This window comes from Phyllopteryx taeniolatus, chromosome 18 (genome assembly GCF_024500385.1).
Source record: "Phyllopteryx taeniolatus isolate TA_2022b chromosome 18, UOR_Ptae_1.2, whole genome shotgun sequence".
NCBI lineage: Eukaryota > Metazoa > Chordata > Actinopteri > Syngnathiformes > Syngnathidae > Phyllopteryx > Phyllopteryx taeniolatus.
Window position 1 is genome coordinate 10,519,194 of NC_084519.1, and position 140,083 is coordinate 10,659,276.

General features: G+C 41.0%; 11 protein-coding genes, 1 long non-coding RNA gene and 1 other non-coding gene across 25 annotated transcripts in view; 8 read left to right on the forward strand and 5 right to left on the reverse strand.

Annotated features, from left to right (window-relative positions):
* LOC133468663 (uncharacterized) overlaps nt 1–7,623 on the reverse strand; it is an 8,766-nt gene extending 1,143 nt beyond the window's left edge. The window contains exons 1-17 of the mRNA XM_061754843.1: nt 7,472–7,623; nt 7,337–7,395; nt 7,148–7,234; nt 6,607–6,725; nt 6,400–6,540; nt 6,223–6,285; nt 5,978–6,148; nt 5,255–5,357; nt 4,813–5,030; nt 4,582–4,738; nt 3,586–3,797; nt 3,379–3,499; nt 2,371–2,594; nt 1,928–2,042; nt 1,299–1,468; nt 1,126–1,223; nt 733–848 (exon numbers count right to left, since the gene is read on the reverse strand). Of these exons, the coding sequence (XP_061610827.1) occupies nt 733–848; nt 1,126–1,223; nt 1,299–1,468; nt 1,928–2,042; nt 2,371–2,594; nt 3,379–3,499; nt 3,586–3,797; nt 4,582–4,738; nt 4,813–5,030; nt 5,255–5,357; nt 5,978–6,148; nt 6,223–6,285; nt 6,400–6,540; nt 6,607–6,725; nt 7,148–7,234; nt 7,337–7,395; nt 7,472–7,494 (2,197 nt within the window). The 5' untranslated portion in view covers nt 7,495–7,623. The remainder of the gene's footprint in view (nt 1–732; nt 849–1,125; nt 1,224–1,298; nt 1,469–1,927; nt 2,043–2,370; nt 2,595–3,378; nt 3,500–3,585; nt 3,798–4,581; nt 4,739–4,812; nt 5,031–5,254; nt 5,358–5,977; nt 6,149–6,222; nt 6,286–6,399; nt 6,541–6,606; nt 6,726–7,147; nt 7,235–7,336; nt 7,396–7,471) is intronic.
* A 3,410-nt stretch (nt 7,624–11,033) lies between these two features.
* Nucleotides 11,034–16,161, forward strand: kcns3b (potassium voltage-gated channel, delayed-rectifier, subfamily S, member 3b). The gene is made up of 2 exons (XM_061754850.1): nt 11,034–11,170; nt 11,559–16,161. The coding sequence occupies exon 2, from the start codon at nt 11,563–11,565 to the stop codon at nt 13,063–13,065; it is 1,503 nt and encodes a 500-aa protein (XP_061610834.1). The 5' UTR covers nt 11,034–11,170; nt 11,559–11,562; the 3' UTR covers nt 13,066–16,161.
* A 13,121-nt stretch (nt 16,162–29,282) lies between these two features.
* On the reverse strand, nt 29,283–44,611 carry mideasa (mitotic deacetylase associated SANT domain protein a). 4 transcript variants are annotated; one of them, XM_061754187.1, is made up of 13 exons: nt 44,572–44,611; nt 42,227–43,732; nt 38,507–38,698; nt 36,822–37,164; nt 35,743–35,809; nt 35,518–35,660; nt 35,312–35,415; nt 34,899–34,974; nt 33,349–33,437; nt 33,095–33,238; nt 31,374–31,490; nt 31,125–31,291; nt 29,283–30,226 (listed from the first exon to the last, which is right to left on the reverse strand). In XM_061754187.1, the coding sequence occupies exons 2-13, from the start codon at nt 43,562–43,564 to the stop codon at nt 29,965–29,967; spliced, it is 3,042 nt and encodes a 1,013-aa protein (XP_061610171.1). In that variant the 5' UTR covers nt 43,565–43,732; nt 44,572–44,611; the 3' UTR covers nt 29,283–29,964. The 4 variants fall into 4 exon arrangements, with proteins under 4 accessions (XP_061610171.1, XP_061610172.1, XP_061610170.1 ...); XM_061754188.1 differs by lacking the exon at nt 44,572–44,611 and adding an exon at nt 44,097–44,565 and having other exon boundaries at nt 38,528–38,698; XM_061754186.1 differs by lacking the exon at nt 44,572–44,611 and adding an exon at nt 44,097–44,565.
* Nucleotides 44,612–46,456: 1,845 nt separating this feature from the next.
* On the forward strand, nt 46,457–60,745 carry ttbk2b (tau tubulin kinase 2b). 2 transcript variants are annotated; one of them, XM_061753536.1, is made up of 15 exons: nt 46,457–46,658; nt 47,009–47,125; nt 48,653–48,800; nt 49,491–49,564; nt 50,352–50,492; nt 50,588–50,692; nt 50,824–50,889; nt 51,254–51,346; nt 51,524–51,649; nt 51,736–51,893; nt 52,116–52,308; nt 54,051–54,262; nt 55,194–55,611; nt 56,778–57,430; nt 57,800–60,745. In XM_061753536.1, exons 2-15 carry the CDS (start codon nt 47,063–47,065, stop codon nt 58,173–58,175), a joined length of 2,826 nt encoding a protein of 941 aa, XP_061609520.1. In that variant the 5' UTR covers nt 46,457–46,658; nt 47,009–47,062; the 3' UTR covers nt 58,176–60,745. The 2 variants fall into 2 exon arrangements, with proteins under 2 accessions (XP_061609520.1, XP_061609521.1); XM_061753537.1 differs by lacking the exon at nt 46,457–46,658 and adding an exon at nt 46,697–46,927.
* churc1 (churchill domain containing 1) lies at nt 60,727–62,529 on the reverse strand. The gene is made up of 4 exons (XM_061753543.1): nt 62,342–62,529; nt 62,079–62,214; nt 61,801–61,871; nt 60,727–61,111 (listed from the first exon to the last, which is right to left on the reverse strand). The coding sequence occupies exons 1-4, from the start codon at nt 62,378–62,380 to the stop codon at nt 61,019–61,021; spliced, it is 339 nt and encodes a 112-aa protein (XP_061609527.1). The 5' UTR covers nt 62,381–62,529; the 3' UTR covers nt 60,727–61,018.
* A 593-nt stretch (nt 62,530–63,122) lies between these two features.
* znf106b (zinc finger protein 106b) lies at nt 63,123–75,215 on the forward strand. Its single transcript, XM_061753535.1, has 21 exons — nt 63,123–63,402; nt 63,946–64,061; nt 64,143–64,204; nt 64,921–65,124; nt 65,209–66,189; nt 67,498–67,831; nt 68,948–69,011; nt 69,112–69,266; nt 69,357–69,417; nt 69,667–70,435; nt 70,529–70,572; nt 71,240–71,397; nt 71,638–71,772; nt 71,867–71,983; nt 72,352–72,543; nt 73,025–73,087; nt 73,527–73,646; nt 73,981–74,052; nt 74,130–74,201; nt 74,514–74,660; nt 74,745–75,215. The coding sequence occupies exons 2-21, from the start codon at nt 63,948–63,950 to the stop codon at nt 74,799–74,801; spliced, it is 3,921 nt and encodes a 1,306-aa protein (XP_061609519.1). The 5' UTR covers nt 63,123–63,402; nt 63,946–63,947; the 3' UTR covers nt 74,802–75,215.
* Nucleotides 75,216–75,663: 448 nt separating this feature from the next.
* On the reverse strand, nt 75,664–85,709 carry capn3b (calpain 3b). Of its 5 annotated transcripts, XM_061753538.1 has the most exons (23): nt 85,211–85,704; nt 83,493–83,562; nt 83,146–83,264; nt 82,193–82,326; nt 81,916–82,084; nt 81,645–81,728; nt 81,478–81,569; nt 81,300–81,377; nt 80,693–80,853; nt 79,488–79,654; nt 79,381–79,392; nt 78,988–79,196; nt 78,869–78,905; nt 78,471–78,494; nt 78,266–78,349; nt 77,911–77,988; nt 77,785–77,845; nt 77,644–77,708; nt 77,163–77,231; nt 77,001–77,079; nt 76,739–76,855; nt 76,597–76,655; nt 75,664–75,874 (listed from the first exon to the last, which is right to left on the reverse strand). In XM_061753538.1, the coding sequence occupies exons 1-23, from the start codon at nt 85,544–85,546 to the stop codon at nt 75,848–75,850; spliced, it is 2,331 nt and encodes a 776-aa protein (XP_061609522.1). In that variant the 5' UTR covers nt 85,547–85,704; the 3' UTR covers nt 75,664–75,847. The 5 variants fall into 5 exon arrangements, 4 of the variants coding, with proteins under 4 accessions (XP_061609522.1, XP_061609523.1, XP_061609524.1 ...); XM_061753539.1 differs by lacking the exon at nt 78,471–78,494 and having other exon boundaries at nt 85,211–85,705; XR_009785410.1 differs by lacking the exons at nt 75,664–75,874; nt 76,597–76,655 and having other exon boundaries at nt 76,794–76,855; nt 77,163–77,227; nt 85,211–85,709.
* A 1,257-nt stretch (nt 85,710–86,966) lies between these two features.
* nrbp1 (nuclear receptor binding protein 1) lies at nt 86,967–95,417 on the forward strand. Of its 2 annotated transcripts, XM_061754560.1 has the most exons (18): nt 86,969–87,572; nt 87,754–88,013; nt 88,752–88,874; nt 90,916–91,017; nt 91,104–91,193; nt 91,497–91,537; nt 91,621–91,715; nt 91,797–91,880; nt 91,985–92,043; nt 92,595–92,693; nt 92,773–92,905; nt 92,988–93,078; nt 93,155–93,205; nt 93,396–93,531; nt 93,606–93,659; nt 93,740–93,803; nt 93,872–93,927; nt 94,131–95,417. In XM_061754560.1, exons 2-18 carry the CDS (start codon nt 87,777–87,779, stop codon nt 94,224–94,226), a joined length of 1,611 nt encoding a protein of 536 aa, XP_061610544.1. In that variant the 5' UTR covers nt 86,969–87,572; nt 87,754–87,776; the 3' UTR covers nt 94,227–95,417. The 2 variants fall into 2 exon arrangements, with proteins under 2 accessions (XP_061610543.1, XP_061610544.1); XM_061754559.1 differs by having other exon boundaries at nt 86,967–87,572; nt 91,621–91,880.
* A 3,279-nt stretch (nt 95,418–98,696) lies between these two features.
* Nucleotides 98,697–109,002, reverse strand: si:dkey-12h9.6 (macoilin-1). Of its 2 annotated transcripts, XR_009785515.1 has the most exons (12): nt 108,869–109,002; nt 107,247–107,388; nt 106,440–106,566; nt 106,232–106,355; nt 105,922–106,097; nt 105,280–105,745; nt 103,988–104,146; nt 103,276–103,446; nt 102,354–102,480; nt 101,275–101,404; nt 101,014–101,188; nt 99,771–99,909 (listed from the first exon to the last, which is right to left on the reverse strand). XR_009785515.1 is itself a non-coding variant. In XM_061754527.1 (11 exons), exons 1-11 carry the CDS (start codon nt 108,943–108,945, stop codon nt 99,719–99,721), a joined length of 1,935 nt encoding a protein of 644 aa, XP_061610511.1. In that variant the 5' UTR covers nt 108,946–109,002; the 3' UTR covers nt 98,697–99,718. The 2 variants fall into 2 exon arrangements, 1 of the variants encoding a protein (XP_061610511.1); XM_061754527.1 differs by lacking the exon at nt 101,275–101,404 and having other exon boundaries at nt 98,697–99,909.
* LOC133468521 (uncharacterized) lies at nt 105,630–109,504 on the forward strand. 3 transcript variants are annotated; one of them, XR_009785517.1, is made up of 3 exons: nt 105,630–105,763; nt 105,953–108,790; nt 108,916–109,504. It is a non-coding gene; the product is annotated as an uncharacterized LOC133468521 (long non-coding RNA). The 3 variants fall into 3 exon arrangements; XR_009785516.1 differs by having other exon boundaries at nt 105,953–109,504; XR_009785518.1 differs by having other exon boundaries at nt 105,639–105,763; nt 106,034–109,504.
* Nucleotides 109,505–112,116: 2,612 nt separating this feature from the next.
* On the forward strand, nt 112,117–115,769 carry LOC133468520 (serotriflin-like). Its single transcript, XM_061754528.1, has 7 exons — nt 112,117–112,912; nt 113,075–113,175; nt 113,245–113,335; nt 114,145–114,287; nt 114,715–114,809; nt 115,134–115,216; nt 115,601–115,769. The coding sequence occupies exons 1-7, from the start codon at nt 112,813–112,815 to the stop codon at nt 115,726–115,728; spliced, it is 741 nt and encodes a 246-aa protein (XP_061610512.1). The 5' UTR covers nt 112,117–112,812; the 3' UTR covers nt 115,729–115,769.
* On the forward strand, nt 114,361–114,434 carry trnat-agu (transfer RNA threonine (anticodon AGU)). The gene has a single exon. It is a non-coding gene; the product is annotated as a tRNA-Thr (tRNA).
* Nucleotides 115,770–131,873: 16,104 nt separating the features above from the next.
* rhag (Rh associated glycoprotein) overlaps nt 131,874–140,083 on the forward strand; it is an 8,342-nt gene continuing 132 nt past the window's right edge. Inside the window, exons 1-10 of the mRNA XM_061753958.1 lie at nt 131,874–132,191; nt 135,723–135,906; nt 136,122–136,272; nt 136,609–136,756; nt 137,068–137,234; nt 137,326–137,463; nt 137,549–137,670; nt 137,751–137,824; nt 138,665–138,738; nt 138,952–140,083. The exon at nt 138,952–140,083 is cut by the window's right edge and continues 132 nt beyond it. Coding sequence (XP_061609942.1) covers nt 132,011–132,191; nt 135,723–135,906; nt 136,122–136,272; nt 136,609–136,756; nt 137,068–137,234; nt 137,326–137,463; nt 137,549–137,670; nt 137,751–137,824; nt 138,665–138,738; nt 138,952–139,026 — 1,314 coding nt within the window. The 5' untranslated portion in view covers nt 131,874–132,010 and the 3' untranslated portion in view covers nt 139,027–140,083. The remainder of the gene's footprint in view (nt 132,192–135,722; nt 135,907–136,121; nt 136,273–136,608; nt 136,757–137,067; nt 137,235–137,325; nt 137,464–137,548; nt 137,671–137,750; nt 137,825–138,664; nt 138,739–138,951) is intronic.

Consider the following 140,083-nt stretch of genomic DNA (forward strand, 5'->3'; position numbering starts at 1 on the left):
GCCCATGTGTCCTTATTACATGTTAAAGCATGTAAGCAAGCAGAGATGCAGTACATTTACACTGCTTCCGTGGGTTTCAATTACAAGTTTCTAAAGTAGTTATTTACCGTTAAAGCAACAGGCAAGTGATTTGCTTTAGACTGCCCTTATTCATTTACACGTTATAAAACACTAGACAAGTTATTTATTTATTTTTTTTTTAGATTTAATCTGGGTGCTCCAATAATAATTCCAACAAAGTATTAGGCAAGCGACGACAGTTTTAGCCTTTGGGCAACATTTTGGCCATTAAAACAAAGCACCAGTAAGTTGGGAACTAGTCGTGCGTCTACATACTTCCCCCCCTACATTAAACAGCAATTTGTTGATCGCAGGTATTATCCAATGCTTTGTGAATAGGTTATTTCAGTCATGTTTACATTCCACGTCAAGAGTTTGAAAACAAGTCAGAGGGAAATGTTCAGGATTGTTTGGCCTTGGCGGACATCTGCTCTCAGTGCTATTCCAGTCTAGTTAAAATTTATTGTATGCACACCATTTAGAGGCAGACGTTCGATGTGACCGACCGAACATTAATAGGCCACTACCAAGTGTGGCAATAGCATTAACTTGCCAAATAGTGTTATAAGGTTGACCACCTACTCCATAAACATTTTGGGGGGGGTTAATATTTGGACACTGCTACCAAATTTTTGTTTCTCTTGTCTAAAGCTTATACAAGTGGTCACATACCCACAGCAAGCCTCAGTACCACTTGCAGCTCGCCTCTCGGATCATTCCTGCGAGGTCTGGTGTGGAAGGCCACGGAGTGACTTGCGTTGACTTCATAGTAACAGGAAATGCTTAAGCTTGAGAAAGAGGGGGAAATGGCTTTACAACTGCTTACATCTTAAAGCTTCATCTTTTTATATCTACAATAACTTTGTAAAATAAATCAGCTTTTATCACAGTGTTAATTTATTTAATAGTCACTTTTTTTGGCAAGCTATAACATGTCATGCGCTACACAAGGTTACAGTGAAGGTTCTCATAAGTCATCTTTGTGTGCATGAGGATTTACGTGAACACTCAATCTTATGCAATTCAACATTACTCAAAATAAAAAGGTGTGACTTTGCAACTCACATATATTGAGGTTCATCATTTGAGACATTTGTTTTAGGCCATACAAGGTGATCTGGCAGGGAGATTTCATTCTCATATAGCATTACATTAGATAAGAACTAGAGGGAGAGAGAGAGAACAGAAAAGTCAGGCTCAGATTGAGGTTTTGTAGTAGGAGTCAGTCGGGATGTTACCTTCCTGGTGGTGCCGCAGGTGTTTCCAGTGAAGACGAAGTAGGCGTAGCGGTCGTTGCTGTAGACCGGCCCACACGTCGGGTCGAGTAGGGTCAGCTGACTGGGGTTCAGGCCGGGGACAGATGCCAGTTTGACCGCGAGAGCAGTCATGGTTCCGTTGGGTAAACACTCTGCAAAAACGTGTCATCAAATTGATTACAAGCTACATGCATACCAATTACCGGGATGAATTTTAGCATTTATCCTGCTCTTTCGAGCAAAGTCAGCAAAGGACTGATTGCCAGAAGTCTCTAGATTCCTGTGGTGTCCCCCATCCCTGATGACAAACCCATTCCATTTACAGTTTCAAATTGCTGTCTGTCCAAAACCTCCCAAGTCCACATGTGGTCAATTCCATATTCCCCCCACAAACCATTACTATTTGTCAGTGGCCATGTTATTTTCTAATTGACCCATATAATAAGTGTTGAAAATGGCATGCTCTTTAACTGCAAGGTCATTTCCTTTCCTAAAAAGTTATGGTTTTGGAGAGGCAACCCTAGCAAAACCCTTGTTTTTTTCCCCCCCTCTTTTTTGAAAGGGGTATGAATGTATCCCATTGAACAGATTCTTCAGCATTTCAAACAAACCTGTGAGTGTTGAGTGAAAGAGACAAGTCAGAGTGAAGGCATTGAGATTGTGGTCGTTTTCTGGATTTATCAGTGTTACATCAAGTGTGCTCCGGATAGATGACCCCTCGATAGCCTGGGAGAGGAAAAAGTTGGACATTGAAAATTTAATGGATAAATCTTGGGACACTTAATCAGGGGTGGAATTTGTGCGTGGGGGCGTCCAATTTACAAGAAACTGTTTTGGGAAGGCTTTTACCAGTGCACTAGGAAAGTTTATAAAAGGCATACTCTGAGGAGTTGTGTGAGAAAGAACTAGAGCCAGGCTTGCTCCAGACAAGACAACCTCAAATATTGTGGTGGCAGAATGAACCAGGCAAACATTCCATGATTAAAAGGAGCAACCATTTTAACTGTGTCCCAATACATAACCTAGTAATGTACGTTTTTTTTTTAATACATACCTCATAGACGACGACAGGGGATGAAAATGGTACCACTATGCTGAAGTGTGTTCTGTTGCTGGTGAAGCCGTACTCCTGAGCCAGACTCTTGGTCAAACTGACTTTCCCTAGATTAGTTTGGAAGTTGTGGCCTTGTGTTCCGTATTGCACGAGAATGTAGAAGTTCTCAGCGTCGCAGCCGCCGGAAGCCAAAGGCAGGCCTCCAGACACAGTTGGGCTTTGAACTTGGGGGGGGGGGGGGGGAGAGAGAAAGGTATTAAATGTGCACGTATCCGTCAGAATTAGAAGGCAACTACAACACAATGTCTGTTTGTCAATTTAAGCATTTGGCCATGTAAGGAGATACATTTGATTAAGAGACCCACAAGTATTTCTGTACTACAAACCGTAGCATATTTAGCCTACAGTATAGATTTGGACTACCGAGCAATCGCAAGAATGCTTGATGACATTTTTTGCCTCAGCGTGAACTTGCTTCAGACAGACCACAGAACTGGATGAGATGCTGAATGCCAGCTCAGAGCTGGCTGGTGAACGAAAAACTAAAACTTGCGTTCACATTGAACAGTCAACCACCATCCCTCTGCTCGGACTACAAGGTGCTATGGTAAGTTGCGCTGCACCAGCAGCACTTCTCCAAGTCACTAATCCTTTCCTACATGATTGCAAATACTTGATAAGCAGCGACACTAAATGTGGAGCAAGAGCTAAGCATGCAAAACCACACAAGACTGATAAGCCAGGCCACCTTCAAAGCCAATGTGAAATGTAGATTTGGTAGCTGGGAAACAGTAGCGCTTCGAACTCTGGCTTGTACCACATTACAGCGGAGAGCAAGCAAATGAGCGAGGAAATTACATAACATGAAGTTTCAGTTCATACTGTGATATGAATTCATGGGCCATATCACCCAACCGACTTTAGTAGTAATTTGTTTTGCCAATAGAAAAGCATACATACTGTAGGTACCGGTAATAGCCCAATTTAGATATTCATTCAAACACTTGCCATGCGTTTCATCAGCTACTCTAGCTTGCACATGAGCAGTGTGACAAAATGGCATCATCTTTGGCACGACCACCAGGCCAAAAGTCAGGTGCAGCGAGTAAACTGTAAATCTTGCTTCTTTCTGTGAAGAGAAATTTTACAAAGTTTTTTTTTTTTTTTTGAAAGGCATTTTGTCTGTGTAAACCAGAATATCAGCACGAGGCTGACCGTCTGTTGAACGAGCCGGTCTGCGAAGGGCACTTGGAGCGAGATGAACTTTAAGCCGCTGCTCTGTGAGCGGCGCTCCTGCACGTTGAAGCCTCGCTCGTTGCAGTCGTGGACGGACAGGAGCTCATTGTCGAAGGTTACGTTGAGCAGAACCACGTCAGATGCCAACGGTCCAATCGTCACTTTGAACACATTCTCCTCAGGAACAGTGTCTGTCGGGGAGAACAGTACAGCTCAAGCCCCTTTTCACCAGCTCTTTCCCAAACTTTGAGCCAAGGAACATTTTAAATTCCAAAATAATGAAGCATGTACTGAAATCAAATCTGGGCCCATTTAATTAAAGAAAGTCATTCAGTTCACTACACCAGTTAACTGTACCCATTGCCCTCTAGTGGATGAAGATTTCATGGTTTGGCCAGTCACTGGCATAGATGAAAAGAAATTAGTGATCTGTTCATTGCCAGAGTTACAATGCAGACACCACCGATAAGCAAAAATTCAAAAAGGGATGCCATAATAAACATTGTAGTTTAAGATGTGAATTACTCATCCCCCCCACACTGCAAATAAAATTATAGAAGCAGAACTGAAAACCTTAAAATATCCCTAACACGGTGCAATTGCAGTGAAACAAAAGGGTAAGCGCTATGAAAATGGATAAGTAATTCTCCACAACAAAAAGGTGTAAGGAGCAGCATCCCTCCCCACAATCCTTTACAGTCAGTGCCAGCACAAGCCCAATTATCAGATGTACGCGATGTGTTAAGAAGGCATTTTCCTCCCAGAAGTGCTCAGAAAACAGTCGGGGCTGATAAGCTTAAACCCATTCAATAGTGAAGATTGCAACCGTGCTCTCAGTTCCGTGAAAAATTCAAAAATGACTAGACTCACTTTTGCAGTATACAAAAAGAGCAACTGGTTTGTATAATTAATCTCTCAAGCAATGAGACGAGTTTGATTCAGTTAGTCTGACAACACACGAGTCATTAGGCTCACCGTCTTGCAGTTTTAAGGGTTGAGGTTCTGGTGGCGTCATGATGGGGAGGAGCACTTTGTATCTTGTGTCCTCATTGGTGGCTTCCTCAATCCATAGCAACTCAAGCATGGGCTCAATCACGTAACAGACCAAATATTGATTATTCCGGACGAGACTCTGGAAAAATTAAAGCACCAGTTAGCAACAACAACAAAATAAATAAAGTTCAAATTGGTTTCAGTGTGTCAGACCATAAAGAAGCCGCCAGGTGCCCCAATGGGAATTTGGACCAAGATGTACATTTTGTCGACAGTCAAGTTGTAACGTCGGGCCGACACCTCGGCGGGATTCAGCCTCCTTCCGTCCAAGCCAACGTGCACCTCCAGAAGTCTGACCTTTGAGGAAATGAGCGGGTCGATGCGTGTGGGCAGGAACCAGCTGATCACGTTATCCGTGAAGTAAACGCTTCCTAAAACACCGAGGGACAACGACAGTTAGCGAAGCATGGTAACAGCACCAAAGTCCCCATTCTAAATAAATGTGGACTAATTTTTAAAAGGGCTCTTACTGTTGGTAATGAAGATGACTCAAAATAAAAATGAAGGTTATGATGGACAAATTCACACAAATTTGAACTAAGCCAATTTCAAATCTTTTTGAACTTTGTTACAGTCATTGGAGCTCATTCATTACCTTCTTGCACTGGACAAGCAGCTGCTGTGTCAATTTGTCTTTTGAACCACTTCTTTTCAAGGATGGCAGAGGCTTGCAGCACAGACATGGGCACTCCTCCTACCTGCAGATGTAAAAATCATTTTGTCGCTCTTAAACTCATAACAGCCCGACCGAAAATAAATTTCATTACAAGGACCGAAGTCAAATTTTCACCCAATATTTTGCATAACCAATGTCATGCACAATTACTTTAATATCACTTGTCTTGATTTCTAGAGTTTCCTGCTCTTTCATTCCAGAAAACTAACCATACATACAAATTCTATACTGCTTGGCCTCAGTGTTACAAGGACAGGAAAACACAAATTTGGCCTTACCTGAGATTTGAACCCAGGACCACTCAACTGAGGCAGAAATGCTAACCACTACTTCACTGTGCTACCCCGACAGGTATAAAAGTGGCTGTCCTGTTGTGATTTTGGCCTTTCTGCATCTCTTGCAGCCTGTTGACTGACACTAAGATCAGTGGCCACTTAAAACATTCAGTTTGAAGCCTCGCAATGACAAAGTACTATTGATCAATCATTGGGTGTCGTAATCCTAAAATTTCACCCACAAGCCTAATATCTGCCATTATGTGATTGGTACATTTACTTCAGGGCTGCCAAGATTCGTTGATTAAGTCAACATCGTTCACTTTAAATGCTCAATTACACGTTTAGGTTGTCCCAGTCAACTCACGTGTTGAATGTACGTCTCAGGTGCGGACTTGCAACTTCGCAGGATAAACCTGCTGGCGGTGTTGGAGACCCCATAGCCAGCTTTGTGAGCCTCTTGCAGAGTCATCTTTTTCTCCTCAGGCGTGAAGAACACCAGCGATGAGATTTTGAATCCAGAGTCAATCAGTTTCTTCTGGAAAAGTGAAACGTCGAGACATTTTAAACAACTGGGGAAGAAAGGTTTGTGAGACAGTGGGTTCATCTGACCTCCTTGGGAACAGCATGTAGCGGCAGGGCGTAATCATCTGGAAGGGCCCTTTTCACGGACACCTAGAAATGAGGTCACTGTATAAGCGGGCATCCATCTCTACTGCTGCCCTCTGCGGTGACATCTAATGTGACAGACAATCCTTCCCTTTTGAGAGTCACGGTGCATTCACTTACCTCCATATAGTTGCGGTCACAGACTATCTCCCTGGAGGCCTGCGCCCTGTAGTGGCAGGTTTCAGCAACCTGGTACACCTCATCTTGAACCATTGACTTAGAATAGAACCTGAGATTTAACACAGTTGTGAACCCATCCCCCTAGAAGACAATTAAATTAGAACCATATTGATACACACGTTGACTAGAAATTTGCATCGTGCTTACCATGTTTTGGGCAAAACAATTGTGAAGGGAGATGTAGATCATGATGGTTCCTTGCTTGTGTGTCATACTGAATCCACATCGCTTTGCCAAACTTTGCGTAAGCTTAACAGCAGAGTTAGCTAAAATGAAAACAAAAATGGTCACTGTAAACCAATAATGCCTTCCAAATGTCACACCACAGAAAGGGTTTACCTGTTAAAATTCAAATGAAGTTTCAAAATTGTCAGAACAAAAAGCCATTCTCGGATACTGAGCATGTCTGCTGAAACCACACCCCACTCAACTGTCCAATATCATTGCTACAACCCAAGAAAAGTAAGAATAATACCACTTCTAGTGTTTTCCCCCCTTATGCTTATACAAGTTCATGTTTGAAACACCCCCCAAAAATAGCCACTTAAAACCTAAACTGCTGTATCCCCACACATCTTTAGACATGTATAATTCATTTGGGAAGAGGAAAAAAAAAAAAAACATCTCTAAATTGACTTAGAGTCTTTAAAACAAAGTAAAATTTCTTAAGACTTGACTGAGAACTTACAAACAACGACAGAAACTTCCAGATATTGCCCAGGATGTGGACGAACATCCACACGCAGTATATTCCCCAGGCATTTCGTGTGAATATCTAGGATAAAAATCACATCAGAATTAACAGATTCTGTGAACGAACATGGGTAAGTAGGTATCAAAATAAAATTCAAATAAGTAAACCCTAAAATTGACCTACATGGGGAGGGCGTGTTTTGAGCCTCAACATTTCCAAGTAAAGAAAGGAGAAAAAGCCACCTAGAAAAGACAGACTTACTCTCAAACTCAGAAGACCAAACATGTAAAGAATTGAGGAAGAGGAAACACTACAAACCCAAATCCAAACACAGCAGCCATGGCACAAACAGGGGGAGTGGATGACCACAGTATGCCTGTCCCTGCAGCTTTTTAAACACCTTTGCAGTGAGCCCCCCAAGCCAGCCTTTCAGACAGAAAGAGGAAGTAGCTGCTGCAAAAATACAACTGCACACAGGTGGATCGCATCAGAGCCTAATGGACCTAAAGGCACCAAGAGCCTGATTGGACAACTCGCTCATCTACCGGACCTTTAAGACCAGATGACAAAGGTAAGAATGATTACTTGGGTCTCTCCACACACATAATGAGCTAAACTGACTGACCATACTATTTACAGACATGAAGATAAGTGTGCAATACTAGCCATTTGAATAAATAAATATGTTTATCATTAAATGAAAGTGACAACTTTGAGACCACTAAACTGTTTTGCTGAGAAAGTGTTGTTATTGAGCTTGAGACATGAGAGCAACTTTTGTCTTTGTCACATCAGTATAACGGGCGTGGAGCGGCTACAGAACAATCAAGCCCTGAGACGTCACATTTCTCCCGTCAAGGCCCGATGGACACTTCAACAGCTTGATGCCGCACATGATATGAACATTAGCGGGTGTCACGGGAGGACACTTGGCAAGGATTCAGCTTTATGGGCTGCATGGTGACGTCCTTGGCTGAAGTAATATGTCACATTTGTGGGCGTCACTCGCCGCTGTTAAAAAAGCACATCAATGTCCTCGTCCTCTGCAAACATTTGGAATTGATGATGTGCTGCCTTTTTTTAGATTCTAATCTCTCTTCCAGTGGCAATGCAGTATGTGTCATTTATGCATAGTCACTTGTTGCGAGGCAGAATTTGTGGGACTCAATCATTTGTTCCTTAAAGTCAAATTAAAAAATTGGCACACGCCAGTCATGCTCACTAAGCTGTTTGCTTGGCAAGTGGGGCCTGTCGCTCTGCTACCACATACAGCAGAGAAAGGACAAGATGATTTAATCACATTGGAGACCAGATTTGGAAAAAAAACAATTCCTTTGGAAATAATGAAAATGGAATAATAATCAAAGTAAAATCCATAAAGCGCTCAGTCTTAAAATTGCATTTTTTTTCTGTGCATCCAATAAAACTCAATGCAGCTTTGCTTAACTTGTGCAAAGTCACCACTAAAGCTAATGGTGGCAATTTAACCATATGGCTCCATCCACTCACATGCACTTAAAAGTGAACAAAACTCCCTAAAGCAAGAATACATCGTATGTGTCAGCATTAGTCAAAACACACTACTCTGATTAATATTGTGTTTGTGGAATAAAAATTAAACAGAATGGTAAATCAATGTAAGGGGGGCCAGTTTAGGCAAAATCATTAGCATCTGCAGACCGGAAGGGACATCGATGCTACAGTAGCGAGTTGCCTGCAGATATAGCGCGACATTGAACGATGTCGAAGAGTAAAAGCATTGCACAACCCCAATTCCAATGAAGTTGGGATGTTGTGTTAAACATAAATAAAAACAGAATACAATGATTTGCAAATCATGTTCAACCTATATTTAATTGAATAGATTACAAAGACAAGATATTTAATGTTCAAACTGATAAACTTTATTGTTTTTAGCAAATAATCATTAACTTAGAATGTTATGGCTGCAACACGCTCCAAAAAAGCTGGGACAGTTGGCAAAAAAGACTGAGAAAGTTGAGGAATGCTCATCAAACACCTGTTTGGAACATCCCACAGGTGAACAGGCTAATTGGGAACAGGTGGGTGCCATGATTGGGTATAAAAGGAGCTTCCCTGAATTGCTCAGTCATTCACAAGCAAAGATGGGGCGAGGTTCACCTCTTTTTGAACAAGTATGTGAGAAAATAGTCGAACAGTTTAAGGACAATGTTCCTCAACGTACAATTGCAACGAATTTAGGGATTTCATCATTTACGGTCCATAATATCATCAAAAGGTTCAGAGAATCTGAAGAAATCACTGCATGTAAGCGGCAAGGCCGAAAACCAACATTGAATGCCCGTGACCTTCGATCCCTCAGGCGGCACTGCATCAAAAACCGACATCAATGTGTAAAGGATATCACCACATGGCCTCAGGAACACTTCAGAAAACCAATGTCAGTAAATACAGTTTGGCGCTACATCCATAAGTGCAACTTGAAACTCTACTATGCAACGCAAAAGCCATTTATCAACAACACCCAGAAACGCCGCCGGCTTCTCTGGGCCTGAGCTCATCTAGGATGGAGTGATGAAAAGTGGAAAAGTGTTCTGTGGTCCGACGAGGCCACATTTAAAATTGTTTTTGGAAATTGTGGACGTCGTGTCCTCCGGGCCAAAGAGGAAAAGAACCATCCGGACTGTTATGGACGCAAAGTTCAAAAGCCAGCATTTGTGATGGTATGGGGCTGTGTTAGTGGCAATGGCATGGGTAACTTACACATATGTGAAGGCACCATTAATGCTGTAAGGTACATACAGGATTTGGAGAAACATATGCTGCCATCCAAGCAACATCTTTTTTATGGACGCCCCTGCTTATTTCAGCAAGACAATGCCAAACCACATTCTGCACATGTTACGTGGCTTCGTAGTAAAAGAGTGTGGGTACTAAACTGGCCTGCCTGCAGTCCAGACCTGTCTCCCATTGAAAATGTGTGGCGGATTATAAAGCGTAAAATACGACAACGGAGACCCCAGACTGTTGAACAGCTGAAGCTGTACATCAAGTAAGAATGGGAAAGAATTCCACCTACAAAAGCTTCAACAATTAGTGTCCTCAGTTCCCAAATGTTTATTGAATGTTGATGTAACACAGTAGTAAACATGACCCTGTCCCAGCTTTTTTGGAACGTGTTGCAGCCATAAAATTCTAAGTTAATGATTATTTTCTAAAAACAATCAAGTTTATCAGTTCGCACATTAAATATTTTGTCTCTATGTATTCAATTAAATATAGGTTGAACATGATTTGCAAATCATTGTATTCTGTTTCTACTTATGTTTAACACAACGTCCCAACTTCATTAGAATTGGGGTTGTACATCAACTTCTTGGAAAAGGGATCATAATCAGCTCACAATTCAGTAAGTTCATGGAGATTTATCATGCATTTTTGTACATGTAATGAATTTGAATACGTTGCTTGTTGTTAATATTTACTAACTCTGTGGTTTTCTTAAAGCGCCGCATTCGAGTTCTTGAATCTTCACCCTGCATAGCTGCCAAGTTATTCATGGGGAAACTGTGAAAAACTCAGAAATAAGCAGATAACCAAAGATTTACTTGCTTGCTTAATTTCACACTTGATGGGTGGGCAGGCACTCCATAGACATTTTTATATAAGCCATTAAAAAATCAATTTTCCATAATACTGTATGTCCCCTATAAAAACATTAAATTGTGACTTTCCATGAAAGATATGCTACATTAGAAAGGCGCTCAAGATGAGGTCAGATGGACCGTGACATCATCCCCCACTGGGCGTTCTCACACTTCAGCAGTCTGCTTCCTCTCTCACTCTCTCACTCCCTCCATACCGGCCCCTCCCTGCACACTTTAAAAGAGAGCCAAGAACCCTCCGTTGCTCCAGCAGCTCCACCTCATGAAGCCACCGCTCCTCTTCGTGCACTGAGTCCGACATCCGGACGAGAATGTGACCGCAGGTCTGGCTCAAAGTTTGATTTGATGGAAAGCGGGCGTCCCAATCCTGGTAGGTGGCTTGTGTTGTCACCACGCATGCAATTAAAAGTTCATAGAATCTGTAATGAGTGTGCTCTCGTGAGGAATGTTTCATGGAAACATGCACGCTTATTATATTTCCTTCACACTTTAATGAGGTACAGTAAAGCAGATGAAGGAAAAAATGAAAAAGGTGCTCTTTGTGTGCTTTCAGTTTAACTTGTTGCCTCTAGAATGTGAAGCCGCTTGGGATAATCCTGTTGATCTCTTCAAGAAGTGACAATTCCTTCTGTGGCTTCTCTCCTGCTCCAAGCATTTCCTGTGTGTGTGTGTGTGTGTGTGTGTGTGCAGTATTGATTTCGCTCCTTCAGAGGACTAATGTATTCTACAATAACACAGCGCTGCCTCTGTATCTTCAGGAAGATGGGCTATGGGCAAATCCTTCACAAGTGCGGCTACAATGAGCAGCAGCTTCGCCTTAATGTGGGAGGACTTCACTTCGAGGTGGATGGAGACACGTTGCAGCAGTTTCCGCACACGCGTCTCGGCCGCCTGCTGCGCTGCCGGAGCGAGACGGCCATCCTGGAGCTATGCGACGACTACAGCGCCGCCGACAGGGAGTACTACTTTGACCGGAATCCCCGCGTGTTCCTCTGCGTGCTCAACTTCTACCAGACGGGACGCCTGCACATGATGGAGGACGTGTGCGTGTTTTCCTTCAGCCAGGAGATCGAGTACTGGGGCGTCCATGAGTTCCACCTGGCCGACTGCTGCAGCAACTGGTTCCACGAGAGGAAGGAGTACATCCATCACCGGGACTGGGACGTCAGGAGCGAGGACGGCCAGCAGCCCAGCTTCGATTCGTCCCTGGCGGAGTTGTCGGCGCTGGATCAGGACCTGGCCAAGTTCGAGGGCTTGTGGTGTGCCCAGTTCCGGCGTTACGTGTGGCTCAGGCTGGAAGATCCGGGTCACTGCCGAGCATCCAAGATCATCGCCTTGGCGTCCCTCAGCGTAGTGCTGACGTCCATCATCGCCATGTGCGTCCACAGCATGCCTGAGTTTCAGCAGGTGGACGACAACGACAAGCCCATCGAGGACCCCGTCCTCGCCATCCTGGAGGTGATCTGCATCGTGTGCTTCTCGACCGAGTTCGTCATCCGACTGATTGTGGCCCCCTCCCCCAGGAAGTTCCTCGGGAACCCCTTGAACATCATCGATGTCGCCTCCATCCTGCCCTTCTACGCCACCCTGGCTCTGGAAAACACCGACGAGGAGGGCGCCGAGGAGAACGAGGACATCCAGAACGTGGGGAAAGTGGTGCAGGTTCTCCGCCTCATGAGGGTCCTCCGAATCCTCAAACTGGCTCGTCACTCCATCGGGCTGCGAGCGTTGGGTGCCACCGTACGCCACAGCTACAACGAGGTGGGCCTCCTTCTTCTCTTCCTCTCCGTAGGGATCTCCATCTTCTCCGCCCTTATCTACTTTGCGGAAAAGGAGGAGGAAGGCACGGACCTGGGCACCATCCCTTCCGGTTGGTGGTGGGCCACTATCACCATGACGACGGTGGGCTTCGGGGACACCTGCCCCGTGACTCTGGCAGGGAAGATAGTCGCCACCTTGTGTATCATCTGTGGACTTTTAGTGGTTGCGCTACCCGTTACCATCATTTTTAATAAGTTCTCCAAGTACTACCAGAGGAACCAAGCCATGGAGAGCCAGTGTATCCCCAAACCCGAGAGACAGGACCCTGAACTTCCTTATTACAACATCAGGGACTTGTTCAATGATAAGGTGTATCCGTTCCTCGGGGGCGTCTCTCTCAGGAACAGCGTAAGCAGCGGTGGGGACAACATGGACACCTCAAGCTTACAGGACGTCAACATGTACCACGGTGATACTCGTGAAAACTCAAATGTTGAACTATGAAATGCGGTGGTACCGTGACTGACGAATGTCCCAACTTACGATTTCTTTCCAGTTACGATCACTCATTAGGCCACGCCCCTTAAAGGCACGTGTCAAAACCTGAATACTGCAGTGTATATGTACAGTATGACTATCGGCTTAATAACACTTTATAAAATTAAAAAGTATTCTCTTATTATGCTTTTATGGGTCGTTTTCATATAATTTGATCAATAAAGGCACGAACCACCAATTTTAATGATATGAGTATTTAAAATACTGCGATTGGCTGGCAACCAGTTCAGGGTGTACCCCGCCTCTTGCCCGATGATAGCTGAGATGGGCTCCAGCACTCCCGCGACCCTTGTAAGGATAAGCGGCTCAGAAAATGGATGGATGGATGGAGTATTTAAAATATTGGCAGTTTTTATCCATAAAAAGGTCATAAATATTTTTCAGAAAAAAAAAAAAAAAAAAAAACTTTTTTTTTTCTAACTTTCTAAGTTTCATGATTTGCAACATGTTTTCTGAAGATGCTAATTACATTTTTGGATGTACAGGATTTTTCTGCTATTGCTTAATATGCCTTTTCCATGAAAACTAACACAAATGCATCTCAATGTCTTCAGAGTTCCTTTTTGGGGGCTTCTTTTACAAAGGGCCCTTCTTTGTCGGTCAAGCTGTCTTTACCGTTAATGCCACTGGAGAGAGCCTCGTTATGTTGTTGCAATACACCAGAGGGATCTGTGAGCTGACGTGTCAGGATGAAGCGGCCATTTTGCATTCACTCCATAGCAGACAGCAAAATAACTGAGAACCTTATTTCTGAGGTATGAATGAATCTGTATGAATTTGTCAAGTATTGCATGTCTTTACCGTTATGATGATTGTATAAAGACAAGAGTGTAATAGTTTCAATGAGTACTTAGGGTCATTTAATCACTTGTATCTGCAGTTTTTGAAGGGCACCACACATAGATTTTGCAACTCACACGGTTTTTATGAAGCTGTTTGTCTTTACCGTTATGCACTTCTGTTTTTAACGTGATAAAAAGAAGTGTATTTCAATAGGCCAGCACCATTTCTTCTGTCAATAAGGACTGCCTTTACTATGAATGCCCAAAATTTAAAATCATCAATAATTTTTCGAAAATAGGACTTTAAAGGCGTAGCTGTTTCAGCATGAGCGACATTTACCCATATAAAATGAAGGCGGCATTAAAAAGAATTGCTAAATTAGATTTTTTTTAAATTTTATTTTATTATTTTTTTATTTTTTACAAGTGACGTTACCATTATTGATTAAATTATATGACAATGACCATTGCATTTTTTACTTTACAAAACAGTGCAATTTTTCTGTATGAACAACATGTAACCAAATTTATGGATTTCAATTCATTTCACAGGGGAATATTGATTTGGTATATGAGTGAATTAAGTTGTGTCAAGCTTGGTCACGGAACGAATTAATGGTAAGTCAATGTACCAATGTATTCCGAGCAACAGCTTCTTGTTTTTGTTTTTTTGTACCGGGCAAAAAAAACGCAGCAGCACTAAAACATACGATCCCTCCCAGCCACTAGGGAATCACCTGAACGTTGCTCCAAGGCCTGAAAGCCCATTTTCTGCTTGAGAAAACTGCAATGATGCATGCGGCAGCCTCCTAATGTTCGTGTTTTTTTCTGCGTAATCTCCTATTCATTTTTCCACTCGCTCAGAGTCCAGAATGGCAAAAGTAACGACAACACCGCCTTAATCCTGCTGAATTGACACTTCACCGATTGCATGTTAATTTGGAAATATTATAATACATTCAGTGGAATGCAATATTTTTTTTGGGACAGCTGCTTTTGTTTTTTTCTTTTTTTTTTTACTTATGTTGAAATAAACAAAAGACTCCTCGCAATAACTTCATTTAAATTTCCCCGCAACATTCATGGTGGTTACTTTGATGATTTCCTTGTCTTGTGGCTCTGTTTCGAGCTGAAGTAAACTTAAAATGAAGTGAAAGTGATGTTACATGACAGAGTTATTGATATTCTCTCTTATGTCATCGTCTGCTTGAATAAGCTGCGGTTCTACCAAAACTACAAATACGGTGATACCTTGACTTACAAGTTAAATTTGTTCCATGAAGCTTGTTAAAACCTCCAATTTTGGCTCACAACACAAAGCAAAAAGTCAACCGAGCGACGGGGCGTAATTCAGAAATTGTACAGTATGTTTACCACTGACATGCACTATAGTTGTTTCCCTTTGTTTCTTAGAATTAACATTAATCTGCATTGATTACTTCTAGCAGTTAAAGCGGGGTACACGCATAACAATAATCTGGCCAAATTTGAGCGTTTTTTTTCCCCCCTTCCTAAGTAAAGTCAGCAAAGGCCCAAATATCTGATGTTTCTAAAAAATTATTCTGAACAATTATCCTGTGGTGTGGGCTGTTTTAAGAGTGATTATTATTTTTTTTTTTTTCTTCTCCCTGAAAATGGTTAGGGCTGGCACCTATTCAATATTTTTTGTGAATACAGTGGACCCCTGCATACTCGTAATTCGGCACCTGAGGAGTCACCTAATTGGTGATTTTTATTTTTCCAAAATGTTTTCAATTTAAAAAATTTTTACCCCCTGATTTAAAAAAAACATTTTAACTGTTTTTTTTTTTTTTATTTTAACTGTCTTTCAAAACTTATTTTTATTTTGAGGGGAATGCTTTTTTTGGTTAAATTTTTTTAATTATTATTTTTTTCCCCAGTGCAATTAGAATGGGCATCAATCGTCTGGCGATTTTCGCTATTCACGGTGCGGGCCTGGTTCCTATCCTCCATGAATAGCGGGGATCCACTGGACCACTGTATGTCATTATGTCTTTGTAGTGCTGCGTTGGGCAACACTAACACACACGCTGATTATTTTTTTTCTCCTTATCATATGTGGATTCTGTCACATTTTACAAAATCGTTTAAGATGGTAAAAATCGCTGTGTGTACCCGTATTAGTCCACATTGTTGTCAGGACTTATTGTACCACTTATTAAAGAGGCTCTAAGCAGATATCCGTGTTTTGTTTCCAAATATATTAAATATGATTGAAGATAATTGATGAAAACATATGCAAAGCCTTAGAATAATATAGTGATGAATTGTTGAGATATAGCTTAAGCATCTTTTTCACAATTTGACTTTTCCTGATTTTTGTGGGCGGAGCTAAAACACAGCCCTGTGACATCACAATTGAGCGTTAACTGTGCTCAGCTTCCATAACAAGGCCTATTTACCACTCCAGCGGACAGTTCGCAAGCTAACAATGGCTACAAACTGAAAATGCGTCTTCGCTGGATGCCTCAATTTACAGAACAATTCGGTGATGTTTTTTGAAGCTCCCAAAAAATTTGGAAATAAAAAAGCAATGGATTGACTTTTTGAAGACACGCGCAGATGGCGAGCTGAACATCATCACTACCACCAGCCGACTGCGGTGCGCATTTTACGACGGATAGTTTTGTAAAGTTTCACCAGAGACAACATGGCTTCGTGGGTAACTTGATACTAGTGAACGGGGCAGTGCCGACTGTTTAACTACCCGGGCTTCCTCCTACCGACTCATTCACACATTTATACTCTTTAGTCATAATAATTTGGCAAATATTGTGGTTTAAAAATACAAAAAAATAATGACTGAAGTTCAAAATATGAATCTATATTAATATTTATATGACTTTGTAAAATTGAACATCCAAGAATTTTAACATAAACGAGGCTTCATCGGCAATCTACGGACCGCATGTTGAGAAACAATAAGGGTGGAGTTTGTCTTTCTTTTTTGTTTTTGTTTTTAAATGTTCTGTTTTTTCTTTGGGTTTTTTTGGTTTTTTTAATGTTATTTAAAAGGGGTGTAACTTGCGAGCTGACCATGCATGGAAAAGTTGAAGCCATATGTGAATCACTGGTGATTTATTAGCAATAAAGCTAGAAAATGAAATTGCAAAGGCGTTTTACATTTGATGGATGTATATGATTGTCATTACCGTTCCTTTTCTGTCTTAATAAATGTCTCCGCATGCTCATTTAGATCAAGAAACCTCAGTGGCGAGGAGGCGGCGTGGGTATTGCTGGGGTCGGGAGCGAAAGAGCCCACATAAATGCTTGGAATTCAGCGTGAGTTGATTGTTACTTTGCCCTGAACAAATGTGTCATCTTGAGTGGATGCTTGTGGGCACGGCGGTCACGGTGACGCCATATGAAATCTATGCCAGGAGTCAGAGATGATGATGCAGCAGCACACAGTGATAGTGTAATGTTCCTCGCCATTACGCTGGAGCAGCCAAATGCACAAACTCACTTAAGGAAAAAACATCATACACTTAACGTACATATATTGCACCATTTCCCCTGCAGTTGATGTCGCCGATGTTACACTTTTACAGTATTTACTATGAATTTGTACCGTGGAGAGGCAAAACAAAGGAAAATAAACCAAGGGACTCTCCGATAAATGTATGTATATACCTATTTATTTATTTTAAAACATAATTGACATTAAGACCTTACAAATTTTACATCGTTACACTATCTACATTAACTCACCTTTGTGAGTACTCTCACAATTTGTAAATATTTAATTTCCCTTGTAACGCAAATGAGTCACATCACCGCGGGGAGAGAAAATGCTTTGTTGGGCCCTACTTGGACAGTTTCCCTTAGAGGTGTACTCACTTTTGTTGCCAGTGGTTTAGATATTAATGGCTGTATATTCAGTTATTTTGAGGGGAAAGTACATTTTCACTGTGATACAAGCTGTACACTGACTGCTATGCATTGCAGCAAAGTATCATTTCGTCAGTGTTCCATCCATCCATCCATCCATTTTGTGAGCCGCTTCTCCTCACTCGGGTCGCAGGAGTGCTGGAGCCTATCCCAGCTATCATCGGGCAGGAGGCGGGGTACACCCTGAACTGGTTGCCAGCCAATCGCAGGGCACACATAAACAAACAACCATTTGCACTCCCACTCAAACCTAGGGGCAATTTAGAGACTGCAATCAACCTACCACGCATGTTTTTGGGATGTGGGAGGAAACTGGAGTGCCTGGAGAAAACCCACGCAGGCACGGGGAAAACATGCAAACTCCACTCAGGCGGCGCCGGGTATTGAACCCCGGTCCTCAGAACTGTGAGGCAGACACTCTAACTAGTCGTCCACTGTGCCGCCTTCGTCAGTGTTGTCCCATGAAAAGATATAATAACATCAATAAAATATTTTCAAAAATGTGAGGGTCAGTGGCGTGCAAAGAGGGGGCGGGCGAGTGGGCGGTGGCCACGGGCATCCAGTGTAATTTCTTCAGATGAGGTTTTCATATTTTATTACAAGATGGCTTAAAGCAATAGGATTATGTTAATACAATATTAATAAATGTATAATAAACAGCAAAAATTGTCAAATTTGTGCACCGGTCCAAGTTGTACCCACCTGATTGAATGGATAGATACAGTAAATAAATAAATAACAATCATTCATGACTACAACGTTAATGTTAACCACATTAAGCCATGTGGGTCTGTCTTGTATATCCTGAGCATGTAAGCATTCCTAAATTTGGTGTGACTGTTGAGAAAAAAAAAGGAAATTACCCAAAAATGTCAACGTTTCTGTGTCAGCATTAATGTCAGTGTTGCAATAACTCATTCACTGCCAGCCTTCCCACTTAACATGGATATTTGACTTCTAAAACCGTCAATGGCAGTGAACGTGTTAATGACCTATATTTCTGTTCTATACGCTGCGAGACTTCACGACTCCAGAACTTTATTTTGTTGAACGAAACTTGATTACATTAAGACTCGAGTGACGCGTCATACTTCTGTAAACTCCAGTCAAATCTTGATCCACATCCACGCAAGATGGAGGAAAACGAAAGCAGCAGGATGAAATGTGTGACAGAGCGATTGAGTTTCTGTCAGATACGCTGTGCTCCATTTCACGACCGGCAATATCAGAAAATCGATAAACTTTTATTTAAGCCTTTTCTTCACGTGGGATCATTGTCAACACTGTATTTGCCGCTGGACTTATTTTCAGGCAGTTGATGTTTCTCCGGCCGCAGTCTGGAAGATATTTCTATTCGTCTTCTTTTACGAGACATCTTTATAGACTTTCATGACTCATCAACAATGTGCAGTAACAACAGTTTTTACAAGCCAAAACATCCCTCTTGCCTTGGGAATTCTCATATGACAGACATTGACTCCTGCCCAACACATATTTCTAATTTTATGCAGCATCTCGTTGAGTTTTTAGCAGCAACTGTGCCACATAGCCTACCTACATCACGTGGAGCAGTTCAAAGTCAACATTTAAACCATAACAAAAACATAAAACTTGTTTGAAAAAATACATCATACTCACCATAGGTTCTGATGATTACATATTTTCATCTCTGCAGATCGCCACAGATGTGTATTGATAGTCAAAGTTGGCTGTAAGTTTAGCCCTCACCACCCAATTGGAGCATTGGAAAATGCTGTTGTTATTTGGATGCAAATTTGTAATCTGATTGGTTCAAGAAACAGACCCATTGATATTCTTGTTTAAGTTACATTGGCCAACAATACTGATTTTGAAGACCCTGGGCAGATTACATTGACGTGGCAACACATAGAGGCTGAAATCTGATTGGACAAAAAAGAAAAATTCACATACACATTCTGGAAGCATTGCAGCCAAGTGAAATGCTATAAAATGAAGAGATTAGATAGTTGGGAATGAATTAATCCAATTTCACTGAACAAATATAAGGATTTCGGTTGTCCACACTTGTGGTGACATCGCTATGCACCAAATTAAAATACACCTAATTCACGCGCGTCATTGCTCTGACGGCATTGTCGGACATTGAAAAGGTTCTTTCTGAAAGGCACAGCCCAAAATAAATGCCGGCTCTACTGTTATACCTCTGATGTGGCTTTTATTTATTTGTTGATCGCATTAGGGGCATGGGGCGCAATCGCTATAAAGTGTGTCCCTGCCAACCCTCCCTGTCCTTTCTTTGTTGTGTTTGTTAGTTAGTTAGTTTTAACATTTCTGCCCAGCAAAAAATGAACTCACAAATGTGCTGGAAAGACTTGTCAGACAGTAAGCGAGAGTACTGTATTTTGCTGTAATAAAATGCTAAACCTCTATGGATTTATATGCTGCAGGTACTGTGCATGTGGGAAATGGAGTATGAAGAACAGAGTTTGGGGCAAAAGCTATGATATAGATCAGACCAGAACGTCACAGTCGGCTGCGAGCGTTAAGTAAAAGTCATATAGGTGGAATGGTCCACATTAGAGAAGACCAATAAGTCATAAGGAGGTACTGTAAATGTATCTTCACCTTGCCTTGGACTCTGGGGAGTGACTTATCCCATTAATGACATTGGAATCCTGATGCATTTCAATTAGCCTCAGGGCCCATTCTACATTAAAGTCATCAGTCAAGCAAACCAGCACAACCACATAACACAGGCTCCTGTGTGTGTACGTGTGTGTGGCCTCCTGTTTCACTTTACACCAGACAAATTACCAGCAATTCACAATTCACATTACTGTAGCTTTATCAAATGAACTTGTGCGAAAATGGTTCAACGGTGTCTCTCCCGCTGTTAATCACCGGCACGCACACATTTCTCCAACGAGATGCGCATTTATGTAATGGCTTTGTGAGTGACATAGGAGCTGAGCGATGCTGGGCGGCCCCCAAGTGACCATGAAAAGTTGTTGGGATGAAAAACGTCCAATTCATAGCTCAATTCTCAGCTGTAATGATGGAGCACTCACTATCCAAGGAGAGCCGCAATGCTGACAGCGGGAATCTAATGGAGGCAGTAAAAGATGGCAGGAGGGTTGGGCGGCTCATGCTTTGAATCCTGCTAATGAGTCCTAAAGATGGGAAGAAGGATGAGATAACAGGATAAACATGCCTTTGTATTGATTAGCATTGATATGTTGGAAAATAGGCAGCACGGTGAAGAATTGGTTAGCAGGTCTGTCTAACAGTTGTGAGGTCTGAATCTGAGTTTTTCTTGGTGGAGTTTGCATGTTCTCCATGTGCCTGCGTCAGTAGTGTGCAAAGTGGGGGTCAGAGGGGGTGGTGGACCCCGGGCAACCAACATGGGGGTGGGGGTACATTCAAACAGGTTTGGGTGAGCATTGAAAGCCCCCATGCACGTAGACAGACAATATAAGAATGCTCATAGGCATTTATACTTCATCCCTCTGCAGTTTACTGAATCACACTAGTTTACTAGTTTAGTTGTATCATACTGCCCCCGTTGGCCAAGTTGTGCACACCAGAAGAATCACAAAGATGCACAAAGTCTTTGATTCTTTACATTTTATGTATTTATATCATTACTATATGTTTTATAAAGTACAATATTATAGTGTTATTTTCCCTTTTCAAAAAAACTACAGTTTTGGGTTGTTGTTTTTTTGGGATGGAGGCTGAAAAAAAATGGTATTTTCATTCATTTCAATGGGGAAGAATTGAGATACGAGCGTTTCAAGTTACGATTGTGGTCACGGAAGGAATTCGACTTGTATTTCAAGGCACCGGTGTACGCGCCTTTGAATCTGCGGTCGACTTGCGTCCAGTTGCACCGCTCTGGAAAATTTGGAGGAAATTTGAACTGTTGAAGTAAGATTGGCAGCATATATGAGACTAAAATGGATTGTTTAATAAATGAGTGTAAAATATGTTTTTTTGCCTACCTTTTATAGATAAATGATAGATGTCTTCATCATCAAAGGGCGAGAAGTTTCAGAACATTTTTGGATTCATATACTTTTATAATAGCGTGGTTAAACTGAATTTTATACTGACTGTAATGACGAATAACGGTAAATTTTTACTTTAAAAATGCCTTTCCACTTACTTTGGACAAGTCGGACTTCAGAATCTTGACTGGTACAGTACTTGACCACAACTGTAAAATCCATCAGCGCTGAGGAATAAAACCACAACAGCACGTCTTGTTTTAGCTCAGCTCGGCATGTATGACATCATCAAGCGCGACCCATGCAATTGTGTCCACTCAGCCTTTTGGGAGCATCAATAAATGCCTGTAATTAAAAATCAATGAGAATCTATGGCTTTATTGAATTCATTAATGTCTTCCCTGCAACTCAATCTGTGTTATGGGTTTACGCATCGTGGTTTTCATTCCACTCCACTCGCTGGTTTCACCCTTGTGGAAATTTGTCTTCTCTACGCCTCATCCAGTATAATTTGAATGACCAAGACCGACTGATGGGGATAATCGATCATTACCTTAATGGACGATGTTTGTGTTGTGACCGTTTGCCTATATGAGAAACTCTTAAAAGAAAGCAAAACTTTTAAAAGCGCTCGTTTAGATCCCCTTGAAAAGTGAACATTGCAGTGTCATAACATTGGCGCTATGACGACACTCTAAAAGTCACAATGTGAAAGTGATTAAAGCCAGTAACTGTAGCAAAGTAAAGACACTGCCGACGCTTCTCCCTCTCCCTCAAGGTCGCTACGCCAATAACAGGTTCCACATTGCCAAGTATCCGTTACACAGAGTGTTGCTTTGCCTTTTTTAAATGGACGTTGAGCCGCAGTAAGACCAAGAGCCAAAGACATTATTCAGTGACTAATTGGCCACTGCATTGCTGGTCATGGCCCCTCCTGTTATGACTGTGATCAGCCAAGAAAATGACCTTGTGAATAATTAATCTGGACTTTTTATTCCGCCTGCAGGGGATTAGAATTTGCAGCGTTTAATGCAGGTTCATTTAAACGTTGTCTTAAACACACACACACAAACAGGCATCACTAAAGATCAATTGAGTTCTCAATCCGTGGGTCTTGTAACTTCCAACCTCCTTTGCATTCGTATGGAAAACAGTTTGAGCATTGATTAGAAATGCTACTCGAGCTATGAATTTCCCATGTACTAGTACGCTCTTTGACCTCACTAGTAAGACAATATACAGTTGAAACTAGATGTTTACATACAGTAAATAAATAAATAATCAAATAAATGGAATAAAAGAATATTATGTGGAAATACTGAAGCAATAACTCAAGACAGGACGTTAAAGCTTTGGCGCAAATTGACCCAAAACATACTGCCGAACAAGTTACAAAGTTAATGTTTTGGATTGGCCATCGCAAAGCTCCGATCTCAATCCTGTTGAAAATTAATGGGAAGACCTGAAAAGGCATGTGCGAGCAAGGTGGCCTACAAACTTGGCTCCGTTACATCGGTTGGGTCAGGAGGAATGGGCCAAAATTCCTGCCAACTATTGTGAGAAGCTTGTGGAAGGATATCCAAAGCGTATGACCCAAGTCATACTCTTTAAAGGTAATGATAGCAAATACTAATGAAATGCATGTAAACTTCTGACTTTGAAGTAAGTCATGAAAAAATATCAAAAGAATTAATTTTCTCATTAGTCTTATTTTTCTCATTATTTAGCAAAACAAAATAATTTTGGTAATCCTAATTGACCTAAAATAGCAAAAGTTTTATTTAGGACAGTGAGAAAATGTACGTAGTGTATGTAAACATCTGGTTTTAACTGTAGCACACTAGTTGAACGACAAGGGCGCACTAGTAGAACGTCTGTCTCAGTGACGTGTTTAGTACTACTTCAACTACTGTGGGATTTCTTCACACTTGGAAAAGTGGTGTACAAAATGGATGGGTGGATGGAAAGTAGAACAGCAAGGGCGCACTAGCAGACTGCCATGATTTGAACTACTGACTTGACAGACTTTGCCTGCTTTTAACTTGCCATACCCCTTTATGTAAATGAGCAAAAGTCAAAAAGGCTTGACCCCTTTTCAGAAATTAGCGGATGACAAAAGATTTACTTGGTTGTAAATTCCCACTTGATGGGTGGACAGGCACTCCAGAGACCAAACTATTTATTTATAAACAATAAAAAGTCAAATGGACAAATCACCAATTTTACACATTATTATGAAAAATACCTCCTCGGAAATAGATGCCGTACTTCAAATACCGTAGATGCCTTGTACTCTCTGCAATTGAATAAAGAAAGTACAGGTCCAAATGCTAAAGCCGTTCTGTACATAACATAATGGAAGGAACATTTATGTACTTGTAAATGAACGTTAATCGTGTCAGCTCAGCATATTTATGTGAACATGTAAAGAGAGAAAGCACTTTGGGGCGAGCCAAATGTCTTATCTAATAACACACAGGGTGTAAATTGTTGCCAGCAAACTGAACTAACAGCCTTCTGTTTGTTCTCTGGGAGACAATAATTCTCATTTAGATTCCTGCACATCAGCGTAAAAAAACATTGGAATTGATGGAAGCACACAATAACTGAACAGGATTTATGTAACACTGTTCATTTGGGCACACGCAAGAGTCAAAACAAAGAAATCAACGATTGTTGTGAGGCGGGCATTGTGTCGTAATTTCTGAATTTGATGTTTTTATGAGTTTTATCCCAGCAGATGTGTATGCGTATCAGTTAATGGGTTATTACACATTGAAAGTTCAATGGGGAAAGTTGGGCTCCAGAAAGTTTGGATGGAACTAAGATGTATTCTGATACACAAACAAAACTTTTTATTGGGAGTCAAAAGATGAGCAGATGAATCTGTTCAAATGAGATAAAAATTGGATGGGAAAGCTTGAGCAAAGTGTCGTGGTATTCAGAGCACTACATCACATTCCCATCGGAGAAGAGGGGGCTGCATGTTGATGATTTTTTGATGGATGGCACATTCAGGACCCATCCCATCGGATGATGGACCACAGCGAGATCATAAAAGAGCCAGCTGCAAAAGTGTTGGCTAAGGGATTGGAGAGAAACATCCTCCAGCAAATAGAAGCAGGCCGATGGGCTTAATGCAAATCAACAGAGGTCAGCGGCGCATGTTGATTTGTCATATTTGCAGACAAACGTGTGTTGCCATTGCATCCTTGAAGTGTCACAACAGAAAATCAGTTTGTAGTAATATACAGGAATAAACACGACAGTGCATGGTAGGCTGCTTGGTGCTAGGAATCAGAGAATCAGGATCATTTAGGTTGAGGGCCATTTGGTGAAAAAAAAAGTGCTGGAATAGTCATAACAGTGCATTACATGTTGCTTGCTGTTGTTTGTCATCAGAAAATCAGGATGTTTTCAGTCGAGGATTGTTTGGCATAAAACAATGGAATAGTCAGCATTCTGCTAGGGATTAGAAAATCTTGATAGATTTGGTTGAGGGTTATTTCGAGTAATGAAATAGTCATGAGAGTGCATAGCATGCGACTTGCTGCCATAATTGGAAAACCAATTTTGGTTGAATACTATTTGCATTAAAATGCATCAAAATCATCAGGGCATGAAATGCTGCTTGCTGGTAGAAATCCTAAAATACAGATATGTTAGTTTTAGAGTTGTTTGGAGTAAAACAGAAAATGCATGACATGCTGCTTGCTGCTAGAAATTTGGTAATTAGGATAAATTAAGTTTAGCGACGTCTGGAGTAAATTGGGATGGAATGGTCACAAAAGTGCATGACATGTTGCTGGCTGCCAGAATTAGAAAATATTAGGTTGATGGTCATCCTTTTGGAGTAAAACCTGATGGAATAGTCAGTACATTACATGATATAGTGCTTGCTCCGAAGATTCTAGTTCTTAAGTTCCATTTGGTAGAGGGAAGTTTGGAGTAAAATGTGTCGAAAGAGTTACAAAAATGTACCATATGAAATGCTTTAAGCAAAATGTTGGTGTGTTTTTTTTTCTGCATAGTTGTTTGGTTTATCCACAGTAACATAATAGGTCATAATGTATTTTTCACATACTGTACTGTATTTTTGCAGATACTACACATCACACAAGAGCCATTCAACAAAGTTCTGCAATGTCAGGGATGGAAACGTCGTTGTGGTTTTAGGAGTGTATTACATCATTGGATGAGGACGAGAGGTCAAGGCAATACTGCATGTGCGCATCCGAGAATAATTCATCGGCCAGGGTCACAAAGATTGGATCGCATCGCCTCTCATCTCGTTTATTTGAGAAGACTCATTTGGCATTGTAGTACTCTATATGGGTATATGATGGGCAACTATATAAAAACACAACTTTATGCTACAGCAGGCAACAGAATTGAAGTACTATGCATTTTTTCCCCACAATTATAAACAGTTCAATACATTCCACATTCCACATACAATACATTGTACTGCATTATATTTTTATTGAGCCACAAAAGCACGGTGCAATTGTCAAGTCAGAAGCGGATTGCCACAAAGAGACGAAACTGGCGACAGTAAAGGAGAGAGTGGAGATGTTTTTGAGAGGCTGTTAGCAATGACCGATTGCCTTATTCACTGACTGCACCTGTACATTTCGGTGTCAGAGAGACTCCACGCTTTGATTTCCACCCACAGGTACATATGAAATTACAAATATAGTTAAGTATTATTATAAAATACTATATATACTGTATTGGTACGACTTGAGTTCAGTTGGATTCAGTGTTAGCTTCTGTTGCTCGGTGAAGTTGTTGATGAGGTGGCGGTCGGTTTTTTTTGTATCTTGATGGCGTGTTCATATGTAACATACACACAGTATTATGTATAGGGAGTAGAAATAAAAAAATGTCTTCATTACTTCACCAGATTGGAACTAGGATGAGTAAAATATGATGTATTTCTTGATCCGTGGGGTTTTTTGATGAAAGCATGTCACAGACTGTTTGAAATGGTGAGGGAAATGTACATGTTCCTGTAAATCGAACAGAGAAGCAACTCTTCGAAAACATGTCAGCATCAGTCCACTGAGAGATGGATAAAATCGAAGAAGGGCTATTTGAACAAGCATGCAAGTGGAACGCTGCTGACTGTGGCTAAAACCCTGACGTGGGGGGGGGGGTTTAATTCCATTAAGTTAGCCAGCAAATGAGGGTGGCATCTGCCTTTAGAATGCAGAGCATCAAAATGATAGATGGATAAGCAATCAAGCCATAGGTGTCGCTGGTCAAGAGGTCATCAGGGGGAGTAAAAGGGGTGCAGATGACATCACTCAAGGCCCTTGAAATTGAGCTTTAGTGCTTTGTCACTTATATGGCCTCTATAGTCATTACATGGAGTGATTCCCCCCTATCAAGGACACTTGGATGTAAGCAAGGTTGGAGAGGCGACGTGCGTGTGACGTAGAGCAGCGTGACCTCAATGCACAATTTACTCAAAAACCTTTCGTACAAACAAGCTGGGCCTAATCTAGGTCACTGTACTTGAGCCTTTAAGTGGGGACTTACCTTACTTGATCCACCTCTCGATATACCACCACTATCGTATCGTAATGAATACATAAGAACAATATACATCATCTGAAGCAGTTCAAAATCAATATTTTCAAATAACATGACAAAAACACAACAGATCGAAATAAAATATATCATGCTTACCAGAGATGCTAATTAGTAAATGTATTAATTTACGGATGTGTTTAGCTAGTTGAACTTACTGTACCTTGCTCTGTCCAAACAATCAGAGGACAAAAAAAAAATTGTAAAACGTATAGATGGACAAACTATCCTTTACTGAGCATACTCTTTAACGACTGTAAGATTTGAGTGCAGGGACGGGATCAAAGTGTACACAGAGCCCCCATGTGGACACATCTACAGTAACTCGTTCAATTTTCAATTTGTTCAATCTTTATGATAATGACGCCCTTTGCTGACCAGAATGTGAAATGCAGCTTGGCTGTCATTCATCATAACGCAGCAAAAAAAAATAAAATAAAAAAAAATACAGTTGCTGAATACTTCACTGGGTTTGAAAAAGTTTGATTTTGATGCTGAAAAATTCAGTTAGAAATTCAAATTCAAACTGGCACACATATCATATAATATCACCCAATACAGATATAGTATTCAAATGCCAAGCAAAATCTACACACACAAAAAAAAACCCACTCATAAAAGTGTTAACATAAGTATTAGTTGGGCAGTTATTACATTAAAAAAATAAATGACATTCAAACAGAAAAATGAATAAAATACAAAGGTTAGTATCTGTATTTAAATATCAGGAGTACCCATTTTTATTATAGTTAAATTATATATTTAATATATAATTATATTATATTTCATTAAAATATATATGTATACTTCATACATGTACCACAACCCAAATGTGAATACAATTGGGAAATAAAAATCATATTTTGTAAAAATGATATTTATTTTCACCCTTGCTTAATAAATATACAAATAAAAATGAAAGAAATGTTACTATGCATGTTAACTATACAGCACTGACCATTTTATTCATGAGCTGAACTGGAAAATATTTTTTTGTATGTACACAGACCTATTTCATATCTATTACCTATTTCACAAATCTGTCTAAATGTGTTAGTGAGCTGTTCTCCTTTGCCGAAATAATCCGTCCATTTAGACAGCATGATTATTGCAGAGGTGTGCCTTAGGCTGCCCACAATAAAAGGCCACTCTAAAATGTGCAGTTTTACTGAGGGGAGGGGATCTGGGTGGGTCAGAAAACCAGTCAGTATCTGTTGTGACCACCATTTGCCTTGCAACACATCTTGTTTGTATTGAGTTGATCAGTTGTGCCATTCATGCACGACCATCACCTCATGTTGCACCAAATCAGCATCTTGATATGCCACACCAGAGAGGTGGATGGATTATTTTTGCAATGGAGAATTGCTCGCTAATCAATTTAGACAGATTTATCACCAATATTTGTGAGAAATAGGGCTTTTGTGCACGTAGAAAAAGTCTTTGCTCTTTGAGTTCAGCTCATAAAAAATAAGCAAAAACAAGTGTTGCATTTGTCTTCAGTGTCTATACAGTAACTAGAGTAACAAGAAAAACATACAACTGATTTTTACATTACATGACTAAAGGGACTGAAGTGCAGATGTACAGCCTACAACAGCTTGTTCCCATTTATCGTATTGAATAATTGGTAAATTGATTTATTGTAAATAGCAGTAAAAAAGAAATGTACTAAATAATCGGTTAATTGATTGGAGAATACAAAGGAAATATTTTTTGTATTGTTAAAATAAACTATTATACACATTAATATTTTTTCAAACCTCATCTAGAAATGGCGTGGCACATTTGTCCATTTTAAAACTCAATGACCCTTTAACACATAAGTTTGCCCACCCCTGGCCTACAATCACCGCCACCACCAACAACAACAAAAAACAACACGTTGATTGTTCTCAGCACTTTTTAATTGTTTTTTGTGTCAATTCACAAGTTATATTGCATCTAATAGGATATTTTTTTTTATATTAAAATTGTTGAAAAATGCATAAATACGGCAAACTTTATATTTACTTTTTGTACATATTACTTTTGAAGATTATTCAGTTGTAAAAATAAGTGTACAACCAAACTTAAAATAGAATCAGCAACATTCAATGCAGCATTTTCACACACAACAAAATATTTTGAAAACAAGCCATGGGCTCCTTCAAATTTAAAGGAACCATAAACATCATTTTGTTCTGTGTAAATTACAGACTACCTGATCATGAATACCAAACAACCCAGGGCAAGTCCCTATACTGAAAATGCCTAATATCTATGACATATTGTCAATTAAATAAAGGATACACAGTACTGTAAAAAGGCAACATTGGCAAAAGCGTACTGTATAAGTGCATTTAGACAAAAATAAAGTCCTTTGTAATATTGAGAACGATACAAACGTGTGAAAATATGGAGTGCCGGCCTTGCTGATGCATACAAAAAGTCCTTTATCAGCCAGGAAAGGAGTGCAAGAGTTCCACAGGAAGACTTAAAAAGGTTCCTCTTGTGCTTATTCAGCTCTTGTTGATCATTCTCATCTGCCCCTTCAAATCCATTTAGCCACAAAGTTTAATTTGGTCTCAGTGCCAGTCCTCGTCTTTGTCATCCTCCTCCCCCTCCGATGAGTCCTCCTGGCTGCTCAGCTCCTCCTGGTTCTCTACTCCGTTGCCGCCCTGGTGAGATGCCGCCGACGCCACCGCTAACAAGGCCTCCTTGCGGGCTTTGGCAGCAGCCGCTGCCGCCTGCTCTTCCGCCGCCCTCTGGCGCAGAGCTGCGGCCTTCTTCTCTTGCTCTGCGTGGCTCTTCATGTGGGCGCTGCGACTCTTCACTTTGTTGAACACCCTTGACACACATACAGTAACAACAGTCAGGGAATGGATACAAATGAATACAGTTAGAAAACACTTTGGGGACTTAGTGAAACACCTTTAATCTCAGAAAATAATTGTACAGTAGTTTTTCAGAATGCATAATAATTATTGCTTCACATGCAGGCAGTGTTGGGAAAGTCACTTTAAAAATGGAGTCCGATACAATTACTAGTTACTTGTTAAAACATTTAGTCAGTAATGTAATCCAAGTACCATAATATTAAAGTAACTTTATTACTTTCAATTACAATTGGATTATATTAATCTCTTGTTTATGACGGGATTACGTTCCAGACCATGCCTACAATAGACGAAATCCACAAAGTAGCGACCCAATGTTTATCATATTGTTTTTATATATTTATACATACATACATGTATTTACTGTACTTTGTGTCTTATTTAATAATATGGATGTTTTAGAATGCAGGAGGAAGTCGGAGTACCCAGGATTCAAATCCAAAACTGTAAGGCAGATGTGCTAACCACTTGTTCACCACGCTGCCTCTCTTAACAAAGGTTTTTAAAAAAATATCCAGATGTCTCAGTATGAGTTATAATGAGGAAAAATGGGGTGGGGGGGGGGGGGGGGGGGCGCAAATTAACACATTCACTGCCTTTGATGGCTTTAGAAGTCCAATATCCATGTTAACTGGGAAGGCTGGCAGTGAATGAGTTAAGGTTATGAAGGCAACCTTTGCAGTTAGCGTAGCTTTAACCCTTGCCCCACTTGTTGCACTTCTAACTCCAGACAAGTTTTCCCCACCCGCTATCTTAAAAGAGGCAGAGGACTTAAATCAACAACCGGCCTTTCCCTAATGTTACAAACAAAAAAATAAGATTTCCTGTAACAGAGTTTCTGGTCGTACCTGCCACACTTCTTGCACGGAAATTCTGCATCAGGATCTTGCGTGGGTTTAACTGGCACTTTGGTCTTCTTTGCCACGGCTTCGCTCCGAGGCCTGTGCTGAGCCGATGTGTAGGCAGCATCCTTGAGAACGTTCTCTGGCTCTTTGACCACCAGCACAGTACCCGCCTGGAGAACAAGTTGGTTTGTTAAAAGGGAATGGATACATCACTGGTTTGTAGTTTTGACTTCCAGCAGGTCCAACGCTTACATAGTCATGAGCCTGTAGTGAGTGAGCCACCATCGCTTGCTGATTGCTCTCCTGCTCATAAGATAGCTCCTTCTTGTCCTCCATATGTAGGTGGGTCGGTTTAGACTGCTGAGAACTCTAAGGAATCATAAAGTAGGTTTAAAACATGAGAAAACCTTTAAAAAGTCTCATTTTCGGGTGTAACCCAAAAGATCCACTAGAGGATATTTGTGTATACATAGCTAGGGTTGGAAAGTGGAGGAACATTCCTGGTACATTTCAAAGGAAATTAGAATTTCTGAAATGTTTTCCAAATTGGAAACTTTCCATGGAAATTATGCAACTTTATAAGAATTTTAAAAAAGCTATCACAAAACATTGGCTGCAGAGAGTCTGTCCCAAGGTAGGCCCTTAACATTGTAAAACATCTACGTACATATTGGGAGCAAATAACTTACTCCATACGCCTCCAAAAAGATTTGGGTGATGAACGGTGGAAATTGACCATTTGTAGAAATCTTTGATACCATGGTGTTTTTTCTTGCGTTAGGCAAATGTATTTTATCTTATGTATCATCCTTGAACCTTGTACTTGTTTGTTTGTATAGGTTTCCTTTGTGAGAGTTTGCAATTTGTCTTTTGTATTGCCTTTTTTTTGTTCTTCATCTGTATCTAAAACTTTCAAAATAAATAAACAGTTTAAAAAAAAAAAAAAAAAAAAAAAAAAAGGTCAAATTTTGACCCGTGGCCAATGTGCATTAGGGGCAGTACCGCACTAGATGTAGTCACAATCTGTGTGTGAGCATAAACCGTTAGGAGCAGCGACAACAGAGTTGCTATGATCTGCCTATTATGGTTAAGGGTTGCATTGCAAGTGTTGAGAACTAAAATGGCTACCCATCACTCCATCCATTTTCTTTACCGCTTATCCTCTGTAGGGGTCGCGGGCATCCTGGAGCCTATCCCAGCTATCTTCGGGCGGCCCTATTTGTGGCCCTATTTATTTACTCAATAGAGGGCCCAATATTGATTAGGGGCAAAGTGAATATTAATAACAATAATAATAATAATAATAATAATAATATGAGTTTTGAGTTTTAGTTTTAAAATGTCTAGCGATGGGGCGTTGCGATCAGATCTGAAAGATTAATAGAGGTGAGGACTTTAGTTGTTTTTTAAATAATGTCAGAAATCCACCCTTCCATTTTCTGGATCCTAGATTTTCTCGAGATTTAAATCCAGGGCCTCTCACGAGGGGCAGACATGCTACCTACCCAGATCATTGTCTTGGCCTAATGATCATAAATGTTTAATATTTCTTTCCCACAAAAAAAATAAGACTTTAAAATTATATGACATCTGAAACTTATTAATGAGCTGGAGCCCCTCCGAACTGACTGATTAAGAGGACACCGCCTGGACAAGTTGCCAAACGTTTGGGACATATAAACAACCAATCGTTAACACTCACATTCACAACTATGGACAATTTAGAGTCTTCAATGAACCTAACATGCATGATTTTGTAATGTGGGAGGAAGCTGGAGTACCCAGAGAAAATCCATGCAAATTCCACCATTAATCAAAACACAGTATTCTGGTTAATATTGCCTTTGTGGAATAAGAATTACACAGAATAATTCATCAATTTCAAGGCAAATTATTGAAACACTTTGTTTGTTGTTGCCAAGGCCACTATTTGAGGAAAAGACATTTGGAATCTGAAGCAAAGCCAGCTCTACCTTAATGTCCACTACAGCCTCTGTGTATTTCTCCATAGGCGAGTTTGAAGGGCCGTAAGTTAAAATTCCATTGCGGGTGATCTTCACCTGCTTTTTGTACGTGTAGTAGAACTCAACACACTGAGCCACTGTCTTGGTTTGCACCTGGAAATGGAAAATAATGCGCCTGTGAAGACTTTCTGTAAACATCCATTCACTATCAGCAGAAAAATGGGCTCTTGTCATCTTGTGTAAGCAGAAGTGAAGAGGCGTACCAGTTTCTGCACCAAGATGAAGTCCTTCCTGTAGGGAGACATCCCTTTGTTGAAGTAATGCTTCTCTTCTGCACTCCACCTGTCGGAGCCTGCGAGGACATCACGTGGGGAAGTGTCATGAAAATGTAATTGGAGGAATGCGGACATTTTTATGTGAAGAGGTGAAACACAAGATGAGGGCCTCTTTTGCTACTTCCCACATCGGATTCCACCTTCATGTTGCCTGTAATGGGCGTTGTTTAAATGTTGTGCAAGCTGAAGTGAAAATAAAAGATTGCGACCAATTGTGTAGCCCCTTGGAGACATTGGCTGTGTTCAGACCCATTCACTCACTTCCTACTCCCGAATCACCATATATGGATTTCTAGTGGCCAACTTAGTTCACTCATTAAACAAATGAAAAGTAGTTTTCAAAGACTACTCTGTCCCATTATGTCATTGCGGTCGCATAATTTCAGCGTACCAGATCAATGTCAGCTGGTTCACTTTCCGTAATATATATTGAACAAGTAAAGTAAATCAAAGTTTTACTTTTTTAATACTTGGTTGTAAATCACATAGACATCACCAGACACTGGATTTCATTCCTGGTGATGCTGTCAGGCCTCTACTGTAACCGTCTTTAGTTCCTGTTTGTTCTTGGGGTGTTGTCCATCAGTTTAGTCTTCAGCAAGTGACATGCATGCTCAATCGGATTCAGCTCAGGTGATTGACTTGATCATTGCATAACATTCCCCCATTCTTTGACTTAAAAAGGTTTGGTTGCTTTCGCAGTAAGCTTCAGGTCATCGTGCAAAGAGTTCTGAAGCATTTGGCTGAATATGAGCAGTTAGTATTGCCCGAAACACTTCAGAATTCCTCATACTGCTTTTGTCTACAGTCACACATCATCAAGGGAACCAGTTCCATTGGCAACCATACACGCCAATGCCATAGCACTACCACCAAAATGCTTCGCTGATGAGGTGGTAGTCAGGTCCATAAATATTGGGAGATGGACACAATTATCTTTTTGGTTCTAAACACCACCCCCAATGGATTGATTCGAAATGAAACAAGCAAGATATGTTTTAACAGCATACTTTCAGCTTTAATTTAAGGCTATTTACTGTACATCCAAATCAGGTGAACGGTTTAGGAGTTACAACAGTTTGTATATGTGCCTCCCACTTTTCAAGGGACCAAAAGTAGACAAACGACCATTCAGAGTCAGATTAACATTCCCACCTATGGACAACTTATAGTCCTGTTTAGATTCTTAACATGCATGTTTTGGGAAGCCAGAGCACCCACAGAAAACCCACACAAGCACTGGGAGAACATGCAAACTCCGCATAAGAGAGCCTGAGCAGAGATTCCAACCCAGAGCCGCGCTAAACACAGTTATGTTATGCGTTGCCCTTTTATAACCGCAACAATGTAATATCCCATTTGAAGATGAAGGATACTGCATTTGCAAACTGCCAGGTTTTAACAGCATTTTACTAATAGTCTGCTATCATAAGTATGTAATGTTATGTAATGCACACGCTTTTATTGCCACAACTTACCTGAGTAGTGATAATGTGCCAGGTGATGTCCTTTTGGAAAGATTGGCTCTTGATGCAGTAAACGTCTGAGGGTCTCCTGAAAACAAACACCCAAAAAGGCGGAAAATTAAATACAAAGTGCATTTGTTTAAACCGATATGCATGGTTGTAGATGAACATAAATACATCCTACTAATTCATCCTCCAGTTGTTTCTGATATAGTGTAGGTCGATATGAAATGAAAGTAATGCAGTAATTAACTGGTTGTGTGTGTTTGTAAAAGTACCTGAGATGTCAACATGGGTGTATCATGTAATGTGTTATGCCTGAACTTTCATGGGTGAAAGTGAACATTTGTGCTGTTTTAATAATAGCCTCCAAATAGTATGTCGTAGATTCAAATGATAAACCACTGAAACAATAATGTACTCACAATGAAATCTCCCCCACTTTCATGTAAACAATGCAGAGCAAGCTCCTGGTTGGTTCCTCCTCCACTGAGCACACTGGAACAAGCCATGTTCATCAGATTCTCCACTAGAAAGGACAACATGAGGAGGAGGAAGAGGGGGAGGATTAGTGAGTGGGCAGATGATGATGCAGTACAAGTAAAAAACATGTTTTATGAAAGCTACAAACCCCTATCCTGTTCTGTGTTTTTAAGCTGGCTGTCATGCAAAGGGAGCCAAACCAAGTCAGCCTTGTGTGCGTCCAACTGAGCCAAATTCTGTTGCCGCAACTCGGGAATTTCCGCTTGGTACTGCTGCCCGATATTGATGCGCCTGCACACAAATGGAAGTAGTGGGTGAGATGCTGGTGTAGCGTCAGTCGCCTCAAAGGTTTACTTGTGAAAATCCAGCTTACGGCTCGAGGCTGACAGGCGTGGCGTCGGTAATCAAGGGCAGAACGGGCGGTGTGATGTCTGAACTTGCTGAAAAAAACAAAACAAAACAAAATAAAAATGGGCTGTGACTGGATGACGTCAGGCTGACAGTTTTTGCACTATTGTGCCACTTTATGCTATTAAATCTTACTGGTAAACTACTGTGCTGACCCAGTAACACAACTTGGCCCAAATGTAGCACCACAATGCTCATAAATAGTTTTGCTGACATGCAGTTGTTCTACTAGTACGGCTCAGACTCGCCCTCTAAATCCCTGTTTTTTTTATTCATGTTGACGGTAACGAATGACTTCCGAGTCAGAATGGAATCATTACTCCATGTACTGTTCTGAAATAAATACGTCATAGTCCAACAAATTTGATTATTTGAAAACTATTAAACAGGAAATAGAGTATGCTGCCTCCCTTTGGCTTTTGCTTCTCCCTCTGGAAAAGTTTTTTTTTGGTGTTAAAAATGGCTTACTTTAACCAGGATCCCTTCCTGTACTGTGGCCAAAGGTAGAACCTTGGTTGGTTTTACGCCTGTTGGTGTCGTAAATTCTCGCTGGCTGGGAACTACTGACTCCTTTCTAGCTACCTAGCTAGCTACTCAACTTTCTCCCATTCACTGTGCCGGTCGCCGTACACCTTGGCGATTGCTCATTTTCGGTTTCGATTTTGCCGCTGCCATGAATAACCGTGCAGCTACTCGGGTTAGGTTCATGGACATCACCTTCCACAGAGATGTCAGAGGGCAATAGCTAAAACTGCCTACTGTGAAGGAACTATGCACAGTAGATACTTATAGCCTCGGCCATAAACAAAGTATGCAAATTGTGAAATATTTAGCTTTGGGTTTTTTTCAGTAAATGCGACATGGCAGCAGTTACACCTCTAGTCAGAATAAAGTATCGGTAGTACTTTATTCTTCAACCAAAGTTGTCTGGCTAGTGAGGACAAATAGCATACTAGTACATGGACCTTATGCTGGATAGCAAGGATATTGAATAAATGCTCAAACAACTTTCCATGCCCACATGAGACTAAAACAAGGACTCACTGGAGCGCAGGAGACTTCTGGTGGCTGTCTTGGGCGGAGCCAGTGGTGGGAGGATTTGGTTGCTCACGGCAAAGTTGGTGAGGAAAGTGGAGAAGTAGAGTCCCGAGCCTTCTCGCACAGGAGATAGGATGGGCGGTGGTGTGTAGGGGGGCAAGGTGAGTGGGTTTTCTGGCAGGCGGACGGGGGAGCGCAGGTTGCTCTGGTAGGCGGAGATGCTGGAGTAAACGGACGCTGGGATCAATGTGGAAGGTCTGGGTGGAGGTATGATGAGAGGCTCCGGCCGGGGTCTGCGTTTTTGTTTGGTTTTTCCCTCCTCGTCCAGTCCGGGATCATTCTCTCCCTCCTAGATTGAGGAAGGACCAAAGACAACTTTAGACTCTTGTCTCAAAATCAACACTTTGATACCACATGTACTGTATTTCCCCAAATAGTAGAATAATACACCTCAAATAGATGCCTTCTATTATTTTTATGGTAATTGTTATGCATATTGTCATCATTCAATGACAAGCATGTATTTCCAAATTGTGTGACCTTTGGGTAAGCTATAGCCTATCCCGGGTAAAGTTGGGCGAGAGGTGGGGTACACCCTGGACTGGTCACCAGTCAATCATAGGGCACATATAGATAAACAACCATTCACACTGACAATCACATATATGGACATTATATTGCCCTTAATGAACGCAATATGCATGATTTTTTAGTCTGGGAGGAAGCCGGAGATAGACCAATGTTCCTGGTGACCACAACAGTGACGACGGTTTCAGGCCACCATGGACAAAACAGGATGATCATGAGACAATGGGATGGGGAAATGTGACATCACAGCCTGTCACGTTTCCCATCCCGTCCTCCTGCGTTGAGGATGTTTTTTTGCCGTGGATGACCGATGGTCAAAAAATTCACCACTGTAGTCCAGGGTGAAGGAGAAACCCAGTTGGTCGTAGTAAAAGACTCAACGACCTCTTCCCCGTCACAGATACCATGATCGGACGTGAGAAAACAAAAATGGCCAAAATCCCAAAGCACATTATGCTTCGGGCACATCGTGTAAATGTTGCCTAAGTGGAGAAAGAAAACGCCACACAAGAATGCTGGAAGCGAGACTCAAACCCCAAACCTCAGAACTATGAGGCAGACATGCTAAGCACTAATGTGCCATCAAAAGTGATTACAAACATTCATCAAACCATTTTCAACAGCACTTTCCCTCATTAGGGTCAAGAGTGATCTGCAACCTATCCCAGCTGACTTTGGGCAAGACTGGCGGTACACTCTGACTGGCCAAACCAATCACACGGCACATATTTATAAAAATAAATAAAAAATAAATACAAATAAAAAAACATTCACACTCACATTCACAGATATGGAAAATTTTGAGTGCGATTAGAAATATACATTATAAAAAAATCCGTCCAACCATTTTCTGAACCACTTATCCTCCACGAATAGTACCTACCATCCACTATATAAGGAAATACAGTACAGTCCATGTAAATAAAAGTTGAAAGTATCCTGATTCTTGCTCTTTTAAATACATTTAGAAAGACATCTCCCTTCTGCAGCTATAACGTTAAAAATGTTATCAGCCATTTAAATAAGTATGAGAAACATGTGATATTAAATGTTGTTACAAATCTGCAAAAGCAAAGCCAATCTTAAATCCTTCAAGAAGCAACCTGCTCAAAGCTGTCTGTCACCGAGTTTCTGAGGGATCTGCGACGAGCCACGATGACGGACGGTTTGCATTCAGACGATGCTCGTCCCTGTGCCGACGCGGCGTGACCGGCTATTTGAATCCTGTGCACTGGCACCGACACGGGCATTATTAAAGGGACCATGGTGGCTTGTTTGCCCGGAGGACCGTCTCCCTGTTGTGGAACAAAGGCAGAGCAAGTGTATTATACACACAATAGTCAATCATTTTTAATTACAGTAAATAATAAGCCCCTTTGTTCCCAAATGTACTTTTGTTATAAGACATAATTACTTTAACAAATATGTGCTCAAATTACACTCTTTTTGGACAGTGAAATATTACCACCCAAAAAACATGAAATATTATTGTGTTATTTCAATAGCATTTAATTACAATGATGAATATATTTTCAGAAAATGTGCAAAAACTTTTTTTTTTAAGTCAAAGTATGCTAAAACCAAAGTATACTGAATTAAAAGTAAAGAAGACTGTTCCTCTTTCAATCCTGGACCAATTAAGCAACTATTTTTAAGGCTTTAAAGAATAATATTCTTTATATATTCTCTATATGTAATATTACTGTAAATACTTATTTACAAGATGAAATGTGGATAATAATATTTTAATTTTGGCGGTAAAGATGCTAAAACTATTCTTAGCAACAAAGTCTAGTACTCTTCAATCATTGACAACTTAAATATAAATATATTGTCATAAAACACAAGACTAAAACTGAAACTCTATTAATTTGAGGAATATTTTTTGCATACGTCTTAAAATGTCATTAAAAAAAGGCAAAACCAGTGCATTTTAAATAAAAACGAAAAGATAACTGCAACTTCCTGTTCAATCATTAATTATTTACTAATCAAATGTTTTATTATTTTGACTTGAAAGACAACAGGACTACGAATACAATTAAAGAATTACTTTTAGAAAAAATATTTCACAGAGGTTTAACAATTTTCTGTTTTGTGGTTGTTGTAATAAGGTTTTTGACAAATTTAGTGTGATTACTGTGTTTTATGTTAACCGTTTGTGGCAGAGTTTTCGCCAGGTTTCCTCCCACATTTCAAAAGAATGCATGGTAGCTCAACTGAAGAATCTAAATTGTCCGAAGGTGTGAATGGCTGTTTGTCTATTCGTGCCCTGTGATTGTCTGGCGACCAGTTCAGGGTGTGCCCCACCTATTGCCCAAAGTCAGCTGGGATAGGCTGCAGCACACCCACGACCCGAGTGAGGATAAGCGGTAGAGAATGTTTGTATCAGATTCAAAGTGCGCTTTTGGCCCGCTGCACACGGAGCGACACGGCTGAACACGACTGAACTGGACAATCACGAAAAAAAAATGACTGTCAGCGACTCACACCCGGCAATTGACCCTCGTACACAAAACTGCAACACCTGGCGCTCTTATCGGGAAATGTTTTTGAGACACCACATATACTGTATTATTTCTTATTGAACCACAAACCATTTGGTGCGAGTCAAGGAAGAAGTGAATTGCCCTGGCTAATGTAGCTATGTTATAATAATACAAAGAGAGTAAACAAGCGAGAAATAAAGGAGTGTGTGTGAATATTTGAGAGGCTGTTGTTAATGATAGCTCCATTCATTGACTGCATTCATGCATTTCGACGACAGGTACATATGAAATTAGAAATATATTTCAGCATTACTGTAAAACACAATATACAGTATATAAACCTTTTTTTTGGTTCTGAAAGCTCGTGATGCGACAATATGGTATTTTTCATTGGCCATTACATCTGCGACATTGCACCGCCGTTAACCTGCGATACAAATTACTAGTAGCAGAACCCCGCAGAGTTCAGTCGCGTTCTCCCGCCTCGCTCGGTGTGCGTTGGTGAGATTAGCACAGCAACTGTGGGTCGTGACTGGCAATGAAAAAGCATTTCAGTGTGTTCAAGGCAATGATGGAGTGCAACTGTTCAGCTCGGCGCGGCCCCACCCTTGGAGTCCTCAATGACTGAGCGAGAGCCTGAGGAATGTGGAGGTGTGCAGACATGCAGCTGCCACTGCACACTTGTGCGCAACAGCACCACAATGACTTGCACTCTCACAAATCGTACACCTGCACTCACTGGATGTGTGTGCAGTTAGTTATTATTGTGCTGAATTAGGGAAGCAGCTCGGGAGAAAATACTAGTGGATGTTCCACTTACAATGTCAACAGATATTGTATAAACACTTAGTTACAACACACTGAACTTAGACAACAAAATGGCAAATTGCACAATCTAATTGAGAACCAATATAAAATACCTGCCTCTGCATAGACAATGCTTCAAAGAGAGTAATTTTGGTTCGCCTCGTTAAGCTCTCCGAGTCAACACTATCGCAAACTATAAGTGATCACTCAGTGAATTAATCAGGAAGTATAACGTGCGCAAATGCTTGTTGGTTAGGATCGGCTTTTGATGTAATTGAAGAAAAGTGGCGGGCGCTGTTTATTATTACTTAATAAGAACCGGAAAGCTGTATGTATTAGGGTTAGCGGAGTTTAATGTGAATAGGTTTAGTCAAACTTTACACTGTTTATTTCTGTTGTTCACAATTATTAATTGAGCCAGTAAAATTAATGGTTAAAAGTTAAATCAGTAAAGTGTCTTAAAGACATGTACTGTACATTGCAAAACAGTTTCCTTAGTATGCGCTTTCTAACATCTAAAATAAATGTTCAACTATGTATATATTTTCTAAATATTAATGTGTTGGAGTTCAGAAATGCAACATATAAACAAACAACCATTCGCACTCACATTCACACCTATGGGCAATTTAGTCTTCAATGAACCTACCATGCATGATTTGGGATGCCAGAGGAAACTGGAGTGCCCGGAGAAAACCCACGCAGGCATGGGGAGAACATGCAAGGTCCACACAGGCGGGGCCGGGGATTGAACCCCGGTCCTTATAACTGTGAGGCAGACGCTCTAACCGGTCGTCACCGTTCCGGCATATGTATATCCATCCATCCATTATCTTTACCGCTTATCCTCACTAGGGCCACGGGCTGCTGGAGCCTCCAAGTTCATGATGCAAATGTTGTTGTTTTTTTCAATTTTTCTATTAGCAGGTGATTGTTCACTTCCAAATTATGACCAGAGGACTAAAAGGCAATATTATTGCTACATTATCTTTTGATATGCGTTGCTCCTATATTGGATGTCATGAGACTGTGCAGTTGTGCCTAAGGTTGTGGTCAGTTTGTGTAGGAGTACTCCTTGCTGCTTTTCAGCACTCGTGCTTGGAAGAAGCATCATATGCATGTAGACACAGGAGACTGCAAAACTCAAAACAAACAAAGCCAAGAAAGTGGTGTTGAAAGAGTTGGAGGAAGTTCTATATTGAAATAGGGAGTTCTTCCTCTTTAAAGCTGCAGCTTGCCTTTTGTCACACAAACTAATGGCATGTAGAGCAAACTTACATTTGACAAGCTGTGAATACAAAAGACAGATGTAATAAGGGGTTTTTAACCACAGCGTTGCGAGCAGGGGTCCACCCGGGACTGCTAACCAGCCAATCACAAGGCACATATAGACAAAGAAACATTCACACCAATTTATAGCCTTCAGTTAAGCTACTAAGCATGTTTTTGGAATGTGGAAATAAAGCAGGAATAAATGTGAGGCAAGCTACGAATTTAAGAAAACTGATGCAGTAAAGGATTTGTAACCTCAGTTTTGCAAGCAGACAGGGACTCGGGCATGGAGGGCATTTCCGACGCCTTCTGGGCCAGAGTCTCCAAGTTGATCTCCTTGGACGCTCTCCTTTTCCTCCGGGTGCTCTGGATGACTCCCCCCGTCGCGGCCTGGGCGTCCCCTCCTCTCGTGGCCTGCGCCCCCGACACTCCATTCTGGGAGGTTTCTTTTGGGGCTTGAGCCCACAAGTTGGCGGAAGGCGGCGCCAACGGGGACTGCCCGTCTCTGGAGAGGCGGCGCGAGCGTCTCGGGGTGGCCGGAGTTGCGTCGGAAGGTTCTGAGGGGTATGGCTCAGGTGTGACTTCCTTTGGCGGCTCCGCTTCCTTTTTGGACACAGTGTCGGGTGGAGGTTCAGAAGGCTGATAGGTGACAAAATTTGTAGGTTGTGTTTCTGGCTGGGTGACATTTTGTGCCTGCTGCTGCTGATGCATTTTGTGAATTTGTTGCTGTTGCTCATGTAGTTGTTGTTGTTGTTGTTGTTGTTGTTGCTGCTGCTGCTGTTGGTGGTACTGCTGCTGCATATGCTGCATTTGTTGCTGTTGCATTTGTTGCTGCTGCTGCTGCTGAAGTTGCTGCTGCAGCTGTAGTTGGTGCTGTTTCTGGAACTGATGTTGTAACTGTTGCTGCTGCATGTGATGAAGCAGCTGCTGCTGTTGGCTTTTGGGCTGCTCGCCGTAAGGTAAGCCCTGCATTCCTTTGTTGCCCGAGAAAACGGAGTAGTATCCCGGCGGGAACTGCTGCTTGTTGAACGTCGTCTGGAAGGGCTGCAGCATGGAGCCCTGCACGTTGTGAGGGGGCACGTGGGCCGCGCCCTGCAGCTCCACGCTTTTGTGCTGATATGCTTGAAGCTGAGCCTGGTGCATTGCTTGCTGCTCCCACTCGAGCCCCCTGCCCTGAGCCGGAGCCCGGGGGGCATCTCTGTAAACTTGCTGATTTTCACTGCCCATTTGAAGAGGGTCGTGAACTGCCTTGTGGAATGTCATCTGACCCCGGGCGTTCACTCCACCCATATAAGGCCCAAAGTTCTGTCCCCATCCTGGCACCGGAGCTTCCTGAGGCCAGCCGGGCGCTTGTAGGGAGTCCTGATGCACCCACTTTACCGGGGCGACCTGCTGATAGGGTGGTAGAACCTGAGGCCCTTTCTCTGGGTTGTAAACACCAGAGCTACCAGCAGAGTCGCTCTGGCTCGACTCCAACGACGGAGGTCCCAGTCCGTAATAAACGTCTCCCGAATGCTGCAAGGGATCTTTAATGGCCGCCACTGCCCGATGCTTGCTGCTCTTTTCAGTACTCATTTGAGGAGGAAGACTCATTGCGAGATGATGTTGCTGTCCAGTTCTTGTAGTGTGCTTTTACTTCCTGCGGTGGCCTTTTATACACAGCTGGCATGTGGAAGGAAATATCACTCCGAAAGGAAACGTACGTAGAATCGCAGTTGAAGTTCGATGCCCGTTCTTCACATCCTCTTTAGGGTGCCGCACCTTTAAAAAATGAAATAAAGGGTTTATTTACATCTGGACAAAAGCAGAGAGTAATAGGAAAATGGAGGCCCTGACATTAAGGTCAAAGAGCATGGACACTTAAAAGTCAACATTCAAAAGAATATGGCATCTTTTTGTCCAGATAAAAGGGACTTTTTGATCCAGTCAGCAGCAACAAGGAGGCCCTTGGAGAGCATAGCTGCTATTTGGCCTAACTAGAAATACAGGAAATGAAGGTGATCGTGCAATCGAGCTTGTAGCCGCTGGTGGCTGTTGAAAAAAAAAAGAAAATGCAGCAATAAGGAAGCATTGGAAGCACTGGGGCGATTATGCAACACACACGCCACATTGTAGACTGTAATACCTTATGAATGACACAGTTGGCCCCGAAGAGTCCACTTGGTTGCGATTAAAGTCATGCAGCTCCATGAAGGGATCGTGCGCCACAAATGTCATAACTCGGTCTCGCGCTTAACTTTCACGCCGAGTTTCCAAGCGCGCAAATATGGCGAATAGTCGAGTCACCGAAAGCGATGTGCTGCAACCGCTCGTTCACGCCGTTATTACAATGTTCCACATTGTATCCGCGAAACTCTGCTTGTTCCTGGAAAACACGTCCGCAACTTTTCTCTCCCCCACCCCACCCCACCCCACCCGCTTGGCCGACTTTTAGTCTCGCGCTGCGATTTCCACACATGTGAACGTCGCAAAGCAGAAGTGCGCCGAGGGCCGAAAGTCGTCTAACATAACGCACGAAAACGCCGCAGCGGGGTGTAAAAGCGTGCAAACGGACAGAAAAGCGGTGCAAAACAAGCCTCGAACGCAGCGCAGCGCCTCACCCACAAAACAGATCCGAGCTTATCCTGTTTTCCAACCTGCTGCCTTGGCCCCGCCCACCGCTGCATCCGTGTACGCTCGTTTTGATGACCGCTTCAGCCCGAGGCGGACGGGGCACTGTCAATATTTCGGTCCATTACGAGCCGCTTTTCCCGAACCTGATTGAGCAAAGGCACCAATTTGATTTGACGTGAGAAAATGCTCACAAAAAGTATGAATGTTCAAAATATTATAGAATCACATTTTAATTACTAATTGACTTAGTGTGAAATCTGGCCCTGTTTAGTTGAACATATGTTTCTGTTGTATACATGTTTTAACTTGTGGCATCTAACGAAAAACCATTTAATTGTTCTCCCTATATGTTGCTGGCATAGATAGATGAGCAAAGATATTATTTTGTCATAAATAAATAATATTTTTTTCAAATTCATTCATTTCATTTAATAATTGGTTAGTTCAAATAAAAATATACATCAAGTAAAAATGTTTATATATACATTTAGCACTTTTTTAGTTTAATGAATAATTACTGAATTAATTATGATGAAATTAAGTATTAATAGGACAAGTCAAACTTTTCAACAACAATAATCAGATTTAAAAATAAGACGTAATTATTTTTAACTGTTTCACGTTCACATTTTAACTTCTCTTTTCAATCAAATCTACATTTGTCTAATTTAAAAGATTGATTGCCCACTCCTGCAGTGTTACATTTCAGTTCAGTTTGTGTATCACGTTGGTTCAATGAGGAAAGACAATGGTTTTTAAATACAAATAAAATCTAATAAAATTAAATAGCATGAGACTATTAAAATCTAATACGAAATAGTTGTATTTAAAAAGTAGTCCAAGGTGTATGTCAGGTGTGCATTGGAAACTAAAAATAATAATAATAATTTTAAATACAAAGATATTTGTCATATTAGTTGGCAAGTATGGTTATGTTTAGTTCAGTGTAAGAAAAGTGATTCCCAACCACATAACTGTGCCATGAGAGATCACTGTGTGTATTGGGGGAGATTATCTACTTTCACTAAATTGGTAGGAAAAATATTATTAATATTATTTATTTACTTCAAACAATGCATCTTTAGAGTGATCTCAGCTTTGTAAAGTGATAGGCAGGACAATTAAATGCTCATCCAGTAGATGGCAGAAGGTACAATTAACCAGTGTATGCATATGTATTAGTCACCAGAATAATAGCTTTGTGTTCAAATTTCAGTCAATAAATTTGTGGGTAAATTGAGACAACGTCATCATTATTTTTAGCAATGTTCGATACAACTCTTTTTCAGACCGATACCACTTCCAGTACTCATTCTTGAGTACTCACTGATACCGATACCACTGGTACTTTTGATGCATTAAACTTCAATGAACACATTGACAGATAATTGTGGACAGAGACCTTTCTTTCTTTTTGACGCACATGATGATTCGGCGATGTGTCAAACCGCTGCATGTCTAGCGCCAACTACTGGCGAGGAGGACTCACTCAATGTCCTCTCAATGTATTTATTTTTTTTGCTCGTAAACATTGGTGGCTGGTTCCGGTGGCCTTCACGAGTACCCGATACCTTGAAATAAGGCCAGTATGACCAGTCCCTAATTATTTTAGTATATACCTTTTGTGACATTCTTGTTTAGCTGTGTGCTGTGAGTTGTTTTTGTAAAATATGTCCTAATAAAGTTGGGGAAAACCGAACATGCCTGTTCCATTCATTTCGTTTCTGTAGCATTTTAACGTTTTCATGTCTCTTAACTTTAAAAAAAAAATGAATATCTAACAATCGTTGGGCTTGACAATGTCAACTTGGTTGTGTTGTTTTGGAGGTGGGCCACCTCGAGATGGTTGCTATGGTGATTCTGCGGCTCATTCAGGAGCTTTTATGACGTCACCGCTGCCCTGTAAGCGGCGGCTGTGGGCATAATCAGCTGATTAGTTTAGCTCACGTTTCCGATAATGCCTCCATCACCGTCCTTTCATCCGCAAGATAAAGGACCCGTAGCAATGACGCGGATGTCGAGAAGTGCACCATGGAGACTCTCTCCCGGGGTCTCCCCCGTGCAACGAAGCGAGGTAACGCGGGCGCTTGCCGCTTAGCCAACATGCTAGTTAGCATTGGAGACCGCCTCGTAATTTGCTTCCTTGCGGCTTTCCCACACCTGGTTATCCTTTACTAACCATACCTAGCCCCTTTTCTTGTCATTATTATGCTTTGGGGTCCGGTTAAAATCAGCTAAAGCTAGCTGCATCAAGCTAGCTCCCGATTTGAATTCGAATGTCGTGCATAAGCAGCTAACCTCTCCAAAATATCACTTTCAAATACACGAACCAGTGACATGAAGGTATCTCCAGTATGTAACTTTACCTACCATCACTCTGTGTGTCAGACAATGTGGGTTAAGGAGTGACCTAACTGTTTGCAGTGATGGGTTGGTGCCACTAATGTCAGCTCGGGACTGCAGCAGACAGCACTCACCATGAGTGGCGAGCATACAGACATCCTGTCAACCGCAGAGGTGGTCCGAGATAGATGGAGAGTGGTAAGCCCCCTTTAATTCTTATTTAAGCAGCAGGTGTACTTAAGGGCAGTGATTTTCAACTTGTGGGTGGTGGACCGGTGGTAATAAAAAAAAAAAATAATAATAATTACAGGTAGTCCTCGGTTTATGACTACCTGCATACAATATTTCGAGGAACTGGTTTGTAAGAATATTTCATCACGGGGAAAAAGAAAAGCCCGTATAGGTTTTTATATGAATATTTACTGTAATTGTGACTTAACTACTTCTGTGGTGCATTCCAATTTACCAGGGATGTACTAATTTGGAATACGTCATCGCCGTGGGAGTAAAACTGAACCGTAAACGCACATCCTGGGTTGAATTTGTCTTGTAAAGAATTTATTATATGTTTCTGCACATGCTGGGTATGATGTTGAAGTGCATCCAGGGAGGCAGAGTGGCAAAGGGAAGTCCCAACTAACATCTTACAAAATGTACACAAAAGACTGACTTACTACCCACTCTGTTACTGGCAGGTGTTTAGCACTATAAAACAGAGCGGGTACTTGGGGAATAATGTCGTGGACAACAAACTTGATGGTAGTGTTATCGCAATACCAAAACTGTGACTTTAATACTATATCTGCATAAAGTACCTCACGACCGATAATGAAAAGAAAAATAGCAGAAGCCATGGCATCCATGATAATTCCCGTTATCCAATTTTTGGCATTTAACATATTTTAGGATTAACCTTGCAGACTTTTTTTTTTTTAACAAATTGTGGTTTGATTGAACATTTTGGTGCTTAAATATTCGGTACAATGTTTAATTCTCTTGGTTTAGTTGTGAGATGCATACAGTAAACTTCAACTTGGAGTAGCAATATATTGTGCATTAGACTTTAGCCTTCCATAGCTAATTCGGGTGATGTCCCCCCCCCAAGCTTGCTGTTAAGTACTGGTAATAAAAATATATGGTAGTGTTTCATTTTTGATGGGTTGGTATCATGACACTTCTGTGTTGTGCTGCCTTCTGAGAAGGTCTTGGATGAAGGCTAGGCCCTCGGGTGAAACTAGTTTGTGTCAGGAAGGGCAGCTGACTGTAGGGTCGGCTGCCCTTGTCTTTATCTTGACGATAAAGACAAGGGCAGCCGACCCTACAGTTTAGTCGGAAAAGGAGTAGGAAAAAATAGATGCCTCAGAAACGTTATTACTAGGGGGTAATGGTACATACATAAATGAGATGCACCTCTGTACCGAGATCCCACGCAGTACTTGCTAGGTAAGGGATAGGATTTTGTAGCTGTATTTTGTGCAACTGTGATATTTAATATTACTAAAAAAAACATTTTTGTACATGCAGTTGTCATGTTTAAGAAAATGTTTTCAAAGGCTAATTTTGAACAATGTGTTTTCTTTATTGGCCTTCTATAAAAGTGGGTCATGCGACATAGCAACAATAGGAAAATACAGCTTCCAGTGTGACAACAGTTGAGAGCTACTGCTTTAGGGTCACCCCCACCAGGCATGACGGGCACCTAGCTCATGTAAAACCCCTCTGCAGGTGAGAAAGATAGGCGGAGGCGGCTTCGGTGAGGTCTACGAGGTCTTGGACCTGCTGAGCCAGGCGACCGTTGCCATGAAAGTGGAGTCTGCCACCCACCCCAAACCAGTGCAGAGGACAGAGGCGGCCGTTTTGAGGAAGCTGCAGGGTGAGCGACACTTGGCCTCGCAAACAAAAGGCTGCATCAAGCGTTTGTTGCAGTGACTAGCAATCGAGTGTGTCTTCTGCCACTAGATAAGCAGTCCAGGAAATTGATCAGTTTGCGGTTTTAGTCATGTATAGATAACTTAATGGAACTGAATGTAAAACTGCCTTCTATATACAGCTAAGCATAGTCATAGAAAAAAATGCAACTACAAAATTCAGTTATAGCTTGGCATTTATATAAATATGAGTATCAGATAGATTGTAGAAGCAATATGGCTTTTAGGCGCCAATTATACACATTGAGGTACAAAAAGATTGTGTGACTGCGAATGTAAGACATAGAGTCAGCTAATCATCACATGAAAAATAATTGTACAGTATTGCAAAAGAGCTAACAGTTTGTATTAAAGGTTATTAATTAAAGGTATTATGAAAGGTTAGAAAATTATGCACGTGAAGCAACTGTACCTTATCTATACTGAGCATGTGATAGCTGGATCAACAAATACAATTCTGCACAAGGATATTGATTGCTAATACACGATGCTTTCAAAAAACGCTTGCCTACGATTGAGAGATTTTTAATTATGCTGTATCTTTGACATTGTTTCCAAGTAAAAAAACATGTCGCCTTAATTGTAACTGATAATCCACATCTGTACATTTATATTTTATTATTGTTTTTCAACAGGCAAAGATAACGTGTGTCGCTTTGTCAGTGCCGGTCGCAACGAACGCTTCAACTATGTGGTGATGGAACTCCAGGTTGGCATTCACAGGTTTCCTATGTATTACGAAAGGCATTAATATTAAGGATGTGTTTGAAGAGTGCTTGCATTTTAGTATATTCTCTAATTTTGCACAATTGTAAAGCACTTAAAGTGCTTGGAAAAGTTTACTGCTGAATCGTAAAACAATATTGTATTCTCACTATAACTTACAATTATCCTTGAGAGGGGAGTCTCGTGACATTAACATTTCACATAATTGACTTGTGGTGGGTCACTGACGGTGTAACGGTTTAGTCGCCTGACTTCCGTGAAGACAGGACATGTTCAATTCCCACTCAATGACGGTGTAGACGTGAAAGGCTATCTGCCGCTCTATATTTGTCCTGTAATTGACTGATGACGAGTCCAAGGTGTAGACCTCTTTTTTGGCTAAGGTACCTGGGATAGTCTCCAGCCCCTCATGACCTTAGACAGGATAAGCGGTATAGAACATTGATCCATGGATGAATTTATAATTACTTTATTGTACTGAGCAGCCAGGACAGAGAGGCATGTTTACCGTATTCATCGCTAGGTCACATTAAGGTCTGTTTTCAGTTCTATGATCATCATTGAACCTTTCCTCTTTGCCGTTACTGGCACCATTCTGTTGTGGCATCACAAAAAAGTAAACGAAAAAGCAATTGTTAAAAATTTACTAAACAGAAGTCTCTCAAGATATGCTTCAAGCTTGCGCAGTGACGGTTCGAGCGAAACTTTTTTAAAATATAGTTTCTTTTGTTTGAATGTGAATAATGAATGCAATGTGTGACTGTCCAAAGGGGAGGAACCTGGCAGATCTGCGCAGAAGCAGGGCCCGTGGTACATTCTCCGTCTCGACAACTCTGAGGCTCGGCAAGCAGATTTTACAGGGCATCGAAAACATCCACTCTGTGGGCTTCCTGCACCGCGACATTAAACCGGTAAGATAACAGTTACATGAAATAGTTATTGTAGTTTCACATTGCAAATATCATTTTCACAATTGATCACCAGCCCTTACTCATGTCATTCATAGGCTAACTTTGCAATGGGAAGATTAGCAAGTACCTGTAGGTGCTGCTACATGCTGGACTTTGGTTTAGCCCGACAGTACATGACCTCCAACCAGGAACTCCGTCCTGTAAGTACACACAAAACCCCACTTGTCAAAACTAAATATCTAAAACTGACTTTTTTTTTTTGTACAAAAATGAATAAATGTGTCTCAAATGTTCCTGTAATTTAAAAAAATATATATAATTTTCCCCCCAGCCTCGGTCTGTGGCCGGCTTCAGAGGAACTGTGCGATATGCTTCTATCAATACTCATAAAAATAAGGTGACTAAACGTTTTGTCCTGTACATTACGTTTCACAACCTCCACCAAGAAGGTAGGTACAAGTTCTAATGAATGTTTACGGCAAATGTGAGCCTTAGAATTAGGTAGGTTTCCTCGGGACCTAAAGCAGTTTGTCCCATAATTAAATTCGTTGTATTTTAAGATCTTTTAAAATCTGAAATATGTGTCCAATGATCAAACGTTACATTTAGTAACATTGATAAGTGTCAAACCTTTAGTGAGTGACAAGTTTAACACCATTATAAACAAATATGCATATATTTTGAGTGTCATTTGTCCATTGTTTGTGGTTGGCTGTATGCCTTTTCTGTTTTCACTTTTTGTGTGATTTTTGACTCTGCAGGAAATTGGTCGTCATGACGATTTATGGTCCCTCTTCTACATGTTGGTTGAATTCATGTCTGGTCAGCTCCCATGGAGGAAATTTAAAGACAAGGTGTGATATGTACACTTGCTCACTGTCCAAAACATTAAGTACCAACATAAATGTACATCTCAGAGAAAAGAAATTGAGCATTATTCTCTTTGTAAAGGCAGAATTTTGTCCCGTTAGTGTACGAATGTAGATATGTACTTGGAGTGTGAATTGTATTTTTATCCTCCTCTCTGACAGGAACAAGTAGGAAATCTAAAAGATGCATATGACCATAGCCTCATGCTTAATCACTTACCATCTGAGTTTAGCGCATTCCTTGATCACATCCTTAGCTTGGACTACTACACCAAGCCAGACTATGAGGTTGGCTATAAGCTCACGTTTGCATTATCATGTTTGGTCCTCTCCTGAGTGCTAAAATGCTGACACGTGTGTTTCCCCCGTGACAGATGCTGATGTCACTGTTTGACAGCGCTATGAAAAGCCACAATGTGCTGCACAATGATCCCTACGACTGGGAGAAATGTGACTCAGAGGACATGCTGACCGCTGCAGCGGCGCCGCCGACCGGCCAGGACCTCACCCGCCTCACGCCAGCACACATGGGGTACACGTCACTAAATATTTATATACATGTATAGCCATGCTATTGTTATTCCTTAACCTTTTACCCACAGTAGAGCCAGTAGTCCTTTTTTTTTTTTTTTTTTTTGTAGATTACATTTCCACCCTGTCAACTCTCACAGTGGGAGTACTGCACTAAATTGTGCTTTGCAAATGAGCTCGAGGGTGACACCTCTCTCTCCTACCTCTCCTCTCTCTTTCACAGCATGGCCAATGCATCAGTGCTGCCAGTGGAATTGCAGAGGGAGAACACGGAGGATGTCCTCATGCTCGGAGAGCGCTTCAGCGACGCTGACAACTGCCCCCCTATCCCTGCTGCTACTGTGCCTGCGAGAGGCATATGGGATGAAATGGACCGCATTCAAAACCAGAAACATGTTGAGCCAGTGATCAGGAAGGTCAGTTCTGTGCAGCATCCGCATTCTGTTGCCTGTCCTACCCTTTTTTTAAATTCTACCGTACTGTATATGTTGGGACTTGGACAGCATGGTAAATTAGTGGGTAGCACATCTGCTGTACATTTCTGATTCTGATATTTGGAGTCAGAATGTCAGCTCCTGTGTGGAGTTTGCGTATTAAAAATGTCTATGCAGGTTTGGGATGCAACCTGCTTTTTAGTTTTTTTTTCATTTTCCACTCTGATTTGTTGTTCCCAAAATCTTCATACTGCAGTTAGATTAATTTCAACATCAGAGTAGGTCAGCACGATTTATATATGCAGTAAATGTTTAATGCTGTTTTAGTATTCTGTCAACAACTAATACACTAATTTATCTCTTTCCCAAAACATGCTCTTGTTCTCACACAGACATTCAACATTAAGCATTATAAACAGATATGCCACAACAGGCATTGTAATGTAAATGAAACGCATAGCTTAGCTTTGGTGCGTTGTAGGTGACTGTCCATCCATTCGTCTGTGCATCTTCGGGTTATGTGTTTCTGAAACTATAGCTGGACCTACTGGGCCTTTTACTGCATTGTGCGCCTCGTCTGGAAAAACGTATCTCAGAGTGGAGAATGAATTCTTGCACATTGCACAGGGGAGGTGCCAAATGTTAGGCCAAGTTTGAAAGTCATATCACTTTACATAATCATCAGATACTTCTGAGTATTTTGACAGGATGTGACGTGACTATATGAATTTTGTAGTCTGTAGTTGCATATACTTTTAATTAAAATGTTACTTTTTTTTTTTATTTTTTTTTATATTTATCTCACTGTTAGTCACTTAAACAGTTTAACACATCGGTTTAAGAAAAATATGAATGGCATGTAAAGACTCCCCTGTGGAGGCGGAGGGGCACAGTAACTCGTCGTTAAACTACGCTTGCAGCCTGCTGTCTCAATCACAGTGAAAAGTCTGCCCCACTCTCTATTTTAAGATAATGGTGTGATCGATATCCCCACGTAATTGACTGCATGGCCACCATGCTTGCCGTGGTTTTCATTGTCTAAGAAGACATGAAAATTGTAATCTGTGAAATTATTCAGATTTTTACTAAATGTACCTGTAAACCTTTTTTTTTCTGTAACTAGTGAATTTTTTTTTGTATCCTTATTACATAATGCTGTTATGTTACTCCCTGATCCTGCTGGACAGCTATTTCTAGTGGTCCTTGGGTCACCATGTATAAATCATTCAATTCAAGTACTGTACACCAATATAGTCTGGTTAATTAAGCACGCTAACTTGACCTTAGGTATGAATGTGAGTGTGAGTGGTTATTTGTTTATGCATGTCCGATTGACTGTCGACCAGTAAATTGTCAGTTGGAATCTATCCCAGCTGATTTTGGGAGCGAGGCGGGTACACCCAGGACTGGTCAACAGTCAATTTCAGGGCACATACAAGTAACCATTCACACTCACATTCGCACCTTTGGGCAATTTAGAATTGTCAATGAACCTCACGTGCATGTTTTTTAATGTGGGAGGAAGCTGGATACAACCCATGCAAGCACAGGAAGAACATGCGAACTCCTCACAGGAGGGGCAAAGCCAAGATTCAAACCTTAGAACAGTGAGGCATACGTGCTACCCACGAGTACACCGTACTGTCCTGAATCAAAATGCATGCTTAATCAATTTCAGAGATTCTATTGAAATTTTAAGCATCTTTATCCCTTATTTTTTTCAGGTGGTGACTGAGGAAGAGCACAGTCAGAACCAGGGCAACCAAAGCCCCGCTGGCTCCGTGCAGAGCTCTCCGAGACGAGTACGATCCGAGACCCTGTTCTTGGACCGGGCTGTGCCGCTGCTTCGGAAGATGCGTCAGAGTCAGAGCTTGGCGTTTGAAAGGAGACTTGCACCTGAGCCCAAGCCGACTCTTGAGCGCTTCTTTGAGTCCTGGTTAGTACATCAAACATCATATTTTAGTGCTTATGGTTATGGGTTATGTTCCAGACCCACATGAGGTAGGTAAAATTCCATGATAAAGAGAGACCATATGCATTTTTATAATAGATTTACCCCTTCCACACATTTTAAACACATTTAAACGTAGTAAAACACACAAACTTTTTTTAAACAATTTTAAAATATTCCTTAGCGCCTGCTCTTCCTCGTGCTCACATAATTCTCTCAGTAAGAAGCAAAGTGTTACTTCAAGCTTTTTATTAGTCACTCCCATTTAAGGTTTACTGTAAAACCGAGACGGAAAATCAAGGATCAAACACTTAATTTTTAAACACAGAAATATTCAACCAAACCATATAATTTTGTTAAAAGTATGCTTAGTTAGCTTAATGCTAACATAATGCGAAACAATGTAGCTGGGCGAAGGGAAATTAGGGTAGATGTGACAGTAATTAGAAACCTCTAATCTCTGTGGCATTCAGGCTCGACATTTTCTCTATTTCCTGTCAAAACAACGCTCAGTTGGACTAAAAAGGAAACTCATTAACTCTGGGTTAGAACTAGAACAGTTAGTGTTAACCCACTTCGCTTCTTGGGCTCACATTTTTTTCACAATCAATTAAAAAAATGAATTGCAGAAAATCACATCATCATCGACACTGACAGCCTGTTGGAAAATACAAAATATAACCAACCCACCTCTCTTACCTCGCCAATATGGCATAACCCAGACTTCCAACTACATAACAGCTCCTTAAATTCGGACTTGCCTTTACTGTAGCTATGAAAAATGAAAATGAAAAATGATAGCTTCAATCTGCAACATAGCAGTGGCGCAAACAATGAACTGCGATATGGCAAAGGTAGTACTTTGTGGAAATCAAACGCTTTTGCTAAATTCCTTACTGTTTTTTTTTAATTCTAGTCGAGGCAAAACGCCTCCGGTCCTTTCTAACATCGGGGAGAAAGTCTTGTCGGACGATCATTCTGGCACGGGTACGGCTGACCCAGAGGATGGCGCAGTCAGCAGCGGTTTTGTCGCAGTCAACATAAGTCCTGTGGTCCAAGAGGGAGACTCCCAGGAGTGGGTGGTGCTGGAGCTAGAGCAAGGCACCAATTCCGTAGCCATCAAGCCTTCAGCTGAAGCCCAGCGCGAGGACAAAGCAGTGGCCCCGAACGCTGCCGATGGCGAGAAACACCCACCGCAGGAGGGCACGGCTGTAGCGATCAGTCCTGTTCTGTCACACTGTTCTGTCGGGTCGTGGTTACTTGGCCACAGGAGGCTGCCAGGGATGCTGGGGCAGATGCCCTCGGTCATCATGGGACGACCCCACATGGATCAGGTAGGCGTGTTCAAGCATTTAATTGTGTCCCACTCTGCCGCCATGCTTGTTTTTGTGTGCAGAACATTTGACGCACTTTTGCTTGGCTCAAAATCAACTAAGGATGCACCAATATCACTTTTCAGACAGAGTACAAATACTTACATTTGAGTACTTGCAATACAGAGTACTGATACTTGATAATGCCATTTGTTGAAAATGTTTTATTTTCAAATATTGTTAAAAACACGTTTTTTTTTAACATGGCATAAGTTTCACTCAAATATAACACTTTTTAGAGTAGCGTCTTGTCATTACTAACATTTTTCTAACAGTCCTACCACACATTTTACTGAAGTGTAGCCTCAGTTTGACTAGTAGGGAGCATTATATAACGAGATTAGAAACGAAGAAAAACGTGGAGTCTGGCGAGTCTAAGTAGGACTATATGGATGCTGTGTTACTCAGTGTGTTGACGACAAAAAAAAGTGATTAAAAAGAAATACAGACTGCTCATTGAAAATACCACAAGTTAGGAACTAAAACTATGACAGGACAACCGTAGTGATACTTTATCACACCATCGCTTAAGTCTCTTAACATGTCACGTCAGTACACATCGCACGGCCACTGCAGCTTCATGATGGAACCTCGCGAAGAGGCTCACGACACTTGCTGCTTGCCAGGTGCCGACGGCCTCTAATCTCTGCCTGAGCGGAGTTTATCATCCATTTTTCTAGACCATATTTTGCAGTCGGCGAAAAGTGTTGCCATCCGTGCCCTTACAGTATCGGTCGGTGCGAAGTATGACATAGGAGCATGTTTTTTGTACCAAATACTATACAGATTCTCAACATCCCTAGATTCGAAATCTCTTGAGAACTGAGCCAAAAAAAAAATTATTTTCATAAATTTATGTACAAACCCACACAAGCATGGGGAGAACATGCCATCTCCACATAGGAAGACCGTAGTTGAGATTCAAACCTTGAACCTAAGAACTGTGAGGCATATGTGCTCATCACTCATACTCTTTGCTATTGATAAAATTTTCTCATTTTAGATGGCCAGAGAGCAATTAGAATAAAATTGAGATGTTTGTAGCACCACTTAATATTCAATTGCTACTCTTCGTTGCTCTGCAACGTAATCTTCAGTCACGCTCCTAATCACTGAGTTCTTTTCAGTCTTCCAGCTGCACACCGCAGGCGCCTGTGCTCGAGAAGAGTGACACGATACCTCTTGAGGGTGCGTCCAGCAAATCCGATGAACTCCCTGGACAACTCCTAAAGGATGGAGGGAAAACGGATTTGGCCCCGTCATCGAGCCCACTTAAGGGTTCGACAACACTCCTAACAAAAGACCCAGAGAGTGATTCTGGTCTGCCTGACTGCTCGTTAGAGCTGAACCAGCAGCCTCAAGCGGTCTGTTCACTCCTCGCTTCTTTAAGGCCAAAAGACTCTCCCTGCTCGCCAAAAATGAGCCGTATCCCAATACGAGACTCCGGCACTCCCCCGGACTCTCCGGGCAGGAACCTGCACCGGGACAGGCGAAATCGCTGGAGCAGCCCTGTACCCGGCTCGCCCACGCATTCCCCTTCTCCATCCCTTTCCTGCGAAAACCTGCAGGTCACTCTCCCTCGAGAACGTCTATCCTCGGAGCGAGGGTCCAGGTCGGACTGTGGAGGGGAAGACCCTCTTTCTCTGTCCTCCTCATCCGGCAGTAAAAGTAAGATCCCACGACCCATGAGCGCCACCTTTGTTCCCGAGCAGCTCAGCGGCAGACACATGCCTCACCCACCACCTGGGAAACCGTCTGAAGGCCCCTGTGCCGACCACAGGTATGACACAATTTTCACTACACACTCATAGTCTGCATTTTACTATACTTACAAAGTGAAATTTGGCTTAATGATACATTTTACAAATAACTGTTTGACTATTTGGCTTGTATAACTCAATGGAGAAATAACATGATTGTATATCAGCCTAAACCTATTCTTAAAACCTGTTATTTTGAAATGTTTCATCATAATATCATTGTGATATTGTGAAATAATAACCTGTGAATATATTCAAATATGGAATTTAACAAAACTGTGAAAACTGGAGTCTTATTTTTTTTAATGTTTTTATCAGTGGGAGGTTTGTTCCAAAAACATTTGAATGAACAGTTCATTACTTATTCATACTCTCTCCTCTCTTTTGAGGCGGCGGCGGTTGCGAGTACGTGCCAGCAGCACCAGCGACACGGACTCTTTGTCCAATCTGAGCCAGTTGCCGCAGGACCGCGGCGGCCAGCTCGTCAGCCCACCTCCACCTCGCCCTTGCAGCTCCTCCGTCCTGCACCGCTCGCTGAGTTGCTCACCATCCCGCCAGGAGCCCCGCAACGGCAGGGCACCGCCTTTGGGACGCAGCCGCTCTCCGTCTAGCTTCGGCGGGTCATCTACGCCGCCGCCTCCTCCTCCTCCTCGTCACGGCCCCCTGCAAGCCAGGTCGTCCGGGCAGAGTCCGTGGGCCCCCCCACGCTCTATAGGAACAGGTTTGATCCAGGAGGGTAAAGGCTCAGGGAAACTGAAACGGTGATTAACAGAAAAGACTGATCTGATCGCATGTGTAAATACAGTATTTGCTCAAAGGAATATATACCGTATGTAATGTAAGAAAAACATGTATTTATCTATTTATTTGCTACATTAGCTTAAATTGACCCATGAACACTGAACAGTACCTTGAAACGCTCCAGTGATTATGTGCATACACTTCAAGGAATGTTTGATGAAAATGGTTGCAACCGGGGTGCATAATTCAAAGTGAACCATGGCCCTCACATCCCCTTTTTCATGACAAATGCTTGAAATAATCTTTGAATTTGATACCATCCTACGGCCACATTACAAAACGTAGGGGAAAAAAAGTGTAATTTAGCTTCACCCATCTATCTCATCTCATCTTCTAGGACAGTCTTTCTCAACCTGTATTAAACCAAGGCACATATTACTTTAGAAAAAGCTCACGGCAAACCACCAAGCAAAAAGTATGGTCTACATATTGAAATATGATCTCAATTTCCTCACAAATTGACTTGGAAATTCACACTTGTTTAGTTGAACACAAAGCTATGATTGTTGTATCAATGGTACGAGATGGAGTTCTGTTCTACCTTTCCATCTAGTGGAAGAGCATTTAATTGTTCTGCGTGTCCTTATGTCGCTGGCATAGATAGAATACATTTGTAGTAAATAAAATAACACCAGATGATCTCTCAGGGCGCACTACAGTAATGTGACGCTGCACAGTAGTTGGAATCATTGGTTTAGGTTACCCGCGTCCAGTTGGGGCTCGCTCCTTTGGACTAGTTCCCCCAAAATGGCTGACTTCCTGTTCAATGTCAGCCATGGTTTCTTGAGACATTTTCATGCGTGTTGTTATGTTAGCGATGTCCATCCAATTTCACGTCTGTCGTTGAAACATGTTTGTATAACTTACCAGGGGGCGCAATGAAGTGAGTTTTGGGGAGTTGTGTTGGAGACTCCAAAAAATACGTTTCAAGCACGATACGTGCACTTGCAAATATTTTGAATTTTTGGCATGCTATGGCTCTCCAAAATGCAATTTATTCATCTGAAGAATAAACAGCGATTCCGGTACGGGCCAGTAATAATACAAATATTTTAAATTGCCAGGTTAAACACAAGAAACAACGCATTCAACTTCACAAAACAATCTTAGTTTACCACATGTGTAGCGCCATCCAAATTGCCATCGATATAATTTTGCACAGTTTGCAGCCCTAAAGCTAGCAACATGTCAAAGTTTTGTCCATGTATATATATTATATAAGCAAATGACATCCATTTTGAGGTCTAGATCATTGAGTGCAAGTGCATCCATTTTATAGAACTTAGTGAATTCATGTCCCAAAAGTGTAATGGTGGAAGACAAAACACTAAAATAATCCGCAATACAGCAAAAAAAAAAAAATAATAATAATAATAATTACACAGCCTCCAAATTATGTAAACTGATACTGTACCGCTTATCAGTTTACATAATTTGGAGGCTGTGTAATTATTATTATTATTTTGTACAGAAAAGGGATGGATGGAAAAAACAAAGATTATATTGGAGTCCCCAATGTTGAACGCTCCTACATTTAATGTCAGCAAATTTCGCGAGAGTTCAGTTTACTACCTAAAGGATTAATATTGAAATGCTTTTTCTTCGGCCTTTTGTGATTCCACTTTAGAAGCGAGGAAAAGAGAATCCTAAATGGAACTTGTTACATCATCATCAAGGATCATTGTGTGGTGGTTAGGAAGGCTAAAATTGTTACTTTAAAAATCTAATTCACTATAGGGAACTTTTTTTTAAAGTTAGAACAATTTGGAAGTCAATGGATTGTGTTCAGCTTTGGAGGTTGCACTTTTTTGGCACATTTTGTTGACAGCTATGGTCTGTTTTTGACTCACCAATAATCTTGTCGTGAATTTCCATATTTGTAAGTCTATTATTGCTGAATGTGGCTTTTAATGCTTTACATGCCATGTCTGCCCATGATTAGACCAAAATGAGAGACCTCAACTGTTGAGGTACCATCGGTAAAGTGGTAACCATACATTTGCTATAAAATCACTTAAAATCCATCAGCAAAACCAGAGAATGTCCCATTAAGCAGGAAAACCCTGCTTAAACCTAGCCATGAATAGCTTTGCATCAGCTTATTAGAATGTATTTATAAGCACTATCATTCTTCAGTATTGTAAATGTGCATGAGTCATTGTATTTTTTTATTATTCATTTGTACAACCAGCATACATATCTGTATTTTTACCAAGCTGCTTTTGATCATGAAAATACATCATGTCCACAAGCAAAAAAAAAAAAAAAAGTGTTTTTATTGACTGTCAAGACTATTTTGGTGCATTTAAGTGCCATAGTAACTACAGTAATGATCACCAAGTGTAGTTAATATGACACTGGGTTTACCAGAGGAAACCGTTTTACAAATAGATATGCAACTCTTGAGAACACTTTTACAATAACTGCAAACAAAAAAGCACTTAATTTTTGTTTTGTTCTGATGGCATTACTACCATAGACCCATTTGGTTGGTAGGCAAATAAGACATCATACATAAGTTTAATATTGTTTATTTCCTGTGAATTCATGAACGCCTACATCTTAAACATTTATTTACAGTGCATTGATCAAAAGCTGTTCAAGATAGCTATAAAGGCTGGTATATAGTTGCATACAGTCAGAAATGCTACACAGTATGTAAAAATCTATGACATAATACTTTATCCAAATCAATGCAGCCTTGAAGTCGACAGCATGTTTGTTGTAAATTTTATCACTATGTCAATACCAATATAATACTTAGTCTATGTCAATCTGAAGTTTTGTGTATTGCAGTATTATGAGCTCTAGAAGAGGGGGGCGGTCTGTCGGGGGTCATCTGGCAACACACTGATGGAGTCCTCTGCCTTTCCACACAGCATGCAAAGCATTGTGTACTCCTAAATGATACAATATGAATGCATATGTATGTAAGCGAACAAAAACAAACCTCATAACCAACCAGCAATTGACTTTGAAATGAATAAAATAAACTACGCAATAAAATGACACTAGGTATGATGCAGTGAAATCACAGTACAGTAATATAATACAATTTATCTGACTGTTGTCCACATTATGGTCACGGGTGAGCTGGAGCCTATCATAGCTGATTTTGACCGAGGCAGGGTACACACAGACAATCAAACATTCACACCTGTGGACAATTTTCACTATAATTAAACTAACATTTGGGGAAGACATTTTTGGGTGTTTCAATGTCTCCGTATGTTTAAAGCATGTTGGTGGGGTAAAACTTAATGTTTTTTTAATATATGGGCTCTATCACGTGAGACTTTATCAGATCCCCTGCTGTATTGCTGTTTATTATGGATTTTTATGTTAAACATACACATTTTTTTTGTACTGATAATTGAAAAATGTTTACATCTTTATTAAGTTTGTGACAGGGGTATTTTAAGGGCTGAACTTAGTTTATGTGGTCTCTATATCGCACAATTTCACCTATCCTGGGTGGGTCTGGAACATTTATTTGATGCACATGAAATTATTTGAGGTGTACAAGAACATAGGAAATTACACTACAATATTTAGATGTGTACCTATTTTTTATTGTTTTCTGACTTACCTGATATTCATCAACCACTGAGAATGTGTATTCGTGCCTGGCGATGACATGGTCACAGTTTTTACAAACATCTAGAAGAAAAACGATGATTGGTGAGTGGATTATAAACGTGGATCTACTACATATTTAATATGAAATTCAGCTTGTACCGTAATTATTTGTTTATACATCAGTGAGCATTACTTTCTAAGACGGAATGGGAACGTAAAGTGTTATGGGGAAACGATTAAATGGACATTGTAATAGAACAAAGTATTCAATATGTCAAAACGATTTACGGTCATAAGTGACAATCTCCTCTCCATCATCATCCTCTGTGTCTTTATTACAGATCATCACGAAGTCCCTGTGATGGCATTTGGCACAGCCCAGGTAGTTCATCAGATAGGAGCCATTCTCCAGACATGTGCTTCCCTGAGCAGGGGGGAAAAAATGTTTAATCTATGTATTATTGTAACGTAAACATCTGAATCAAGACGTGAGTATCACTGACAAAACTGATCCGAGGTTGAGATTATGCAAAATAAGCATTTTAACGTACCCGGTCGGGGTATTCTTTTTGCACACAGCCGTTGCACATTTTAACTTATAAATAATAATAATAATAACAGGATAATGTGTAAAGTCTTTGTAAAGACTTTTAATTTCAAGAATAGGTTTGTAGCAAACTGCCTGATCTTCCGCAACAAAAGACACCGCCTTCTAGCTTAGCATAGCAGTTGGATACAGGAAGTAAACACAATGTCTATGATTTTTTTTTTAAATCTTTGTATTTTTATTGAACAAGATGGATACAAAATCTGTGGCTTTTGTCAAAGTCAAATACAATTAATACAATCAGACGTTATGAATTTGCGGCATTATTATTATTATTTTTTAAAGATGATCGCCCCGGATTTCCGATTTAAAACTTCCGGACTGCATGTCCTTGCTGTGTGATTAGGATTCCCACACAGTTTCTAGGCAGCACACGCCCCACTTCAACATGATTGGCTCCTGCTTGGCGGGAAGCGCAGGCTACGCCGACGTAACGTGATGACCATCCCAAACATATATCACATTTGTAAGAAATCAAAACAAAGAAGTTTGTTATGGTTAGGTTTAGAGCCATGGTTGGGGTTTAAGGCGATTTAGGATGGGTTAAAGTTAGGATTAGGATGAGGATGGGTTAAGGTTATTGGGAATTATTACGCCTAAACTACAACTTTTCCCGTCTGGTAGCAGTTAGGGCGTGTTCTACAGGCATATACAACAGCCAATCATAGTCAGTGGCGCGTGTCCTGGAGCCAATAATATTGGGAGCAGGGCGTCTCCCACCTAAAAACGACGTGGGAATCCTAATAACGCGTCCTTGTTACCAATAAATCAAAACGTTAGATTTTTTTCAGAATTTCAAATATACTTTTTGAATTTCTTTTGACGTCTATTTATTTAAATGCCTTATTAAAAAAAAACGCTGAATAAAGTCTTATTCGAGGGTGGGGCAATATTGACGTCAACAAACATGGCGGCGCTACAGTGATTCTGGTTTATCACCATGTGAACCTTTGTGTAACATTTCTATCTTCTGTCGACAGCTTTGATTATCGATCAAATATTCCGGTAAGTGTGAACGTTTAAGCGACTACTTTTGCTGCCTGCGCTTGCAGCGGTTTATTTCAGGCCAAATATATGTGCTTACAACCTACTAGACGAATGTCGGCTGCCGAATCCATATCTGGTGTATTATTAGGACGTTGTTTTTTTGTTTTTTAAATATTGAGTCACAATGAGACTTTTGTCAGTCATGCATTTGTAACGACTAAACCAGGACGACAGGCATCCGTGCATTCTGGATGTGGTTATTTCTAATTAAATGCATTAATTAGTCATTTACTCATACAGTGGTGGGATTTACAAGCTAAATATCTGTCAAGGGCCTTCAGAATCAGTAGTGCAGGCCAATGTAATTGTTACAGGCAACTTCGACGAGCAAAACACATCTGTAGCGATCTGCACACATTAACGCAGTACATTTATAGTGCTGATGGTTTCAATCATTGCGACATGATAAGTGGTGGTGAATTAAGTCTGGTAAATCCTTACTGAAAGTCCAGGTACCAAATGCATGGCCCGCCACTGCTGAATTAATGGTTTCTTTTGCAGATATGGCAAATGTTGTAGTTCCTTATACCATGGGCAACCCGTTCCTGCCAAAGAAAAACAAAAAGAAGAAGAAAAGTAATTACTGCATCTTGTGCCGAGAGATGCTTGTGAAACATGTAAGTGTCAATTTTAAGTTAAAGGATAGTTTATATGCGTGGTGATGCTGTTTTATATTGAAGTGTGTGTGTCACTTGTAGGAAATACATGAGCACATGCATAGTATGGCGCACCACAGAGAGCTTGAATTATTGCTGGGCAAGTAAGTCACATTTTGTTCAATTGAATGGTTTTTCTGCACGTCTGCCGTAAAGTTCTGAGATTATGGTTTCAAACCTCAGCTGTCTTTTCTTTGTGGAGTTTGTACTGTATGTTCTCCCTGTGCATGTGTGGGTTTTCTTCGGGTACTCTGGCTTCCTCCCACATTCCAAAAACATGCATGTCAGTTCTGAGGCTTTGGGTTCAGATTTCTGCTGAGGCCACCCTGTGTGGAATTTGCATGTTCTCCCCATGGTTGGACGGGTACTCTGACTTATTCGCACATTCCCAAAAATGGATGTTGGGTTCATTGATGGCTTTAAATTATCCATGGGTGTGAATTGTTGACAAGGATAGCAGTTCTTTAGACAGTACCGAAAGACTAGAGTCAACCGTTTATTGAATGCTGGGTAGATCATTAAAACACCATAAGCACACTCGCGTAGAAGCTGCTACGTCCAAAGCTTTCCCCAGACACGCAAAATCGCTGACCGACGTCAGACCAGACCCTGCTTCTTAAAAGCACATGCATGGTTCTAACTCGGATACTACAGTATGCAGATTTTCGGTACATTATGCTTTTTTTGGTGCTCAAACACGTTTACAATGGGTTTAAAAAGTGTGTCTTAATGCGTTGATCTGTGTTCGGATTAGTTTAAATGTGTTTACAGCTTGTGGGAGCAGGGGTAAATATGCTTCTCTCTCATTCCATCTTTTTAGTGTTTCATGTCACGATTGCCAGGCATGTCAGGTGTCCTCCATGGGTCTTGATCAGTACGCCCAGCACATTGCGGCCGCTCAACATCAAGCCAATTTAAGGAGTCTGAAGTGTACAAACGTAAAACCCATTTCACTTCACAAGACTCTCAACCTGGAAACGATCAAGGGTATCCTCAAGAGAAACAAGATGCTCAAGAAAGAGAGGTACGATTTTAACCTTTATGATTTTTCTGTTCATTTATTTGTTTATTCAAGTACTCCAAATTCATGTCCCTGTTTACTTCACAGGAAAAAAGTGTCAAAGAAGGAAAAAAAGCAACGGAAGAAACTGGCGGGCCAGAACCATTCTGGATATACGCAGAGAGCCAGTGGACGGCATCAGGTGATGCATCAAGGATCTGGTGTAAATGCATTCAAACAACAGCTGCTGGGGCCTCGGCAGAAAGGCAACCACACTGCTGTCTTCCAAAACAAGGATAAAAAACAGCTTGTGAACCAGAACTTTGCTGCCAAAAGCAACGGCTCCCAACACAGCAGCAGCCAGACGTGTGGCACATCGCAGCTGTTGCAGTGGCCCGGGATGGAGAATTTTAGCAACTACAATAGGTCGTACCAGTGTGGGGAGACGGCCGACTTCACCAGCGATCAGCTCTCAAATAAAGGAAGCGTCATCTTCAACCAGGATGAGCTGCGTACATTGTCCGAACCGCAACAAAGCGCGACTGCTTCTAACCCTCAGCCTAAGCCTGTTCTCATCCAAGAAATGGATGTCACCACCATGCTTAAGGAAATTAGACGGGCGCTGGGTGTGCGAGAGCCGTGTAGGGCGGATCGGGAAGCACGAAAGCAAAGCGCTGAGGCGGGAGCACTGGTGTCTGAGCCTTGCTCCTCACAGGAGGCCCTGGACAAGGTTGCTGCAGCTCACACCGCCGCCGCTCCCGCCAAAACATCCACCTTGACGACGCAGGGCAACACCACCGTCCCGGCTGGTGTCAAAACTGGCAAAACCACCCCACTGAAGAGCGTAACAGTTAAACCTAACACTCCCGGATCCTCAGCCAGCAGCAAAACAAGTCAGCCGCTCGGCTCCAAAACGAAAGTTCGGATCGCGCACAAAGCAGCGGCCGTTCAAAAGCCAAGAGAGGGCGGTCTGAGGAAGGTGACCCAAACAACTTCCGCTCTATCCGGGGCCGCGTTTCAGCAACGCTGGAGGCGAATGTACAATGAGATGAAGAAGAGCAAGCAAATGAGGAAAGAAGGGACACCCAGGTGAGAGGTTCATCACCAAGGCTTTTTGATCTTGTGATCTGTTGGGCAATTTGTCCATGGGGTGGTTAATCATTTCAAATTATTTCCCACCATTAATGTGACTTATAACCTTTACAACTTAATTGGAAGCAAAACAACATGCAATTTTTGGAGGGGATAGGTGCAAATAAGCAATTGTTATAATGTCAAATGACAAGTTTACGCGCCCTTGCCTGGTTTTAGAATTTACCAGTCAAATTTAAACTCATGTTTAATGGGAGTCAGCACACACCTGCCACCATTTAAAGTGCCTCTGATTGACCCACAATCCATTTAAGATGTTCTAGTGAGCTTTTCCTGACTTTTTTTTTTTTTTGCATCCTAGCAGAAGCCTGAAGGTTTTGTGTGCAAGACTGACTGCTATTTGGAAATGTTCATAATTCCCTCTGGACCCCATGTAAAGTAATTGCAGCATCCTGCACATTGCACGGCACTACTCATTTGTTCAAGTTTATGTAGGTTCAAGTGCCCAATTCAGGTTTAATCGTGTCTATTTCCATGTCCATTTCAAGTGACACACAGATGCCCAAATTTCATAGAAAGAAGTCTACAGGTGACAACGTTGGACAGTGATGCCAAAGAAATCAATGATAATACAGAAATAATACAAATATCAAATGTTAATGGAATTTAGTTGGTGTAAACTGACTCTTAATTTTTATGGCTTTAAATGAGGGTAACCTCCACGTTAGTCCACTGGCTGCAGTTGGCAATTATTTTGCTTAATAATTGACATCCCTCTAATGTAGCATGTTTAGACCATTTTTATGGTCTATGCTTTCGCTGTAGTTAAACGTTAAGAGTGTTTTCTCATGTTTACTTGTTGTTTGGGCAGAGACCGGTGTGTAAACTGTACGTAAACCGAACGGTGTATTACGATGACGTCGAGCTCACATTAATGGTGTATTATCTGTGTCTTTACACTTCACACGCGTCCAATACATGTTGGATTGTTGTCCACTTTAAAAGAGGCCTGATTCTGATCTAATACCATGCATTTTTTTTTCTATTTATGCTGCAGTGACGCAGATCCCAATTGTACCACTTGGGAGTAAAACAATCTTGAATTGTCACTTAAACCATACAGTGCAATTTCAGCCATTGACTCTTTTCTCATATGAAAGCTCCTCTTGACGAGGGCTTTCCAGAGCCATAATCATTTTTGTCAGAATGTCCTGGTGTGATGACCTGATAATGAAAATCCATGTGGAAGCTTTAAGGTCATGGCATTTTTCTTAACCATCATGAGTTAGTTGTCTTTTCTTCTAGATTTGGAATTCAGTTGGCGAAAACTCTGCCTAACAAAACTGCGTTTGAGCTGAGTGTGGACGAAGACCTGATGCTCTCAGAAGGCTTCCACTGGGAGTCGCTCTCCAACGCACACAGGCCGCTGACTCATTCTCTTCCTGCTCCTCCTCCATCTTGTCTGCCTTCTGCGCCTCTTCCTCCTACCCACGAAACGACACTGAGTGCGTCTCGCTTTGAGACCCAGTCAAGCACACAAGCACCCGTTGAGCGTCTGACGGTGGCGGCAATCTCAGCGAAGGTGGAACATGAGAATGCAAAAAGTGGCGCCAACAAAAGGAAACACCAACAACTACAAGTGAGTTTATTTTTGAAAGTGTAATATAGTGGTCAACCCCCGTTTATACATTGACCCACCCACAATAAGTGAAAGTCTGTGATCCAGAGAGACTATTAAAAAAAAGAAAAAAAAGTCTCACCCCTCACACATGCTTTAAGTACATTTAAAATGATTAAATCACAAACTTATTCCTTAGCGCTTGTTCTCGCTCAAAAGGCACATCATTTTTATTTTTCACTCCCAGAAATTGACTGTAAAACTGACACACAAAACAACATTAAACATTGCATATATAAAGATGTTCAACCAAAGGAAATTAGCATAGATGTTACAGTAACTGTAAACCTTCAAACTACTGCTACGTCAACACAAACGGAGCAGCAACACATACAAACAGATGGCACAGATTAAATTCCCGGTCAGTGCACCATTTCCCAGCCACTGCTGGTCCACAGCCTGTTTAAAAATAAAAAATAAAAGGGGGAGGGGGGGGGTGCATAAGCCTCTGCCACGCAAATCATGCGAGTGACGGAAGCCAAAAGCTGCTTCCTCTTTGTACCCATTAAAAAAAACAAAACAAAAAAAACTACCTCTTAAAAATCTGCGATATACCAGTGGCGTGAACTGTAAACCGCAATATAGCGGGGGACTACTGTATTGAAAAAATTAAGTCGAACACAATTTGTCACATGATGACGGTTGACATCATCCATCCATCCATTTTCTGAGCCGCTTCTCCTCACTAGGGTCGCGGGCGTGCTGGAGCCTATCCCAGCTGTCATCGGGCAGGAGGCGGGGTACACCGTGAACTGATTGCCAGCCAATCGCAGGGCACATAGAAACAAACAACCATTCGCACTCACAGTCATGCCTACGGGCAGTTTAGAGTCTCCAATTAATGCATGTTTTTGGGATGCGGGAGGAAACCGGAGTGCCCGGAGAAAACCCACGCAGGCACGGGGAGAACATGCAAACTCCATACAGGCGGGGCCGGGGATTGAACCCGGGTCCTCAGAACTGTGAGGCTGACGCTCTAACGGTTGACATCAATTCCAAATATTTCCAATAGGAAGTAGGGGTTGCATTGAACAAAGTTTCCTGTTTTGATTGGTATTCATGTGTGTGTTCCTGCAGGGATATGGTGTTCCCGATAAGGAGGCAGTTGTAAAAAGGAGGAAACCAAAAAAGTCAAAAAAGGGTAATCCTAATATTTCATGCACTGTAACTAGTAGTAATCTGTTGCTCCCATGCTAATTTCAAGTATTTCCAACACTTCTCTCTTTGCCTTTCCTTTGTAGACCAAGACCATATGGACAAGCTTTTGGCGGTGTCCCTCAGGGAAGAGGCGCTGAGTCACTCGCTGCAGGATGTGGACAAGTCTCTGGTCCATGCCCGTAATGCCTTACAAGTGGCCTACGTGGAAGTACAAAGACTCATGTTGTTAAGGCAACAGGTACCACTTCATCAATGAAATACATGTACTGAAGAAAGAATGCCTTGAGTGGAAAGTTTTCAAAGCCTTGATTCCTTGCTGTCCTTTTAGTACACTGCAGAGGTGGACAGTCTGAGAGCAAAGCGCATTGAGATACTACAGGGCATGCAAGGTATTGTACTTTGGCTTCAAAGTCAAATTCCATCGGCTTATGCGGCATAGTTTTCCCAATTTAAAAAGAATCTTAATAGCAGGAGTCAGATTCAATAGGCATATTACGAAGACATTAAAATCATTCTTAGTTATAATTGCAGTTACTTAAATATTGTTAATTACTCAGTTATATAGTTATACTTCTATTTAGTTATGAATTATATTCCGTATATCCTTTTTATAGATTTCCTCTTGTGATCTTTTCCAGAAGTGTATTCCGGTAGCTCTAATGTGGGGCAGGTGGCCACTACCTCAGCAAGAGCATCTCCAGATGTCATTCATCCCAGTTCATCCTCCGTGTCCTCTCCCAACGTCTTTGTCCCTCCCACCAACATCCACCAAACCTCCGCCTCGGCGCCTTCCATCGACCGGCCTAACCAGGCCTTCCTCGCTACACCCAGGATACCGTTTAAACAAGAAACCGTGATCCCGACCGCCTCTGGAGAGCCGAGTCCACAAGCTCAAACCTCCAATGCCGAGGCAACACGCCCTATGCCTCTCCCCTCGCTGCCCACTGTGGCTTCTCCTGTTGTAGCTCTGAGCCAGCAAACCAGGCCAGAGGCTTCAAATCCATCCAAGTCTTTCTGTACGCAGCAGGAGCAAGTAAAGAGTGTCTGGATGACAGAGCGAACCAAAAGCTTTTCAAACAAGGAGGTTGTCATAATTGATGCCAAGGATGAGAGTAAAGAACATCAATCTGCAGAACCGGTAAAAGGAAATGATACAAAGCCTCTCTCTAAAGGAGATAAAAATGAATCTGCTGCAACAGTGATTGATGACAAAGGCGATGAGAGCGATGACTTGGTGGAGGTGACGGAGCCCAAAATGGTGGTCATCGACATTGCTGAATCCGAGAATGAGGATTCACCTGATCTGTCTTCAAAGGTGCCAGGTCCAAAAGCGGTGCCTCCTGAATGTGGTAGGGTGGAGTGCATCTCTTCAGGCACTCAGACAAGTCAGCAAAACCCTTTTAAGATGTGAGCTTGAGTTCTGTTCTCTTATCGATTAAATTATTGCTGAAACTGTTCAGTTTCATAACGTGTTCTCTTCTGACCTTCTCTTCGGAAAAGCCCAAGGCCTGGTGTGTCTGAAAGTGAACCCACTCCTCCACCAGGTGGGTACCACGTTTCTCATTGTGTGTCACGAACATGATGAAGAGACAAAGTGATCAGTTCAGTTCAACACGGTCATTTTGGCAGTTTGGTGTTCTTCCAATTTCATCCCCTGTAATGCCTCTTTGTTTACCAGTCCCGATACTCAGTGTGTCTGGCTCCACTCCGTAGGTCCAGGTACCATACGACTGTAAACTGTTTCAAATTATTTGGCATATGCTATTAGAAGGGGCAGCATAGTAGACTAGTGGCCTGTGTCTGCGTGGGTTTTCTGCAGGTACTCCAGCTTTCTCCCACATCCCAAAAACATGTATTTTAGGTCCATCACTCAAATTGTTTATATGTATGGATCTGAGTGTGAATGGTTGTTTGTCTATATGCGCCCTGAGATTGAATGGCGACCAGTCCAGGGCGTACCAAGCCTCTCTCACCAAGTCCCCTGGGAGAGGCGCCAGCGCTTTTGCTACCATACACGACTTTTGACAGCTACTGTCATCTAATCAGTGAGCTCCATCCTTTAGGTACCTTATTATTGTAGTTGACACACCAATAGAGGAATTGAATAGGAAAAGCAAAAAAAAAAAAAAAAAAAATGCATAGAATTGAACGTAACAGTACTTATTGGTGTAATGGTTGCTACTATTGACATCACTTTAATTCTTGTTTCAGATGCTGTTGAGGTGACTTTGGAGGAAGAGGAGAATGAGGAGGAGTTAGCCTTGGGAGCCTTCTCGAATCACACGGGCGCCGTTCACGCTCTGGAAGTCCATGAGGGCTTCTTGTACACAGGCTCAGCAGACAACACAGCGCGGGCCTATAATCTGGCGGTACACGACCACTCAAACATGATTATTCCTAATTCGAGAGAGATAGATACTTTATATATATTCTGTGAGGGGAATTTAACTGATGCAGCAGCAATGTTCACACACACACACACACACACACACACACACACCACTTGTATTAAAAATGTCGTACATTCTTGAGATGTACCTTTAGTAACATATTCTACAGTCACATCTGAACAATGACCATCTGAAACTATTCACATTTCCCTCCTACAGAACCGGGAATGCCAAGTCGTGTTTGAGGGCCACACAAACAAAATCAACAGCCTGCTGGTCTTCTCCCTTCCCAACATGCCAGCCAGACTTTACACTGGCTCCAGTGACCAGACTGTTCGCATCTACAGCATAAAGGTACAAAACATCAGGAGAAACCTCTCAGTACGAACCAACATCGATCCCAAAAAGTAAAGTCTTGATTGCGTTTTTTTTCCCCCTTTGCCCCCAGTCTAAGAAGTGTCTGGAGACCATCTCGCTCACAGACAGAGTGCTGTGTTTGCACATTGCCTGGAACACACTGTTTATTGGCCTCGCCAGTGGATCAGTGGCCACTTTTGATTTAAAGGTAAACTATCCACATACACAAAGATGATTGACTGGGCGATTCATTAATTCGATATCAATTTAGTTAAGCTTATTTGTCAGAATCTTTATTTTTTTAAGATATTTTTTAAGCGGGGTCCATACAAAGTGGAACTAGTTTACGAAAGCTTCATCAGTGTTGCCAAAATTAGCAACTTTGTGTCTGTATTTTTTTTGGGTTATTGACATGTGCTTTGTCCATAAGTGAAGGGGGTAAACATCTATTGAAATCAGAAATTGTATTTGTGTGAAAAAAGATAAATAAATCAGACTTTATTTTAAGGCCATATTACCCTGCCCGAACTGGTTATTTGCAATCTTTTTAAACGATGTCAAACTCCTTAAATGTAGACTTTAAAACCGCTGGATGTGTTCGAGTGCCACGGCCCCCGAGGCGTGAGCTGCCTGGGCACGGCGCAGGAGGGCGCCCGACGGGTGCTGCTGGTCGGCTCTTATGACAGCACCATCAGTGTGCGAGATGCCAAGAGCGGTTTGCTGCTACGCTCGCTGGAAGGCCACACCAAGACTGTTCTCTGTATGAAGGTGAGGGGGCAGATGCTTGAAAATGATCCATCCTTACATTTTTCATGCCATTTGTCATCAAGGTTGCCAGTGAGCTGAAGCCTATATCAGATGACTTTGGGTCACAAAAGGCTAATTCTGTTCTATTTATTAACTGTACAAGCAATGTTTAAATTTTAACATTCTTAACTGTCATACAAGGTAAACCACTGCTAATTCTTTACCTCTAAAAAAGATAAAACACAACACTGAGATAACAAGGGACGAGAGGAATGGAATGGGGAGAATACAAAAGGTTGACTAAATGAAGCGCTTCCCCTCAGTTCACAGCACCAAAGCAAATGTTTTATATCAGACATGGCTTCGGCTTATGCACAAAAAAAGCAAATAGGTGAGCTTACCCGCGAAGAACAGAAGATAGGTTCCCCATAAAAGCAGCAAATAGGCCGAATGCCAGACCGGGTTCACGCACTGTACTTGACTTCTGTTTGGGATCTTCCAGGTGGTGAATGACTTGGTGTTCAGCGGCTCCAGCGACACATCTGTTCATGCGCACAATATCCACGTAAGTGTAAAAGATATATAATATGCCAAATAATAAAAGCCCTGTCTTTTATGTGTCTGTCTATCTGTCTGTCTGTCTCTATCTGTCTGTCTGTCTATCGATCGATCGATCGTCTGTCTGTCTGTCTGTCTGATCAAATGTAGCTAATCTAATATTGTTTTTTTATTGTTTTTTTTTTATTATTTTCAGGAAGCAGTTAACCAGTTATTTAATGGATACAATTTAAAATACAGAATAAATACATTTTAATTTTTTTTTTTAAAAAAACATCATACTACAACAAATGTTACACAACGCACAGTGGGCTGGATTAAAGAACGGAGCGGGCCATTCTTTGCCCACCCTGGAAGTAAATCCTACAAGTGTATCTGGGGAGACATGCTGCGAATCGTCGTTTCATGTTTGTGTTCCTGCCTCTGTGTCTGTTTTCTATTTGTAGACGGGTGAGTTGCTGCGGATCTACAAGGGTCACGCTCATGCGGTCACAGCAATCGTCATCTTGGGGAAAGTGATGATCACCGCCTGTCTGGACAAGCTGATTCGAGTTTACGAGCTCCAGGTAGGAAAAAAACTCTCAAATTTGTGTCCTGTGAACCTCTGTTCTTCAAGGGGAATATGTTGTAATGTAGACCCACCTACTATCATAAAAATCTGCGCTATAGAAAGCTCAGACGTTTTTACCTCTCCCAGACGCTTTAACGTATTTAAACACAAAATATGCCAGCATAACGTATAGAAAATAGTAAAATACTATGGTGTCTTTGTGTTAAATATGTAAAAGGTGGGCCTTTTTGGTGGCGTGTGACATCTGTTTGTGAGCGTTCACAGTAATGTATTTAAAAAGGTGACGTAGATGCAATTTATCGATCAATTCTGTTCATGTTGCTTCCCAGTCCCACGACCGCTTGCAGGTGTACGGTGGTCACAGTGACATGGTGATGTGCATGGCTGTCCACAAGAGCGTGGTAAGTGGACTTTAAAGATGGCCGATTGTCACTGATTCACCGTGGTGGCACTTCATCGTCTCGCTCGTTTCATACAGATCTACACGGGTTGTTATGATGGAAGCGTTCGAGCTGTGAAACTCAACCTGATGAAGAACTACCGCTGCTGGGTAAAACATCTTTTTAGGATCTCTTTTGTACTTTGGATGATTGTGTCACAATAGTAAGAATCTTTTATGAATTATAATGTGAAAATCTTTGCATAATACCGCTATTGTATTTTTAAATCGGGAAATACAACACAAATATATTTCATTTGTGGTTTGGACTAAAAGTTAATGGACACTGACAATATCAAAAAGTGTGGCCAGGAAAATCAAACAGAGCAACACATTGATGAAGAGACAACCCCAAAAAAACATCTTTTTCTTCTCCAAAAACCCAAAAAGTGACTCTTCCATTATGTTTTGTGTTCTTGGCAGTGGCAAAATTGCTCTCTGATATTCGGCATGGCGGAGCACCTCGTCCAGCACCTCGTCGCAGACCACAGCAATCCCAGTCTGGAGGCGGTCGTGTGTCGCTGGAGAGGATGCAGCGCTTTTTTCTCCACACAGCAGGCAGTCAAGCAGGTAGTACAACAACCCAGAGTTAACGATCATAAGTTAATTACTCAATTGATATTATGTATGGAACGAGCGTTGTCTTATCTGCAGGAGCTTCCTGAGCATATGCAGAGTCACGTGGACGTGGACAGTAAGGTGGAGTCATGAGGGAAGGTCTGCTGATTTAGTTTTTTTTTCCCCCCATCTCTCCTCTCTTTTCTCATTTCGTGTTTCCATACTTTCACGTATCATTCAGACTCCCAATGAGAACGCACATCTTGAAATGTCTGTTGCGTTCATATCATTTGTGTGGACAAGTCTGTAGGGTTAATTCCCCCCCCTAATTAAATCATGGCAATTACCTGAAGATTTTTTTTAATTTGTTCTTATATGTAATTGTGTATTGTTCTGAGTGTGAGTGTGGAATAAACATGTACAGAGCAGCGACAGCTCATTTCTAGAAATAAAACAGGACAAAAATCTTCCCATAGAAATAAATATGCATTAACCAGAACATATGAATTGAAAATTGTACTAAGAATTCTGATTGGTCTATAAAGAAAAATTAAATGTTAAAAGTATTGGGTACTGGAGTGTTGATTTCAATTAGTACATAAAAATCCTGTATTAGTTTGTATGCATAGCTACTCATGGCAAAGCACAGTACCCATTATTATGCATGTATATGTAACGTTAAATATTGCACCAAATGCCCAATAATACTCATTGATTCTCATGAATGTGAGCTACTGTACAATTTGCCAAAATCCCTTAGCTAGTCTTAGCTTCTAGAAATTTGCCGAAAATGTTGTACCAACCAACATACATAGATTTGTTTAGTGTGGAAGAACCTGCACAGGAACCTTGTCCTCAACCCCACCAACCACCTTTTGGCATGAGCTAGAACAGAGATTGAGAAACAAGTCCTCTCTCAGGGCCGTTGGCCAGGTGTCTTGATACTTTCGTCAGTGTGTTGCTTGTATGTAACTGAATGAATATGTGAAGCAGTCAAATAATTTAAACAATCGTGTTCATCAACCCAAAAGGCTTTATTCCTCCTTCAACATATTGTCCAAATCTCATTTTAAAACAGAACTCCAAACTATGATAACATTGCATTATTCCATAAATTATGATAGATATTTTTATTCTAATGATATTTGCCCATTAAGACTTGTTACTTCATCGAAAGGCTGGGTCAGTTGTGGAGATGTTTAAGAATACATGGTGAGCTGAAGCCACTAAAAGGGAACAAGAGGGGGGGAGTTTACATTTTTTTTTTATTATTAAGTGAAAAAAAATATGTATATAATATTTACTAATATAAATAGAATCATTACCCCTTGTATTATTCCGAAATAAAGACGTCATTGTTCAACAAATGAAAAATCCAATTTAATAATTTGAAAACGACCTTTAGCCCAGTACCTATGTCCAACTGTTAAACGTTTTTATTTTTGGCAGATGATTGACATCGTATTGACGAGAGTCAGCTAGTCAGCTTCTGGCTGGCTAGCTCTCGTCAATCATCTGCCATGAACATTCGCTCCTCGAGCACCGCCATCGGACGTCTCGATCACATGCGCGGTGCGTCAAAATGGTGTCGGCCATTAACAAAGGCTAGATATAGTGAGATATTTTGTATTTTTTTTTTAAAAGTAAATGCGGTGTGGCAGCATTGCAGCTCTTATCAGAAGAAAGTAAGTAGTTATTTTTTGATTCGTTGCGATTCGAATCTGAAAATTCTGATTCGATTCGCAAACTCGAATGCCTATTCGAGTCACCACCGATTTGCGCATAGCCCTGTATTTTAGTAGTTCAAAAAGTAAAAAAAAAAAACAACTTAATTGTACAGATTCATTAAACATAGGGGAAAATGGATTTCAGAAGCCCAATACCATTTCAATGAATCTGTGAAACAATGACTATGCTGTCTTTAGAATAATAAACAAATATGGCTCACCTCTAGCACATTGAGTTTGATAAGTCCATCTCCATCCTTGTCAAAAGCATTGAAAGCCCCTACAGGAGACACAAAACATACATATTTGACGATAAACACACCACTTGCGAATGTTTAACAATATCGTAAACTATATACTTACTGAACATGCCTTCCAGTCTGACAAAACAGCATATGTAGCTGTCAAAGTCTATGTTAAGGTGCTGGTCTGCGTAGCGCATGGCGATGATGTCATACAACTGTTTGTTGAGGTGGAGGCCTTTGTGGACAAAAACATGACACAGAGATCAGATTGACGCGTGAGATTACTTGATGTAGACAAGAAAGCTTGTTAATAAATCACAGCATATCGTACGAGTCCCTATGATAATACTGAACATGAGGGGTTCTGTGATGCTGCTCACCTGCATCATTAACGCCGTTTCTCATTTCAAAACTGCTAATGGAGCCAGTGTGTTCTTTGTCGTAACCTTTGAAGATCAGCTGCAAACGCGCATCATGACAATCATCTTTACAAGCCGTGAAATGATAATGTAACAATAACAATAGAAGGCAAATACACATACATGCCACTGCTTAATTTTTCTCCATAAGTGTTTAAACTCCTGGAAATTTAGTTTTCCTGTCCCGTCTGTCTGGAATTTGGCTCAGTTATGGAAAAACCGCAGTGAGAGAAATGTTCCACCGTATTTTAACTACTGTTTGGCCGAGGTAGACACCTACTGACCTACCTAGTACCAGCCCACCTAGATTATACCTACCTACAATGGATATGAAAAGTCTACACACCCTTGTTTTTTTGTAATGTACTGTTAAAAATGTTTTTTATCTTGAGCTCATATGTTACATCACAGAAAATGGTGGATAAGAGTGTGTAGACCTTTCATATCCACTGTACCTATCCTTCCTTTCCACCTAGCTACCTACCTGTACCTGCCTTACCACTATATGGCAGCACTGACAGACTAGGAACCATAAATGAAGTCCTTTGGGCCCCTGGCCATTTGCCTCTTCATAAACACACATAACAGATTAGTGTAAGGATACATCCATCAGGGCAATCATACTGCGACATGTCTCCAAGCTGAAACCCTCTGTCGTCTTTTCGTGCACTGCGGAAAAAGAACCAGTTGGAATTGGGGGGGGGGTCCACTTGACACAGGATTGTGTTTCTGTAAGTCAGCTCACATTTGGAGGAGACCACGGTCTTCATAATGGTCTGGAGCTCATTGGCACAGATCTGCATATCCTGACGGGGTGGTTGAGTGGTATGTTAAATACAATACTTCAGGTTGAAATAGTCTGTTTACTTACATCGCCAGCGATTTCTTTATAGATGAGGCGGAACTCTTTTTCCTCTTCAGTTTCCTCCTCAGGCTGGAGGAGTTTTTTCTGGTCAACACAAGGAAATACATTTAAAAATCTCATCAGTCGATGCATGATTTTCCCATCACTAGCAAAGGTGAACATGAGCACATGAGGGGAAAAAAACAGGTGCTGGTGTCACGAGCTCAGCTGGCAGGGAGGTCAATTCTTTTATCCCCAGTGATGTTATTTGACCCACATTACAGAGCCATAAATGACACAGGATCTCACCAGATTATCCCCAGATACTCGCTGCATGGAAACTAAGCAATCATTGCTTTAGTTGAAAAGAAAACATAATTACCTTTGGCATCTTCTTCTCCCCCTGAATGCCATCGTGCAAGATTTCTTTGTTGGCGAATGCTCGATCGGACACGTATACAATCGGCTGGAAAACAAAATGAAACATACTGAGGAGTTCATTAGGAGTTGTTGTCATCCTGGCTGACATTTTGTCTTTATTAGCAATACAGTAGGTGCAACATGTCAGTGGTCCAAACATGCATTACCTTGTCCTTCCTTTTCTTGTCTTGCTGATGACCAATAAAACAAGGACGGTGAGATGAAACAGATTAGTTGCGCTTGTAAGATAACAATGACGGGAAAATATTGTGTGTCAAGAGATACACTACCATGGACAAAAGTATTGGGACACCAATCGCCCAAAGTCCCTAACCTGGATCAGCGATATAGAAAATGGATGAATGGTAGAAGTAAAGGCTAGGTGTCCCAATACTTGTTCTCATTGTGGGGAAAAAATGGGAAGGATCCACCAGGCCATATGATAATGAGAAATGATAGTGAAGGTAAATATATTATTCCTAAATTTGACTACACTGAATTGAATTCCCAATAGAAGCATTATGTTATGTTTTAACTGCACTATAGCTACAATCATGGCACAAACCCGTGTTTGATCGGTCTCAATTGTGTTCTCCGCTTCCCTGTGAGGGACATAAAAAGACATGAATTCACATGAACCTGATGTCATTGTAGATGTCACCAACAAGCGGCGGGCGTCCTTACTCTGAGGTGCTCCTGTTCTCGGAGAAGACCCTCAGAATGAACTGACCCTCGTGATGAGGCTCAAACGTGGTGGGGATAATGACATATTCTCCCGGGGGCAGTCTGACACGCTCCGTGATTTCGCGTATATTCATGTAATGTTTGCATTTAGCCTTGGAGGCGTTATACAGGAAGAAGTCCTTCTGGAGATGTCGATTCCGGCCACACATCTTGAGGTATGAAAGGAGAAAGTCATCAAACATTTGATGTATTCTTATTTAAGATAATACATTGCCAAAGGAAGAAAAATGAGAAGCTAAAAAAAATAGTTTAGAGATTGGTGCCCCACCATTGTTTTCATGGTTTAATATGATTTGTATAAGGTGTGAATTACTGTAGGTTGGGTGGGCATACCTCCTTTGGCACCTACAAAAAAAAAAAAAAAAAAAAAACAGAAAATAGAAAGTCATCTGTTATTTATGCCCTGCTGGTCGGTTGAAGTCGGGTTACGCAATCATGACCTCGTAGATGGAAAATCCAATGGTGAGGAACCTGGGCCCCAGCTGCTTCTGCATGCGACGACCTTTCTGCATGAGAGCCACAACCACGGTGCAAAGTTCCTGCGGGTCCTCGGGGTCGTCGTCCACGTACAGCTGCAGGTGGTACTGAGGGTTTGTCCAGAAGGTATCTGTCAAAAAAGCGTGTTCAGTATTTGAGTACTAACATGAATCAGTAGATAGTCTTATATTAAAAGTGAAGGATTCAATGATGTTAATGGGAATTGGAGAATCTGTGGAACAATATTTGGTTGGTTGAGTGGGCGTTCAAAATGTAAACGGCATGCCTCACTATGAGGCTGTAGAATTAGTAGTTTTTAAGCAATCAGCTAAAAAAAATATATATGACAAAAAAAATAAAGGTAAAGTACTGTACTTAAGTTTAATATTTAACAATAGTATGTAATAAAATCAATCAAATTAGGTAATTGGTTGTTGCATAATACTACTAGTTATATTGTGACGTATGTATGACTAATAGTAGATGTATTGATTTGTGTGTATGGTTATAAGTAGTATTGATCAAATAACATAATGCATCAAAAAGGACATAACTGCTAGATCCTAAAATGCATAGTACTGACAGTAAACCATATCAAACCATCAAATATTACATTTGTCCCCAAAAATATTTACAATTTGTCCCATTTCCACTGCATGTAAAATACAGATTTTTATTTTATCGTGATGTAGGTTTTTTTGTGTTTTGTATTCTTCCCAATCTTCATTCTGGTTGTGAAGGTGACATGTTTTTTTGGACCAATCAACAAACTGCAATGTGTGTAGCTATTCTATAGTAATAGTGTTCATACAGTAATAACATTAGCCCGTCTATGGTGTTTTGCATTGTGCATTAGCATTAAGCTAGCAGATTTTAATAAGACAAAGTTAATGTGGTTTGGCCAAATACACTTGTCAAATAAACGTGTAATTCTTTTTTTATGTTTCGTTCAACTGGGAAAGGCAATAAACATCTTGAAGCAAGCACTTGGCATCTTTTTAAAAGCATTCACTATCTGCAAAACTGCTGCTTGTGAAGTTCGCTGCCACGATAGCTTCCTGCAACTCGAGAAAAAAAAATAATTTCGACCAAGCAACAGCTTGTATCTGGAGAACCTTGTGAGTCGGGTCACTCGTAAGTCAAGGTACCACTGTGTTGACTTTCCCACCTGGGAAGTTCCTGCAGCCCCCCGCAGAGCTGCCCCGGACCCATCGACCCTCGTTGACTGACACGTTCCAGCTGTGTCTTTCATCGCCCTGCAGCGTGTCAGGGGTCAAGTTGCAGATCTCCAGCTTAGTGTAGTTCCTCTTGAAATCGTCAAAGGACATCCTGGGTGTGAATATTTAAGAGGAAGCTTCACGGGAGACCCTTTGTTTTTCTGAGCACGAGATAATATTTAGCTTTAAAATCTGAAGTCATGTTAATGATACCCTGTCTTATAATAAGGGGAATAGTATCTCTGTTGTTGCCATGGTGACCACTGATCAGATATTTTGGTCTACAATGGGCGGGGGCATAGGTACCAGGCCCGATAGAGAAAAGCAAAAATCTGCAGATACAGGAATTGATGCTCATTATAACTGCAAAAGACATTTAAAAAAAAAAAAAAAAGTTTTTTTTAAGCCCAAAAAATCTTGAATAAGCGGGGTTACGTTTTTGGTTTTTTTTTTCCCCCCATACAAAAAAATAATAATAATTCTGTGATATTGATGGAGCAGATAGCATCAGTAGTGTTTTCTGATAGACACAAATAGGTGAATCTGTATTTTACTCACCAGAACTCACTTTCCTCAACAGTTTGCTTTTTAAGGTTGTCCCTGTCTGCAATAGAAATTGTGGCCCATTCCTTTGAACTGCAATACATGAAACACAAAGGGTCGATTTGGTGTCATTTTGCAGTTCTTACTACCTTCACAGCATTCCATATTACATGCAGGGGGGCGGGGGGTTTACTTTGGGCTCCAGGGTCCCTTCCACAGCACTCGGCCCCAGGGATTGCGCAAGCGAATTAGGCGAATTCTGCTGTCCTTTGCCACCTCGTCACACTAGAATGAACGCAGCATTTCTTAATATCACCTTGCACTCATAGTAAAACGGAAGTGCATGTGGCATAGATTTACCTCCTCCAGGGCTATGATGGAGTAGGCGTGTCCCCGCACCAGTCCAAGTTCAGTTCTAGACTCCATTTCACTGGGGTAGGTAACCTGGATGAGATACATTAACATAACTGAATGGGCAATTATTACCTCTGCCAAGTGAGCAGGCAGAAGATGATTGTTTTTTTTCTGCTTGGTTGGTTTCTTGGCATGATTGCACATCCAGAAAAATACAAAATCCATGAAACTTGGTGGAGGTGTGAAACAGAACAGTTGTGTTATCTTGTGCACTCACATCGATGGAGCAGCCCATCAGCGAGCCTCTCTGCAGGGCCTTCTTCATGATCTTGTAGATCTCTTTAGGTGCCTCAGACAACTCAAAGAACTCCGTGACGCCTCCTGTGAAGTCCTCCATGGCTTCTAGAGTGTTCCCTCCCTTCAGAGCCTCGTAGGAGCCGTTCAGCCTGAGAGAAGGGCCGACCATTACAGAAATCCACGCTCACCTTTCGCATTGTGTTTTTCTTTTTTTTTTTTTGAAAGGAAGACAACAGAGGAATGGTTTGAACTCTTACTTGGCATAAGCTTTCTCCAGAAGTGCGCTCCAGAATTCGTTCTCTCGGAAAGATTTCGTGAACACCAGCCGGTTGTTGTAGGTGGGGATGCGGTCGTCCACGACCACGTCAATCCACTCGCCATAACGCCAGAACTGAGGACAGAGCGCGTCAAAGTTGGACATGAGGGCTAGAAGGTGACAAATTCAAATAGAAGTTTAAGGCAGACGTGTCAAACACTTGCCCACTGTGCTGCCCCCTATTTTTTATTATTATTGTGCTGTATATTTACTGAAGGAAAATTATTTTTACTCAAGGGGTTTGGTGCCTTGCTCAAGGGTAGCCTAGTAAAAACGTACAAATGTTCTGTCTGACCTTTCATTCTCCAGGCCAAACTACTGATGTTTTTTGTTGTTGTTTATCTGTTTTTTTTAATTCAGTCAATTGTTTTCTTGCTTATTTTTGTGTGTCATTAATTAATTTTAACCTTGGTACAAGTCTGGGTAAAAATGCAGATTATGATTTATAATCTGTTTTTACTTTTTTTTTTTTTTTATAAATAATTGATCAGGATGGAAATGCATGTATTTTCTGTTTTGGCCTTTGAAGTCGCAATGGGACCATCCCCCTGTTTTTGTATATAATGTTTATATATGTTTTTTTTTATCTTGGGGATACATACATAATGTTATAATATTTATATATAATTGACTACAATAATTTTTGTATAGTTTTAATTCACTAAAAACAATGGTTCATAACCTTTCCTGTGGAGCTGTCTAAAATTTTAGAAAAACAATGAGACATTCACACTAATTTTAAATTTAACCAATAACGCTTCAAGTGAAAACATAACTGTCTTTTAAAAACATGCTGATATGCAGTATTGTTTAGTTTGTTTAATTAGAATAACTGCACACGTTTAGTTCATTATTGCACAGGATACAGTAAAGCTGCAATGTAACAGTAACAACCTGGAAATGGAAGATTCCGGCATAATTTTCCGTGAAGCTCTGATCTGGAGGAATCACTCTGTAGAGAAGCTTCTCGTTCAGAGTCAGACAGGCGATCGCTGCGAGCAGCCAGCAGTCACCTGGCAGCAGCAGATACATACATACATGTTCCTAACATGTATGTTATTTTAAATTGCTATAACAAGCTATTCAGAAAAGTCACAGTGAAACGCACCTAATTTGGAGCATTAACTGGAGAACATAGGCTATACTTTGGCAAAAACAATATTTAAAAAAAAAAAAGAGACATTTTTGTGCATGTATGATGCATGATAATTTGCATAGTAAATGGTTCATGGAGACATTACCCAACTCTCCCTGACAGATGTCTGTTCTGCTGGCCGCATCCACAATGAATTGAGGGTTTTCACATATTTCCTGTCACGGGAAAGAAAAGAAAATGAACCTAAAACATAATTTTATAATCAAGCAATATCTGTCGCAGTCTCTCAGCCACCGTCAGCCACACCCACCTATTTAAGGCTTTGTTGATGACTCACTGGTTGTCAGATTGTTTGACAGTCATGCATGCAAGATGCTACAACACTATCCCGTGAATCCCCATCGACCACGAATTCTGCCATATCATGGTTGCCCAGCCTCCAACATGGCGGACAAACAAATACCGGTATTAATGACAAAATCTGTGACTAAAATCCTGTTCTCAGAATAAAAAATATAATAACATAAACAGTGCAGTAGTTTGAAACTAGATATGGACATGGCAATTCATCTGCTGCAGTAAATCTGTGTTTGCAATTCTAAATATGACATTTGCTGTGAGTGACAAGATGAAAACATAACTCCTGCAACCCAAAGCCCAGCTGGGACCTGGGAAAGGCCCTCCTGCATTTGTCACATATTCGGAGGCAAGCAGCTGCGAGTGTTCTCCAGGTCACCATCTCTCAATGTTGTCTTTGATCCAGACCAGCTAGCACCTCTTCACTACACATCTCTGTTAATGGCTGCCTTGTGCGACTGTCGGGAACTAATCAGCTTGATATGTAACTATATCACATGCGCACACAAACATATGGTAGACCACGAATGTGAAAATGTAGCTTCAAGTTATGAATAGAAAACATACTCCCTAGATGGGATTCCTATTTCTCTAATCCCCACTTGGGGCAGTCATGTGTAATCAAGGTGAAATATTACACTATTCAGTGTCATCGTGGTATTATTAGTAGCATAAAAGCACTTTAGCACATGTTCTTAGTCTTGATTGTTACTCTCGCAGGCCATAATATTAGGTACACTTGCACAATCCAAGTGAGATCCAATACAAAAAATTGGACTTTTAAAAATTAACAATGTTTTTTTGTAGTTGTATTTTGAAGAAGTGCGTTGCATACTGAGAAGTGTTTCTATATATTTTGATTACCTTAGTCACCTGGGATAATATCTTAGAAATAGCTCAGTATGATGCGAACCGCAAGTAAAATAATAAACATATGGTAAAGCAATCAAAATTGGAGCATGCCTGTTATTTTAAAGATGGATTTATTTATTTTTTAAATTAATTCCCATGTTAAATATCAGTACATTGTGCAGGTGAACTTAATGTTACCAATTTACACTTTGTGGAGTTATATTTTATTTACAGTTCTTCCCTTTGCTTGCATACGATTAGCCATGATTAATTAGTATTATTAGTCACTTCTGACTGATACTTATATGAGTACTAATAATAGAAGTGTAGCACTTCCAACACATAGAATAAAATAAAATACAATGAATCACTTTATATGTAATATCAACGTAGCACTAAATTTAGACGCAAATATGGCCAACAAAGAACCTATTAAGTCTATGCAAGGGAGGGAGAACTGTCTGGCTCATAAGCATATATGCTTGTACTGCTGCTAATATAATATCAATGCAACACTTTTGACAGACACATTTAGCCACTATGTGGGCTGCAAGGTTAGAAATTGGGACATTCAGCATCATGCTCATTCTTTCCCAGAGCTCCATGCAGATGTGTCACCGTGGCACCCTGAGCGATGTGAGAGCGTTGACTCACCAAGGGTCGTTTCCACACAAACTTCATGGGGGGCTTGTGGTGGCTGTAGAAAAGTGAGGAGTCGCAGGCCGGGAAAAGAGGGTCCTCGAAGAGAACCTTCTTCTTCGCGTATTTGTCTCGCAGCTCCATGAACGTCTTGAGACGCTTGGCATCCCTGACAGCCTCGTTCCTGCTGAGGATGGCCGAGTAGATGGAGTTGGCTCCGGCTAAGGGGTAGTCCGTCCGGTCGTCGGGCGCCTGCGACGCTTCTGTTTCTCGAAGCACTCGCATGTGTATATCTTCCACGAGAGGCACGTTATGATCCTTGTCTGCCATCATCTCACCACACGTTCCCATAGATAGCGGTCTTGATTTCAATCTCGAAATACTTTCCTGTCGTTGAGACAGTGCATCAACTTGCAAAACAAGTCCAAGGAAGTGTCCTATGCAGCTCCAGTGATCACTTTTAGTTCAAGTTATCAGCTGTAAATAGTAACACCCAAGTAAACTCTCACACTCTTGGGCCTTGGACCTAAATATAGGCCCTTCACAAGGAGCGGGGGGGGAGCCTTCTGGTATCGGCTCACTCAAAAAATACACATCAGGAGAAACAACCATGGTTGACACAGCAGTTCTGAACAATGCAGCGCTTTACCGCAGTAACTTCGGTGGGGTTTGAAGAAAACTTGCTTCTACAGAATCCAGGAAAATGATAAGAAAGGGAGATTGACAAGAGGTTGTTATTATGATAATGCATATTAGACTGTACATCCATTCGTTGATCCTCATCAGTACCAAGGGTGAGCTAGAAGCTATCCCGGTTGACTTTGGCGAGAGGCAGCTAGGTACGCCTTCAACCTCGAATCATGAGACGGATGTGTGTGTGAGACCCGTACTCTCTGCAGTTGAGTGAATAAACACCCCCCAGCCATATTTGAGGAAAATACTTCGTCTTTTCGCATTTTTCTATCAGAAGGATACATTCTAATGCTTTGTTGATTTATTATCTGGTCTAGTTTCAACATACTGTGCAACTGTGATTCAATCCATCATATTCTATGCACTTTTGTAACTATTACTGAGCATTACTTCTCAAATAAAGTACATTAACACTTAGTGGCAAATAAACCAATTTAACTGTCTGATTGTGGTTTGTTACTGTAGGAACAACCAAACTTTAAAGTAGTCTTCAGTATGCATGGTCATTTATAAATTGATGCTCATACCTTATTGTTTTAAAATTGTGGAATGCACTGCCTTTTGAGCTAAGACCTGCCTCTTCAGTGGACATTTTTAAAAAGCAGTTAAAAAGCAGGAAAACGAGATTGTTTTAGATTTATTTTTATTTTGTTTTATGTTACTGTGCTTTGATTGATTTGTGTTTGTTCTTGTATCAAATGTAAAATGTTGCGATTGTGTATTTTGTAGTTTCTGCGTGCTTTCCGTGAAAAAGTGCAACATAAAAAAAAACAATAAAAATAAATAAATAAATAAATAAAATGGGAGAATGGGTCATACCCAAGGTTGCCAGATTTCTTGTAGTAATACTGTACACTAGCGACCAGTCAGTTTAAACCCAATTAAATCGCGTTGATTTGATATGAAGTGTCGTTTATCAAGATTTAAAACAACATTTTATTCTTAGGGTTACCTTGGGTGCAATGGAGTTCAGAAAGTGTAAGAATGTGAAACCTTTCTCAAATGTTGAAGTATTTTTTTTCAGTGTGTGTGTGTGAGCTAAGCAGAAGAGGGATGCAGCGTGCAGGACCTGGCAACCCCAGCCTACTCTGACGTAGGGCGCTTGAGTGGGGCAGTGTGCGTCTGCTCCATGTCGCCGTCACAAGTGCTTATGTGTGAAAAACTCGCTCCGAACAGACCTTGAATATGCCACGTTAATTGTATCATTGACGAGTCTTTGTGGGGTTTCCAATCAATCTTTTTTGCTATGTTAGGTGCGACTAAATGCGTGTAGCGGTGTCGTAATGGTGTAGTTTGTGTCAACTGTGGTTCATTTTTTTTCAGCGTGTGCGTTTTCCAATCGTCTAATCTTGGGAGTAGCAGCAAGGTTAACCCAAGGGTCGGTCGGCTGCTTCCGAATGCTAACGCCAGTTAGCTTGCAATTGCGCTAACCAATTCAACTAAGTGACTTGATTAAGTGAACATTAGTGTGTCCCGTTGCTCAGCTTTGTCGTGGCTTGCTGTCGCCGCGGCGGTGTACACTAGCTAAGGAAGCTAGTCGCAACTTCGCTGGGGAACCCACAAGATTATTATTTGTTGATCTTTTTTTTTTTTAGCTAACGAAGCTAAAATAGCAAGCTCGGGACTGGCGGAGAAAAGTCTGTTAAACTGGAGCTGACACCGTCACATTTCCCTCCTTTAACACGTATGTATTACATGTTGGGCTAGTGCTACTCGTATTTTTCTTTCTCTTATGTTGTGGCCTTTCCTTTATGGCGCTTATTTAGCTTTTTTTTTTTTTTTTTTTTTGCTAGCGCTGTGCTAGGCGCCACTGTGTTATTAAAGCTAATGATAACGTTCATTGGTGTCGCTGTGTGGCACGGCAGGCTGTGCGGCGTGACCAGCCAACATGTCTGAGGGCTCCGAGAGCAAGCAGGCCCCGGACGCGGTCCAGGAAGCCAACAAGCCCGAGCCGATGGCCGCCGCCGGGGCCGCGGGTCAAGGCGTGCCGTCGGTGTCTCCCCCCGTGTCCGTGGTGAACCAGCCGCCCCCCGCCGCCACGGAGGACGAGGAGGAGGAAAGCGAGGACGAGTCTGAGATCTTGGAGGAGAGTCCGTGTGGCCGCTGGCAGAAGCGCAGAGAAGAGGTTACTAATTTACTGTAATGTGCACGCCCGCGACCCTCGTGAGGATAAGCAGTACACGAAAAGGAATGGAATGGTTACACTACAGTACAGCCGCACAGAAGCCATTTTTACCCCCAACTAACATTACAGCAAAGTAGTCACTCTCTTTACTTGAGTAGAAGTACAGGTACTTGTATCAGAAAAGACTGGTGAAAGAAGTACTGAGTCAACTCCTGTTATTAAGTCGAAGTAAAAAACACAGACTTAAATGTACCTCAAGCCAAAAGTAGAAATATTTTCTTTTTTTCCCCCCTTTTTAGTTAGTACTTCCGATTCACTTCCGATTCAATTCAATTGGAGACAGATGGATGAACGCTGACAGATAATTGTGAACAAAGACTTCTTTCTTTTTGATGGACATGATGATTCGCCTTATACTGGTGGGGTGGACTTAGATTTTTTTGCCTTAAGTATTGTGGGTTGGTTTCGGCAGCCTTTACGAGTACCCGATACCTTGAAATAAGGCCGGTTAAGATAATAAGTAAGAATAAATAAGAGCCCATTATGACAAAACCAAGCATAAGAAAGAACATATGTTTTTTCCAATGTAGGGAGTAAAAGTAAAAAGTTGCCAGAAATATAAATATTCAAGTACAGATGCCTGAAAAATGTTAGAATACAGTAATAAAGTATTTATTACTTCGTTACATCCGACCACTACATTGCAGTCATAACATGTTTTGTTTGTCCTACTTGAAGGTGAATCAACGAAATGTACCGGGCATCGATAACGCCTACTTGGCCATGGACACTGAGGAGGGAGTTGAGGTGGTGTGGAATGAAGTCATGTTCTCAGAAAGGAAAAACTTCAAGTTACAAGAGGTTGGTGGACATGTTTCAGCATTTGCTTACTGTCTGCTCCACAGTGATACTGCAAGTTGCCGGTGTTACTTTTCTTGATCTAAATACTTATATGTTCCGAAATACCTGCGATGGGTAAAAATGTGATATTGCGATACCATATAAATTATTATTATTTTTAATATATATAGGTTTACCTTTCCCACACACTTTAAACACACTTGATCTTAGAAAGAAATGGGAGACTAGTGTATAACATAACTTTGAGGAAATGAAAACAAGACTCGCTCACACAGTCCGCCTAACATGTGGCAAAGCGTGCTTATTTGTCACTCCCCGTTGATGTTTACTATATAACTGACATGTGACACAAAAGAGAGTTAAATGTATATTGAGACCAAAATGTTCAACCAAACCATATAATCTCAGCTAGCGAAAGTCCAAGCATAATGTTAACATAATGCAATATGCCAGAGACGGGCGAACAGATATTAGTGTATTTGTTAGGGTAATTGTAAACCTTCAAACAACTGCTACTTTAGCACATGTGGAGCAGCAAGACATACAAACAGAGCATAACAACAATACTCACAGGCATATATGTTCTCTCTGCTCTGTGGAACACGAAATATTCAAGGTACTGTATTACACTGAAGGGTCATCCTCTTCTTGCTCTTGTGGTAGTTATTATGCTGCGATGGCATTTGTTATTGCTTTGGCTCCATCTGAAGAGGCCGGGTATGTTCATGGACCAGGCGTGTGACGAGAGCAGGAGGCAGTTAGACTTACCTTGTATGTTCTGTGTGGGGTCCCAAATATTTGCCCCAGCTCATATTACATCATTGCACCTGAAGTTTATCATTTTATGGCTAGTTTTAAACAGAAGTGCTTTCGCTGTCCAAATAAAATAAGGGCTGCGGGCCTTGGGTTTAACACCTGGGGAAAATAGGCATGAATATTGAGAGTATATTAAATGATGTAGCAGTGATCCACCGGCGTTGCCAGGAACTTGGTTGTTGGGCTGGGTCAAAATATGAATACTCCAATATATCACATCAGTATCTATACTATCAGTGTACACCAGCAACATCCATATGAGCAGGGGTGCATGTGACAATTCTGGTCTGGTTCTCATAGGAGCGCCAGACGTTGTTGCTTGGTGCTCATTTTTTTCATGACCCACCGACCTCACTGGATGAACTTAAGTCATACGTCGTATTTGTTACTTGCTTTCTGTACAAATAAAGGAACAAAACTTGTTTTTTAAAATTTGTTTGTTTAATGACCTTTTAACCATTTTTTTCCTTTCAGCGCTTGCGTTTTATTTGTCTGAGCCAGTTTACTACCTGTACATGCATACCTGTAGCAGTAGACATTCATTGTATATTATTTCATACCTTGCATTCCGTATGTACGTGTAATTATAGAGAGATACTTATTTTATAATTCTGTGAGGAAATCTTCGTTATTTATTTCATATTGATGCCAAATGGGGAGGACATTGGTTGTGCCAGGCCACATTGCTATTAACGATGATGAGGAGGAAGATGATGGGGGTTCCTTCAGTTACACAATATTGGGATGTTCTTTTGATATTTTGATTATGATTACCACTGTATTGTGATATTGTTGGCATTAAAATATAGCAAATGACTCAGATTCCCACATCAGATTGCTCTGTTGTCATTCTCCATGTTGCTAGGTATTGTGTACATATTAATAATGATCATTTTACTTCTGTTACATCACCTCAGCATTCACTTGTAGTTTCTGAGGACATTTCCAGTCCTAGCTGTAGGGAGTATTTGGCAACAACCAGTTCTGTTCGCGAACAACAAACTGAAGGCCTTCAGTAAGATTTGCATTTGAAGCTGCTTCACACAAGTGGTCAGACCCGTTGCCGGCAGCACAATAGCAGAGAATATGCTGTTCCTCTTGACTTCCACGTATTTAAGGGTGGGGGAAAGGGAATAGAGCAAAATAAGTCTGACAAATATGTGAACATACTTTTTCCTCATGCTGTCTTAAACGTTGTAGTAATATCTCATGTTTTTCCCCACAGGAAAAGGTCAAGGCAGTGTTTGACAATTTGATTCAGCTGGAGCATTTGAACATCGTCAAGTTCCACAAGTACTGGGCTGACGTCAAAGAGAACAGAGCCCGGGTACACAGACAACGCTCACAGAAGCATTCTTCTCTCATAGCGCTTGCGATGTTGATGTGTCTGCTTGTCACCTTTTCCTGCTGCAGGTCATTTTCATCACCGAGTACATGTCCTCCGGAAGTCTCAAACAGTTTCTGAAAAAGACTAAGAAGAACCACAAGACCATGAATGAAAAGGTGTGGCAGCAGATGACAGATTGAAGGAGACAATGTGTTTTTTCTCTCCACAATTTAAATTGTTGTGTAGTAGTAGGGCAGAACTGCACAACATATTGCTAATGGTCACATTTTCAGAAATAGCCACATCATAAAAGATTTACTTTGTTGATTAATTTTCCCCTTGATGTGTAGGCAGCTCCTCCAGAATCCCAACCAAGTGTATACAACCCATTAAAAAGGGAAATTTCATTAATAGGCCCCCATTATCTTTGTTACTTTACTGCTGATTATGTTTAACTTGTTTGTAAATGTTTGTGTCAGGCTTGGAAGCGCTGGTGCACACAGATTCTGTCTGCTCTCAGGTGAGTCTTCAAGTTGTCCCTTGTAATTTGACACATTGATGTCTGCCGTTCTCTGTTGACAAGCGATTTCTTTGAGGCTGCAGCTACTTGCACTCGTGTGAACCTCCCATCATTCACGGCAACCTGACCTGCGACACCATCTTCATCCAGCACAATGGCCTCATCAAGATTGGCTCAGGTAAAACGACGACACTGACTGAACGGGGAAAATATTGTCATGTTGAAAGAATGCAGCTCATCTTTTCCTTCATTTATCTAGTGGCTCCAGACACAATTAACAACCATGTAAAAACATGTCGGGAAGAGCAGAAGAGCCTTCATTTCTTTGCTCCAGAATACGGAGGTAAGAGCTTGTCTTATATTAATCACTACCCTTTTTTATGCAAATTGTAATTGATTAACTTATGTCTGTTTTTTTTTTTTTTTTTTTTTCTCTCTCTCTCCCAGCTGTTGCCAATGTCACCACTGCGGTGGATATCTATTCCTTTGGAATGTGCGCCTTAGAGGTGAGGGCTTGCGTTCAGTCTGGTTTCGAGCCACTTGACCACAAGGTTAATTTATGCTACCAAACAGACTAACTAACACGTTCGTTAGGCTAGATTCATAAACATGATTCTCAGACATGATCTGTTGTGTTTATTGGATATATACTCTGGCGTTTGAAAAAGCAATTTTTTTAAATTATATATATATATATATATATATATATATATATATCAATACAGTACTTTTGTAATTTTCCCATATAGTAAATTTTTTTACTTCAAGTACAGTATTTGTTTTCAGTACAGTTCAGGTGTATTTAACTTAAATACAGTAATATAGTAAATGCTTTTTAGGATAAAACTTCAGCCTCTTTTTATTATTATTTTTGTATTTTATTGTATTTTAATGTTGCCACTTATGGTGGTACTTGGAGAGCTAAATATTCTTTGAGGTGGTACCTGGTGTAAAAAGTTTGAGAACCACTGATTTCTCAGTCTTCAATTGATCTTAACATTAATTTGTAATGTCATTTTGTTTGTTTATTCACCGCCCTGCCCCGTCACTGTCACAGATGGCAGTGTTAGAAATCCAGAGTAACGGAGATTCGTCGTATGTTTCCCAAGAAGCCATAAACAGTGCCATTCAGTCCCTCGAGGACCCCTTGCAACGGGTAAGCAGTCTTCTGCAGGGGATTGTTGGGGAGAGAGAGCCTCGAGTTTTCATCCTTTTTTTTTTTTCTGTTCACCCAGGAATTCATCCAGAAGTGTCTGGAGGTGGACCCAGGTAAGCGTCCCACAGCCAGGGAGCTCCTGTTTCACCAGGCCTTGTTCGAGGTGCCCCTGCTCAAGCTGCTGGCCGCACACTGCATCGTTAGCCACCAGCGTGAGTGGAGACAGCGATAGAGAGATGCTCTCTTAAGTAAACATGTGCGCAAATGTCCTCACATCACCATATTTCCCTGCAGATATGATTCCAGAGAATGCTTTAGAGGAGATGACAAAGAACATGGACCCCCACCTGGTGATTGTGGAGGGGAAGGAGGGCGTTCAGATGAAGTGAGTGTGCGTTGTCAATGGTCGGTTGAGGACTTGAATTCAGCCTGCCAGACTTTTTTTTTGTCCTTCTCCTCAGGCTATCTCAGTTTCCTGCTCTTGAGCTGGACAAGTTCCTGGAGGACGTCAGGTAGGGTTGCTGTCAGTAGATCGAAATGTGCCTTTAATTACAGATGCGATAATGATCAGTTTATTAGAGAGAGAGAGAAAATTATTATATTACTAAAAAAGTAAACAACAAATCACAGATGGACAGCAAAAGCACTGCAAAGTGTTTGATTTTCCAAGTAATTCCAAGTTCTTCTTCTTGGGGGGATCAGGAATGGGATCTACCCTTTGACTGCGTTTGGGATTCCGTGTCCACAACAACCTCAGCAGGAGGCCGTGAAGTCACCCATCGTGCCGCCCTCTGTCAAGACGCCCACCCCAGAACCTGCAGAACTTGAGACCAGGAAGGTGAGAACTAGCACAGTGGCCAATGCTAAGGAAACCGTTCCTTGTCACCTGACGACAACGCCGACTCTCCACAGGTGCTTCAGATGCACTGCAACATTGAGCCCGTGGACGAAGGCGCCAAGCATCATGTGAGTCCCCTCATCACGACGTCACACGCGCACACTTGTATTTAAGCCCTAAACTTAACAATAACCGTCTCTCCCTTTAGCTGACTTTACTGCTCAAACTTGAGGACAAACTCAACCGACACTTGAGCTGCGATCTGTTACCAAGTACGTTATTATGTTGCTATCGAGCCATGGAGCTTTCCACGGAGCTCATTATGTGTGCTTTGCTTTAGATGAGAATGTGCAAGAGTTGGCTGTAGAGCTTGTTCAGCTCGGCTTCATCAGTGAGGTAAGTTCCTTTTTATACATTTCATACACCTCTGCTCACGCCTTGAACTTGATTCCCTATAGTAGTGGCCTCCACTCTAATAGAATCCCCGTCTAAATTAAATCCCCGGGTCCGTCATCCACTTGAATAAATACCTTACGCTTTTGATTGAATTCACCTTAATCGCATCTGAAGAAGACATTTCCGTGACTTTCCGTGTACAGGGCGATCAGCCTCGTCTCGCTTGCGTTCTCGAAGAGGCCTTCTCCAAGTTCTACAGCCGCAACGGTTCCCTCAACCCTGTGACGGTCTCCTCGTAGCCAAGGACCCCCAGCAGATCCCTCCGCTGCGTCCCGGGCCGCCCACCCGCCGTCTCCCTCCTCCAGGCGGAAAGCCTTGCTTTCGACTGCGGCCCATCGTAGTCTTTGTATGCTCTGGTGGGACAAAGCTGCCACTAAGTGGTTCTCTATCTTTCTTTATTTTTTATTATTTTGTTCTTCTCTCCCAACCCAGTTCAGCCATCAAGCCTCATTGCAAAAAGAAGGAAAAAAAGATTAACCTGGGTTTATTTCTTTCACTAAAAAAAATCATGAAATGTTTAAGTGCGAAAGCCCGGTATTTTTCTTTGAGTCCAGTATTAAAACTGTATTTTTAACATTTTTACTGTTAAATAGCTGTCGTCTTCCCTGCCAGATTACTGAAATGTTGTGAAGTCTGCTTGCTGGCTCCTTTTTAAACTCTCGATGGCTCGCTTTCCTATCAAGCTCGAGTCAATTGGAGAAAGCGTGTAGTCATGTAAGTCGAAAATATCCAAACTATTTATTTGTGTTTGACTGTAATTCACTTTCAGCACACTTGTTGCAGTTGCTTCTTTTGAATGGAAGCTTCTACTCACTCCTTTTTTTTCCCCCCCATGTAATTCTCAAAACAATTATAAAATGTCTAAAAACATTAAACCCACACATGCTCATATGTAATATTTTGGCTTCATAATTCTTTATAAATGTAGTCCGGCCCATATAGGAAAACGGTTCCTCACGCTGTTACTTTCTACACAAGCTCCTGACTCTTAATCAAGTCTGTGAAGGTGGCATTTTACACAAGAGGCTGCTTTCCATCAATGTGAACATATTATTTTTTTATTTTTTTACACTTGTCTACTCTGTATGTGCTTTGCTAGACGATGAGAATCAGCAATGTGAGCAAGTCTAAAGTACAGTATTTCAAATGTCTGTGGCTGTGAATAGTTGGCTTCTTCAAAAGCAGCACAGTTTGCACTTTTTTCTCCACTTGTTACTTTCAGTGAATATGTCCCGCAGCCTCCGAAAACGGATCCAAAATTGGCTAAAAGGCCATCATAGGGGAACAGTTGTGTTGCCTTTGTTGCGAATGTCTCACAGGGTGTGTACACACTTGGAGTGCGCTTGACGCTCTCTGCTATTTCTGCTATCTGTTGGTTTACCCTCTTTTTTTCCACTCCCTGAAAATAAAAATAAAACCTTCACTAATCAGCACTTGGATGAAGTGTGCTTCTTTGAAATCATTAGTGGCATTCAAGTTCATCATTAATTTTACATTAATTTTTTTTTGGGGGGGGGGCGGTGGATGCATCTTCCCTTTGGATAGTCCGCCGGTGTCACCGCTGTAGAGTGCTTCATTGTTGGCTGTGAGTGCGCGCATGTCACCCAGACAAAAGTGAAAAAATGAGATTGGGGGGGAGTTTTTAACTTTGACAGCCAGCGTGTGCACATGGGCTTCGCAATAGCATATGGCCGCTTTAGAATGCCTCTTCGTAGCCCCGTGACAACTTGGTGCGATAAATTCTAACCACCAGAGGCTGGAAGCAGATATAGCTTGGCGACTCAAACGTAGGGAAATGTAAACAAAGTTGTGTGGTATTTGATTGACAGTTGAGCTAGGTGATTTGCGGCTATTTTTCAAATGTAACTAAAATTAGAATCATGGAAATTTCCAAAAGAAACTAATTCAATTGCACATTTTCTCTCAGCAATGTTAGTTTGTAATGTATGTGATCTTGTTACATGTAAGTAGTTACTCCCTAACACTGCAGTCTTCAATGAAGCTGTCATGTATGGAATATAGGAAGAAGCCGGAGTACTTGGAGAAAATCCACACAAGCACAAGGAGAGCTCCTCACAGGAAGGTCGCAGCCCGGGTTCGAACCCCCTGACATCAGAATTGAACCGGATGTGCTAACTAACCACTTGCACACCGTGCTGTGGGTTCTCCCATCCCTTTAATAATAATTACAATAAAATATGTGGTTGAAATGATGCAAACAAATGAGACAAAATTCAATTGTTTATACAAAAAAAAAAAGAATTCTCCATTCTCTGTTGATTTAAGAAAGGGTAGCCCTTGTACAAGTACTGTATACTCTTGTACGTACTTACGTCACAATGTGTGCTCCAATACACTTTCATGCTGACAAAACAGGTTGCCGTACAAATTGACAAAAAGAGGTATAATAATAATAAAAGTAAAGCGAGACTAAAAAATAGTTTTGATATAAAACACCCTAGAAACACGCTCTAAATAAAAAGCTAACCCCAAAAATGGTGACATCACAGTTCTCTAGAGTGTCATCCAGCTGTTGGTTGAAATATCCATTCTGTACAATTATGTGTGCGAGTAGAAAAGAAAAGAAGCAGAACTACGAAAACAGTACATAGCACTTCAGTTCAAACACAGCACTCGTTCACATTAACTTTGCGTCTTACTTCCCTGTTTGAAAGTCACGTTTATAGGCACAGTAATTCAGTACGTTGACCACGTTTGGTCAGTCAGTGGATTCCAATCCCGGACGAGGTCTCGCCTTACTTCACCATCCAAACACAATGTCATCAATTCAAAATCCAGAAGATTGAGAATGACACTTCTCCTGTTCAACCAAGTGACATCTGTGTCAAATGTAGTATCATTCAAATTGTTGTAGCCACTTTTATAGACAAAAACACACTGTTGCATACTTGCCTTAAAAAGGTAGAATATTCAAATCAGATCTTGTGGTATAAACCTGATAATTGTATACGGTACAGGGTGTCCCAAAGTCCCTTTGCACTCCCTATTTTGTATTTAGTTTCAGGTATCATTTGGACAGACGTGAAGCCTTTGACGGCCTCGGGTTTGCAGTTTTGACAGTGACACTGACGTGACATTGCAAAATTGACAGCTGATGAGTTTTTTTGTACCCGACTGCAGTTCAGTGCCAGTTTGAGAAGCTTTACGGCCTTCACACTGCTCCAACACATTTAAGCTCTTCATGTCTTATTTTTAGTCAAAACTAATTCGATTAAACTTAAAATAAGACTACGTGAAAAGGAACTTTTTTTTAGACATTTTTACTTGTTTCAAGCTCATTTTTACTTGAAATAAGTAGAACAAAGTGATGAGTTTTACTTTAAGTGTACTTTAGTCAGACTACCTTTGACTAGAAATAAGACAAATATTCTTGGTAAGAGTTTGAGTTTTTGCATTGTGGCAAGTTTCTTGATACAGGATCTGTTCTTGACATACTATGCAGTGGAAGGCTTGCTACTACCACCACCAATGAAAACACTGAACTTCTAGAGCAGGCGTTCGCGCAAAGCCAGGGAAAGACTATCCGGAGAGCTGCACTGGAACTCTGCTTCAACAAAAGCTCGATTCAGGGGGATCCTTCAGATAGTGAATGACCTTCACCTGTACCCAATTCAGGTTGTTCAGAGGCTTCAAGTGGAAGATTATGACGCTCAACAACCTGAAGTGTAAATTGAACTCCTTGGTCAATTTTCAGTGGTTCTCCAATACCAACTGGTCACAGTCTTGCAAAGCCTGCGCTGTCAAATGCTGAAGGCCTCACGTCTGTCTGAATGATACCTGACACAAAATAGAAGCACATGTATTAAGACTTGGGACACACTGTATATGTAAATATATAAACAATGTTTGAGGCCATAATGCTCCTTTGAGATGGTAAAGCATTATAAATAATCACACTAAGATATAGATACAGCTCGATTTTGACAATTCATTGTAAAATGGTATTAATTTATTTTTTGATTTTTTTTTTAAGCCCCAAAACCAGATAAAAGCAATTTTGGGTAAATATAAAAAGCTCATAAAATTGTGTACACATGCTCTTCACTGGACAATATGTGAATATATCGTTGAGCTGGAGTTATGGAGCATTATGATTTGCATCAGTATAATGAAGGTGAATGCAGTTTTCATTCAAAATGACTTGTAGGCCTTGTAATTACTGCATGGAAATAATTGATTAGAATGGAAAATGACTTGAAATTTGCAAGTATCTTGATTCTGACAGTGTTCAAAAGAGATGGAGGTAAAACAAAAATGAGAGAAAAGACCAGTAGAGCGTTAAATAAAATAGATGTACTCATTTGATCTCAGCCGCCTTAGCCCCCTTATTTCAAATATTCAGTATTCTTTAAAATGAACAAGTTTCTTGTGTTAACAAAATAATTTTTTTCTGTAAATTTCAGTTTTTGAAATGCTGAATGATATATATATATATGAGTAGTATTACAAATGCATTCAGATATATGTAGTTTATATATATATATATATATATATATATACATATATGTGTATATATATATATATATATACATATATGTGTATATATATATATATATATATATATATCTATATATATATATATATATATACATATATATATATATATATATGTATATATATACATATATATACATATATGTATGTATATGTATATATATATATATATATATATATATATATATATTACATTCATGCCAGGAATTACTAAATTGTCTCTGCCCCCCAAAAAATTGTATCTCCAAAATTTCGGAGTTTTTATTTATTGTATAAAGAACAATAAATATATTCTTTCCATAATTTTTTATACACCTCCAATTCTTTTCTGATTTTTACAAACCTAAAACCTGTCTTTAGTTGTTATCTGAAACACTTTTTACCTCCAGATTTTGTGGTTTCATTTTATCTGAAAAACAATGAAATAAAAAAAAAATTGTCTTGTTATACCTCCAAATTTTTGTGATTTAAAAAAATCCAAATGTGGAGATGCATGCTTTGCACTGGACATTGACAATATGTAAAATTATTTGAATACTGTTAAAATATAACTGAAGCTTGAAATAGTTTCAATATTTGTCTTTGACATGATTTGAACGATTTTTAAATTTGCAAAACTGTTGTGCTTTTCAACTTGTATGTTTGTGTGTGTATGTATGTTTCAACTCCATGATTTTTTGTCAGATGGCCTTTTTAATACAAGAGTACCTTGATTGATTTATGAGTTTTTCCAAGTTTTGAGCATCTCTAAATCGATGTTTGCATTCGTGACACGAGCAAAAATTTGACCTGTTTGACCTCAGTCATTCTGCCACTAGATGGCGACTGCAAACTTCACAACATCTGGCTACTATCAGTTCACATGGTTAGCTATTTATATTAATATTTTATATAAATATTTTGCCAAATTAATTTTTTTCCAACCATGGGCCTGAAGAACATGAGCTGAGTTACATGAGTTAAGAGCATGGTCACGAATTAAATGCAAAGTCAAGGTACCACTGTATTAAAATTGTACTGTTGACTGATGAGATTTTTTTTAACTGACGTAAACCGCAAACGTCACGTTAGCACCGGTAGCGGTGTCCGAAGGCAAGTTGTCGTGCTTAAGGAGGCCGCTTCGCGTCCTCTTCTGGCTGGAAGCAGATAACATGTCGACGGCTGACGTTCTATCCCGTCCAACCTGTCCCTCCCCTCGCACTGGGGGTGCGATGGTCTACTTTTTCAGACACTGGTACATGAAGGCGCGCGGGTTCAGCATGTAGCGCTCCGAGCTGAGCAGCTTGGTGAGGTACTGAGGCACGGGTGGCCGGGGGGCCGCGTAGGACACTGCGGGGCTCACCGCCATCACCTCGGCGATTTTCTGCTTCATGCCGCTGATTTCCTTGTCCTGCCTCAGCAGTTTATCTGACAGATGAAGATACGAGAAGGAAAAGAAGGGTTAATACCCAACTGACAACGCCCGGTGTACCATATGTGATACTTGAGCTTTTGAGGCTTCAACATCATCAGTGTATATTTGTTTCCCTGTTTTCTTTATTAACTTTGCTTAAAATATGACGACTAATTGTGAGCCATACATGGAAGTGTATTTGTACTCGTATAAGACGTCAATTTTCCCCATTGAAATGAATTGAAATGCCATTAATCCGTTGTAGCCCGCCACAAAATATTTCTTATGTGTTTTTAATAGGGATGGGCGGGTACCGATACCAGGTATCGTATCGGGCTGTTCTTATTTCAAACATTTCCTATAAATAAATGCGCGTGTGAATAGTTGTTTGTTTAAATGTGCGCTGCGATTGGCTGGCGACCAGTTCAGGGTACACCCAAAAGTCAGCTGGGATCGGCGGCAGCACACCCGCGATCCTTGTGAGGATAAACGGTTCAGAGACTGGATGGATAATCTGGATATAGTCATTGTACAGTGTTGGGTCTTTGTCTGTATGGCCATGGAATTATTTATTAGTTTTAATGATCACATTTGCATGAAAACAAATGATTAGCTTTACATTATATTTAATATTAGATAGGTGTAGGTTGTGTGGCAACACAAAACAGTAATATGTAAAGTAGATGTACATAAACACATGCTACTCTTGTAATAACCACAAGAGGGCGGGATTCAGACCCAGATAAACCATAGAGAATTTGAAAGCGCAGACAGTAGTAGACAAATGACTAGCACGTGGCTCACTGTCAGGAGATCAGGGCTTGATCCTCCATTGGAACATCTCCACGTAGAGTTTTATTGTTCTCCCCGTGCTTGTGTGGGTTTTCTCCAGGTGCTCCGGCTTTCTCCCGCATTCCAAAAACATGCATGTTAAGCTTCACTGAAGACTGAATAGGTGTTGTATATATGTGCCCTGCAACTGGCTGGCCAAATGTCCAGGATGCCTTTGGCCTAAAATCAGCTGGGATAGGCTCCAGCTCAACCAAGGTCACCCTAATGAGGATACACGCCATAGAAAATGGACAGGTGGATTTGGAAAAAAAGAAAAGATGTCAAACCTTGAGCGATCTCCAGCTGTCTGCGGGCGTCCCCCAGAGCTGAGAACAGGTCCAGCTTGATACGCGTCTCAGCGCTCAGGTTGTACTCCAGATGCTGAGCCTTGTCCTGAAGGGCCGACAGAGTGGACAGCAGCATGTCCGTGTCCTTTTCCACACCGCGGTACTTTCCTAACGCCTGGGTGTGGGGGGGGGGGATGTAAAATTCCAAATTATAATGCAGTGTCGTGTTGTTTAGGAAAGTTCTGACGTCAGCATGCTTACGTGCTTCACATAGAGAGGATGGAGATGACCGTAAACACGTCACAACAATAATCACATCTCGTGCAAGGCTGCATGTGGTGACAGCTGCCGTATGTTCACAAATAGTGGCTGGCCAGGGGTGTTTACTCAACTGCAGACGGGGCAGGAATTTTTTAAATGACATTAAGTTACAATTTATGTCAAGTACACCACTCCACATAAAAAACTCTTTAATACTGTGTCCTTTACAACACAACACTCCACATTTCATTTATTTGAGAGACCTTTTATACACTATGCCTTTGGTGCTGCTGTTTTGGTTTGCACCAGAGTTCATATAAGATCAGGATTTAACTGTGTAATCCTCTTGTTACCATCTTGAATGATTTACTTATTTTTCATTATTTTTCATCTTTAATATAAGGCGGACAAGTGGGTAAACTAAAATAACAGAATGGTAACATGATATAGTTCAGTCTGTCCTGTCTTGTCCTGTGCACACTGTTGTTGGACGTGTTCTTTGACTGGTCAATTTGACTGGTGTAATTTAAACCTAGTTTATATTGGTTGACTACCTAAATATATTTATTATATGTTTTACACGGCTTAACCAGCCTGGGGTCAAATCGATGCAAAAGAACAGCAATGTGCACAGGACAGGACAGGACAGACTGAACTATGTTGTCCCCATTAAATTAGATAAAATCATAAAACATAAAAAATGATGTGAATCATTTAAGGAAAAAAATGTTGGGAAACTCAAAGGTAACAGGATGGTTAAACAGCACCTACAAAACTTAAGCTAAAAAGAAGATATCCAACATTAGGAACATTTAACACTCAATGGAGTCAAATTGAGCCCAAAGAGTTAATATCTGTGTATGAACGATAGCATCTATGAAATGACGATACTAGAAAAAACTACTACCAAAAACATTTAATTTTCCTGATAGGAAACTATTTGATGAAATACGGCATGTTGACGTCAATCCAAAATGAAACAGATGCAGATAATAAACAATCAACGCAAGCGACACACACGCACACACACACACACGTGCATTGCCAAGTAGAGAATAGGAGAAGATGTCAATAAATACCTCCACATCACTCTCTAGATTTAGCACACGACTCTCTTTGACTTGATACTGCAGCTGGAGTTGCTTGTACTCTGTCTCTAGATCTTTAACTCTTTTCCTTAACATTTGGCTTTCACTGTTTTCCTGCCTGCGGCGAGACACGGACAGACCAGTCACGCGATTTTGTTACGTCTCACATTAATAGTACAGTGGTGCCTTGACTTACAAGTTGAATTAGTTTCAGTTGTATCTCAAATCAGCTTTCCACATTGGAGTATATAACAACGCCACTGACCGGTTATAGACACAACCAAAAATCACCACATTTTTTGGTGACGTTTTTTAATTAAGAAAAATAGCACTATATTGTAAAATATGAATAGAAAAACATAATAAAAGAGACTGTAAAGAAATTAACTTTGGTGAAGTGTCATACGCACACACTGTAGTACATTCTTGTGCTGTGCCTTGAAATGGCGTGGCCTCATGAGTGCCGTGTAACCCTCTCGCTCTCTCTCACTCTCTCGCTCTCTCAGATGACTTTCTAGGGTTTCTTAATAGCACATTTACTTGCACGTTTCTCTTTCTTTGGAGCAAAACTGAGAGCTAATTTACAGATTTTTTTATTTTTTTTTACCTGAAATATGAGACGCCCGGCGCTTTCCGCCTGGATGTCAGGAAGTGAAGTTCGTGACCCCCCCCCCGAGCAGTATTTTTTTGTAAACCGATTTGTTAGTGAACCACCAAGAGGTCCCACCTTAATTGCTCCATTTTTTTTTCACTTCACTGGAGCTGTGAGGAGCCTGCATCTCACTCGTCAGGTCAAGCCATGCCTCGCATCTCGAAAAACTCTTAAATCGGGGCCCTCGCAACTCGAGGTACCACTGTAGTACAGTTAGGATGGTTATTGTACACGGTAGAGGGCGGCGGTTGTGTTTCGTACCTGGCGGTCACGGTCCTGGCTGCGCTGGCCGCCTCGTCAGGTCTGTGGGCCTGAAGCTCGACCACCTGCCTCTCCAGCGAGAGCCTCGCCTCCGTCTCCGCCCGCATCTTCTTCTCCAGCATGGCGCTGCTCTGCTTGTCCCGCTGCTTGGTTTTGCTCAAGCACATGATCCTGTGAGGAGGAAAAAAAAAAAAAAGTTCTCCCTGTGCCTGCGTGGGTTTTCTCTAGGTACTCCGGTTTCCTCACACATCCCGAAAACATGCACACTAGGTTAATTGAAGACTCAAAATTGACTGTAGGTGTGATTGTGACTGCTAATGGTTGTTTGTTTATACATGGCCTGTGATTGGCTGGCGACCAGTTCAGGGTGTACCCCGCCTCTCGCCCGAAGAATGCTGGGATAGGCTCCAGCACGCCTGCATGACTCACTGTATATTACAGCACACCAACATCGCAGCAGACTCAGTGATGTGACGACTGCGCACTTGTACATCGTGATGACGATGCTCAAGCAAAATATCACAATTCAATGAATGTGTGAATGTAAATGTGAATACGTTTGCGTATAAGTGGCTTGAGATTGGCTGGTGACCAGTCCATGGTGTTTCTCGTCTCTCGCCCAAAAGTTAGCTGGAATATGCTCCACTTTATCCAGCACCCTAATGAGGATGGGGGACTTTATAAGATGGGATGGATGTAGTGGTCCGCTCACTTGCTCTGCAGCAGCATGTTGGACTGTCGCAGCAGGGCCACTTCGGGCCTGAGGCTCCTCTCGCTGTTGGTCAAGTTGCAGATGTGACTCCTCAGCTCATGCTCGCCATGTCGGCTCACCTGCAGCTCGCCCCTCAGCTTCCTCAGCTCCTGCTCCAGCCTGAGCGCAGTCATAAAAGGGGAGAACTTCAGACCACCATTGAGGGCAGAAGTGCTTCAATATAAGTACAGATGAAAAAGAAAGACTATGCTAGAAGTACTTATTCCTGTACTTAAGTAAAAGTCGCAAAGTAGCAATTCTGAAATGTAAAGTTTAGAGCAAAAATGGATTTATACTGTCAGTTATACAATATCAATAATAATATTACTGGTAAACTGGCGTAACAACCTAGTGCTCGTACTGAGGAGAAGAAAAAAAATCTTACGTCGCAATTTTCATTTTATTTTAAACCAAGATCTAGCTAGCGCTGTAGACTAGGAATTTTGGACCAGGATAAGAGACACCACTTTTACCACAAATCTCTCTTAGGACCACTAACATGTTGGGCGGGGGGAGGGGGGGGGGTCTGCTGTTGACGATCTTTTGCTATCGGAAAGTGTGGTTTGATGGGAGGTGGGGTGTGGGTGCTGACAGTTTGTCACAATGAATAAATTGGCTGCAGCAAAAAGGGCACTTTTTTCATTCAGAGCAAAAGAGCTGGTGCTTGAGCACCACTTGGGGTCTATCTGTGCACGTGCCTGAGTTGAAATGTCATTACTCTAATCCTTTCCAGCACCCCAAAAAACATCAACATTTTTTCGTAAATTTTTTTTTAAATCAGAAAAATAGCACTGTGCGGTATTGTACTGTATAAAAATATAGAGTAATAACATAATAAAATAAAATGTAAAAAAACATGGTAAAATACCTACACAAAAACAGAAAATACAAGCACGAGGCACAGCTGTATTTACTGTAAAATGTAGTCTTGTTTATTTATACTTTATTTTATTATCATTATTTACAACAATATTTTAGAGTGCCATTTTACCCAATACACATTACAACAATTTATTTCGTTTTTTGGGGGAAGGCTGGAACGGATCAATGGCATTTCCATTAATTTCAATGGGAAAAGATGATTTGAGATGTGAAGTGTTTTGAGTTACGAGCATAGTCACAGAACAAATTAAACTTGTATCTCAAGGCCTCAAGGCATCTGCCAAGCGATGGCTCTTAACTTGAAAAACTTGTAAGTCAAGGTACCACAGACAGTACCTGGTTAGTTCCCACAACTGCGGACCACTATTCACCTGCTCAGCTGCTCAGCGTGCTGATTCTGAACCGCTGTGGTACTTTTGTCGCCTCCGTCCCGATTCGGGCTGACCGTTTTCCCACCAGATCGTTGTTTCTTTTCTGTCCTGCCAGCAGGGGGCGAAAGCGTGGCCGCGTTAGCCCGCCGGACTCTGGGCGAGGAGTTTTTCACCGCACGTACGGCTTTGCTGGCCTGCTCCTCCTGAGGTAGTTTGTCTGGGGTGGTGGAGGATTCTGGCCCCGGTGACCCGTTGCGGACCGGATCTCTGGACTCACTCGAGCCGCCTTTGGACAACGTCTTCCGGTTGGATTCAACTGACCGGACTTCTTGTGTCGCCTTCTCGGCTGCTCGCTCCTCGCTCCGGATCTGGAGGCAGTCTACGGTGTGGGACTCGTCTTGAGGGAGAACAGCACCGTTCTGACACTGGTACTGACTGGACTCTGACTTTGACTTCCATTTGGAAGCTGGAAATACCAAAACAAGTAAGACTATTAGTCATGTCCAGGTTTTTACTTTTTTTTCTTTTCCTGAAGTCTAGTTGAATCTTATTTTTATCTTAACATTTGCCATATTAGTATACAATTATCTGTAGAAGATACATTTGAAAAAAGTCTTGCTGCTCATGTCATTGTTGACTTACGGCCATTGTCGGCCGCCATCTTGGGGTAAAGCTGCAGGCCCGGTGGGAGCGAGTGCTGCAGAAGGTGCATGTGGAAGTCATTGTCGCTCTGTACCGTTTTCTGGATGCGCAGCTTGAAGATGTTGGTGAAGTAGCAGGTGACGTCGAAGCCCAGATAGACGACCGGATATCCGATGCTAAGTCACAGACACAAAGTGAGGCAAATGAAATGAGGTTTAGTCAGTGGCGGGCTATGTGTGTGTGTGTGTGTGTTTGTGTATACTGTAAGAAAATGCATTGTTGATCTCAGTTTTGTGTGAATTGCACATACCAGTGAGCGGCAAAGAGATGAGAAAGATTGGCATGTGAGGTTTTAAGGTCTTTGAGTCGAAGTGAAGCCTCCGTGTACAGGAGAAGAATCCACAAGGAGACTGTGGAGATGCAGATGCCCTTCTCTGAGAAGAACAGGCAAAAAAAAAAAAATCTTTGGTAAAAAATATGGAGATTTTGCACATTTTTTAGACAGTCTGGATGCTCACCTGTGTGCCAAATGTAATTGAATACGACGTAGGTGCTGGCCACAAAGAAGAGCCAGTGCAAAGGAACAAAAATCAAACAAAAGATGTCAAGTGTGAAGGCGGCGCACACAAAGACGACACAAATAACCTGCAAGCACACGAGTTATGTCGTTAATAAGATGCGGTGGCACACTTTGCGTTGAGAAGGCATCATTAGTTTTGTTGCAGCCTGGTGCCCAAAAACATATTTTGTCATCAAGCCACACTCTGTACACCTTAATGATAAAGCAAAAACAGAATACAGTTGTGGCTCGAAATAAATTACATATTTTTCGTCAAGTGGCAAATAAAACATTTGAAATATTACGAAAACAAAATTCTTCCTGGGTCACTTTTTTTAGTTGGTTGCCAATTGTACTTGCAATTAAAAATTGTATTCTCAAACACAATTCAATTGATCATCAAGTTGCCATACAATTTTTGTAAAAAGAAAAAAGTTTAATTGAAAAAAAAAAAAACCCTGATTCTGCCCCTTTATCCACATTTTTTAACAAAATGTAATGGCTTCTTCCTTGGACCACCCCTCTACAATACTTCACGAAATTTTGCTTTATATTTTTGGTACAATTCAGATAACTGTATCTGTCCTACTATTTACAGTTTTACATCAAAATGATTACTGAAAAAATAAAAACTGTGACTTTTGCACAGTACTACAAACATCTATAATGCCAGTAGATTATACATTTGACAGTGTGTAACACAGCCAAGAATAGTACTTTGTCGATGCACTGAAGTTGATATTAAAAAGAAGCAGGGGGTCCTCACCAGCCCGTGGCAGTGGAACGTCGTGTAGACGCTCCCGAAGAAGAGCCAGCACGGCCACAGGTATTCCAGACGGAATTCCAGGAGGAAATCTGCCAGCAGAACCAACATCCACGTGGCCATAAACTTCAGGAAGGTGTACGCGCTGCAAATATATACATAAAGATAACAATGCATTACGAAAAATCCAACAGTAGTCAGATATTGTACTTCAGTTATTTCAAATCAAAGCAGCGAGTATTATACAGCATACAAAAGTGTTAAATGTATGAATTTGCTGTATGTTAAACATGCCAATATCCTTTTAATTGGAACCACTTTACCAACAATGACTCTCTTCATTTTTTATTTTTTATCAGACCACCACAAAGCCCACCACAAGAGCCGCGCTTTCCTCCCTTTGTTCTGCTCATCTATAGGCTGCTGTTACCTTCTTTGTTTGGTAACCATGGCAATATTTCATCTGGAGGAGAGCGAGACAGAGAGGGAGGGAGGGAGGGCCACAGCATCCTCCCGCACATACTTTCAATCGCAATTGTTTTCAAACATGACTGTTTAATTTCTCTTTAATCTTTTACAAATCTCAATAGTGGGGAGTTGAAAGAATAAGGGTTTGGCTCCATGCTTATTATTTTTTTCTTTCTTTCTTTTTTTTTTTTTAAGTCATGTGAGATGTTGTTCCCCAAAAGGAGCAAAAACACAACAATTGACATTGGAAAATACAAAATAAGATTATCTTTCTGAAAAAAAAAAGCCTTGACTTTAATCAAGAAAAACAAATGTGATACACTATATTTAATTTGAACATTTACATCAGTTGCACTTCATTAAAATGTGTTCAAATATATTAATTGATTATTTTGAGGAAAAGAGGGGAAAATGAGATCAGTTGACCACACTTTAATCATGTGCAACCAAAAATGAAGTACGTTTTCAGCGTACTAATAATTTGTTTGTTGGAACAAAGCAGTCTGTTTTTAACTGGCAACATTGTGTGGAATCAACAGTAATTTGGATCTCTTTTGTCCTGTTAATCGAGGTTAGAAGTTGTTCCAGAATAGAGAGCAAAATGGGACACCAAAACAACGTCTTGAATTTGTGTATTTAAAAATATAGCTGTACAGTAGAGTACAAATAGGATTTTATAAATTCGTTATTTCAATAATATATTTTTTAATAATTTTAATATTTGCTATTTTCAACTGAATTAAAAAAATATTTTTTTTTTTAGTCGACGTTTAATTTTTTTGGAGGGGGGGGGGGCGGCGCGTTATAAACAAAGAACAAAATAATGGCTAATGTTGTGCATGGCTGGCAAAACATGTGACATTGCATGGCAAGTAGCATCCTTTCCGAATTATGAATCCAACTGTTATGAAATGGCACGAGTCAAATGAGTGGCAATAGAAGCAGGCCGACGGTAACTGAACGCAGCTTTCTTCTTTTTTGTTGTTGTTGTTGTCATCGTGGACGACGAGGCGCCACGCACGTTCACAAACAAGGACACGAAGGAGGCAGCCAGTGTGGAGGTGACGTGATGCAGGCAGGTGAGCGGCGGCGCCGGCATGCACACAAAGACGCAGACGGGCAGCACCACAACAAAAGCAGGCAGGCAGCCGGGCTACCTTTCTGACAGACGCTCGCTTATTTTCAATTTCTTCATCTTTCGCAGCCTGCTCGCGTCCACGTAACGTTTCTTCATGGTCTCTTCTTCTTCTTTCTCCCTCCGCCCGTCGCCCCCTTGTTCTTTTTTTTTTTTTTTTGTCCTCCACCGCGACGGGCCGCGAAGAAGAGGAAGAGGCGGGAGAGGAGGAGGAAGATGGGACGTCTGTTTGCTGCGCGATGAAGAGGATGCTCACTTGCAACCTGTGACGATGACGAGGATGGTGGCGAGGATGAGGATGAGGATGATGTCTGGGAGCAAAAATAGGGTCGCAGTGAGCGGCGCTGCTGCGCATGCGCAGTGGATGGCGCACCTACAAGCGTTGCAAGCGGGCAAGCATAAATGTCTTCCAAACGGTTCCGTAATGGCTCAACAGAACAATTAACAAGTCACTTTTGGGGACATTTTGTGTTCAATGGCCAAAATAAAGAAACATGCACTTGTTAGTTGTCCTGAGACAAAATGTAATCGTCAAATCTTAGTTCAAATGCTAAATAGTAAATACTAGAGCGGCTCCAATTACCGGAGACAAATCCCTTGTGTGTTTTTTGGACATACTTGGCAAATAAAGATGCTTCTGATTCTGATAGCTCTTGAACCCCCTCGAAAATGGCGTTTTTCTCTTGTGACACCTTTTTGACGTGCAAATACAACAGATAAAATAGGTTGGAAATCACTTTTTTATTATTTTTTTTTTAGGTACGATTTTGTTGATGTATGTATGTTTTACTAACGTTAATTTTAATAAGAAATTGTCATCCACATGCAAGTTACTGACAGAGGAATATAAAAAGTCTTTTTTTTTGTTTTACATGAATGACAAACAGTACCTTTCCATGCTTTCTTTACATCATCTTAATGCTACTATAGAGCGCGGGCTCCATAGTAGCCTTCAAAGAAGCAACAAGTATCCAATCAGCATTGTGACGATGTGGATGTATTGTTTTGACAATGGCAGTAACAACAGCGCGGAAGGCATTCAAACATCTCTATAGCATCTACGTGACACCGACATCACTTAACGGGCATGTCAGGAAAAGGAACCGAGGCTTCCCTTCACTTATAGACGGAATAGAGGACATCCTGCTTTGGAGAACAATGGATGAAGGAAGCCCTACCTGCCTCTTTTGGCTCATGCTCCAGGTGGTTTTCAGGGGGCAGGTGAAAATATTGCAAAAATCCAGGAGGATTCATTTGCTGAATAACTGCAGAGTAAATGTCATAACGTCGCAATATCCACCAATTAAGTACATCGGGATAGTTGTAAGTGGCAACGGGTAGTTGGAGAAATATGCTGAAATGTTCATTCATGATCGACTAAACGTGTTAACTGCTGTGTTTGAACAAGAGGATAAAGTCAGTGGAAGCTCTGAGCTAAAGCAAAATCCTATTCAAATGTAAAAGACAATTTGAACAAAATTAAGTAAGCGTATGAGCTTTTAAGCTATAAACATCCACTTAAAAGTAACGGAGGCCTGCTTACTTTCATTCCATTCAATTTTTCTCCAGCCCTTACAGTTAAAAGTCGGAAATGATTTCACATTTTTGAAATTAGAAGCTTTTACAGTACACGTGAATTGAAGGAATTTCACAGGAATTAATGCGAATAGTGAAACATTTGCAACATTACAGTTTAGTTAATCTTAACAATAATCTTGATTAAATTTATGCAATTAAAGAATGTTTGTTTTTGGGGGGAGGGGTCCAATATATGAACTTAACTACTTTTCTCTAAGAATTTTTTTTTATTTTCATGTAAAGTGTCTAATTTTCAATATTTACAAAATTCCCTAAAATTTCACATGCAAGATTTTCCAGAAATGTACCCTAGTTGTCGATACTGTATATGGAATATATGTCAATGTTTACAACAATTGTAATTATTTATTTATTTATTTGTTCAAAATGGCCCCGAACTATTGTTCTTGTGCACTTTTGGTTTCGGTTACTCCAGCAGTGGACATATTGCACCCTCTGCTTTTTGCTGCCAAGAAGTCAAATCCATTTTGTCTCATTTGCTTGCAAACAAACACACAGTATTATGCAAATGGTATTTTTAATGGCTTGTATCCAAATAGTTGGATCTCTGGAGTGCCTGCCCAATAATCAACTATGAAATGAAATAACCATGTAAGTACAGTATTTTGTTCTCAAACAATTTTTATAAATGTTTCTGCAAGGGAGGCGTTCTGAATTTTATCGTACTGTGCTGTAACACGCGGCACGGTGGCCGACTGGTTAGAGCGTCAGCCTCACAGTTCTGAGGACCCGGGTTCAATCCCCGGCCCCGCCTGTGTGGAGTTTGCATGTTCTCCCCGTGCCTGCGTGGGTTTTCTCCAGGCACTCCGGTTTCCTCCCACATCCAAAAAACATGCATGGTAGGTTGACTGAAGACTCTAAATTGCCCATAGGCATGACTGTGAGTGCGAATGGTTGTTTGTTCCTATGTGCCCTGCGATTGGCTGGCAACCAGTTCAGGGTGTACCCCGCCTCCTGCCCGATGACAGCTGGGATAGGCTCCAGCACGCCCGCGACCCTAGTGAGGAGAAGCGGCTCAGAAAATGGATGGATGGATGGTGATGTAACACTGAGTGTTTGGGCAGATTAGCATTAGCTAACAGCATTATCGGCATTAGCTTCTGATAAGCGGCAACTTGTGGTAACCTTGACGTGGGAATCTGTTTTTGAAAACCGAAGAGGCCCAGAGGGTCCAGTTAGACACACGGGTATTTTAAATTGTCCATGCAGCCATTTTCGATATTGACTCGTCCTCATTTGGGCCGCTGATGAGCTCGGACCAATCGCAGGTCACTTTGAGCGAGAAGCGGTGTACACCCTGGACTGGTCGCAGGTTAATTGCAGTGTGCATGTAGGTAAACAAGTATTCGCACCTATGGACAATTTAGAATGTTCAATGAAGCAATCACGCATGTTTTTGGAATGTGAGAGGAAGCCGTAGTACAGTTGGCCCTCGGGCTAGGTTCGGGACCCCTGCCTGCAATCGGTGAAATCTGCATATGTTTTTCATTATTTATGCATATTTCAAAGCTGTATGAACCTCCCCAGACTCTTATTAATCTTCTCCATTCCCCTATTAACCTCTAGCATACTCTTACAAACACTTTCTATACTCTCTAAACATGCAGTAATGCACAGTAGTACTGTACACTATGTACATTGTATTCCTTGTAATATGTTTTAATGATTTTTTTCTTTTTGTTGTTGTTTTTGTTGTTTTGTTTTAGGCCAGGAAGGATTTATTTTACTTAAAAAAAAATCACAGCATAAAGTCAAAATCCTGCAATATGAATATGAAAAAAAAAATCAGCAATAAAATGAATTCAGAATAGGTGAACTGCGATATAGTAATGGAACACTGTACCGAGAGAAAACCCAGACAACATAGGGAGATCGCACACAAGGTCACCGGAACGGACACTTGGACCCCGAACCTTAGAATTATTGTGCTACAGTGCAGCTGTTTGAAATTGTGTGTAATAAAATCTCAAAATCTCCTTTAAGACTACAGTATAACCATGTTCACGTAACTGCCGCTTGAAGAAATTTCACGCTATCGACAATTATAATAAAGATCCGAAATAGATTCATAATGTTCGTCTGACCTGCAAAAGTAGTTTAGGGGAAGATAAATTTGCCTCAAACCAAATCAGCTGTAAAGGCAATTTAGGAGCCAAAGTTTGTCAGTTGTTCGAAACAGCACAGCACAGCATAAACCGAGACCGCTAAAATCGTCAAGGTCGCTTCACAGGTGCCAAACTGCAGGAAAAACTCAGTGAGATGTCCTTGAGTCTCTATGTGTTTTAAGCTCACGTGACAGCGCGGCGTGGCGCCGCCGTATATAAATCCAACGGTGGCCCTTAGAGGGTGTCAGTCCAGGATTTAGCAATGAGCTCGTTCTTTTTTACCTTCCTGTGCGCCTTGGGCCTCTGTGCCGCCCTTCAAGTGTCTGCCAGCTTGGAGGAGGATGTGGAGTCCGTGGCTGTAAGTACAATCAAACTCAAAAAGTCAACGTCCGACACATTTTGTGTGCTTAATCCTACGACGCTTCTTCTCCTATTTCTGATCCGCCGACCTGAAGGAAGGTGAGTGTATCAGTAAATTCAGTTATAGGCAGCCGTGACAAACTTTCCATGCTGCGTGACTTTAGGAAGCGCCCTTGCCTCGTCCTCGGAACAAAATGAGATCGTGAACAAGCATAACACCCTGAGGAGAAATGTCAAACCTACTGCTAGCAACATGCTGAAAATGGTAAACGACACGGTTGTAAAAAGACAATAAAGACACAGAATCCAAAGCGTATGTGTCGCTGTTCCACAGAGTTGGAACAGCGAGGCTGCAGCCAACGCTCAGAGGTGGGCCAAGACCTGCTCCATGATGCACAGCCCGGGCAGCTCCAGGGAGATCAGTAGTAAGTTGCTTACTAGAGCGGTCCAACGCAAGCCGTTATTCCAATTTTTGTTTTCTATAGGAAAGCAGCAGAGTCAAAGTATCGCCATCATAAAACCATCCCCTTCCATTTTTACATACTGTATGGTTGATGCCAAATGATGGAACATGATGGGGTGAAGCCACCGTTCAGAACGTCCTCCGATGTTTTCAGTGACATTATGACCAGCATTTTTGCCTTTCTTCAATGAGGCTGAAACAGTGCATAGTTGCAAAAAATACATTTGAAAAAAATCTGTCATTTTGATCATATTATGTGTACAGTTGGATGTTTTCAAGGGTAACATTTCCACTCTGTCATGGTGTTCAAAAACTCAAACTATATTTGTGAAACAGTACACAGACAGCATGCTAACTACTGTTAATCATGTTAAGCTCATTAAATGCTAACATTAGCACCAAAATGTCCACCCTGTCAGCAAGCTCACATATGTTGCTGTTTGCATGTCGTGTACATTATCTACTTGCATGTAAATTAGTTTAAAAAAAAAGGTGTGAGAGACAGGAAGCATAAGATCTACTTAATAAAATAAATATGAAACTCAGTTGAAAAATGTCAATTTTGTGGGGTGAAATTAAGAAGTCTCAAAGGCACTTTATGGTGATATTGACTCCACTGTGAAATTTTCACTAGTTTTCCATTTATCATCTGGACTCAGACACAATGTAATGTTGAAACAGTAAAACACCAGCTCATGGATGTTCCTAATGACAGTGAGGAGTAGCAAAGGTGCGAAGTACGATCATCCTCGTCTTGTTTCTGTGCTGCAGCGAGCGGCTGCGGCGAGAACTTGTACATGGCCAGTTACAAAAACAGCTGGAGCGATGCCATCCAGGCGTGGTACGACGAGGTGAAGGACTGGCGCTACGGGGTGGGATCGGTCAACGGAGGAGTCGTCGGACATTTCACACAGGTACCAACCAGCCACTTTATTAGGTACACCAGAAAAAAATCAAAATAAAAAAGTGACAAAACTTGAAGCATGTGGCGCTGTAGCTTAGTTGGTTAAAGTGCCTGTCTAGTAAACAGGAGATCCTGGGTTCGAATCCCAGCAGTGCCTTCATTATATTATTTGGCCTTTAAAGTATCGCCTGACCTACCAAGAGCTGTTGTTACGCCACTGTAAATAAACAATTGAAGTGTCTACTGAGAATATACACTACACATACATTGTACTGTAATTCCGGTCATAATTTTTTAAAAATTACATTGGTTCATTTTTTAAATTTGAAATTAAATGTTATATCGTCCTCTATAATATATTCAATACAATATATATTTTTTATTTTGTTATAAAGTAAATTTTATTTTAAAATGTAAAACTATTTCTGCCTTTCTAGATTGTTTGGTACCGCTCAAACCAGATTGGCTGCGCTATGGCCTATTGTCCCAACTCCCACTACAAGTACTTCTACGTCTGCCACTACTGCCCACCGTAAGTACATAAAACATCTCTTTAATAATAATATATCTCAGGTTTAAAAAAGGAGGACTGAAAATTATGAAATAATTTTGGGGGTATAGAACAACTCCCCCCCCCCCAGACCATTTCTTTTTTTTAATTGACGTTTCTGTTGCATGCATTGAAATTTTTGTTTTTTTAAAATGAAAAAATAAAGCAATAACCACTGCAACTAGTACAAATGCTCTCCTTCTAATTGTTGAACAGTGACTCCAGGGGATCTGTTACATGTTTGGGTTTGTAGCCAGCGAATGACAATCTTCGTGCAATAAATATTTGATGTGACCTACATTTTAGTGGAAACTACCAGTATACTCGCCCTTACAAGTCCGGACCCACCTGTGCTGACTGCCCCAACGCCTGTGAGAACAAACTGTGCAGTAAGTAGCAACAGCCAGTGCGCTACAACTATAAATTGAGACAAGAACATCATTTTTTTTCACGATACACTACTCACAAAAAAGTTTGGGTGAAATTTCAGGAGGACCCTAAAATGATTGAAAACTATTACCTTTGCAGATGTACTTAATTGACCTACTTTAAACATTACATTTCTTATGTAAAATATGTGCCTTGGCTCAGTAAAGTTTGTGAAACACTTTTCTCCACACTACTATTAGCACAGACACAAAGATGAGCTTATCAAGGATAAGCGTGCCAATGTGTTTTTAGCCTCAGCTCTCTCTGCAAAAAGGAAAAGACATTTTTGCCCTCCAGCTTCCACTATTAACCTATCAACCCATAACGGTATCCTCCTCCAACAGCCAACCCTTGTCGCTACACTGACAAGTACAGCAACTGTCCTGAGCTGAAGCAGCAGCACGGTTGTAACAACAGCAACGTCGCCTCTTGGTGTCCCGCCTCTTGCAAGTGCACCAATCAGATTAACTGAGTGAAATGTTGCATTCAATAAAAAAAAAAGTTTTCCATGCATGTGAAGTCATCCTTTACTTTTATCAACTTGTTAAAGTAGATTATCTGGTCCAGTGCTTCCACTGCAGTTGTGATTTCTTTGTAACTAAAAGTAAAAGGCAGGCCATGTACCGAAGCGTATTGCTGCCACACCAGAAAAAAAAAAAGGTTCAGGGTCACGTTATAGAATGATAAATTTGACATTTTAACGTGATACGTTTCATGTTATAACGTGATGAATTTCACAGTTTCCGGTGATAAGTTTCATGTTTCAACATGAAAAGTTATCGAGTTATAAGGTGAATAAGCTTCACTTTTGCATTTGGAAATACAAAACGAAGAAATTATTTACGGGTCAGGTCACTGGCAGAACCTTGTTAAGGTATGTGTGTCTTAGAAATCAAAGTTACTAGCTCCGTAACTATGCTGCTCTTCCATAATACTGTTAAAAAAAAATAAAATAAAAAAAGATTTTAAAAGAATTTAGTTACATTGGAATGGTGCTTTTAAGGTAAAATTGTTACTATTTGTAATGTACTATACATTCAAATTTCAATTCGAATGTTAAAGACCAATGCCAATGCAAAAACAACACGCGGTGTCCTAGCCGGTCCACAACTAATACAAGCCATTCACGCGGGTCATTCCCGGTTGCCATGGCAACAACAAATACACCAGTCTCCTTATTACAAGCAAGTGTACAAGCACAGTCGTTTTGAAGCTTCTACTTCAACATCAAATTGTTGCTTTCAGTCCAAGTAGTGAAGGAAGTGAATAATCCCGACACCAAGTGGGAAGGTGACTCATGATTTCACAGCGCTACACACGGCCGAGTATGTTTTCATTTGTCCTCATGAATCAACTTGAGCGTCCAAGACTTCCTATCGCCTGCGCTACTATTGTGTTGAAATTAGTTCCTTTTCCCATGTGATAATAAGCTGCTTGCACTGAAAATAAACACTTCAGGTTGAATTTCTCTGATAAACTTGTAACGCCCCTTGCCAAAGGACTTTGGTTGCGCACTGTCACATGCTAAAATCGGAGCAAATGATCGAGGCGAAGACCAGTGGTAGGAAAGTAACAAAGTACAAATACTTTGCTACTGTACTTAGCGGAGTTGAAAGACGAGGGCACCACCTGAAGTGGGTGGAGTTAGAAAAGGAGATAAGTGGGCGAGTCTTCCCTCTGCCAGTGTGTCCGGTGATAGCGGATGTCCTCCCGTTTGGCGCAGCGTGATAAGGCCGATCGTGCCACTCTGTGGGCCTTATCGCCTTCAGCAGCGAGCGACGACTGTTGGTGCCAAGGCCACAGGATGTTCAGGACTTCGGGCATCTATTTGTCCTTGCACTACTGCGCATCCTCTTTGTCTTGCACCCTATCCTTGTCAAACATAAATTGCAAGCCATTATAAACAAAGTACCGGTACTTGTCATTTCTTTTAGATATTTCTAAGACAAAAGATAGAATCTTTAATTTATTTATTTTTGGATTATTTGTATTTTTTTTAAACTCAAAAGTTGGGAAAACGGATGCAAATCAGTTCTAAGCATCAGTGTGTCCAGACTGAAGACATGTTCATTTAGTCTGGTGTGTTATCGCCTGATGGATCAGAAACAGGATGTCGGGTGGGGGGGAGCAAAAAACAGACAGTTTACTACATTTAAAAAGACTGTGAACCTCCGTTCAGCAGAGTGTACTTGATTTAAATGAATAGTAAATCGTCACTGATTCCCTGAAAACTTACCCGGAAATACTTTTGCTTGAGTTCACAAGGATCAGTCAGAAAGTGCACACAATTAGCAAGGCGTGCTCATATTCCAGTTATTTTCCATACCATTAGGAACTCTTATTTTAAGGAACAACCCAGTGGAATGACATCCACTATACATTGTGTGCCTTGCACAGCTGTGTAATTTAAGCATTGCGCATTCAAGTCATTTTTAGGGCTGTACTCTTCGAAGAAACTGACTGAGTAACTCATCATTTGGGATTCTGTCAAATAAATTCATCTATGTAAAGGGAAACTTTTCATACAGTAGATAGAAGGCGCAACCAAAATGACTTTTCTTTGTTTTTCTGAAAAAATGAAAAAGCTCACCATGGATTGGAGATACAGTACATGTCCAAAATCCAATAAGCATTTATTAGTTACAGTATGTTTAAAATCAGCACTTACTGTATCACATGAGACGAAAGGCTATGTATGAGCAGAAATGTTCTGCTGTTAAATAACATTTTCAATCATGAGATAACATGACATTGGCAAAAAACGTTTTCCTCATCTACTCAAAAGTCCGTCCCTGGCAGGAGTTTTGGCGAGAGTCAGTTTGTAGCAGTGGTGGGCGGGTCAGACCAAGCAAGGCCTCTTCTGCTGGCCTCAACACTATCACAATCACCAACTGACGTTCGCAACTTAAATTTTAATATTTGCTAAACAAAAAATACATTTCTTCCCAACAGGCTATGCATTTCTTTTTAAATGATAAGACAATTTATTGCAAATTATTTTGTGGGCCCCCAAGCTACGCGATCCCAGTTTGTGAACCACTCATCTATACAGCCCTGCCGCATGACTGTTTTCCCTCAGATGTGTGTGCTCCTCATGCAGCAGGTGCCACCTGCTTGCCAACCGCGTCAACCGCGGGAGTGGTGAGGAACTGTTCAAACGCGCCTAAGATGAACAAAACGCGGCGGGCGTGGAACTTCCTTCCTTCTACTGGAGTGCTACGAGATGCAGGGAAAACAACATTTGCCTATTAAGCTTTCATCAGACGATGGCGGGAGGCGTGTGCGAGGCAAAAGCCGTACGAAAACACGACAGCTCGGTCGCATGCCGCAGCACTGACAGATCAAGTTCATTGATAAGGAGGAAAAGAATACTGTAGCCACGTCGGATTCTTGGATGTAAAGGTAGACACATACTTCCATATATTGTCCTAAAAATAACATAAGTGAAGGACTCGGGGTGCAGTACATGCCATATGTATTCGCAGTGTTTCCTAAAGTTCACATCGTGTTATTGTTTTATGAGTAAATGGTCAAACCGCACGCCGAAGACGGATCCCTCCCAGGGATGCTCGCTTAGAACGCGTCTGCTTCATGTCAGCCATCGGCCGGGCCAGTTGTTTTTTCTGGGTGCCCATGCAACCCTCACGGCAAATGTACATTTAAACAAACAAATTGTGCAAAAGGGGCCAATGGGAGAAAAAGATTGAAGATTGAAGTTGAGCGTTAAAACATCACAACCCCTCACACTACGAAGCAATACAGATGACATGCAACAACAGAACCCACTGGAATTTAATGGATGAAAACAGGAATTTGTTCTCCTGTTGCTTGAAGACGAAAGTATCTGCATTTTCAGAAGCAGAATGTAAGAGGTCACTGAGGTCACCCCCAATTTTTTTTTTTAAATTGTAGAATTTTATCCTGAGAGTGCAGATATCTGCCAGGGCCAAAACCCACTTGCTGGCACAGAATCCCTAAATTAATAGACAATATGGGAAGTACAAATCAACAACTGAAATAATGTGGTTGCACAAGTGTGGACACCCTCTTATAATTGGGATGTGGCTATGTTCAGAATTAACTTTCACTTTCAAACTCGTTAAGTGGGAGTCAGCACTCAGCTGCCACCATTTAAATTGCCTCTCACTAACACCAAATACATTGTAGATGTTCTAGAAGGCTTTTCCTTATTTTTGCAGGTTTTGTGCTAACCGAATGCTATTTGGAACTGTTCATAATTCCTTCCACCTTGTTTAAGGGCCTAGTTCTGGCCAAATAAAAACAGCCCCAAAGCAAGTGACTAAAAGACTTTTTTTTTTTTTTGTCCAGTGATTTTCATGCTAGTCATAAGCCATTCCACTCCATCCTATTTAGCATCCGCTTGGTAAATGAATGTTGTTGATAGTATATAATCAATATTTAATTGCTTGCATTGGTTATTATTCTATATTATGCAATATTATATAGCGCATAGCCAGATATTGTAAATGTACAAATAGCAGGTCCGCTGTACGTAAATGTCATGTACGATATGTCTAAATAGTGACTTGCTTGTTTCCACACAATATGTTTTTGAATTGATATTTGGGAAAACATGAGGTCACGGGTGGTCTTAAAACGGTCTTATAAATATTGAATGAGAGTTTTTTTCCATGTTCTCGCTGTACTTTAATAGCTCTTTTTCCAAGCTCTTGACTTAAATAATAAATAAACCCCCACGCGTTTTTACATCTGTTTATCGCTGCTGCCACATAGTAATCTGACAGAGACGTTTGACATTCACACACAAGGGGGGGGCGGGGGGGGGGGGGACGGTGGTGGTAGTACTAGTAGTGGACGGGGGAGAACATTCCTTTTCTTCATCCTGGTGAATCTGGTAGCCATTAGCTGGTGTCAGACACATGCAGGGACCAAATCTATTAGCGTCATCCCAACTAGTGGTCACGGGAGGGTCAAGCCTTCAGGGTTCATTATTTCAGAATCATTCCTTGCCTGCAGATACTTGGTGGGAGAAAATGGTTTGGAAAGTGGAGTCCTCTTTTGTAACTCAAAAGGAAGATTTATACTTTTTTATACAGTGCTGCCTTGACTTACAACTTTCATTCTGTGACCACGCTTGTGACACAAAACACTCGTATTGCAAATTATGTTTCCCCACTGAAATGAACGCAAATGCCATTAATCCGTTGCAGTCGTTTATCCGCAATGAAATAAATGGAAATGCCATTAATTCGTTCTGGCCTCCCCAAAAACACCAACAAAAAATGTTTGGAATGTGTTTTTAACAAGAAAAATCACACTCTACAGTATTGTACTTTATAAAACATACAGTAATAACAAAATTCAATAGAATGTAAAGAATTAAACATTGTGCATCCTGAGTTCATGGTTTAATTCAATGGACATTGTGCTACTCTTCAAGTTTGTGCACCTTGGCCACCAAAGGGCAGTATAATACATACTTCAGACACAATACAGACATCAGGTAGATGTGAGTATGAAACGCACAAGAAAACTGTTGCAACTACGCTGCAATTATATTAGTCGTTCTTTGCAGAGGATAAAGAATATATGCCTGTGAGTATTGTTGTATGCTCTGTTTGCATGCGTTGATCCCGCTTGTGTTCATTTATAAGTTTTATAAAGTTTATCACCATATCAATGCTAGTTTCATGAGCTCAAAAATGGAAAGGAAGTGGTTTGTTTAAATACACAACTCTTTGTTTTATGTTTAGTTTTATTGTAAACTTCAACAAGGTGTGACAACAAACAACTTGAAGCTACAACACATTTTTTGAAGAATTGTTCACTATCTGCTGCTGATTGTGAAGTTTGTGGCCACCATCTTTGGTTCAATTGTATTTTTAAATTTATTGTATTTTTAATTAAAAAGTCAAACGTATTTAGGCGGCACGGTGGTCGACTGGTTAGAGCGTCTGCTTCACAGTTCTGAGGACTGGGGTTCAATCCCCGGCCCCGCCTGTGTGGCGTTTGCATGTTCTCCCTGTGCGTTATTGCGATGTTGTGACACCATAAATAAGGGGTGAGGATCCTGAAATGTTTTAACAGGTCCAATTCATACTCGGGTCTTGTTCTCTCTGTAGGGTGCCTGGATTCTCAGTCATACCATCTTTAAGTGAGTCTGTTGCACGGTAACAGCTTTCGTATATTGGAAGCACTTATTCCAAAAAAACATTTCAAATATTACCTAAAAACTTGCCTAGTTTGTGATTATTTTGGTTTTAAAAGGTTTGTATTGCTTCAAAGTGTATTTAGGTTTTCTTATACTAAGAAAATGGATTGTTTAGTCCGTGATTAAATAAACATGTAATAAAAAAACAATAGGAGGCTTTAGAAAGCAAAACAAGGAAACCCTGCCTACCTTTGAATGACTTTTTAATGGACATTTTCCAATGTTTGACAATAGTGGATGCTGCAATATGATATATTCAACTGTATGCCAACGCCAAAACATTACCATGTCTAAGTCTTTGTATGTAATTACTGTTCAGTTTGAAAGCAACCACGTCTTTCGAAATACATATATGGATGACCTATTCGACTCCATGTCATGAGATAAGCTGGAAGACGGGAGAACAAGAATGAAGCTTCCCACATATGGAATTCTATCCATACCGTCTATCAGGATATGTAATTCCCTTTAAATAACAAACACGGGGAGAAAGTTTTAACAGCAATCATCAATATAATCCAATTGTTCATATGGTCAGTAAATTGCATACACCAAAAGCTTATCAAGAAGCCAAAAGTGGCATGAGCCATTGTTTGGACTGACCATTTCCAGTGTTTTACAGTATGTTTGACAAGAGCTATTAATCACAGCATATGTACAACAAGTCTTCTCCCAATGCTATGGGCCGTCTTGACGCTTGCGTGACAAAAAATGTTCTCCCTTTTCCCCCCTCCCTTTTCTAATTTGCCGACATGCCTCAGTCGACCAATCTCTCCACATCCTGTGCATTGAAAGCCCACTCCCCATGCTATTGGACTCAGGATGTTTTTTTCTTCTTCTTACCCCCATCCACCCAACCCTCCCCTTCATGTTCCTATTTCTATGGGAAGACTTGGGTTGGGGCCCAATCATTTTAGTTTTTAATAGAATGCACTGATAACGTGGCAGGTTGATTGCCACATGGAGCCAAATGAGGAAAGGGTGCGGCGAAAGGACCCTCAATTAGGGGCCGTCTAAAGAATGCTGCGCGAGATAAAGCAATTACACTTCGCTGCGACGAGGAGGCTCTGTGTTAAATGTCAGGATGGACTGCAGAGGAAGCTTGTATGAATGATTTTTAAAAAAAAAAAAGAAAAAAAAAACAGGTCCTTTGAAGGCTCTGCTTGTGCAATTCCAGTTAATGTAACATTCAACACAATCAAAATGGAATTTGCACATGACATTAGGATCTCAACACTGTGACAACATGTCAACTCCTTGCTTCCCCGGTTGTATTTTGTCACTTCACGCATATGAATAAAATGTCAGCTTAAAAACACGTGAGGATCTTATCGTACATTTCGGGCTTGCAATGGCCTGAAACCAGCGCTCGGCTTGTTTTATCTTCCTAATTGAGGAAACAAGAAAGTAAAGCAACGACTTATCTATGTGCGCGAGCAAACAGAAGTCCCACGTCGCTGCAAATTAAGACCTCCCCATCCTGCCCACCTCCTCTACAGCTGGCCTGCTACACACACACACACACACACACGCACACACACAGACACACCAAATGGGCCGCAAACAGTAAGCAAGGGTTGAAATGACTTTGTAGACTCAACAGGCAGGAACTGGCTGTTGTAATCAAGGTGTTACGTAATTCTAATCAAAGCCCAGTATGGTGGAACTTCTAAGCTTCAGGATGCTGGACAACCTCCAATTTATTCATATAAATTAATTTCCCAGGCGCAATTAATGGAAATGTATTAAAGTGGTGGCATCAAGAAGCATTACTAACCATGTGTCTACAACATCGTTTTTAACTGCCATACAAGGGTAAGATAATGTTTTAAATGGGACCAAAATATGACAAATTCCAGTTCTACAGTCATCCAAAAAAGTACAACTTGGACTGCCATCATGCATCTTGTCACCTCATCACATTTCTCAAACCTTAGTTTAGTGACCTCCTAAAGCAGGGCTGTCAAACTCATTTTCGGCATGGGCCACATCATGCAGGAGTTATGGGTCTCCTCTGATGCCCCTAATGACTATAAAAACCATATAAATGTATAGTCACCGCTCCTTACTATTACTTGTACACAATTGCCCCGCCAATTGATTGTTACATACTATATGTCAACAACAAATAGAACTTGAAATCAGAAGTCATGGACATGATGCAAAGTGATTTGGTGAAAAAATCTGCTTGTAATATCTGTTAAAAGTAAAGAAAAATTACATGTAAGGAACACACCTATTCAGCTTGAAAGATGAAGTTGACACACTTTAATTGCTTTAGTGGGCCCCCGGGCCTTGAGTTTGACAACAGGGTCATAAAGGACCGACTCCCCAAGCGTTTTGCTTTTTATTTGGCTTTTTTGTTGTGACACTTGTTCCTGATGCTACCACAGAAGGGTTCCAAATTTACTCCAAGTTCAACTGTACACACGCAACTGCCATTTCCCTATATCACGTTTTGCACATGTGGTTTTGTTTTCACACTATTCATATTAAGTGCTTGCTCCTATCCGCGCTCAGTTCTGACTTACAGTACATCTGCCATACATACGTTCCACAGCAACACAATAGGCATGCCACTTAATCGCTCCCCTGTGCACCTGTTAAACATCCAGGCGCTCTCAGTGGTCTTCAATCTTCATTTGGAGAAGTGTGCGAAGCTTTGAATGTTCAAACCGTGCAAGTGGCATGAAGGCATGTGCATGTGAGAAGATGTGACCGCAGGGTATTCCTATTATGCTGCATTGACTGCTGCATGATTTTCTTATTTTATCAAATAACTTCAGTCAAAAAGGATATGGTGGGATATCTACACTCTCATTTTTTATACAAAACAGATGACAGCTGGGATAGGCTCCAGCACGCCCGCGACCCTAGTGAGGAGAAGCGGCTCAGAAAATGGATGGATGGATGGAGTTTGTGTTAAATGTCAATATACAGTGCACCCAACAAAACAGATACGTCTAATTTATCTGTCTTATGGGGCATAACTTCGGGCACTGCAAGTATGGTTTACTGGATTTGTAATGCCCACAAATCAATGTTTCAATGTATACATATATATATATATATATATATATATATATATATATATATATATATATATATATATATATATATATATATATATATATATACTACATGTATCTGAATGCATTTGTAATACTACTCATAATATAATATAAACTGTTTCCAATGTAAATTGATGTGCATTAAGTTATTTGGAAATTGTGATGAGAAATGTTCATGCCAGCCAAAAGCAGATTAGGTTTTGGTCTAATTGACGCTTCACGAAAAAACACATTTTCTTCTGGAACACTTTGAAGTCAAAACTTCTAAATAGGAACTGTGTGACTTTGAACAGCATTCCATTCTACTTTCGCTTGTTGAAGGAGTGAAATTTCCCAGTTTCGTGGAATGCAGCATTGGAATCTTGTCCATTAACATTCTTCCACAGATGTTAATTTAGGCATAATTCTGATAGTGTGCTATTATTTCAGTACAAATAATTAAAAACTGAGGCAATCCTCCAAAGTGGCACGGTAATTGACTGGTTAGAGCGTCTGCCTCACAGTTCTGAGGACCGGGGTTTAATCCCCGGCGCCGCCTGTGTGGAGTTTGCATGTTCTCCCCGTGCCTGCGTGGGTTTTCTCCGAGCGCTCCAGTTTCCTCCCACATCGCAAAAACATGCGTGGTAGGCTAATTGACAACTCTAAATTGCCCGTAGGTGTGAAAGGTTGTTTGTATATATGTACCCTGCGATTGGCTGGCAACCAGTTCAGGGCGTACCCCGCCTCCTGCCCGATGATAGCTGGGATAGGCTCCAGCACGCCCGCGACCCTAGTGAGGAGAAGCGGCTCAGAAAATGGATGGAAGGATGGGCAATCCTACAAACTATGTGGTTTGCATAAACAAGGAAGATAACCGTACAGTGTCCATAGCATAAATGGCTACTACAATAATGAGAGCTTGCGATTGTTCTTGATTACGAACATTTACCACACTGATAAACTACAAGTTTGCTTATCAAGATGGGGAACTGTTCCCCTTAGCTCCTGACACAGGAAACGTGGTTTGGAGTATGTACACAGTAGGGGAAGGTGGGGTAGGTAAAAGAGGAGTGTAATAATTCCTATCATCCTCGGTATTCCAGTGGACACATGCTTGGTACAAAACAGCTGATATAAGTACTTAAGACACCAACACCAAGGAGCAAGCTGTTGCTGTCTAAAAAAAACATTCTACGTATTTGAAGTTTGCTAAAGAGCAGTTGAATGTTCCACAGCACTACTGGCAAAACATTCTGTGGAGAGATGAAGCCAAAGTTGTATTGTTCAGAAGGAACACACAACACCATGTGTAGAGGAAAATGGCACTGCATGTTTACATACAAACCTTATTCCTACTGTGAAGCATGATGGAGAGAGCATCATGGTATGGGCATGCTTTGCTCTCTCAGGGCCTGGACAGCATGCCATCATCAATGGAAAAGTGAAAAGTTTATCCAGAACTTTTGCAGATGAACTTGAGGTGATCTGTCCAACAGTTGAAGCTCAAAAGAGGATGGGTGTTGCAACAGGACAATGATCTACAATACGGAAGCAAATGTACAATAGAATGGTTTCAGAAGAATAAAATACTGTATGTGTTCTGGAGTGGTGCAGTCAAAGTCCTGACCTCTACCCGATTGAGATGCTGTGGCACGACCTCAAGAGAGCTAGTCACACCACACATTCCATGTATCGTAGTTTTGTAAGGAGGAACGGTCTAAAATTCATCCTGATTGTTGTGCATGTTTCATCTGCAACTATAGGAAACGTTTGGTTGAGGTTATTGCTGCCAAAAGAGACTCAACCAGCCTTTATGGTTACTCAGTGCACAACATTAGTAAAGTCTGTACTTTTTTACTTTTACTTCAGTGCAGGAGTGCAACCAGTACTTTTTTTTTTTTTTTTTTTTTACAGTATCTGAACTTAAGTACAGAGTGTGAGTACTTTTGCCACGTCTGGTTCATGTTGTGGAAAACAACACTGTTGCTGTTTTTGTGAAAACAATCCTTATGTCACAACCAAAACAGGAAGTGGAATAGGATGTTGTTGATGCTGCTGTTTGTGCATATAACGCTTATCAGGATGTTCGTAGTGTTTCTTTACAAAGTGACAACAGCAAGCCTAGCATAGCCTGGAATGTACTGGGGTTCCTCAGTCCAAGTCGGAATGCACAGTAATGTATCACTCACCTAAGTAGAGACATAATTATAAAAAATATTTTATGAAAAGCACTTTGAGGTCATAATTATAAAGCAATCAAATGAAAGTCTAGTAATAATTGAGGGTGCCTTCTTATGTAGCGTGATGTCATATTCCTACGCCGCTGCGCGAAATAATTACTTACAATCCAATCATAACCTTCAAGCCGGACTGCAGAGGGGTGTCCCGGTGACCCGCGTCCGGGCAAGGGAAACCTAGGTCCATTTATTTTCATTATCATAAGCGGTCATTTGAGCTGTCTTTTGTCTGGTCCCTAAACGAGGAACTGTTTGCCATGGGTGACCCTGCCAGGGATGTAAAGCCCCAGGACACACTAACCCCTCCGCCACGATAAGGTGACGGACAGTGAAGGAGAAACTGGTATATTTTTACATGGCAATTCAGTGGATGGACGTGATCATGTACCTCATCCTTAACAGTAGTTTAACATCTAAGTTAAACCAGGTTGTACAGTATTACTATGTTTGTTGAGGTCAGTTTATGCATTATGTTTAATTAGGTCAGTTCCTACTCCAAACTGCATGCCAAATGTTGGTTGGGTGTAACATGTGAATTGGACTGCATCCACATCTGATGTGACCCCTGAAAAGAATCTAACACTAAAGTTTAAACAGTAAAGAAAACAATCGGCTGTTATTTAAGGAAGTTGCTTGTATGTCTGCTTGGAACTGGCTACATTGGTTTGTATTGGAAAGGTGAAGTCATGGCAAGTCTGATACAATATATTTTTACTACCTCTACGGGAAATTTGTAGCGCAGAGTACACAGTGTAAAGAGATTCTAAGTACAAGGACACAGTCTTTAAATAATTTATAAATCAGAGGGTGGATTAGAATGCTTATTTCCCTTAAGTCTTAATTGTTCATCTTCCCTTTGCAAGACATTTAGGACAATTGTATACCCGGCCTTCTCTCACAAATTCATACAACCCAAATGTGTGCAATATTTAATAATTAATCATAAAAGAGTAAAAGAATTACTTGATGTGCATGTTTTTTTCCTAGTAGGAACTTGTTTCAGGAGCCCCTCTACACTGCCTGGTAAATGCAGGAATTAGATTTTTTGAGCGATTATTTGTTCATAAAAATACATAGTCATGCTTAATTGGTGTATCCAAATATTTTTTTATACTGACACCAATGTACCCTTGTATATGTAAGTGCCTTTGCATACACTTCAATAAAAATTATATATATATATATATATATATGTATATATATATATATATATACTATATATATATATATATATATATATATATATATAGTATTAAACAGAAAAAAACCCATTTTCCCGGTTTTAAGTGTACACGAGAACCACCCAGCCGACAGCCGCCTCCAAGCCGTATCAATATAGAGTATACAGTATATTGATTGTGTTTTACAATAGTAGTTAACTATATTAATAATGTCATAAGTACTTGTGACTAGAAAGGCATGGAATCTCTGTCGCCGAAATGCGATCAATGTAAATAGGGTGACCAATCATTGTCAAAAGCGGCAGAAAATATTCACACCCTCTCCTTAGTCTCACCTGTTTCCTACTTTGCGGCCATCCGCTTTTTCCTTGACAATCGACAATGTTTTTGTTGTTCAGTAAAAAAAATATAATACAGTACAGTTTATTGTACATGGAGCCTCAAAACCAAGAAAGCATTTTTTCCGTTGCAACGCGTCTGTCAACGGGCGGTGCTCAATCACTTCGTGTACGAAAAAGTTGCTGACTGTAATTTTTTGCTATGGTCCACTGCAGTTGCTTTCGGCTGCGTCGCTCGGTGTCTGGCTGGCCTCGGTGTCACGAAAATGGGACAAAGAGGAGAAATACCTCAGTACTGTTTTATTAGTTTGAATAGCTGCATGTCATGAACTGTACATTCCGGTAAAGCAGTTGAGTTATTTATCTCGTTTCACTCTGAGCCCCGCCCGCTCTAGAGCCCACATTTGCGGGAAAAAAACAATCAATCATTCCTATATGCACTCCATTCTTTTGTGTCCGCTCTCAAAGTGACATTACACAACATACAGTAGGACACATGTTCTTTGGTCCATCTGGTGCAGAGATGAATCTTACTGTACAAACAGCATGGCAGCCTTCTGATGGCTCACCACTTGAAGCACACTTCATTCAATTGGGACATTTACCGGAGAAGCTTTAACAAACCAGATGTGCGGGTCAAATGGAGGTTTAGTGCTTTACGAGCCTTGCTTCTAATTGCTTCTTGATTCAAAACTGAAAAAAGTGAAAAAGTAGTAAAGCAGATTGATGTGATCAAAAGTTATAAAAGATTGTCAGCAACCCATATAGTACTTAAACGTCATCCTACTGAGGAGCAGGAAGGCCTTATGCGGGGTCCTCCTTGCTAGATATGGCTGCTGTGTGTTCGTGTGAAGCAGCGCACGTAGATCCTCCGGGGGTCAACACAACATTCCTCACTTAGGAGGATGCCTACTTATGTATGTTCTCGATACGACCCAGAAGCCGTTGTTGTGACAGACACATTCCAGGCCCGTTCTAGGCAGTCTCTACGTTAATCAATTATGGAAAGCCAACATGTGTCGGATGGCGCACACAGTTTTTATTACGACGTGGGTGATTTCTGCTCAATTCAATTTGATTAATGACTGGAGACAATTTCTTCTCCAAGTGAGATACTATAGATCCTTTTGAAGTCCTGTGTGGGAAACACATGCATTTTCACTTCTGCTTTCAATTGGTTGCAGGTTTCAAAGCAGAGCTGCAGGCCTCCTAAATGACATGTATGGTTCAATGCTAGGTGTATTGTTGTTGCTCCTAAGTGCTCGCCATACCTCTTGGGAAACAGAACTGACTCTGCAGCTGAAAGCGTCGCCACCGTGACTGTTTGAGCAGCTGGCAAGGTGTGGAGTAAACAAGCTTGCATGCATGCGTACAGTATGCTATAGAAGACCAATGTGAAGAATTGAGCCAGTAATACCTTTCATGTTAATCACGGATAGGTTCTTTCTAGGGTGCGCACCCGCAACCCCAGTAACGATAAGCGGTGTAGAAAATGGATGGGTAGAAGTTATTCAATGTGCAATAGTTAGAAATATGAAAAATTTCCTTAAAACATTGCCTAGATACTGTAAGTTTTATGATGGTTGCAATTTGACCCTGGAACAGAACAATTCCATTTCCATTAGCGCCTACGAGAAAAATGAATTCTAAATCCAAACAAATAAAAAGTCGACTTTTCCACTTTCTTTCATTTAGCAGGTTCCTACAAAATGTTCAGTAAACATGATACTAACCAAAGTTTGCGACAGTTGGAGGTTTATTGGCGGTTCTACAAGGGGAGCAATAATGGTTGTCAAAATTGGATAATGAAAAAGGACTGTTTATTTTGTTATGAATAAAGTAAGATCCAATTAAAAGAGTTCAAAACAATCCGCACGTAACTGTCACAGTCAAGGATGAATGACTGTGGTAAGTGGACCATAAATCCTGCAGTTCAAGCTTGTCTTTAAAACAATACACGCACACACTGACAAATATCACAGAAAAACGTCAGTGTGTGCATTCATGGAGTAATAAGTGTTTCGGCTATCTCTCAACATTTGGAAGTCATTTCCCAAATACACTTGGAAAAACGCTCCAAAACAAACAGAAATGTGTTGTTGGCATTGATTAACTACACTACTTCTAGAGACTTCATGAAAGTCTCTAGGCCCAAAAAGGAGAGACCTCTGCACTTGGGCTAATTTGGCTTACTGTTTTTCCCGAGCCCACTGTGGGAGCTGTGAATCCAGAACCAGTGGGTCCAAACAGAGCTGTCAGCCTGGGAAAGTGGGAAAGGAAATGCAGGCATGTACAGTATGTAATGATACCTCAAGAACAACACTGGATGGTGAAGGAGTGATTCCAATCTACGCAAGTGCCTATGAAGGTCTCACTATCAGCCAAAGTGTGCATTCCATTCAACATAACACAAAAACAGAATTTACCAGAAATGTCTTTTCAATTTCACATTTCACCTCAGCCTTGACCAGTAGAAAGGAAGACACTTTTTTTTCCATGTGATCATCTCGGTCGTCGTGCAGGCAGGCTTACAAACAAAACTATTTGCTCACAGTGTGGCTTGTAGCAACCGATGTACATCACTTGGCATGACAGAGTTGGATTATTAATTACTCTCTCCTCTTGTCCAACTGATAATCACGGAATGCAAAAGGCTGATTTTAACAGTTCTGTATCCATTATACTTGGTCGTATAACCTTCAGATGCCGTTCAGAAAGCTGAAGAGGAATTTCAGCTTTAAACGAGACAATGATCCCAAGCTTGCATACAAATCAACAAAAGAATGGCTTCACCAGAGGAAGATTAAAGCCAGTCGGAGCCCAGACCTAAATCCAATTGAAAATGTAAAGGGGGTTGTGCACGAGATATATATATATATATACATATATACATATATTTATACTGTATGTATATTTAGATCAGATAAATATGGCATTTCAACAGCGGTGTGTATATTCAGTGTACCATGGACGTATGTTTTATGTGTATCTTAACCGTCTAACAGCTCAAGATCTGCTATCAATATTCGTTCCCTTCGAAAATTTTAGAATTCGTATTCAGTCTGGCAGCTTCAAAGCAAATTTTGGGGTTGTAAATTTGAAACAAAAAAGACCTGTGAATATTAAACAGAAAGATGGAGTCAACCATCACAGTCTAACATCAGCACATGATTGTTAGTATGTTTAAAAAATAAATCTGATATTTAACTTGCTACATGGAAAGGTTTTGCATATTTATATTGCTACATAAACTGCGCAATATGTGTGTTATTATTATTGTTATTGTTTATGGAAAAAGGGGAACAGAAAAAGAAAATTCACAATGTTTTCTCCTTTGGTTCTTTGTTACACCAATCTGTACTAAGCTATATTAATAAATCCACAACACTAGTGGAGAAGAAGTTACATTAGGTGTAAAGTGTATACTACAACACTGGGAGTCGTTACACTTTGGTTTTTGCCTTTGTCGCGTCAGTCATCCAGAGAGAGGAAACCCATCCCTGTACGTAAATGCACGAGGGGGGATGGAAAGAAGCGGGGTGGGTGTTCAGCATCCAGGAGGCCCAAGACCTCTGCTCCGTCATTGGTCACGCCAAAGTTTGGCATCAGTTTAAAAGCAGACGCCGCTTTCTTCCCTCCCTTCACTCAGTCAGACAGCAGGCCCGTTAACCACCCGCGAGCGCGCGTGTGTGTGTGTGTATGTGGATGTGTGTGCAAGCGCCACAGACAGACAACTATTTCGAGTGGGACTCGGGATGCCTGCGTACGCCACCAACATGAGACTCAAGTTCTCCATCGTGGCCTTGGGTTTGGAAGTTATCACCATCATCCTGTTTGCAGTCTTTGTGGTTTACGATGACGGCAAAGCTCACGGCCACGATGCGCACGGCGGCAACGACACGGGCAACCACCGGCCGGAAATGGAGCTCTATCCCAGTAAGTCTAACTGGTGCTACTGGATTGCTGAGGGATGCTCTGATGCGGTATGTGTGTCACTAAACCTGAAGAGGGCAAACATTATTGCTTTCTGTTCACATCGTATGTTTTGCGGCCCTTTAAAAGGCAAGGAACCATCGTCAATACACAAGTTGAATTGGCTGCCACAAGACTTACGATAAGTAATTCTGTTGAGCCAATCAAATAAGAATTCATTTTTCAAATGTGATATATAAGACTAAGTATGTCAGTATTATAAGTGAAATTATAATATATAGTTAACACTAAAAAGTAATCAAAATAGGGGAAGAAATGTTTTGTTTTATTTCAGTGAGTGAACTATAAAGGGTTAATATGAAGTTATGCGGCAGCCCACTGGTTATGCTTTATCCCCCAAAATGTTTTAATCATTTTTTTTCTTTTTTCCAATTTTCTGAGTCAATGTGACTTGTTTCCATTTTCAGTGATTCACTCGCTTTTCCCAACTTTTCAAGTTTTGGGTATTATTATCTAATCCGTGAAATCTAATCTGGGAGAGGCCAAATATGTTCGCTTTTTGATTAGAGTAATGTGAATTATATGTATCACTGTAAGTGACCAATTAGAAGAAAACAAAAATAGAGACTGTTTGTTTTGGTGCAGATCTGCTGAGTGCAATAAGAGAAGTCACATGGTCGCACTCCCCTCCATCCACTCATGCCTCATCATTCCCATGCAGCAACAAAATACTTCCGCACGGTCAAGTGTTGGGTTGCATGTAGTCATGGAGAAATGTTGAAAAAAATGCTCTTGAAGAAAGATAATTTGAGACATTTCTAGTGATGCTGCGCACTACATCTGCAGCTCTTGCACTGGAGTGACTGCATGATCACAGTTGGGTGTGGCAAATGTGAACCACAGAGATAAGCTGAGTGCAGCATGGCATTATTTTTGCAGAATTTCAAGCATGTTTTTGCTTCAAATGTTATAATTCTTTAATAGTTCATTTGAAATTAACTATGATGACCCACTCAATACCTGTGGGCTGCAGTTAATATTCAAGACTCCCTGTTTCCTATTTAATATCTAATTATGCACATAATTCTACACACTGTAAGTCAGTAATGTAAAAATAGGACACACAACTAGTGAGAAATTGAATAACAATCAAATGAGGGAAAATAATGATATTTTTATGACGCAAAATGATTTCAAGCATCCTTCCTTACATTCATAGCGCACTGCATTCATCTCCAAGGGGGGGAATCTCGACTGGTGAGCGTTACCTAACGTCTGGGCGTGACGCCAGACACTGTGGCTTCCTCCCAACTTTAGCGCCTTACATTCGGTGCGCTGCTCAAACTACATTGTTAAGGGTGGTCAAAATGCAAAAAATAAAATACATTTATTTTTTGTAAATGGAAAAAAAGTTATCTTTTTTTGAACTATAATTGCATTTGTAATGCAAATGTAACCATTTGCACTTTTGTTTTTGTTTGCAATCACATCTGTAATGAAACTACATCTCAAACGTAATATTCCATTTTCCATCCATGAATTGGTAAACTGGCCACTAATAAATGTGCAGCTATGAATATCACCTACATATTAATACAACGTATATACTTAGTGTCAATTTAGCTACTTTAAGCTTACATAAAAAAAAAACTACAAGCACTAAGACATGCAGCTATTTTTGATTTTGCAAGGATGAATTTACAGCGTTCAAACTGGGGCTTCGGCCTTCCTGTGTGCCGTTTGCATGTTCTCCTCCAGGTACTCCGACTTCCTCCCGCATTCCAAAAAAACATGTTCAATGAAGACTCTAAATTGTCTGTAAGTGTGAATGTGAGTATGAATGGCCGTTTGTCTATGCGTGTCCTTCGATTGGTTGACGACCAGTTCTAAGTCAGCTGCGATAGGCTCCAGCTCACCCGCAACCCTAGTAAGGATAAGCGGCACAGAAAATGGATGGTTGGATGGCTGTTTTCCAATTGTATTACTGGTACAACTTGTGTGGCTGCTTTACTGATTTGCTTTGTACCTGAGTGGTTGTTTGCTATGAGTTTGAGGAGGAGAAATGCAAACATATCAGTAAAGCTGAAGTAATTCCAATTATTCAAAGTTCTGGAGAACAACTGTTCTGTTTTAAAGAGGCCAGACTGACAGTTTAGACCGCTAACGTGGACAATGGCCGTGTTAATATATGGAATTGTTACTCCTTGTACTAACTTGAAATAAAATTCTGTCATAGTCCAACTAATAAAAAAAATCTAATTTGGTTATTTGATAACTGTCTATTGAATCAGAAAGTGAGTAGGCTGGCGCGTTTTGGCTGCCACTTCTGACTGCCGAAATATTTTTCTTTTTAGTTTAAAATGGCTTACTTAAACCAGGATCCATCGCTGTACGGTGGCCAAAGGTAGAACCGGGGCTGGTTTTGCGCCTGTCACTTTTTCAGGTCCACTTGAATCCCAATTCGAATCAACAGCCCAAATATATATACACATATAAACATATATATACATACACACACATACACACACATACATACACACAAACACACACAAACCCCCAAAATTCTTGAATAAGCAGGCATAAACTGCCACTAAGCGTTTTCAGGGTTGGTTCCCCCAAAGAAAGAAAGAAAAAAAAAAGAAAAATATTAGAAAACAAATAATTGGGGAAAAAAACATTTTACAATTGGAAAAAAAACAAAAATCAGTGGATAGGTGAATCCGTGGGTGCCGAACCACAAGTATGTGGGGTTCCACTGTATATGGCAAACATGCATGCATCTCAGATTTCGTAATTTGCGCAGAAGCGCTAAACATTGTCGCCTTTCAACACCTTCTGAGCAAGCAATCACATACAAATCATGGACTGCTGGGGTCCTGTTTAGACAATATTGGCTGCCATTAAATGTGTTATAGTAAAAGGAAAGTACTTCTATTGTCTTTCTGGTCTAATGTTATTTCCATGGATGGAGCTCATCATATTAAACTGAAGGTTTCAATTTCCTGTCTTTGAGGGAACACTCCTCATCCCATCATCAGCACTGACCTTCCTTCCTTGTGATTGGAGTATTGTTATTTTGTTTAGTTTTTTTCAATCGAAGTCTCCAAGTATGAGTGAAAAAAACATGCTACACACTACAATAAGATGCTTCGTTTTTCCAAAAATGACACTTTCCCATACCCCATCTAAGCATATTAGGATCATATGCTCTTCATAGAAGCAGAGCAACGGCGCTAACTCGACTGGAACAGCGGGAGCTTTATCTCATTGAGTGTGTGATTGAATTGCTTTTCAAGCCAACAGGTCACAGCTGATAAAACAGCTCCTTTGTAAGGAAATGACTCCTGGGATCCCCACCAGCGCCCAATAAATTATTTCAACAGCTCAAATGAGTGTGCAGGAAATTAATAGCGTGAGGTCTGTTTTGAATTGAACACATCACATAATAAAGTGTTCCATCTATTCCAATATCACCGCCGCCGAGCGGTTATGTGTGGCGACAAACCACTTACCTCCTTTCCTGCGTGTCTTCAGTGTTCCAGGATGTCCACGTTATGATCTTCATCGGCTTTGGCTTCTTGATGACCTTCCTAAAGCGATATGGCTTCAGCAGCGTGGGCATCAACCTGCTACTGGCCGCCTTCGGCCTGCAGTGGGGCCTCCTCATGCAGGGCGTATGGCACCTGGATGACGGCAAGATTAAGATCAACATCTTTAAGTAAGGCCAGCGCCTCTGGACCTCCTGCACACGTATCTAACGTGGTGCAAATTAACAGGAATTTATAATAACTATTTGAATGACGTCGTGCGTCTTTAAATTTCCCATAGCAAGTTGCTGTAAATTTTAGATGACCGCTGTTGAAAACCTACTTGCATCGCTCACACTTACGCTTCTTAGTTGTTTTCTTAACAACTCGTCTTCTCGCATTGCAGAATCATCAATGCGGACTTCAGTACAGCCACAGTCCTGATCTCCTTCGGAGCAGTTCTTGGTAAAACCAGTCCCGTACAGTTGCTCATCATGACCATCCTGGAAATCAGCATCTTCTCCATCAACGAGCATCTGGTGGCAGAAGTCATGCGGGTGGGTTCACATTCTGCAAACAACCATTACAGGAATATAATCCTCATTTTGTGTATCACTATGTATATATAATGGAACTAGAATATCAATCAGTAGAGTCGATTCAACTGTTGAACGTCGTTGAACTGAACGTCGAGATTGAGAAAAATAATTATTTCTCTACCTCGAGTTTTTACTTGCCGGACGTCATTAGGCAAATCATCTAAATTTCCGTCGTCATACGTAGAATCAGTCCTAAACTCCTATTTCTACGGCATGTACATGTGAGAGGAGACGTCGCCTAGCACAGCAATTAAGAAACATTGCAACATTGTAACAATTCACTTTTCTTTCCAGGCTAATGACGTGGGGGCCTCCATGATCATCCATGCCTACGGAGCCTATTTCGGTTTGGCCGTGGCTCGAGTTCTTTACCGACCCGGTCTGAGGAACGGGCACGAGAATGACGGCTCTGTTTACCATTCTGATATGTTTGCTATGATTGGTAATGTAAAAGACAAGCTCCTACCTACTACTGAAAGTCATTTGTCAATTTTCCTAGATTGGGGTCCAAATTTCCACAGCCTGCTTGTTGTTAATTAACTCCATCTAGTGGACACAAATGTCCTTGCAGTTTAAACACACTTCATAGATACTGTAGATGTTATTTTGGGGGGAATCTAAAAGGCCTCAGTCGAGCAACCTAAACCGCATTACATACTGTTAACTGTTTGGCCTAAAATGAGTTACTGCTGCCCCTTCTATTTTGGAATTTGCTATGAAATGAGATGAACTGAGTTTACCTCTCTTGAACAGGGACCGTGTTCCTCTGGATGTTCTGGCCTAGTTTCAACTCAGCCATTGCCGACCCGGGCTTCACCCAGCTCACTGCGGTGATCAACACTTACCTCTCCCTGGCCGCCTGCGTACTCTCCGCCTACGCCATCTCCAGCCTGGTGGAGCACAAAGGAAAACTGGATATGGTCAGACAACCTTCGTGCCGCTGAATTGTGACTTCAACTTCAGCGGAGCATATGTTTTACCTTTTTTTGCCAATACATCTAAATTATACAGGTGCACATTCAGAACGCCACACTGGCCGGTGGCGTCGCCGTGGGAACGTGTGCCGACATGAGCATTGGGCCCTTTGGGGCGATGCTGATCGGATTAGTGGCTGGCATCATTTCCACACTGGGCTTCAAGTACCTGACTGTGAGTTTGGAAATGACAACTGATTAAGCACGTACATACATTGTTAGTATTCAATTTAAAATACGATTTTCTGTTCTCTCTGCAGCCTGTTCTGGCATCTAATCTGGGCATCCAGGATACCTGCGGTGTGCACAATCTACACGGTATGCCGGGCATCCTCGGAGGCTTGGCTGGCATCGTGGCTGTGGCTTTGGGGAAAAAGGATGGGTAAGGTTCAATCAATGCGAGCTTTCAAATATGGTTCTGTTTTGTTTGTGGTTTGTTAATTACCGACTGTTCACCTTTAGAGGGCAAGCCACCATGCAAGCCGCCGCCTTGGCTTCGTCCCTCGGTTTCGCTTTGGTCGGAGGGGCTATCACAGGTGGGTGGAGATGAGAAAGTGTCTGCAAAGCAAAATAAGATCCAAGACAAGCGTTGAATCAAAATTCTACCTAATGCAATACTAACTGACAACAACAACACATCCCAGCGGACTTTTTCAAACTTTTCTAATGAATTCTAAATTCACAAGGATATGAAAGTACAATTGTTGTTTACAAAGTAAAGTAACCTAGTAAAAAGGATGCTTATTGATGTTGCTCTCCCTAGAGGGTAAATTGTGGAATTACACATTCACTAAGTCCGATGATTTATGATTTTGGCAAAATGAAAGCAGCAGATCTGTTTTTGCGTGGAGGGATCTCTCATAATGGCCAAATTTTGGACAAATTCCCTGGAATTCCAAGTTTGCCATGGAATTAGCCTCAAAATAGCTGCTTCAAACCCAAATAGCTAACTTCTTGTTCAATTTCAGGCAGGGTTCCTAGAGACCTTTTCATGCATCTCGTCATGATAGTCATGTGCGCTCACTTTTGTGTTGATCGGTGAAACTGAAACTGTTGTATTTACAACTTTCCAGGTGGAGCTACTGAGCGAAATCTGAAGGGTCTTGTTTGGGAGCCACTAAAAGATGTTTCAAATCTAAATTGTTGAGTTTTCGGGCATGTTCCTCTTATGAATCATGCAGTCCAAGAGGGCCTTCGCAATGAACACTGACTCTCTGGAAGAGTTAGTAAAAACTGAGCATCCTTGTAAAGGCAACATTAGATTAAGCGGGTGTACTGTATTTCAATGTATACTATTTGGTTTGATTTGTGACAAAATAGTTACCTGAGAAGAGCAAATCCAGGTTGACTTAAAAAGTGTTTCTCTTATTTCACAGGTTTAATAATGAAGCTGCCTATTTGGGGACAACCTCCTGACCAGAACTGCTTCGATGACTCTCTTTACTGGGAGGTAAGAAATCCTACTTCGTTTCAAAGATTGTAGTTCTAAGAGAGTAATATTCCACATTATTAAACTTGAAATTCAGGCCAATATTTGCTCTGTATCCAGGGTAGTACCTGAATATTAATATAACAGTCAGTAGCTGCTCTCTCTATTATGCACATGCAGCCTTTCAGGATAAAGAAGACAGCTTTATATATTTGTGAAATATTTCTTTTCCAGGTCCCTGCGGAGGAAGAGGAGAATGAGGAGAGCTTGGCTCACGCAGATCACTCGAAGAACAAAGCAGATGTTTAAAAATTGGAATGAAGAAAAAAAAAACATAGCAGGGATTATTATTGCTCCACAATGCTCTTAATTGCAGTTCAGTGTGAGTTGAGACATTAAAATGTAATCGTTTTCAAATACTAGGTGTAGACATAATTAGTCAGTTAATTGATCGTCAAGAATTTAGCCGATTGTATGAAATTGAAACAGGAGGCAAATTTGTGCGCTCTATATGGTTGCAGCCAGTATATATGCTGTTGATTTAATTTCAATTACAGTAGATTGTTATCTATAGAAGCACAGCGTGCAGCGATGGGAAATGAAGCCACATCCATGGAGACAATTGTTAATTCATATAAAGATGTTATGTTGAATTCAGTTTTTTTATCTTACATCACACACATGTAGTAAAATGCCTTTCCCTTAAAAATTACATTGTATCAAATTAACCTTCAGGGATGTGTTTTCATTTTATTTTTTTTTAACACTGAAATCAACAGTTGACAAGTGAATTATCACACAATGTTGGAACACAGCAACACCTGTAAACCTTTTCTTTATTTACTTAAATAAACCTAGAAGCATGTTTTTTTGTTTTTACATATTAGTACAGGGTGTATTTTTTGCTTTCAAGCACTGTTATCCTTTCACATGAGTTACACTTTGGGGAAAGACAGGGATGGAACACAGCTTCTTGTGACTTTATCTTTCGAAGAACAATGTTCCTGTGAGGAACCAACGTGTGTGTACGTGTGTGTCTGTCTGTCTGTCTACACTGAGGCTCATTTTGTTAAAGTTTGTTTTATTATATCAAATGTATTCTTCTCTGTACATACAAGTTCACACTTTTATGGATGGACATGGTCGGTTTGGTTGTAGCTCTGCAGTGTAAAAAAAGAACCGGTACAGGAATTAGATTTTTCCAGATGTCTTTAGATAACAAGAGGAATGTGTTTTCGTACATAATACATCCTGCCACCATTCTGTGACACAAATGAATCTTTTTGTGTGTGTGTGTTACATTTCATGACCAAAAAAAAAAGTGCTGCGGGTGAGATCAAACTGACTACATTTCATAGTTAGTCAT

Coding starts and splice junctions, on each gene's coding strand:
- kcns3b (XM_061754850.1), top strand. CDS start 11,563: ATGGGCTATGGGCAAATCCTTCACAAGTGCGGCTACAATGAGCAGCAG.
- mideasa (XM_061754187.1), bottom strand. CDS start 43,564: ATGAGTCTTCCTCCTCAAATGAGTACTGAAAAGAGCAGCAAGCATCGG. Junction 35,810..36,821: donor CAGAAGTCTCCTGCGCTCCA/GTGAGTCCTTGT, acceptor TGTTTTTTTCAG/CAAGTTCAGACATCACACCG. Junction 31,491..33,094: donor AGGCTGTAGTGGACATTAAG/GTAGAGCTGGCT, acceptor ATGATTCCTTAG/AGTTCTCAGCAGTCTAAACC.
- ttbk2b (XM_061753536.1), top strand. CDS start 47,063: ATGAGTGGCGAGCATACAGACATCCTGTCAACCGCAGAGGTGGTCCGA. Junction 52,309..54,050: donor TTGAGCCAGTGATCAGGAAG/GTCAGTTCTGTG, acceptor TATTTTTTTCAG/GTGGTGACTGAGGAAGAGCA. Junction 54,263..55,193: donor GAGCGCTTCTTTGAGTCCTG/GTTAGTACATCA, acceptor TTTTAATTCTAG/TCGAGGCAAAACGCCTCCGG.
- churc1 (XM_061753543.1), bottom strand. CDS start 62,380: ATGTGCAACGGCTGTGTGCAAAAAGAATACCCCGACCGG. Junction 61,872..62,078: donor GGAGATTGTCACTTATGACC/GTAAATCGTTTT, acceptor TTTTTCTTCTAG/ATGTTTGTAAAAACTGTGAC. Junction 61,112..61,800: donor CAGTGGTTGATGAATATCAG/GTAAGTCAGAAA, acceptor TGTATCATTTAG/GAGTACACAATGCTTTGCAT.
- znf106b (XM_061753535.1), top strand. CDS start 63,948: ATGGCAAATGTTGTAGTTCCTTATACCATGGGCAACCCGTTCCTGCCA. Junction 71,984..72,351: donor TGGCCACTTTTGATTTAAAG/GTAAACTATCCA, acceptor CCTTAAATGTAG/ACTTTAAAACCGCTGGATGT. Junction 72,544..73,024: donor AGACTGTTCTCTGTATGAAG/GTGAGGGGGCAG, acceptor GGGATCTTCCAG/GTGGTGAATGACTTGGTGTT.
- capn3b (XM_061753538.1), bottom strand. CDS start 85,546: ATGGGAACGTGTGGTGAGATGATGGCAGACAAGGATCATAACGTGCCT. Junction 81,570..81,644: donor CCATCATAGCCCTGGAGGAG/GTAAATCTATGC, acceptor CGTTCATTCTAG/TGTGACGAGGTGGCAAAGGA. Junction 77,232..77,643: donor GTATGATTGCCCTGATGGAT/GTATCCTTACAC, acceptor GCCAAATTCCAG/ACAGACGGGACAGGAAAACT.
- nrbp1 (XM_061754559.1), top strand. CDS start 87,777: ATGTCTGAGGGCTCCGAGAGCAAGCAGGCCCCGGACGCGGTCCAGGAA. Junction 88,875..90,915: donor AAAACTTCAAGTTACAAGAG/GTTGGTGGACAT, acceptor TTTTCCCCACAG/GAAAAGGTCAAGGCAGTGTT. Junction 91,538..91,620: donor CAGATTCTGTCTGCTCTCAG/GTGAGTCTTCAA, acceptor TTGAGGCTGCAG/CTACTTGCACTCGTGTGAAC.
- si:dkey-12h9.6 (XM_061754527.1), bottom strand. CDS start 108,945: ATGAAGAAACGTTACGTGGACGCGAGCAGGCTGCGAAAGATGAAGAAA. Junction 105,746..105,921: donor GATGGCGGCCGACAATGGCC/GTAAGTCAACAA, acceptor TGGTATTTCCAG/CTTCCAAATGGAAGTCAAAG. Junction 101,189..102,353: donor ATCTAGAGAGTGATGTGGAG/GTATTTATTGAC, acceptor CCCCACACCCAG/GCGTTAGGAAAGTACCGCGG.
- LOC133468520 (XM_061754528.1), top strand. CDS start 112,813: ATGAGCTCGTTCTTTTTTACCTTCCTGTGCGCCTTGGGCCTCTGTGCC. Junction 113,176..113,244: donor CTAGCAACATGCTGAAAATG/GTAAACGACACG, acceptor GCTGTTCCACAG/AGTTGGAACAGCGAGGCTGC. Junction 114,810..115,133: donor GTCTGCCACTACTGCCCACC/GTAAGTACATAA, acceptor CCTACATTTTAG/TGGAAACTACCAGTATACTC.